Below are 119,698 nucleotides of genomic sequence, written 5' to 3'. Positions count from 1 at the left end.
AGTAAAATATTAGTATGAATTATACACAATGGGAGGTCATTGATCAGCACCAAAAAATAAAAAAAGGGCCGAGGTTCGAACCTTGGGGAGCACCACATCACAGAGATTATGAAGGTATGATATGAACAGTTTCAACATACCTTTAGAAAATTCACAAAAGCCTAATTTTGAGAAAAGTATGTTGTGATCCACAGTATCAAATGCCTTACTATATAATCAGTGTAAATCACATCCATTTGAACTCAATCGTCCATGACAGTTAATATTCTATGAGTGAATTTCATGTAATATGTTACTATGCTAAGAGCTGTTTAAGTAAAACTTAACATGCTGGAAGGTGCGCTGGTATAAGATTTGCTCAAATACCTCCACAGTAACAGTGGCAATTGCAGCAGGCCTGTAATTACCTAAAACTGACCGGTCTCCAGATTTATAAACTGGTCTGACTTCCGTAATTTTCCATCTGGGTGGAAATACTCCGGTACGAAGGCAATGATTGAATATAATTGATAACGGGTAAGATTATACATCACATCCCTTTATTATTTATGGGGGAATAAAGTCAGGATCCTGCAGATCTCATGGGCTTCATTTTAGATATAGCGTTTTTTAATGTCTGATATGATAATTACTTGAGCGTAAAAAACCATACACCTTTTGGATCTATATTGTGGTTCTCATTTGCTAAGACGTTATACTTTGCACAGTTCTGAGAATAGACAGAGGAAAAACAACTCGCAAAACTTGTCATCATCAAATAATTGTCCATCACGTTTCATCATCCTTCAACCAGAGGATCTGCTTTTACTTTTAACAAATGCCCGGAGGTTATTAATACATTAACCAATCTCATTTTCAGCTTTCTGCACAGATTCTTTACACACTAACTTGATATACCATTTTAAAACTCTGCGATTTTTTTTTTAAATTTGGTTTGCTGATATTCCTTGTTTGGCTTTCCGTCCTTCATTTTTTTTATGATGGTAAAACTTCTGTTTGATATTTTTTATTATTATTTTAAATGAAGGCAGGCACAGTTTTCCTTTTGTAGGTGCCATAGGCACATATTTATTTAAAATGCAGTAAAAAAATAGAATAAAAATAGTTCAGAGCTTATTCTACATCAGAATATCTTAATAATATATGTCAGTCAGTATCAGCTAGTTCTCTGTACAGTAATTCATATTCAGCCTTACGGAAATTGTATATGTAATTCGATTGCGTTTTAAGGGGCTGGTCGGTCATCATGAAATGGTGCTATTTTTCACAGTCTTTGACAGCCCCTTTCATTTCTTCATAGATCTTCCTGTTATGTCACCCTGTATTTGTTTCAGAAAGGTCATCCTTGGTCTTCCTAGTGATTGCTTCCAAAGAATATGACCTCCTGCAATTGTTATCAGGAACAAAGAATGCCATAGGGAGTGTGTGTTATTTCCACGGAGTTTCTTTACTGGTTTACTCAGTGTAGGACCTTATCATTTGGTAGTTTCTTTCTATAAAACTTTGAGGATAATATTAAGGCACCATATTTTGAAGGCCTCAAGCCTCCTTAATGTACATTTTTTAATAGTCCAAGTTTTTGAGGCATACCGAAGAACTGTCCAAACGAACGCATGCAAGGTTCTTACACACAGTTATAGCGAGTAACCTGGACTGCTGTTGAAAGACAGTTTTAGATTTAGTAATCCAGGTCTTAATTTTTGTTGTACTCCTTCCGTCCTCGGATATTTTCTGTCCAAGGTAGGTGAATGTTTGTACTTTGTCTTGGTGTCGCAGATCATAGTCGTATTTGCTGTGGTGATACATGTTCCATTTACCTTTACACCCATACTTGTCACCTCTCCGCAGACATTGAATAATACTGGTGCCAACTACTACAGATTTCTCACGTGTACTACAGCAGTACAGAAGCGGTACTGATTATTACGGATTTTACTAATTCAATGGGTTAAAACTTCATAATAGGCCTAACTCATTTTATCATCTCCAAATGTGAGATTAAGTATGGTACCATAACTTGTATTAGGCAAATGTGTTAATTCCAAAAGCCAACATCCCCCGATCAAACCCTATTTTATATGTATATAAGAAATGTGCGACTTTCTCCTTCTTGCAGGTGATAAATATCATTGTTAATCCGTATTGAAGAATACTGAATGTAGGATGCTAAAGGGTTTATTGTGTCCCATATTCAATACATTATAAATTTTTAAACACTTAGGAATTTATTATTAAATCCATTTGAGACATGTTTCGCCCTTCATTGAGGGCATCATCAGTCATAATACCTCCTCAAGGCATAAATCAGGTACCTGATTAGTAATTAAATTTTAAACATTAAGATACATTGCAATGGGAAAGTTAAGCAAAAAAGAAAAACATGTTCAGTGATGATACAGTTAAACAATATAAGTTTATAGACACAGTAGTCGGCACCAATGCGTAAAATCACTGGGTATTTTAGCAGAGTCTAGCAGTGGTGGTCCGAAGAATAATTGACGCTACTCATTATAAAATTATAGGAAATTATAAAGTTTATACATATATTTACATTAAAACAGTTCAACTGTAGAAATTGCTGAATGGTATGGACAGAGTCTTGCGGAAGGAGAACAATGTGAAAATAAATAAGTCCAAAACAAAAGTAATGGAGTGCATCACAAGGTCAGGTGATGCAGGAAATATTACATTAGGGAATGAAGTCTTAAAGGAAGTAGATGAGTATTTTTACCTGGGTAGTAAAATAATTAACGATGTTAGAAGTAAGAAGAATATAAAATGCAGACTAGCACAAGCAAGGAAGGCCTTTATTAAGAAAAGGTGAAAATAAGTCCAGAACAAAAGTAATGGAGTGCGGTCGAACAGTGTCATGTGATGCAAGGAATATTAGATTAGGAAATGAAGTCTTAAAGGAAGTAGATGAGTACTGTTACTTGGGTAGCAACAATCTCTACAAAAATCATTGTGCAGTGATAAGAATCAAGGGCTTTGAGAAAGAGGCAACAATCCAGAAAGGAGTGAGGCAAGACTGCAGTTTGTACCGTCTCCTTTTCAGTGTTTACATAGAACAGGTGATAAAGGAAATCAAAGAGGAATTTGGAAAGGGAATCAAAATCCAAGGATTGGAAATCAAAACCCTGAGATTTGCCGATGATATTGTTAGTTTATCCAACTCTGCAAAAGATATCCTTGCATCACCTGACTTGTTTTGGGCTCTTTTGTACTTATTTATTTTCACCTTGTTCTCCTTCCCCAAGACTCTGTCCATATTATTCAGCAATTTCTACAGTCGGAGATTGATATAGAAATTAGAAGAGTATTTTTGAAGACTTTCGTCTGGAGCATGGCATTGTATGGAAGTGAAACCATGGATGATAACTAACTCAGAAAGAAAGAAAGAGAATAGAAGCTTTTGAAATGTGGTGTTATAGAAGAATGTAATAAATAATAATGTTATTGGCTCTATGTCCCTCTGACTAATTTTATTGTTTTCGGAGATGCCAGAATTTAGTCCCACAGGAGTTCTTTACATACCAGTAAATCTACCGACACATGGCTGACACATTTGAGCACCTTCAAATACCACTGGGCTGAGCCAGGGTCCAACCTGCCAAGTTGGGGTCAGAAGGCCAGCGCCTCAACCGTCTGAGCCACTCAGTCCGGTACAGAACGCTGAAGGTGAGATGGGTAGATAGGATCATGAATGAAGAGATACTGAATCGAATTGGTGTGAAGAGATCGATTTAGCTAAATTTGACTGGAAGAAGAAATAGAATGATAGGACACATCTTAAGACGCCCAGGACTTGTACAGCTGGTTTACGAGGGAAGTTTAGGTATTAAGGACAGTAGGGGTAGACCAAGGTACGAATATGACAAGCAAATTAGAGCAGATGAAGAATGTAGTAGTTATGAAATGGTTAGCACAGGATAGGGTGTTATGGAAAGCTGCATCAAACCACTCTATGGACTGATGACTCAAACAACAGATAATCATGTTGATATTTACGCACTTTTGTTTAGTCTAATAGTTAACCTTACCGGGGAGAGCTGAAGCAAATATGGAAGGTGAACATTAGTGATGGGATAATCAAATACAAAATAATCACTTGTTCTATTATTTAACTAGCTGATGTACCCGTGCTTCGCTACGGGATTCTCAGAAAGACTGACTTTGTGGTTTTCGTAACTGAAATCAACATAGGTCATTACAAAAACGTAAGTATGAATGTAGCTATTAAAAGCAATGCTATCATATGAAATACTCGATCAAATGGAAAGCCGCACGTTTTATCACTTTTAACGAACAGTGCTGCGGTTAGATTGCGGTGCCAATCTAATAGTCCAAAGTTCCAGAACTGGGATGACCAGGCCGCAGATTGCCATGAACACTCATCCGCCACTACTCCGCTAAATATGCACACTGTTCATTCCAATCAGTGCCTCAGAGTAGGGATTGAATAACCCAAATGCTATGATGATCCAGTGTGTTACGTACCAGTAGTATCAGAAAATGTATAAACCAGGGGAATGGCATGCTAAAGAAGAAAGTTATCTAACTCTCCAGCTACTTCCCACCAATATTCAGGCAGGCTGTTACACTCTGTACGACTGGGCGAGTTGACCGTGTGGTTTGCGGTGCGCAGCTGTGAGCTTGCATCCGAGAGATAGTGGATTCGAACCCCATTGTCGGCAGCGCTGAAGATAGTATTCCGTGGTTTCCCACTTTCACACCAGTCAAATGCTAGGCCTGTACCTTAATTAAGGCCTAAGGCACTCCTAGCTCTTTCCTATCCCATCATCGCCATAAAACCTATCTATGTCGTTGCGACGTAAATCAAATAAAAAATACTCTGTACACAGCAGTAACCCTATCTACCGGAGATGAGGGGCAACAGAAGACACAAAGCACATCACGACAAACAATGGTCAATGTAATGTTATTGTTGATCAATGTTATGAGCTTTCTATATTGTAGGCCTTCACATTTAGTTTTCTTTCGACTCTGTGATTTGTAAAATGTTTTATACCGTAAACTGTAGTTTCTTATTCTCCGACTTTACATACCGATTTTCATTAAATACTGTTTGCCCATTTTCTCGTTATTTGGCGCTGATATGGACTTAGTAACAAAAATCTAAATTCATGAATATCTTTGTGATCATAGCCAGTACGGTAACAATGTATAAGACATGAATAATAGGAAATTTAATACTATATAACCTTAGTTATGTAGCATTCATCGATTACACCTCTAATAAGAAATATTTGAGAATTACATTTTAGGCGTACCACTAAAATACCATTTTACTCAGCGTGAATAAAATAATTTACAGCCTAGACTAGAGCGACTTATTTCCTGACTTTGCATACTGATTTTCATCAAGATAGGAATACTAATAACAACAATATTTGAGAATTAAATTTTAGGCCTTCCCCTAAACTACAATTTTTCTCAGCGTGAATACAATTATTGATAGCCTAGATTGTAGCAACTTATTCCCCAACTTTTCATACCCATTTTTTTTTAAATACGACCACTAATAACATAAATAGTTGAGAATTCAATTTTAGGTCTTCCCCTAAACTACCATTTCACTCAGCGTGAGTAAAATGATTTATAGCCTAGATTATAGAGGCTCATCCCCCGACTTCACATACTGATTTTCATTAAATGCTCTTCAACCGTTTTCTCGTGATCCGTGTACATACATACAGACAGACAGACAGAAATTACGGAAAAGTAAAAAGTGCATTTTCTTGTTACTATGGACATGGCCGATACAGAAATACCATTATTTTCAAATTCTTAGCAATGTACAGACAAAACTCTTATTTTATATATATATAGAGTTTGTTCAGTTATTTGATTATTTTTCCATTTGATTATTTTTCGTTTATTCATTCGAAATTCCATTTGAATGAATTAAGCAATCGAATAGTGAATGCTTTTGAAATAATCAAATGAAAAGTAATCCGAATGTTGTCATCTATTCATCAATCTCGTCACAGGGAAATTAAAATTACATATCTCCATTCCCTTACAGGAAGTGTGTGGGTAGGACGAACGGTCTCTGTTAAGCCTTCCTAAAATAATACGAACTCATGCTCTACACGTGTGTACACTCAGATGCCAGTACTTAAAATGCATAGATTAATATGTTGCATCATGCGCCCATGTGTTTATGCAGAGCGCAATGCTGCAGTATAATAGTGTTGACTACCTGGGTCACCAAATTTATCAAGTCATAAATTTAAATTCGCCAGAATTTTCTCTAAATGGTGAAGTCGCTGTCTTTGAAATTCTGTCACTGATGATTATATTGATATTTTGCGATAGTGTTTCTTTCCTCAGCCAAGAAAATTTGTAAATGCTCAATACAAATCAATAAGGATTGAAAACAATGAAGGAAAAGGTGGTGGTGACTACTGGTTTAAGAGGTAGCACAAATGGGCAACCATCCTGTATTAATACTAATCAGGGAGAAAAAAGTGGAAGGTGTCGCACACTTTGAAAAAAGAAGGTATCGTCTAAAGAAAGACAAGGATCACGAAGGACATGAAAATGAAAGGTTCCCTTGCCTTCCGCAACCTAATACCGTCGGGGTCGGAAAAGAACAAGAGTTGACTAATGAAAGTGAGTTAGAATAGATGAAAGTAAGGAGTGTGGCACAAGTGAGTGGAAGCAATGCCTGAATTGAGCTAAGGGCCCTGTGGTCGCCAACCCTCGCTCGTTCACTAGCTCATCCATCAATAAATCACCACTGATATGCATTTAGGGCAGTCGCCTAGGTGGCAGATTGCCTATCAGTTGTTTTCCTAGTTTTTTAAATAATTTAAGAGCACCTGGGGCCCCTATTAGTTGCCTCTTATGACAGGCAGGGAATATGGTGGATGTTATTCTACTGCCCCAACACACAAGGGAAAATAATGGTTCGTGAATGAAACAGCTGTGTTATTATTATTATTATTATTATTATTATTATTATTAAATACTTTGCTGTGATCATAAAGCCAATATAATTGATTTTTTAACCTTTGGCATAAAGTAGGGCCATTGCCTGCTGCTAGTTAAAAGAAATTGTCAATTGGTAGTACTGGGTCTTACTTCCATTATGAAGACAGCATTTTCTTAAATAAGGTCCGACTCGTTGGCTGAACGGTCAGCGTACTGGCCTTCGGTTCAGAGGGTCCTGGATTCGATTCCCGGCCGGGTCGGGGATTTTAACCTTAATTGGTTAATTCCAATGGCACGGGGGCTGGGTGTATGTGTTGTCTTCATCATCATTTCATCCTTATCACGACGCGCAGGTCGCCTACAGGCGTCAAGTAGAAAGACCTGCACCTGGCGAGCCAAACCCGTCCTGGGATATCCCGGCACTAAAAGCCATACGACATTTCATTATTTCTTTTCACTTAAATAAGGAACACTATTTTACGGATATTATAGATTAAGACAGTTCATTCACTCATTTAGTTCCAACATTTTGAGGTTCATTTGAAATAAAAAGGCATATATCTATTTTTCATATGAATTAATCTGCTCGCTTATTTTATGCGGTACACCTGAATGCTATTTGAAACTCATTTGATTATTTATTTGTGTATTTAAAAAAATAACCGGATGGAGGTATTCAATTATTAAATGCATTTCATTATTCCATCGCAAAACTGAACGATATTTGAAACTCAGAGTTTCATTTACCCCAGTACCTCCTTGTAAACCACATTTTTGGTATTCAAAGAACTGTCCATGTGAGAAACAGCCCACTGTCAAGTTGACGGGGGGGGGGGGGGGGGGGGGGGGGGAAAGTGCTCCTTTATTTTTAAAGGAGGTTCCAAATACCAATTTATTATCTGTAACATCCAATTTTGATATATAAGTGCCCCAATAAAAAGAACTTGACCCCTTTTTCAGTTCTGTTAACCCCACTTTTAAAGTGGAATTTCTGAAAACAAAATATTTCCTTTAATTTTAAAGGAGATTCCAAATACCAGTTTTCACGTATGTAACATCTTCATAAATTGAGATATGAGTGTCTTCATAAAAAATGAATCCAATCTTTTTCACTTCTTTTCACCCATCAGCCCCCCCCCCCCCCGGCGTTAAGTGGATTTCCTAAAAACAAAAAATATGTGCATCTTTATTTTAAAAGGAGATTCCAATACGAATTTTCACGTCTGTAACGTCTTCAGTTTTGAGATATAAGTTATCCTCACAAAAAGAATTCAACTCTTTTTTCACTTCTTCACACCAAAACCCTTAAGCGGATTTTCTGAAAACAAAAAAATATGTGTTTCTTTATTTTTAAAGGAGATTCCAAATACCAGTTTTCATGTCTGTAACAAAAGTGTCCTAATAAAAGGTATTCAACCCCTTTTTTACCAAACCCCCCCCCCCTCGTAAGGGGAATTTACGAAAACAGAAAAATATGTATTTCATTATTTTTATTGGAGATTCCAAATACCTATTTTTACATCTGTAAACTGTTAAGTTTTCGGGGCATAGATATACTCATTTAAATAATTGACCCCTCTTTTCACCCCCTTAGCGACGGAATATCAAAGAATCCTTCCTTATCGAGCACCTACACTGTAATATAAATGTATTTCTAAAATTTAATTTCTTTATGTCCAGTAGTTTTTGGCTCAGCGATGATGAATCAGTCAGTCAGGACATGTTATTTTATATAAATACTAGTAAGATACCCGTGCTTCACTACCATTTTAAACTGAAAGTTATTATTCAAAGTTTTACATTTTGGAGAGTTCACTGTCAGCTCAGCCTGTAAAATACGCCCTCAGTTCATACGTCAAATGGTTATTTAACATATAAGATGTAAAAGCGACCAACCTGTGAAATTTTGATTTTGTTCGTCGAACAGTAATGGAGGAATGAATACTTTTATAAAGGGGTGAATGTTTTTAAATATTTATAAACATCTGGGATATAGAAGACCACCCTTCATAAAAAGAAGTAAAGTTTGTGCCTGAAACAGTTTTGGAAGAATGGATATTGTGTTTTTGAGAGTCAACCATCATCTAAACCCCTTAGGGGAGAAATTTTTTGAAGTATACGATATTTTACACCTAAGACATAAAAGAAGACCCTTCCCGTAAAATTACAACTTTGTACGTCAAACGATTTTGAAGGGATGAATAATTTTGTTTAAGGAGCTAACCTCATTTAATATTTTAGGGGTTGAACGTTAAAAAATATTTCCTATTTCACACCTAGGATTTAAAATTTATACCGTTATTTGTAATTTTGTCTTCGTATGTTAAACCGTTCCAGAGGAAGGAAGGAATCTATTTGTTTTTGGATCTTAACCCCCATTTAACTCTCTGAGCGGTTAAGTTTGTTTCAAACCTTCTGTTATTTAACACCTAGGATATCATTTGAAATGTTAACTTCATAATTCATGTAAATGCATATTTTTTTCATCATTCCTCACTCCCCTTTATTTTTAAAGGAGATTTCAAATACCAATTTTCTCGTGCATAACATCCTTCATTTTTGAGATATAAGTATCCTCAAACAAAGAATTCAACTTATTTTCATCCCAACTGAAGTTATTCAGGTCAAAGTTGAAATCATTTTAAAGATCAAATAATTACTCTTTGGCTCCATTTCATTCAAAGCCTGCTGAAAATATTCTTAGCAACAATAATAGAAAAAGGAAACATTTTGGCATCTGCAGTGGTAGAAGAACTGGAATTGCTCAGACAGAAAATTACAAGTAGGAAAGCTGAGAACTTTCAGATATTTAAAATGTTATTGATTATTTCAGAATTGAAAGATGAGAGCATCGTTGATGAAAAAGAAATGTTTAACCACTACAGATTTATTTTATTATAATTTTCTTGAATATCTAAGTAAATGGACTCACTATTTCCAGCCACTAAAAGCATTTCATTGGATTAAGTTGCAAACTCCACCAACTTGGGATGAAGCACAGAGCAGCCTAAAAACAATTAGTGATGTTGATAGCAGCATATTCATTATCATTGATGAAGATGAGTTATATGATGAAAGCAGTTATGTTCGAGATAGAAGAATGTAAGGACACAAACGCTGAAGTGGGCAAAAAGTGGTGTGACGTATTTAAGGTGCTCCAAGAAATAGAAATCCACTACAAAATCTTAAATGTCAGTTGTTGAATTTGTCATGGCAGTCCCAGGAACAAACACAGCTGTGGAGAGAATTTATTTCTCTCATGAATTCTTTGTGGTTAGAGGATAAGGACCGTTTAAACATCAAAGACTGTGAAAGCAATGATTGTGACCAAGACACACTGATATTTCATGTACTGACTTTTATGAAAGAATACTGAATAAAGAACGCCTTTTGGAAAATATAAGACTTCACATAACCATAATGATAATTCTGATGAGGAAAGCAGTGCTTCCGGAACGCATTGGAATGGGGTGTGAAACCTATATGGAAAGGCAGAACGCCGTCTGAAACCTATTTCCCCTTCAATTAGCTGAAGTTTTCTTTGTTTTATAAGATGTTAATATTTTAAATGTCCCGCATTCTTTCAAAGGCCCATAGGGAATAACTTCCGTACCTAATCAGTACTGCCAACTGTAGTTCTGCCTTCACTGCAACATAAATCTGTCGAATGTGTGGTATTGATTACTTCCAAACGTGATAAATTTTTATTTTTAAATCAACGGAAAAAAGTACTATTTGTTTTTCGTAGTGTGCAAAGAATTAGAATTATATCATAAGAACTAAGAGTTTTTCTTATACAATGCAACTTATTTATCGTATGGCTTTTTAGTACCAGAAGTGTCCGAGGACATGGTTGGCTCACCTGGTTCAGGTCTTTTTATTTGACACCCATGGGAAATCTGCACACACAGATGTAGTATGATAATGGTAATGAGGTAGGGAGAGGGTGAAACACAGTTTCGGCATGTAGCCTACTCCTGTCAAATAACACCAAGGGATCTGTTCAGAGATATACGTCTCCATCCGACGGACGAATCACCATCAACAGCGTCGTATGAACACTGCGGGGAGTTTTAGATTAGAGTGATTAGAAATAATATATACCACCACCTCTCCTACCCTTCTGGCCAATATTCTGCTGGTGAAATTTTTTCAACCAACGGGACTCGAACCAGCTAACCATGGTGTCAGACCATATAGACTTAACGCCTTAACGATCATGGCCACCAAGCGGGCTATAACGCAACTGGTACTCAATAATAGATAGCAGGCCAAAGATAGTTATAATTAACATCATCAAGCTAAATAGAGCAGTGCCTTTGTGATATGTACCACCTATGAAAATCTAAGAATATTATACTAATTGACTAAGAAGATAATACTAATCTTTTGTTTGGTGTATACATCAGCCCTGCGTGGGTCGGATTTTTCCCTCTGGAAGTCTTTAAGTTTTTATCAAGTTTATAAAAAGTTAAGTTTAATAAACAATGGATGTCCATTTAATGTGGATGGAGAGGAACTTATTCAGTTATTTTAACAAACAGACAGACTTTGAAAAATCTGCTCACAAAAGAAAGGTTAGTATTAAAGGCCACGTTGTTAATGCAAGTAATTTAAATTTGTGTGTCAGTACTTGTTCTAACTGTAAATTTAATTATTCAGCATATGTATGTGAATATTTGTTGTCATAGAATAGATCTATGTGTTGGTAAGAGTCTGAAGTGTATACATGTGAAATTTTTAGGGATAAGGTCTATTTGTTGTACCATAGATCCCCAAAAATTCAATATCAACTACACACTTGTGCAAACAAGCTAGGACAGCAAATAGCAAAGGTAGGAAGAATTTTATCTGTATGCTGAGTAGCTTCATCTCACAGAGCTGCTGAGGCAATAGTAAAGAGTTACAAAGCTCTATATGAACATTTTCTAATGCATCAGATGATCAGAGTCACAGTTCTAAAAAATGTTGAACGTATAAAGGTGTTTGCTCTTATAATTGTTCACACGAGTTATGTTTAATCTAGCACTACATACTGATGTTTTTGATGAAGTTAAAATAATTTCATACAGTATTTTCAGAGAGATTATACTAATTTAACTAATATCTACAGAGTAATTCATAGCAGCATTTGTGCTATCGAAAGAATGTGAAAATATTTTGAAAAATATTTGAGATAATCTGAAATTGTCAAACAGAATGGAAATTTTTGTGATGTTCCACTTAAGGAAGGTACATTTCTGTGCTGAAAATAAATCAGAATACATTTCTCCATGGACTGTGTGAGAATCTGAAATCTTGATTAATGACAACAATTCCCTCTGACTGTAATTCTCAAAGTGTTGCTGCCAATACATCAGAGTTCAAAGCACTGACTGAACAAATTGGAATACTGGAACCTTCTACGTGCTAAGTAGATGCAGATACTCCATGGCTTGATGGAATGAACAAAATATTTGCACAACTATGTTACAGGTTCTCTCTGGATACCATTTAATGTGAAGACTTAAGAGATTTCATAACAAGTAATGGTAAAAGTGTGAAAGACAATTTGAATAAAATGAACAACAACATTGCCAATACACAGTGTTGACTGTGAAAGGTGATTTAGTACTTTGTAATCATGGCACCAGCCAGGAACTGTCTTTTGAATTGAAATATTTCTTGTTTGATGTTCATCTACATATTACATCCACCAGTTCACTTGTTGGATACAACACCTTATGTACAAGAATGGTTGCTGTGCATCTTTTATATTATGTAGAACTAATTATAGGTCATTTATGATGGTATTGAACTTTTATGTGTATTTGAAAGAATCTTCATTAATTTATTTTATTATTATTATTATTATTATTATTATTATTATTATTATTATTATTATTATTATTTACCAGGCACATTATAAAATTAGAAGATGTAATTGATCATCTTAGTGGTAAATATGTCTTAATATGGAAACCAGTTAAACTTACAAAAGTACGTTAAATGACTGATACCATGCTATAGCTGTGCTGTGCAGTTTTATTGCCTTTTAATATTGCATTGTCTTAAAATAAACAGTAGTATATTGAGACATTTAAATAATTAAAACTACAACTAATTTAATACAATTATATTTCTGTTTTAATTGGTCCAGAGCACTCCTCAAGCTGTTACACACAAGTTCATATTTAACTTTTTCATATCACGAGTGAGTATGAAACCTATTTCTATTACTGCTGCAACCCTGATTCTGATACTGTGCAACTGTAATCATAAACACTTCAATCCCGTGTTTAACTTATGTTCAAAATAATTATGTAATGTAATATGTTATTCCGCCTTTTATGTAGACAATACCAGAAGTGTCCCGTTTTTGTCCCCCTTTTTAAGTTTTGAAAACCAAGCAAGTGGCCGCATGATTCTGGTCATTTAGCTGTGACCTTGCACTCGGGAGATAGTGGATTCGAACCCCACTGTCGACAGCCATGAAGGTGGTTTTCTGTGATTTGCCATTTTCATTCCAGGCAAATGCTGGGGCTGTACCTTAATTAAGTTACCTCCAGAATGCAAGCTAATGGCTATTCGGTCCAAACTGTGCTGCCAACTTGCCTGGTAATACATACAAGGGAATGTAATACCCCAAACGTGAGGGTTGTAAAGGAAGAGTATTTATTACAGTATGATACAGCTGTCAAAGTCCTGGTATTGTCAAGGCCAAAAGTAAATGTTTTTCATTTTGCGTCATGTCACATGCATGGCAGGTGTTTGTAAACACATATGTACTCACTGCAAACGGCTGACCATCAGACAAGAAAACCACAACACTTGTGTTTGTCTGTGTCTATGACACAGTGAGTGATTGCAAGTTACTGGTACCATACATAACTAATCTATTTACTTGTTGTAATTCACTCTACTACTCTGACCTTCATCTGGGTGTGTTGCATTTGTCACAACAGGTCGCTTGCCCGTGCAACTGTATGCAGTATGCAGAAGTAAGCCACAGTACTGTGGCACATGTTCTTCCCTATAGTATTACCTTACATAAAGTATTGTGTTTTTACAACGTACCATGTCTGAAATATAAACATAGTTATCATGTATACCTTGCTATCTCATATGATTGTGGTACAACATTCCCTTTCATCTTGTATACACCATAAAGAAAGTTTGTAATATCAAGGATGTAATACAATAATGAAGTTACAGGAAGTTGTTTATTATTTCACAGTACATTCAACCTGGAAATATAAACTTTTACAAACTCAGATGTTTTTCTTTCAATATCTAATGCAAATAAACAGTAATAATGAAATTATTACCTTTTGTGTGTGTTTTGTTCTTTATGTGAAGGTTGTTCCTTCTTCACTCTCCCTTAGTACAGTGTATGGCCTCCTCTGGCATTGTTCAGGTCTCTGACACGTTGTGGCATGCCTGCGGTCAGTACAGTGTCGTTATCCTGATGAAGAAGGTCCCATTCCACCTGGGCAACTCTAATGAGGTCTGGGATGTTGAGTGGAGATTGTGGATGATCAAAAACTGCAGTTTTCAAACTGTCCCCTGCATGCTCAGTGTAGTTCACATCTGGTGAATTAGCTGGATTATTCATATGTTTGAGGGCGAGCATTATCATCGACGAAAATGAATTCAGGACCATATTCATCCCTGAATGATTATACAAGTGATCGAAGAATTTTGTCAGTATACTGCTGGATGGACCCCTGTGGGTGGGGGTGGTAGAATAACACACACACTTTCCCCTGCCTGTCGTAAGAGGCATCTAAAAAGGGCCCCAGGGGCTTTCAACTTTCGAGCATGGGTTATCTGAGTCCTGGTGTTGCTTCCTCTTGTGCCAGGCCCCTCACTTTTATCTCTCCAATCTGACCTTCCCTTATCAACACTTGTTCAATCACTACTGATCTGCATTTAGGGCAGTCGCTCAGGTGGCAGATTCCCTATCTGTTGTTTTCCTAGGCTTTTCTTGAATGATTTCAAAGAAATTGGATTTTTTTTTTTTTTTTTGCTAGTGGCTTTTACGTCGCACCGACATAGATTGGTCTTATGGTGACGATGGGACAGGAAAGGCCTAGGAATTGGAAGGAAGCGTCCGTGGCCTCAATTAAGGTACAGCCCCAGCATTTGCCTGGTGTGAAAATGGAAAACCACGGAAAACCATCTTCAGGGCAGCCGACATTGGGATTCGAGCCCACTATCTCCCTGATGGAAGCTCACAGCCGCGTGCCCCCAACCGCACGGCCAACTTGCCCGGTGGAAATTTATTGAACATCTCCCTTGGTAAGTTATTCCTATCCCTAACTCCCCTTCCTATAAAAGAACTTTTGCCCCAATTTGTCCTCTTGAATTCCAACTTTATCTTCATATTGTGATTTTTCCTACTTTTTGAAGACACCACTCAAACTTATTCGTCTACTGATGTCATTCCACGCCATCTCTTTACTGACAGCTCGGAACTTCTTTATTCATCATTTATATATATAACAAAACATAAAGGTCTAATAATACTGCCTTGAAGGATTCTCCTCTTAATTATTACAGGGTCAGGTAAAGCTTCGCCTACTCTAAATCTCTGAGATCTATTTTCTAGAAATATAGCAACCCATTCAGTCACTTCTTTGTCTAGTCCAATTGCACTCATTTTTGCCAGTAGTCTCCCATGAACCACCCTATCAAATGCCTTCGACAGGTCAATCGCGATACAGGCCATTTGACTGCCTGAATCTAAGATATTGGCTATATCTTGCTGGAATCCTACAAGTTAGCTTCTGGCGAATAACCTTTTCTAAAACCGAACTGCTTTCTATCGAAGCAGTTATTAATTTCGCAAACATGTCTAATATAATCAGAAGGAATGCTTTCCCAAAGCTTACATGCAATGCGTGGCAAACTGACTGGCCTGTGATTTTCAGTTTTATGTCTATCACCCCTTCCTTTGTTCACAGGTGCTACTATAGCAACTTTCCATTCGTTTCCGACGCCGATGCTATTAGATTCCGGGGGCTAGGGAGTCTTTCATCTTCACGCCTAGTTTTGCCAGGTTTTTGAAATGCCATTAAGGGACAGGTCATGCCGACACAACATAACGACATTGGCTCAAGAAAACACTGAGATATAACGCACGTTATAACTAGAGCCCTGCACGGATGCTAATATCCGCGAAGTTAGTGTCTTGGCGGATACGAACTACAGTATTTACAATATCCGCGGATAACTGTGCGGATGCGGATACCTTTTTGTATATCCGCGCAGGGCTCTAATTATAACAACACTAGTATGAACTCTCACCCCACCACAACACAAACTACCAGCTTTAAAAAAATCTGCTAAAAGAATTTGAAAATGAAAGAATGCAGGGTTTCGTTAATTGTTGCGTTCACATAAACCAGATGCCTCTGTCCATTGTTTCCATGCTTGGGCTCGGCGTCGCCGGTTCGCTGACATACTACACGTTCCGATCATCGTGCACAATCGCTAGATGAAGAATAATGAACTGAAATGCGGGATCGGTGAAGGCTACTGTAAATTGATCAGTTTAACCATGGCAGAAGTGAGTTAACTGAATATTTGTGAGAAGGGTGGGGGGGGGAGGGTGTTCAAACGGGACAGTACTTAAGACCTTCAAATACTGGAAATCCTGTATAACACTGGGCACCTGGCAACCCTATTCACGCCCTTCGTGGCCCTTGTCTTTCTTTGGCCGATACATTCAATTTTTCGAAGTGTCGGACCCCTTCCTTTTTTTCCTCTCACTGATGTAGAGGATTGTTACCTACCGGTTGTACTTCCTCGTAATAATCACCATCTCCGCTGGGTGTTTAACGTCCCTCGATTTGGTATCAAAGGTGTACGACGGTCATGCATAATCCCAGCCCAAAACATTACATCACCACCTCCAAATGCATGCACCTCTTGAACATGTTGGTACTTTCCATCACACCCTTTTCGTCGTGTATCTGGCCTAAGTATGATCCGTGTTTCATATGCAAACATGACATTACATCATTCGTCCAACCCCCAATTAAGATGTTGGATAGTCCATCTTCTCTCAGTACAATGACGGTTCTCTAGTGGAACACGTCGAATCGGTCGGAATGGCCTTTAATCGGACACTATGCAACCGACTGCGTGCAGTTTGTGCAAATCCGCGGGTCCTGGTTGTCGTCAAGAAGTTATCACATAATTATTGAGCAATCGAAATTTGTCTCCTCTGCGCTGTTACGTGGATATTCCGACCTTGACGTGGCGTAGTCACCCTCGGTCTGTCAGTTTCATGGTACCTATTCCACGTTTTTGACCCTGCACTTTAGGTAACCCCTACGATGCGTGATACTGCTGCTTGTGTGTGTGTGTCCCCATCCTTAATGCCACAATTCTGACTGGGATAAACGCATTGCCTACGAAAACTAACGGAAGTTGAAGCTCGTGCTTCGGTGTATAGCCTACATTACTACCTGTCTTCACCTGGAATGGCATATTGCATCCCAGGCGCAACACAGGCCGTAGGCAGTGGTATCTCTTCTATATTGTAAAAATGCAATTAAATTACTTGGGCATATACAATGCTCTCTACCACTAACAATAGAATTACACACGCCCTACCCCAGTAGCGGCGATTGGGAATTAGAACTGGGGGTAGGGTTACCAGACGTCCGTATTTACCAGGGAATGCCCTTATTTTTCGCGTCTGTCCTGGCGTTCGTATTTATTTTTTAATTATTTGCTGATTGTCCGTATTTTCGTCTAATAATGTTAAAATGAATTTTTCCAACTGGAAACCGGTTTTCGTAAACTTAGACTTGCTTATTCCATAACCTTTGACTTCAGCTGCAGTTTGAACTTTTTAAATTCCTGTAGTCTTTGACTAGTAACAAATACAGTAGAGACAATACGCGACACTTCCGGATTTAGCCTTGTTAAAATGGGAGACAAGTCGCAAGTGGCGCTCCTAGTGGCTTGACCTGAAAATTCGCGCTAAATTCAAATATCAATGGAAATGTATATGCGGAAGTGGATAAATATCAACTTCAAAGTTGCTAAAGCAATTCTAGATAAATGAATGAAGAATTATTTAACAGGTTATTATTTAAAGACTGAAATTAGACATATTATCAAGATGTGAAATGGACTGCTGTGAAAGGGCTTGATCTTTCATTTATGCATTACTTTTTTAGCTTTAGAATTCCTGCCTGAACGTTCACGGCTAGATGCTTCTTTTTTTCTCATTTAAAAGCACTGTATCATCATATTAAAACAACTTGTCAAAAAAATATCGGCACATTCCTTACACACGTGATTCAATGAATTTACATTTAAGAGCTGGACAATTTCCCTTTTAACTTGAAGCCTACTAACAGAAAGAAAATCTATAAATTTAGCCTCAAAAACATTCAAACTTGCCCTATAAGCAATACTTCCCATTATATTAGGGTAAGCAAATTTACATCATTATGTTGTTTCAACAAAATACGTACATTTCTTAAATCACCCATATTTTCTTACGTGCTTGACAACGCATTACGGCATTCCAAATGGGGTAACTTGGAACACAACCAGCCACACTCATATGCATATGTATTTTCCTGAATTAAATCAAACCCACAGATCACACCTTCAACAACGCATCGGTATTGAAGGTTAAGCCAGTTAAAATATGGGTCGAGCAGGTCAGAATATTATGAAGTACTACACAAATCTCTTTGTCACTGGAGGAATATACACTGACTGACAGAGCAAATGCAACACCAAGAAGGAGTGGTTCGAAAGGGATGAAAGTTGGGGAAAAAACAGAGACGGCACGGACGAATAATTGATGTTTATTTCAAACCGATATGCAGCTTACACAATGCGCACGGCATCGACTCAGTAGGATGTAGGACCACCGCGAGCGGCGATGCACGCAGAAACACGTCGAGGTACAGAGTCAATAAGAGTGCGGATGGTGTCCTGAGGGATGGTTCTCCATTCTCTGTCAACCATTTGCCACAGTTGGTCGTCCGTACGAGGCTGGGGCAGAGTTTGCAAACGGCGTCCAATGAGATCCCACACGTGTTCGATTGGTGAGAGATCCGAAGAGTACGCTGGCCACGGAAGCATCTGTACACCTCGTAGAGCCTGTTAGGAGATGCGAGCAGTGTGTGGGCGGGAATTATCCTGCTGAAACAGAGCATTGGGCAGCCCCTGAAGGTACGGGAGTGCCACCGGCCGCAGCACATGCTGCACGTAGCGGTGGGCATTTAACGTGCCTTGAATACGCACTAGAGGTGACGTGGAATCATACGCAATAGCGCCCCAAACCATGATGCCGCGTTGTCTAGCGGTAGGGCGCTCCACAGTTACTGCCGGATTTGACCTTTCTCCACGCCGACGCCACACTCGTCTGCGGTGACTATCACTGACAGAACAGAAGCGTGACTCATCGGAGAACACGACGTTCCGCCATTCCCTCATCCAAGTCGCTCTAGCCCGGCACCATGCCAGGCGTGCACGTCTATGCTGTGGAGTCAATGGTAGTCTTCTGAGCTGACACCGGGAGTGCAGGCCTCCTTCAACCAATCGACGGGAAATTGTTCTGGTCGATATTGGAACAGCCAGGGTGTCTTGCACATGCTGAAGAATGGCGGTTGACGTGGCGTGCGGGGCTGCCACCGCTTGGCGGCGGATGCGCCGATCCTCGCGTGCTGACGTCACTCGGGCTGCGCCTGGACCCTTCGCACGTGCCACATGTCCCTGCGCCAACCATCTTCGCCACAGGCGCTGCACCGTGGACACATCCCTATGGGTATCGGCTGCGATTTGACGAAGCGACCAACCTGCCCTTCTCAGCCCGATCACCATACCCCTCGTAAAGTCGTCTGTCTGCTGGAAATGCCTCCGTTGACGGCGGCCTGGCATTCTTAGCTATACACGTGTCCTGTGGCACACGACAACACGTTCTACAATGACTGTCGGCTGAGAAATCACGGTACGAAGTGGGCCATTCGCCAACGCCGTGTCCCATTTATCGTTCGCTACGTGCGCAGCACAGCGGCGCATTTCACATCATGAGCATACCTCAGTGACGTCAGTCTACCCTGCAATTGGCATAAAGTTCTGACCACTCCTTCTTGGTGTTGCATTTGCTCTGTCAGTCAGTGTATATGCAAACACAATATTACTTACATGTTCTTGTCACGAGGGAAACGGAAGAAAGACCGCGCATTCTTCTCTACTTCATAGTTAATGCAGCCAAACACAGCACGTACCTTTCCCCTCATGTTGAGAGGAGATATCAAGGAATGACACACGCTACTGTTTAATTATGTCAACTCACGGAAAACGCATAAATAACACCAAAAACTTCACACATAAGTACACGTGCTCTTCTGACAGAATCAGTAGTTCTCAGGCCAATCCGCTAGAGAGATCTCTAATAGCTGTCCCTCGATATCTCGCTGAGTATCGCGTATTGTCTCTACTGTATTTGCTAGTATATTATCGCTCGTCGAAGTCGATAGTCGAAGTTGGCGATAGCATACGGAAACGGAAGCTAAAGACAAATAATTTTCGTCCATATTGCTGCTTAGTTGTGCCACAATCCTTGTGATCTACTCTACAATATCTGTTGTGATATGTTGGTACGTTAAATGTATTATGGGGAAAAGAAAGTGTAAATTCACTGCTGAATTGGAGAAAAGATATAAATGCTTCAAAAAGGGCCGCACCGATGAAGAATCCATATGTCCAGTATGTAAACCAGGAACATACGTTTCTGTGGCTAATCGTGGAGCTATGGATTTAGAAAGTCACATTACAACGGGCAAACATAAAGCTCATGTTCAAAGTGCATCAACTTCAACTTCAAATAATGTGTTGACATTTTTCAAAAAGAACTACACGAAAATGCGATTGCTGCAGAGGGAGTTCTTGTGTACCACAATGCTGTTCATCATGGGAGCTACAAAATTATGGATTGTATGTATAAGTTTCCATCTAAATTATTTCCTGGTTGTGAAATAGGGAAAAATATTCACTGTGCTCGTACAAAGTCTGAGTCCGTTGTCAATAAAGTACTTGGACCTCACTGTGTAGAAAGTGCCATTAAACAAGTCAAAGACATATCATACATTGGTGTTTGTACGGATGGCAGCAATCATGGGAATATAAAATTGTTTCCTGAGCTCATGCGTATTTCGACTACAGGAATAATTGTGTTCAACATGGAGTTGATTTATTGTCGATTGACATTGAAAGCATTGTGTTAAAAGTGTTTAACTACTTTTCTACATTCACCATAAGGAATGAAGATCTAAAAATATTTTTGTGAATTTGTTGATGTGAATTTTAAATCCCTCTTGAAGCACACAAAGACTCGTTGGTTGTTACTTTTTCCAGCTGTTGAAAGGATGATTTAACTGTATTTTCTATCTGTGGATAACCCGGCCAACAATTTTGAATAAGTTTTCACCAATAAGTTAAGTGAAATGTATTTAATATTTTGCCAGTCTTTAATATCAGCCTTTCAAGAGAACATTCTTCATGTTGAAAAGGAGAATAATTCCATTATTGAAGTGAAACAGGCACTTGAAGAAACTGTTGGCATTTTACAAGCTCGTTTTTCAAATAATTTTGTTCCTATGAAAGTGAAAGGAATGATGAAAACTTTGAAGGAGGAAGGGTTGCAGGAAGACTGATTCCTTCATGAAAGAAGTCCATGATGTATATAATGCATGCCTGGAGTACCTTGGAAAATGGTTACAACCACTTGAAGAATTCAGTACTTTTAAATGGATGACCTTAACTTCAGATTTCAACTGGACTGAACTTGAAGATACTGTTAAATATCTTAGTGCTAAAGGTGTACACATTGATGATGTTAGATTATTTGACCAATTTGTAAATCTTCAAAAGTATGTTGAAGTGCAAAAGCAGAATGAAAATTTCTTGAAGGAACCAGTCCATAAAAAAAATGGGCTGGTTTTCTAAATAGTGTCAATATTACATGTTCTTCCGAGCTACTGAAATTGGCAGAAGTGTATTTTGCAATTCCTGCACATATTGCCAACGTAGAAAGAATGTTTTCCTTAATAAATGCACAGTGGACCAAAGAAAGAAATAGGTTAAGTGTTGACTCTGTGAAATGGTTGGTGTCAGTGAAATTTAACATGAAAGATTTCACTTGTAACCAGTTTTAATGACGATTTAAAAGACAATAAGGAGTTGCTCAATAAAATAAGTAGCTCTGATAAGTACAATCAGCATTAATAAGGTGTCAGTGACATTCCTGCTTTGGATACTTCACTTGTGGCCAAGCAATATAAATAAGGTACGTTAAATAAATGGTTTTAACAAAAAAAATTGAGCAATTTTAATGCTTTCCTGGTTTTGTCCTGCTTTTTGAACTCAAAAGTCCTACTTTCGAGCCGTTGTCATCTGGTAACCCTAACGGGGGGGGGGGGGAGTGGGCAAAACATTTCTAGACAACAAAATATACCGATGGTCTGAGGAATGCAGTGCGGGGTATAAATCAAAATTGAAAGAAAATAGCTACTTGCCCGAGGACAAGTTCGGCTCGCCAGATGCAGTTCTTTTGATCTGACGCCCGTAGGCGTCCTGAGCGTCACGAAGAGAATGAAATGACTATGAAGACGACACATACACCCAGCTCCCCGTGCCAGCGAAATTAACCAATTATGGTTAAAATTCCCGACCCTCCCAGGAATCGAACCCAGGTGTCCACGCTAACATTTAGCCATGGAGCCGGACAGAAGAGATATAATCATAGGACACATCCGATCTGTTAGGTTTAACTACACTATAATGTGCATGTTTGGTGAAACAGTGTGCACGCTATTGGTCACGTCTATGGATCTACATAAACAGAAAGTCAAAGGATCGTATGATTTTGGTAGAAGATAACGATTTACGTAAAATACGAGGACTGTAAATAAAGTAGTAGTAATATTGATAGAACGCAATATGTAATGAGCTAACAAGAGCAATTGCATTACATTCCTTTAGTATAGTCACCCGCAACGTCTACTGCATTTTGCCAAATGTTGGGAAGCCGTTGGGGACCGTTGGCAAGGCGTTCGCTGTTGATGACAGCGACGGAGCGCCCTACTGCGCAATGTACAGATGCCCCGTCAGCAGTGGCGTATGCTGGGATTATTTTTTCAGCTTGCTTTACGTCGCACCGACACAGATAGTTCTTATGGTGACGACGATGGGATAGGAAAGAGCTAGGAGTGGGAAGGAATCGGCTGTAGCCTTAATTAAGGTACAGCCCTAGCATTTGTCTGGTGGGAAACCACGGAAAACCATCTTCAGGGCTGCCGACAGTGGGGCTCGAACCCACTATCTCCCAGCAGCAAGCTCACAGCTGCGCGCCCCTAACCGCACGACCAACTCGCCCGGTATATGTTGGGATCAAGACGTGGGCAACCACTAGACTTAGGTCACCCATCTTCGATTGTTGGTTTTGTAAACGTCAAGCCTTAAGCGTTTTGAGCTGCAGCCAATAGCCAACGGAGTAGCTTGCTGTGTTGTGGAGGGGCATGAAGGAGGAAGGAGACACCGAGAGCTTTTGGACACTTGTGGCCACATCAGCAGGACTAGGAGAAAAGTGAGTTAGCCCTTCCCGCCAAGACTCAAGACAAGATGGCCGCCAAGCGCGGTAGCCGCCTGCTCCCGCGGCCACCACGGCCGGCCCAGCAGCCAAGTGTGCTGGCCCGGTAAACCACACCGACCAATCATAGCTCACCTCACCGACCTGCCGACAAATCAGCACTCACCAGCTACCAGCACCAAGAATCCAGTCAGGAGGCTCAAACCAAGACTCTGTACTGCTACTACGTCCCACCAAGCCAAGTTATAGCAGTACTGGGACAGTTACAACGAGCCTTTCGACATTTTAACTGGTAGCTCACCTACCATGCCTCAAGTTTCCAGCTGCACTTGTGCTGAATAGCAATTTGTCAGGGCAGCACGGTGCCCTGTGTTCGTGACTTGTCTGTGGCGTTAACCACTTTAAAAACTACCCGTGTTACGACTCAGGCAACGGGTGTTTCAAGCGCACCCCGCCCCCCTCCTTTCCCGGTCCCCATGGGGAAAAGACCCAGTACCCATGGAAAATGGACCCCAGCCCCCTCCCTTCCCGGTCCTCATTTGGAAAAGACCCAGTACCTATGGAAATTGGACCCCTCATCTTAATTTCATCCCTCATTTCCCGGTCTCAATGGGGAAAAGACCCAATACCCATGGAATTGGACCCCTAATCTTAATTTCATTCCCACTGCGGGCCACCTCGGTGGACCGAGTAGCCGAGACCCCGCAGCCGAGCATTCACCCCCTCCCTGCAAGCACAATCCAAAAATGTCTTTCTCACAAGCTCACTTCCTGATCTACCAACCCAGCCTTCTTAGCCATCTTAACAACCGAAGCACCAGAAACCGGAAGCGAGGCGGGAGCAACAGATATATGCTGCTAATTAACGATGCTACGTACACATCAACACCGCACACTCACATCTCAGATGTAACAGTCACTGCACTTAAATCGATACAGTCCCGTTGCAACACCCACGTGGTTATTACCACACATCGATACAATACAATGTTGTGTGAACCAAGCCACTGAATGAAAGCAAACACCCTGGACACATTACGCATAAGAACAACTTACACACTAAATATCATATTATATTAATCACACACATTATACCTTTAAACCTATTTTATATAAAAACATAATTTAACCAAACCCACATACATGAACCGACAGAGGAGCCCCAGGAGCGCACCGGTATCGGTACCCCTCGTACCACATAAAGATCACCGACCCAGCTGTGTTGTCAAGGCTATTTCACAACCTACTGCCCTGGCTTCTGCTTCTGTCAATTATTATCAACACCTGATCAGTGGAGATGTCAGCCTAAGATTTAGCAAATTTAAGTCCGGCTTTGTGGCTAAATGGATAGAATGCTTGCATTCGGTCCGATGGCACCGGTTCAGTTCTCAGAATCAACCCCCTAGTACCCGTAATTCCCCTGGCTTGGGAACTGGGTGTTTATGACGCTTCGCCATTCATTCATTCATTCATTCATTTTATCCTCATTAGGTCACCACCAAGTCTATACAGATGCCATGCATTATTATTAATGCACCGGGTGGTACACCTCTACGCCGCACGTTTAAATCTTGCGCCAATTAGAACTCCTCTACTGGAGAAACACTGAACTTGGAACTAGACCAACTTAAATTTTCCCTCAGAATATGTCACTACCGTAAATTTTGTGATTACGAAGTTGTCAGTACTGTGTGGATTTCAACTTGTTTTGTTTACCATTGATCAAGAAGTGTGGACTTTCTCTCATAGATGTTTCTACTAAAAAACTATGATCATGCACCCTGGTGCGAAGTGAAGGAACTTTATTTGAAGAAATTTTGTATTCATAAGTTTTTTCTTTACTAAATTTTGTTCATTCATTTTTGGGTTGGCAATATTTATCTTTTCCTTCCGCCAGTTGCGAAGTTAACCAATCAATAATTTCTGTAATTAATTTCCAGCCAATCCCGTATTTCTTCTTCGATTTTGTGTGTACATTTTGATGTTAACCAATAAAACTCCGTGGGTGTGTCTTGAACATTCATGAAAGGTATCGAACTTTTTCCGAGGGTTTTTAAACTGCTGATTTTCTCGTCTCTCGGCCACTCGATCAACATCTAACTAAGGGTGTGGACGTAAAGCAGGAGGCGGGAAGCGCCTCTTTCATCCGGGGGCAGGTCTTCAATAAGGTAATGGCCATTTAACATCTTTATGTCTTGCTAGCTCAGCAGTTTAACCCGCGGGAAAGGTCCGAAACATTTTACAGTGTAACCTCATTTCCTAAATATGTAATTTTCTGCAGGCTTATGTAAAATCTTACTTAAATTTGTAACTGTAATTCGGGGATAGAGAGTGATTTACCCTCTCGAGCTCCCATTCATTTTGGTTTGAGGTGACTACGTTCTGGTAACTGATTTTCTTCTTTTCCTTAATGTTTTAAATTTCTTCCTTATACGAGTCACCCGCATAGTTTGGGAATAGCCCCTGTTTCATCGGCCTAGTGCCTCTTAGGTTTTAAGAATGTATGTGTAGGAGTGCAAATACACGCCTCCATTCCTTTTGGTTTTTCGAGCCAGTTTCTTAGCCTTTCTTTTTCTGCTAAAGCCCAGTAGGTTGGATACTAGATACCCCCGTGTCATTGTTGTAAGTTGTGCCTTGATGGCAATTAATTGTAAAGCCTAACATTGCCTTAAATAGGCTTGAAAAACTGAGAGCGCGTCTGCTCTTTTCTGAGGTTGTAAGAATGCCTCTGGGAGGTTTGAGGTTAAAAGTTGGGAGCAAGTGCTCCATGTGGTAGGGGTTTTTTGCCCCTTTGAACAAATTGTGCTTTTGTAAAACTAGGGGCGTGTAGCCCGAGAGTGTTAAAGTTCTGGAATCTTGGATGTTTCTAGTCTTGTTTCCAAATTGTTATTTCACAAAGTGAAATGTTGTTAAGGTTTTGTCGTTGATTGATTGTTAAAATTCAAAAATATAACCTTTATTTGAAATTTTAATTTAACTTTGATTCTGTAGTTAGACCCATTCATCCCGACACCTTCTTTCGCCTCTGCTGTTCCACAGGAGTCCCGAAACAATTATTATTATTATTATTATTATTATTATTATTATTATTATTATTATTATTATTATTATTATTATTATTATTATTATTGTTCCGAGAAATCTGTGGAACAGCAGAGGTGAAAGAAGGTGCGGGCTGGAATAGGTCTCAACTACCAAATTAAAGTTAATTTAAAACTTTAACAAAGGTTATATTTTCTTTTCAAAATCAACAAATAACAACAACAGAGTAACATGTACCAAGTAGCAGGAAAACAAGTTAAGAAATTACATTTGCTGGGGTTCAAGCCCCGGGGGAATAATTAATGAGCTCCAAGCTCCACTTTACCAATATGCAACCAGACTACCTGGGGCAGAATTCCCCTGAAATCAAAGAGGCCTTGCTCTCACCTAACACATTCCGGCCTTCCAGAAGCACTCAAAACCTAATTCGAAACGAGAGAACCGGCTCTCAGTTACTCACGCCTATTTAAGGCATCCTCGACTTTTACAATCACTTGCCTGCAGGCACAACTTACAAATTTACACAGGGGTATCATGTACCCAGCCTACTGGGCCTACTCAGAAAAGGAACAGGTTAATTACATGGCCCAAAATACCAAATTGACTGGAGGCGTAGTTTGCACTCCTAATACACTTTTAAAACCTACTTGGCACTAGGCCGTTTACACAAGGGCTAATCCCATACTAAGGAGGTGACTCGTATAAGAAAACTTTATTACATTCAGAAAAGAAGAAAATCGGTTATGAAAACGTAGTCACCTCAAAACAATATGAGTGGGAGCTCGAGAGGGTTAGGCACCCTCTATCCCAATTTGTACTTAAAGGGACGGAATTTTTACCAAATGTCTTTTACATTTTAAAGGGAGGTTACATGAGAAAAGTTTCGAACCTGCCCCGTGGGTTAAACTTCTGAGCTAGCAAGAAATAAAGTTATTAAACGGCCATTACCTTGTTGATGAACTGCTGCCCGAAGAAAGGCGCTTCCCGCCCCCTGCTACATATTCACACACTAAGCAAGAGATGTCGATGGAGTGGCGACGAGCCATGAACCTCAGCAGTTTTATACCCACAAGGAAGCTTAGAGACCTTTCATGAAATAAAAGCGCCACACCCCTTCCCTTTATTGGCTAACATCAAAAGTTACACACAACATGAACAAGAAACCTAGGATTGGAGGAAAATTAAATTAGAAAATTCGGGATTTGCTGAATTCAAAACTGGCGGAAACAGAGATCAATATTGCCAACCCAAAAAATGAAAGAAAGAAATTTAACAAAGAACAAACTTATGGATACAAAGTTTCTTCAAAAAAGTACATTCCTTTACACCAGAGTGCGTTATCATAGTTTTTGGTAGAGACATCTGTTAGAGAATGTCCCAACTTCTTGATACGGAGCAAACAAACACAAATCGAAATAGACACAGTTCATAACACTTCAAAATTACCAAATTTACAGTAGTGACATCTTCCGAGAAACCGTTGAGTTAATACAGTTTGTTAAAGTTCAGGCTTTCTCCTGTAGAGGAGTTTCAACTGGCGCAATATTTGAACTAGCGGCGTGGAGGTGTACCGCTCGGTACTATTATTATTATTATTATTATTATTATTATTATTATTATTATTATTATTATTATTATTATTATTAATTCATTCATTCATTCATTCATTCATATCACTTTTGCCCTTATGGACAGTGTTTGCACCCGAATATCTCACAATGACACAATTTTCACTTCTTTCCCTTCTTCCTCTTCTCTTCCCAAAATCTCTTCATCCTTTGGCTGTGGTCTTGTTTCCTTTGTTCTGTCCACAACGTCCCTGTCTTCTTATTCTTCTTATTTACTATAATTTTTGTATTCCTAATTTTGTTCCTGATCCCCTATTTCATGATACCAATTTGTTTTCGTGCATGAACTGTTTACTACATCAAAGATTTTCTTTGTAAGTCTGTTGTTGTCCATTCACTGTATGTGCCCATAGAAAGTTAGTCTGAGTTTCCTGACCATGTATGTGAGTCTGTCAGTGTGCTGGTACAGCTCTTCGGTAGGTCTTTTCATCCATATACCATCTCTGTTTATTGGTCCAAATATTTTTCTGAGAATTTTACGTTCTAATTTTTCTGTCTCGATCATGCCTGATGCTCCATTTGTGGTTCATTCTGATGCATACAATGCTTCTGGTAATACGACAGTTTTGTAGTGTGCAAGTTTGACCTGTCTTGATATGCTTTTCTTATTATAATGTGACCATGTGAGTTTGTATGCTTTCTGGAGTTTTTCCGTTCGTTCTATGTTAGACGCCTTGTTTGATCCTCCTATCGTATGTTTTCCCCTAAATATTTAAATTTTTCGACTCTTTTTACGGATCCGTATACAGAATGCATGGTGTGCACATTGTTGTTGTGTCGTTCCATGTATTGGGTCTTCTCGTAAGATATCTGTAGACCTGTTTGGGCAGCTATTTCATGCAAGCGTTTCAGTGTTTTCTTTGCCTCCTGTGTATTATTGCTGAGTATGGCTATGTCATCTGCAAATGCCAGACATTATATGATTGTTTTTATTTCACTTGTTCTTCCCATCTGTATTCCTTTAACTTGTTCCTCCCACTGCTTCATAATTTTGTCTAACACCATGTTGAACAAGATTGGTGAGAGCCCGTCTCTTTGTCGGTCACCTGTGTGTATCTGGAAGGGTTCCGAAATTTCTCCCATGAACTTGATCTTGGAGGTGGTGTCTGTAAGCGTCTGTTGTATAAGTGCTCTGATTTTCCTGTCAATGCCATATTCTTCCAGTACGTAAAAGAGCGTCTGTCCGTCTATGGAGTCGTACGCTTTTTTTAAAGTACAAAGGTAACTACAGTGTTTCTTGTTTGTCTGACTTTCAAAAGTGTTCTCAAGTTCCAGATCTGTTCGTGCATGATCTCCCTTTTATGAAGCCTGCCTGGTATTCCCCTATTTGTGGATCTGCTTGTGGTTCTAAACTGCTTAATAGCACCTTAAAGAAAGTTTTGTACGTAACTGGTACTAGCGAAATACCTCTGTAATTATTTGGATCTGACTTATCACCCTTTTTATCTAATGAATGGATTAATGAACATTTCCATTCCTCTGGCACTTTCTCTGTGACCCAAATTTCTGTGATAATCTTATGGATTCTTTTTCGTAATGTTTTCATCTTGGAGCTTCGAGATCTCAGCGATAATACCATCCTCTCCTGCTGCTATGTTATTTTTCATTTTTTGTAATGTTTTCCTCTATCTTTTCTAATGTGGGTGGATTGAATCGCGGTTGGTTGTAGTTTTTTGGAATGTTAGTTTTCTGTGGGTTTCTTGCAATGAAGAAGTTTATCAAAGTAATGTTTGAGAATTTTACAGTTTTCCTTCGTGTTATTATTGTTATTAAATTAAAATTTTGAAATTATCAGTGGTCGTACCCATTGTTCATTGGTTTCTTAGCTTCCTCGAGAGATCAGTGGTGGTGTCCGACCGATGATCACGCATTCTAATCCAACCAAAAAAAAGACACTAAACTTGAAATACTGCATTTCATTTTAGCTGATCTACCTGTAAAAAGAAAACTATATTACTTTTATAAGAGCAGCCCAGCAGTGTCTTACTACAAGGATGTAGAAGTAAACGGATGTGAAATCCCAGCACTCTATTATCCAAATAATTAAGTCAGAAATATGAGGTGAGGAAGTATATACGATGAGTAACGCGTGGTTGTTCGTTAGCAAAAGCAATCTGGAGGAACGAAGCCTAGCACACCAATCCCCCCTTCCCCCCCCCCCCCCGGTCCCCGCACCAAAAGGATATTTAGCAGCAAACCGCGTGAGGTGTGGCGAGGACAGACGGACGCAACGCTTGGACTGCAAAATCAGTCCCCGATGCTTTGCTCTCAGAAATACGTGCGACGTTTTTTCTCATTGCTTTCAAATTTTGTAAATGGAACAATGTGTCAGATGCTTACATTAAAATGTGTTCTCATTTGAGGTTTGGGCTTCACCGATAGCTTTGGTAGCCCTCAGCATACGCCATTGCCCTTCAGGAAATCGGCGGCCTCGGAGGGGTTCCTTCAACTTCAAAAACAGGTCGAAGTCACAAGGACTCATGTCTGGTGAGTACGGAGGGTGTTCGAAGAACTCCCAATACCTCCGTTGCAATAGGAACTTGATAATGTTTGCGACATGATAACGTGCGTTGTCATGCAACAAGGTAGGGCGATCGTCTTGCAACAAACGTGGACGTTTGCGCCGCATAGCCGGGCGCAGATGTCGGTCCAGAAATCGGGAATGGTACTCACTGTTGAGGGTTTGTCCCTCAGGCACAGCATGCGTAAGAATAATATCCTCGTAGTCGTATGCCACTATCAGCATAAGCTTCATCCGACTGGGTTCCTGTCGACATTTCTCTGGTCGTGGCGAACCTGGGTGACGCCATTCATTCGATTGAAGATTTAATTCAGGCTCGTAGGCTTGTGCCCACGTTTCATCAATGGCAACAGTGCGCTGCAGAAATGCGTCTCCTTCGTTGCGGTATCTGCCCAGGTGGATGCCAGCCAGTGCATACCGGTGCCATTTCTGTACGTCGGTGAGTTGATGTGGAATTCAACGGGACGCAATTTTCCTCATGACATTTTGTCAGTATGTGCCACACCGGTTGATGACTGAGACCAACCACTATGGATAATTCCCGGACAGTCCATCCGATGGTATACGGAAAGGAGACCACTCACGATGCTAATCTTATCTTGAGGAATGGACAGCCGACCTGTGTGGTGCAAATCCGCACCCTCATTCCGAAGCTCACGAAACGCCTTGACCCATCGTGCAGCCGCCATATACGGTAATGCATTCTCGCTACTGACTTCACGTAATCCTCAATGACATTCTGCTGCATTCTAGCCACGGGCACCCTCGATGTTAATCCACGAACGCTGATCACCTTTTGAAAACATGCCTTAGAGCGATGAAATCGACACTCTTCACTTCAACGACACACAGCAACAACACTCCCAACGGGATGCCCGTTAAATGCTCACTACATATCGACAACAGCGCCACATGACCGCTCCCATATCGTATTTGCGCATGCCCGATTTCCTAGGAGTGTCTGGACTACGTTTCCACTACTGTATTTACGGTCCTCGTATGACTTGCCGGGTCTGTTACCTTTTACTATACTGAAATATTAGCGACGTGACAAGGACCTAGGTTCAGGCCCTTGAGAAACGGGCACACAAATTATTTGAACTGGAATGCTGAGGATAGTTGTTATAATCACACACATATGTTGTATGGCAACTATCCATGCCACCCGTACTACATCTACTGTAAGCAGTGGGCTGAGTGGCTCAGACGGTTGAAACGCTAGCCTTCTGACCCCAACTTGGCAGGTTCGATCCTGGCTCATTCCGGTGGTATTTGAAAGTGCTCAAGTACTTCAGCCTCCTGTCGGTAGTTTCACCGGCACGTAAAATAACACCTGCGGGAAAAATTCCGACATATCGGCGTAACTGCTGTTTTATCATATCTGGAGATGAAAGGCACTCTGTTACGAGCATGTTTAGTCACCATTCATGAAATCGTTACAGATGGAAACTGGAAATAAATGTTGTTGTTTCATTATAGAAGCTACAGCCGCATGTATAGTACTAGAGAAAGTAATGGCCGACCTGTTGTTGTCACAAAAGTTTTAAGTCCCACAGAGCGTGCTGCACGAGGCGTTATACCATCACGTGGAAGTTCGCGGGGTGAATCCACACTAACGCTACGGGCAATTTTGATATATGCACTGTAAAATTACACGGAGAACGTGAAATACGTGGCATCCAACGTCTCGGAGTTAATATTAGGACGGGCTGGGCACTTAAGAGAAGATTATGCCCATTTTCCGTAGGAGCGTTTGTCTTTCTCATAGAAGAACGCTAGTTCGAAAAACACGCCCCCCCCCCCCCACTGTAATAATTTTTGTATCGTTGCATGCGATGTGATTGTCGTCTTTTGGCCGTTGTATAGCAACGTAGAGAAGAAATGGATGAGTATTTGTGTCTCACAACTGGTGAACTGGTTTCAGGCCTTGCCTGGCCCATGGCATAGAGGAAAGTATCACAAAAGAACACCAATATACAGAGTGGTCTGAAACAACGTGAACCGAGTATATGAGCGTTAGAGCGGTGGTCATACTGATTACTGATAAGTTATTTGAAAAAAATACGTCGATACATCACGCTGTTGTCATTTTATGAGCTGCTGAAGTTAGCCAGGGTTTACGGTGCGGTGTTGCTAAATCTGCACGTGGCTTGGTCGGGCTTGAGAACATGCCGAGAAATGAGCATCTAACACTAACACACCGTGGGTTTCAGCCAATGCCACCGTAGCGTGTTTGCTGTGGGCCGAGCCTCTAAGCAGGGAGATCCTTGTTCAAGTTCCTCCCCTGGATAAGTTTATTTCTTCTATTCGCGCTCTCAAGTCGGTCATAAGCCACGTGCAGATTTAGAAACACTGCCTCGCAAAGACCATCTGAATTCGCCCGCAAAGCAATCTGATTGGCTAACTTCAGCAGCTGATAAAATTACAATGGCGTGAGATATCTAATCTTTTTCCTGTATGACCAAACTTCTAAAGCTCTGTATAGTAGATAAACCTGTCTTCCTTACACAACATTAAAAAGAAAGAAACGTAAAGCATAACAAACTGGCATGCGGACTTAATACTTTGTCCGCATGCCCTGGACCTCCCGAATTCTCTGGATTCTCCGTGGCATGGAGTCCACCAAATTGCAGGAAAAATCCTCGTCCAGGATGAGATCTTTCCAGGCTCTGAGAAGTTGGTCCTACAACTGGTCTGCATTCCCCGGTGGGTTGTCTGTATAGACGTCGAACCGCCTTCGTTTTAACATCGGCCATACGTTCCCTATGTCGTTCAGGTCCGATAACTTCGGAGGCCGAATGGTTATCCTGCTGAAAAAACTAATCCTTAGTGATAATGTGCTGGGACAAAAGGAAACAACGCCTTCTCCAATGAGCGGTTAACCGGCCCTGGGCGTGCACCAACACGCCAGCGCCATCGTGAGAGTTCCAGCCCCAGTATGACACGATAAAGCGTCCCGACATTTGATGCCGGTTCACATTGCGTAGGTCAGTCTTGCACCAGGCTAACGATACACTCTGACAGAGCCCTACCAGTCACTTGAGATGCTCGTCTCGTCAGAAAAGGTGAAGCTTCCTTAATCTACATTCTCCCAACTGATGACAAAGGCTTCACGGTCCCCGGCATGATCCTCTGCCATGATCCCTTCCCAACTGGCCTTCGACTACGAAAATTACGACACTTCAAGCGGTGTCGGGCTCCGGATCCCAAGATCGTGGGTTCAAATCCGGCATAGGTTGTCGGATTTTTGGATTGCGAAGAAGCGGTAAATTCAGTGTTTCATGTCGTACAAGGCCGGCATTTAAAATACCTCTGTTTAAACACTCAGATATAGATCACCCGAGTGAGATGCGGTTTGCACTGTCATCTGGTAGAGTAAAATGGACCGTTAAAATTGGCACGCATGCAGCCTAGATGGTAGCTGATTGGCTACCACCTGCGCGTCTGGGTGTGTGGTGATGTTGATGAGTAGAGATGGGAATTTGCCTATTTTATTCCTGCATTCAGAAACGTCGGCTTTTGAGATATAAATTCGTTTTAGGGTCTTTTTAGCTAGATTTTGTTGGTTTTATTATGCCTATAAATGCCTATTTCAGAGGTTTGTGCTTATTTGGAGTATACTTGTCTATTTAATGCCTTTTGACTGTATTTTAAAGAAGCCTGTTTTCTTCCAGTGCATTATATTGTACCTGGTGTGCTCGACAGAGTTATCTTCTCGATTCCCAATATCTGTTTACCCCACGAACAATAAAACGGAATTCTAGGAAGTCACCAGAAATACTGCTTGGGAAATTTCCATCAGTTGAAACAAGGAAGAATTTGACCTCGAAGCCTTCAACCCCTCCAACTTCCTAAGACTTATACGAGAACCAAACAACGTCGAACTATGTTGCACAACGTATATCCCCTACCTCCCTCTCGATCCGAACTGTTGTACGCGTACGCTTCATCTTTAGAACGTGTCGTCATTTATTGTGAAGAAGTGTGTCCGCGGCAATGCCCAAAGAAAAATCCTCGAAATCCTACTGGCTGAAGCAGTGGATCACAGGGGATCCCAATTTCACTACGGATGGAAGGGTAGTCTTCTGCCAAGCTTGCTGTAAGGAGGTAAATTCGTTTGTTCCTTTTATTATTATTATTATTATTATTATTATTATTAGTATTATTATTATTATTATTATTATTATTATTATTATTATTATTATTATTATTATTATTATTATTTTGATTGAGAACTACGATCGCATTTCAGTGTAGCATTTATAGGCCTATCAGTTTATGTATTGTGGCAACTTGTTTTGTTCCAATACTGTACTAATCGTATTCTTTCCATAATTTATATTGCTAAAATGTAAAAATACATTTAATTACTGTACGAAGAGTTAGAACGCCGGTGGTCACTTGTCACAGAGTGGATAAGAATTGAAAATCGCTATTTTGAACTGTGATTCATTTCCTATGAAAATAGAGATTTGCAACTGAAATGCAATTTTTAAAACTCCCTTTAAAAAAATCGTGAATAACTTTCACCAGACTTATGTGTAGGCTCTAGTGAACTCTAGTACGCTTCCGATAAGCCTTCGCGAAACGCAAGTTGCAGATCCAATGTGGCGCGGCTAGGACGATGTCACAGAGGCTAGGCATAATACATGGCACGGCTCGGACGATGTCACAGTGTATTTTACAAGGCTTCCAAAACTATCTTTACAAGACCAGGTCAGTGAAAAGATTGGTGAGTTCCGGTTAGTAGCCGATGTGCTGGGAAGCAAGCAAAGAGAGTCTGGGATATGTAAGCTCCCAGGTTAGGGCCAACAAGCCTCTAGCATCACCTAGAGTCTTGCTAAATTGTGACAAAATGTAAGGTTATGAGCGCATGCCACGACAATTTCAAATTGCGTGGTTTTCAAATTTTCTACGAGGGTGGCAGCCTTGTGGGCACACATGATGCAGAATCTGTTGCAGGCAACAGAAAACTGTCTTCATGACAGCTGACCCGGCTGACCAAAACCGGCGAATAGCAACAAAGAAAATGTTCACAAATCTGAGATTAATTGTTCCTCCGTTCTAATTCTTCTATATAAGTAAGAATACTGCTAGGGGCAGCTTAGTGGGTCCCTGGCAAGCACAAAGGAAATATCTCTCCTCTACGCTACTCGGGTATCGTTTCACGTCATTTTTTTTTCACCCGGTGGATTCGACACGATACTGCCAAATTATAACTGAAAAATCTTTGAGGACATATTTCCATGTAAATTACGATTTCCCTTGTTCTTACTTCAATGTTATGTACTTCTGGAAACATCATCTCTAATAGATTTTTCTTTTTTTATGAAACAAATGCATGATAAATTATATAATAAGCATTATTGCGAATTAGTCCAACTGTAGAAATTTAAGATACAGGAACATTGTAGTTTAAGTCAGTTTTATTATTTTCAGATCAAATGTAAAAAAAAAACACATATAGATCATAACCATATATATATATCGTAAATGTAGAAATACTGCGATGTATCTGACACTAGCACAGAAGGCTGTTTCAATGCAGCTTTAAAAACTAATCGACTGTAAACAGTGACCAACAACAATTTTCTTCATACATATGCACTGCTATGGTGGGAGCTAATATCGCCCTGCATAAACTGGAGCATCGAACATTCAAATAATTTTTAAGAAAATACACGAGCAAAGTAATGCCAGCGCTACAGAGGAATTACCTGCAGTCATTGCACTTATCGGTAAGTAAAAAGTCATTTTATAGCAGTAGCCAACGGCTGTAGCCGTATTGAAACACCGGATCCCGTGAGATCTCCGAAGTTAAGCAGCATTGGGCGTGGTCAGGAGTTGGATGAGTTGCCACGCGCTGTTGGTTGGGGGTAAGGGAATGGAGGAGCGGAAAGGAACTGGCCACCCTACCGCACGTAAACTCCGGCTCAGGAACACCTCTGTGGAGGTTCGGACCTGCCTTCGGGCAGAATAACCCTTACCTTATAGCAGTAAACACCAAGTTATATTCAACCTATGTCTCAGTCTTGTGTATGAATGAGAAGTGGGTACACTACTGTTCAAATTGTGAGGATTTTATTTCACTGCACTGACAGTTGCCCAGTGCCTGCAGGTCATTCAGGCCATGAATGAAGAGGATGCTGTCTACATAACAGAAGCTAAGAAAGCCTTGCCCTGCCCATCGGTTCCATCCGATTTGGCATTCCTGAAGGCAAACTTCAACAAGCTGCCGGGAGCAATCACCGACTTGGAGAAGAGTGGCATGCCCCTCGAGGAGTCATTTAGAATTGTGGAAGAAGTCAGGGGAAGTTTTAACCGAACCTCTGGGAAGGTAGCCGCTGTCAGCAAAAAGTTCGTTAGGGTCCTGCAGCGGAATCCAGAATGGAAAGCGATGGTAAAAGTAAACAGGGTCCTACGAGGTGTGATAGATCAAGTAATGGAACTAAAACCAGATGAAGTGGCTTCATAGAAGTTATGTCCGATGTGATGTTGAGAGATCTTTCTCTTGGTACAAAAACATTCTGCATGACAGGAGAACAAGATTGTTACCGGATAACAATGAAAACTTGCTTGTTGTAAATTCCTTTCATAGTAATAGAGTGTGTTATTGTCCGCTTTTGTAGTGTAGTGGTTAGTGTGATTAGCTGCTACCCCCGGAGGCCCGGGTTCGATTCCAGGCTCTACCACGAAATTTGAAAAAGTGGTACGAGGGCTGGAACGGGGTCCACTCAGCCTCGGGAGGTCAACAGAGTAGAGGTGGGTTCGATTCCCACCTCAGCCATCCTGGAAGTGGTTTTCCGTGGTTTCCTACTTCTCCTCCAGGCAAATGCCGAGATGGTACCTACCTAACTTAAGGCCACGGCCGCTTTCTTCCCTCTTCCATGTCTATCCTTTCCAATCTTCCCATCCTCCCGCAAGGGCCCTGTTCAGCATAGCAGGTGAGGATGCCTGGGCGAGGTACTGGTCATCCTCCCCAGTTGTATCCCCCGACCCAGAGTCTGAAGCTCCAGGACACTGCCCTTGAGGCGGTAGAGGTGGGATCCCTCGCTGAGTCCAAGAGAAAAACCGACCGTGGAGGGTAAGCATATAAAGAAGAAGAAGACGAAGAAGAAGAAGAAGAAGAAGAAGAAGAAGAAGAAGAAGGGTGTGTTATTAAATTAGAAGTAACTTTTCCATCCTATTTTGTTGCCTATTTTACACGTAAGCTCCTAATCACATGATGTCTATTTTGGCTATTTTAAGAGACTATATGCCTACCTATTTAGGCCTAACTGTTTTAGTGCGTATAATTCTCATCTCTAATAATGAGGCAGGGAGAGGGTGAAACTCGATGGTAGCACATAGCCTATTGCTGACGAATAACACCAAGGGATCTGCTGAAGGCTTAACGTCTCCATCTGACGGACGAATCGCCACCAACGCGTCATATATCCTCAGTCCACTACGGGGAGGTTTGGAATGAATCCAGGCCTTTAGCACGCAATCTAGAGGCTAAATATTGTGTAACACCACCTCTCCTACCCTCCTGGCCAACATACTGATGGTGAAAATCATTCCCACCAACGGGACTCGAACTGATTAACCATACAGATTCGACGCCTTACCGATCATGGCCCATGAGGCGGGCTTAATCCTAAGTAGTACGACCAAACAGCCTGCACAACATATAGTAAATATCGCCCATAGAAAGTTGATCGGCGCGAGTGTCTTCTTTATCTATCTCTCGAGGTATGCTCACACCTCCGAGAGAGGACGACCGGGCGAGTTGGCCGTGCGGTTAGGAGCGCGCAGCTGTGAGCTCGCATCCGGGAGATAGTGGGTTCGAACCGCACTGTTGGCAGCCCTGAGGATGGTTTTCCGTGGTTTCCCATTTTCACACCAGGCAAATGCTGGGGCTGTACCTTAATTAAGGCGACGGCCGCTTCCTTCCCATTCCTAGGCCTTTCCTGTCCCATTGTAGCCATAAGACCTATCTGTGTTGATGCGACGTAAAGCAACTAGCAAAAAACCGAGAGAGGACGTAGAAACACTTTCATTCTAAATTGTCTTTATGGTGTCCTAACCAGTCTTTTATTTGTGCCAAGCGAACTGATAGATAATAAGCTAACCTAGACCTACGACATTTTGTTGTTTCATATTACGAGTACGAATAGTTTTCGAGAAATTATTGCTATTTGTTTTACTTTGCACTAACTCGTATAGGTTTTTCGTGACGGTGGTATAGTACTCAAATTACTATTAAATATATGGGTTAGCCTGACTTTTTATCAGAAATCTTCATCGATTGTGGTTAGCTGTTCGTGGGGGTTCGGGAAGACGTCGTCCCCGTATACGTGGATCACGCGCTGCTTACAGCTCACGATCTGTTAAATTTGTTCGTTCTGTGACCAGAGATCCTTATGTATTACATTAGTCTCTTCGCTGTCCATGGGCTAACAATCATTTTGTGTGGCTATAGGCTTACCATGCACAGCCCTTGTAAGGCAGACCTGTCGAGGGAAGGGGGCGCCTGTCGTGTATGGAAAACTGGGTGTTTGTGTAGTGGAGGATAATATTATGTGGGGTGTATGACTTGCAGGAATGTTGGAAAATGAAAAACCACAGCCTGTTTCCAGTCATTCGATCGGCTCAGGGATGGAATGAATGAAGCCCCATCTAGCAGCGAGGATAGGAATTGTGTTGGCTGCCGAAGCCTCTCGCATTCCTCTGCGGCAATGGTTGATGACTGACAGATGAAACGAAATGGTACTGGAGAGTGTTGCTGGAATGAAAGATGACAGAAAAATCCGGAGTACCCGAAGAAAAACCTTTCGAATCTCCGCTTTGTCCAGCACAAATATCACATTGAGTGACCGGGATTTGAACCACAGAACTCAGTGGTGAGACGCCGGCGCGCTGCCGCCTGAGCCACGGAGGTTTAGGAATGTTGGACACAGCACAAATTTACAGTCCCCGAGCTAGGGTAATTATTCGTTTAAGATTAAAATCATTATACCGGTCGAGAATCGAACCTGGAGCCCAGTGAACCGAAGACCAAGGCACTGACCACGTAGCTATGGAGGTGGACTTGACAGTAAGTTAGTACATCTGTCCAGGTGCGAACGGGGCGGCCGTGTTTACTTTTGTGTTTCCGTTCCGCACGGTGTTCGTCTCAGCCAGCGATGCGTCACGGGAACAGCGCTTTCCACTCGCTACAGATAAGACTGTATAAGCGATAAAACCTTTACGTGACGTTTCTGCTGTAAGAGTCAGTTTAAAGAAATTAGTGACATTTTGCAGTTCATGTGTGATGTGATCAATTAAGAACTATGGCCTTGAAAACAGAATGCCTCAAATATTTAGTTTTAGGATTCAGCACTTTATTGCTCGTGAGTATTATTAAGTATAGTTACGTTTAATTCCTAGAAGTTACTTTTAAGATTACGATTTATTCCATTCAAAGTTTCTCAATATAGTATGTATAGGTATTTCATTGCTGGTCACTAACTCTATTCCGAACTTTGAATACGGTAGGTGATTTCTTTTTATTGAATACCATGCCAGTGCTATAAAGTTTAATCAACGAGTGAATTCGTACACACAATTGACTGTTTAAGGACACACGCCTTCAGTCGGCATAGGCGGGTAGCTTATCAATGGAGCATTTCCTACGATAGTATAAACATCACTTCCGTATTAACTGATTCATCACCATTGTCTGAAATGTGTTAATTTCTTGGAGGGCTGTCATTTCCCGTTCATGTCTAATAAATTATTATTTAAAATATTTTATTGTCGCTCAACGACTTTCAGTCAGGTCCTTAATATTTCTCATAGGTGGACCCACGGGATGTCTTGGCGCCCTCCAAAGAACCAATGAAACCCTCTTCTGTCGACTGTAAGAATTCCTTCACAATTTGTCTAAATTGAAACTAAATATTCTATTTATATCTTCTTCTAAATTACCACCTTAGTAGAGATAGAGAACCGGGCGAGTTGGCCGTGCGCGCAGAGGCGCGCGGCTGTGAGCTTGCATCCGGGAGATAGTAGGTTCGAATCCCACTATCGGCAGCCCTGAAGATGGTTTTCCGTGGTTTCCCATTTTCACACCAGGCAAATGCTGGGGCTGTACCTTAATTAAGGCCACGGCCGCTTCCTTCCAACTCCTAGGCCTTTCCTATCCCATCGTCGCCATAAGACCTATCTGTGTCGGTGCGACGTAAAGCCCCTAGCAAAAAAAAAAAAGAGGTAGAGAAGAATACAAGTATCAGGGTACTTTCGGAAGAACTCTGCTTTCCTCCCGCTGCTTTCCCCACTTCACGAAACTTAGTATTTTCGCTTCGCATCATAAAGCAATTGTCCGCCTCTGTGGAGTAGTGGTTAGTGTGATTAGCTGCCACCCCTGGAGGCCCGGGTTCGATTCCCGAATCTGCCACGAAATTTGAAAAAGTGGTACGAGTGCTGGAACGGAATCCACTCAGCCTCGGGAGGTCAACTGAATAGAGGTGAGTTCGATTCCCACCTCAGCCATCCTGGAAGTGGTTTTCCGTGGTTTCCCACTTCTCCTCCAGGCAAATGCCGGGATGGTACCTAACTTAAGGCCACGGCCGCTTTCTTCCCTCTTCCTTGTCTATCCGTTCCAATCTTCCCATCCCCCACCAAGGCCCCTGTTCAGCATAGCAGGTGAGGCCGCCTGGGCGAGGTACTGGTCATCCTTCCCAGTTGTATCCTCTGACACAATGTCATACTCTCCAGGACACTGCCCTTGAGGCGGTAGAGGTGGGATCCCTCGCTGAGTCTGAGGGAAAAACCAACCCTGGAGGGTAAGCAGATTAAGAAGAAGAAGAAGAAGAAGAAGAGGAAGCTTTGAAAGACGCCCCTTCCACGTCGTGGGTGTGAATTTATTAGCTGTTAACAATTAAGATGCCAGATACCATACCACCTAGACTACATTTACGAAATAATAAACATACGCCTCAACCCAGGATCGACCCCTCGACCTCCTGCTGGCTAACCCAGAACTCTATCCACTGCACCAACTGCACAGCACGGCTATTAGGTGCTGACAGATATAGTTACCCTACATGTGGTTACAGTGTTGCCAGACTGCCACTCTTCAACGTCCTTTTTCTGCCTGATATACTCGCTGGACGAACTTTTGTTAGAGACTTTTTTTATTACTGGCATGTGAGGAGTCGCGCTGCGACGCCCGAGTGCGCGAATTTCGGTTCATCCTGTATATCATATTAAAGAGGAACCCAAACGGTTTTGTTTTCAGTGTTTGATTTTACAGTGTCTCGATAGCGGTACCACGTATAACTCGGTATATGTCTACACCGTAATCAAAGTCTTGTCCCTTCCTACTGAAACAGATGATGATGATGATTCTTGTTGTTTAAAGGGGCCTAACATCTAGATCATCGGCCCCTGATGGTACGAAATTACACTGACTGACAGTGACAATGCAACACCAAGGAGGAGTGGTTCGAAAGGGATGAAAGTTGGGGAAAAAACAGAGACGGCACGGACGAATAATTGATGTTTATTTCAAACCGATATGCAGGTTACACAATGCGCACGGCATCGACTCAGTAGGATGTAGGACCACCGCGAGCGGCGATGCACGCAGAAACACGTCGAGGTACAGAGTCAATAAGAGTGCGGATGGTGTCCTGAGGGATGGTTCTCCATTCTCTGTCAACCATTTGCCACAGTTGGTCGTCCGTACGAGGCTGGGGCAAAGTTTGCAAACGGCGTCCAATGAGATCCCACACGTGTTCGATTGGTGAGAGATCCGGAGAGTACGCTGGCCACGGAAGCATCTGTACACCTCGTAGAGCCTGTTGGGAGATGCGAGCAGTGTGTGTGGGCGGGCATTATCCTGCTGAAACAGAGCATTGGGCAGCCCCTGAAGGTACGGGAGTGCCACCGGCCGCAGCACATGCTGCACGTAGCGGTGGGCATTTAACGTGCCTTGAATACGCACTAGAGGTGACGTGGAATCATACGCAATAGCGCCCCAAACCATGATGCCGCGTTGTCTAGCGGTAGGGCGCTCCACAGTTACTGCCGGATTTGACCTTTCTCCACGCCGACGCCACACTCGTCTGCGGTGACTATCACTGACAGAACAGAAGCGTGACTCATCGGAGAACACGACGTTCCGCCATTCCCTCATCCAAGTCGCTCTAGCCCGGCACCATGCCAGGCGTGCACGTCTATGCTGTGGAGTCAATGGTAGTCTTCTGAGCGGACGCCGGGAGTGCAGGCCTCCTTCAACCAATCGGCGGGAAATTGTTCTGGTCGATATTGGAACAGCCAGGGTGTCTTGCACATGCTGAAGAATGGCGGTTGACGTGGCGTGCGGGGCTGCCACCGCTTGGCGGCGGATGCGCCGATCCTCGCGTGCTGACGTCACTCGGGCTGCGCCTGGACCCCTCGCACGTGCCACATGTCCCTGCGCCAACCATCTTCGCCACAGGCGCTGCACCATGGACACATCCCTATGGGTATCGGCTGCGATTTGACGAAGCGACCAACCTGCCCTTCTCAGCCCGATCACCATACCCTTCGTAAAGTCGTCTGTCTGCTGGAAATGCCTCCGTTGACGGCGGCCTGGCATTCTTAGCTATACACGTGTCCTGTGGCACACGACAACACGTTCTACAATGACTGTCGGCTGAGAAATCACGGTACGAAGTGGGCCATTCGCCAACGCCGTGTCCCATTTATCGTTCACTACGTGCGCAGCACAGCGGCGCATTTCACATCATGAGCATACCTCAGTGACGTCAGTCTACCCTGCAATTGGCATAAAGTTCTGACCACTCCTTCTTGGTGTTGCATTTGCTCTGTCAGTCAGTGTAAATGACAAATTAAAAGTTCAAATTCATCCACTGACCAAAATAAAATAAAAATGTCACGAAGAATGAATGGATGGATATGAATTTAAAACAGTCGGTGGATCCTACCCAAAAACTATCACAAAAATAGTATTACTGACCAAAGGACCACTTCTAAAGTACAATCTTGAATCGAGGATGCGTGTTGTCTAAAGAGGTCCATAATACAGGTCAACGGCCACTCATGATGGTACTGATCGTTAATAAAGTAGAACCAAGGTATTTGTCATGTTGCGGTACTAATCAAAAGTAGCGTAGACTCAAGGTGTTCCACACTTGATGGTACTACTCACACGTATTGTACGTCGTACAGGTAAACCAGACCTATGGTGTTTCTCACATAATGTCGCCACACATAGGCAACGCAAACCGATGGTGTTCCTCATATAGTGGGTAATAATCACAGGCAACGCAGACCCACGGTGCCGCTCATATAGTGACACTAATCACAGACCCGTGGTGTTTCTTACAATGGTACTAATCACGGGTACTGGAAACCCACAGTGAACCACTCTCTGCTGCTACTAATCACAAAACTATTGTGTACCCAATATAGTGGTAGGCCTACTACCCGCAAGTAAAGGCAACCCATGGTGTTCCTCGCGTGATGGTACTAATTAAAAGTAGTTTCATGATAATAATACAATCATCCCTTGGTCGCCCCTTTTAGTCGCTTCTCACGACAGGCAGGGGATACCGTGGGTGTATTCTTCGTCTGCACCCACACCCACAGGGGTTAGACAGAGAGAGAAAAAGAAGAAAAATAAGGGATCCGTCACTTCGAAAAATGACGTAACGGACGAAGAAAGGCAAGGGCCACGAAGGGCGTGAAAGGAAAGCTCCCTAGGCCTCGAATGCTCTAATACCGTCGGGTTCGGAAAAGAAAAAGAGTTGACCAAGCGAAGTCGGAGAGGATAGATGAAAGTGAGGAGCCTGGGACTAGTAAGTGGAATCAATGCCAGGACTCAGGTATGGGCCCCGTGGTCGCCATCTCACGCTTCCAAGTTGAGAGCCCCTTGGGCCCATTTTAGTTGCCTCTTACGGCAGGCAGGGGATACCGTGGGCGTATTCCTCATCTGCGTCTCCCACCCACAGGGGGTCTACTGAAACAGGAAATTGCCGAAATCTTCTTGCATTTGTGGAAACAACCATTGTTCTATGAACTTTTTTTCGGACTTCTTATGAATGCCTCTCTCACACGGCCAACGGTCTCTTCACTCACTGCAGAACAGCCATTTCTTTCCTTAGGTCACACTGGGGTAGCCCGTGGGTGTTAGAATCCCCCGTCCCGTGGAATTTTTACTTAAATGAAATGAACAGAAACTGACAATAAACTCAATAAATATTCACAGAGACATAATTGTAAAATCAACAGATCTGCTGATCAATTTTCTAAGAAAGCCTCGAAAATTGTATTTTAGATTGTAAACTGAACATACCATTCGCTGTCAAACTGTCGACCTTGATCATATTGTTCTTGTTCTGTATTTTAATGTAAGATTTTGTCCTGTTTTGTAAATTTGGATGGCAGGCGTAAACAGCCATCCTGATTGGTGCTTCTTTACCGTATTTAGTCCTGAACTTCCGCTGCGCATTTATACCACTCTTATTTTTGGGGAATTCCATCCAACACACAGGAAGCGCGCTCCTCGCCAGATGTCGCCATCTTTACAAAATGCCAACTGCAGTGAATGTGGGAACTATGAGCATTACCTATAACATTCAAACAAAAGTTTTGAGTTCCTCTTTATTAAGATATGCATACGAAAGGTGTATCATTTGTAGTTTTTGTGTAATAAATGTGTTCCCAGATTTTACTGACTCCTTGTATTTGTGGCCCGAGGTGACAATCACCATTTAATGAAGTCCTCTATCTCCGCTTGTGTCTTTCTACACCACTGACACCACAGTTTTTAAAATTCGTCACTGTGAAGAAGTTGGCTTTTACACGGTATACTTGTGTACGACATTGGAAGTGATAGAGAGAAATTTATTACATTTAAAAATAAGTAAGGGCCGGCCCCGTGGTATAGGGGTAGCGTGCCTGCCTCTTACACGGAGGCCCCGGGTTCGATTCGCGGCCAGGTCAGGGATTTTTACCTGGATCTGAGGGCTGGTTCGAGGTCCACTCAGCCTACGTGATCAGAATTGAATCAATCAGTCAATACTGATCTGCATTTAGAGCAGTCGCCCAGATGGCAGATTCCCTATCTGTTGTTTTCCTAGCATTTTCTTAAATGACATTGGAAATTTATTGAACATCCCCCTTGGTAAGTTATTCCAATCTCTAACTCCCCTTCCTATACGCGAATATTTGCCCCAATTTGTCCGCTTATATTCCAACTTTATCTTCATATTGTGATCTTTCCTACTTTTAAAGACGCAACTCAAACTTATTCGTCTACTAATGTCATTCCACGCCATCTTTCCGCTGACAGCTCCGAACATACCACTTAGTCGAGCAGCTCGTCTTCTTTCTCCCAAGTCTTCCCAGCCCAAACTTTGCAACATTTTTGTAACGCTACTCTTTTGTCGGAAATCACCCAGAACAAATCGAGCCGCTTTTCTTTGGATTTTTCCAGTTCTTGAATCAAGTAATCCTAGTGAGGGTCCCATACACTGGAACCATACTCCAGTTGGGGTTTTACCAGAGACTTATATGCCCTTTCCTTTACATCCTTACTACAACCCCTAAACACCCTCATAACCATGTGCAGAGATCTGTATCCTTTATTCACAATATAATTTATGTGATTACCTAAATGAAGATGGTTCCCTATATTAACACCCAGATACATACAATGATCACTTGTTATTTGTGTGCGATGTGTCAGTGAAATGTATCAGGTGGGATATTTACAAACCAAAACTCTAAATTACGACGATTGATCGCTTGCAGAGGAATTACAGCGGGTAAAATAAGTATTCATACACTGCACGGCTTGTCACATATCTTTAATCAAAACACAAATACTTGATGCCTTAGTGCATGAATTATATTTCTTAATGAAGTGTGAAGAACCACCAATGGATAGAAATTATGCAGCCTTTACAACAACCATACTCTAGTTGGGGTTTTACCAGAGACTTATATGCCCTCTCCTTTACATCCTTGCTACAACCCCCAAACACCCTCATAACCATGTGCAGAGATCTGTATCCTTTATTTACAATCCCATTTATGTGATTACCCCAATGAATATTTTTCCTTATATTAACACCCACATACTTACAATGATCCCCAAAAGGAACTTTCACCCCATCAAGGCACTAATTAAAACTCAGAGGAATTTTCCTATTTGTGAAACTCACAACCTGACTTTTAACCCCGTTTATCATCATACCATTGTCTTACTGTCCATCTCACAACGTTATCGAGGCCATTTTGCAGTTGCTCACAATCTTGTGACTTATTTATTACTCTATAGAGAATAACATCATCCGCAAAAAGCCTTACCTCTGATTCCACTCCTTTAATAAAATTATTTACACTGACTGACAGAGCAAATGCAACACCAAGAAGGAGTGGTCAGAACTTTATGCCAATTGCAGGGTAGACTGACGTCACTGAGGTATGCTCATGATGTGAAATGCGCCGCTGTGCTGCGCACGTAGCGAACGATAAATGGGACACGGCGTTGGCGAATGGCCCACTTCGTACCATGATTTCTCAGCCGACAGTCATTGTAGAACGTGTTGTCGTGTGCCACAGGACACGTGTATAGCTAAGAATGCCAGGCCGCCGTCAACGGAGGCATTTCCAGCAGACAGACGACTTTACGAGGGGTATGGTGATCGGGCTGAGAAGGGCAGGTTGGTCGCTTCGTCAAATCGCAGCCGATACCCATAGGGATGTGTCCACGGTGCAGCGCCTGTGGCGAAGATGGTTGGCGCAGGGACATGTGGCACGTGCGAGGGGTCCAGGCGCAGCCCGAGTGACGTCAGCACGCGAGGATCGGCGCAGCCCCGCACGCCACGTCAACCGCCATTCTTCAGCATGTGCAAGACACCCTGGCTGTTCCAATATCGACCAGAACAATTTCCCGTCGATTGGTTGAAGGAGGCCTGCACTCCCGGCTTCCGCTCAGAAGACTACCATTGACTCCACAGCATAGACGTGCACGCCTGGCATGGTGCCGGGCTAGAGCGACTTGGATGAGGGAATGGCGGAACGTCGTGTTCTCCGATGAGTCACGCTTCTGTTCTGTCAGTGATAGTCACCGCAGACGAGTGTGGCTTCGGCGTGGAGAAAGGTCAAATCCGGCAGTAACTGTGGAGCCCCCTACCGCTAGACAACGCGGCATCATGGTTTGGGGCGCTATTGCGTATGATTCCACGTCACCTCTAGTGCGTATTCAAGGCACGTTAAATGCCCACCGCTACCTGCAGCATGTGCTGCGGCCGGAGGCACTCCCGTACCTTCAGGGGCTGCCCAATGCTCTGTTTCAGCAGGATAATGCCCGCCCACACACTGCTCGCATCTCCCAACAGGCTCTACGAGGTGTACAGATGCTTCCGTGGCCAGCGTACTCTCCGGATCTCTCACCAATCGAACACGTGTGGGATCTCATTGGACGCCGTTTGCAAACTTTGCCCCAGCCTCGTACGGACGACCAACTGTGGCAAATGGTTGACAGAGAATGGAGAACCATCTCTCAGGACACCATCCGCACTCTTATTGACTCTGTACCTCGACGTGTTTCTGCGTGCATCGCCGCTCGCGGTGGTCCTACATCCTACTGAGTCGATGCCGTGCGCATTGTGTAACCTGCATATCGGTTTGAAATAAACATCAATTATTCGTCCGTGCCGTCTCTGTTTTTTCCCCAACTTTCATCCCTTTCGAACCACTCCTTCTTGGTGTTGCATTTGCTCTGTCAGTCAGTGTATATATATAAGAAAACATAAGGGTCCAATAATACTGCCTTGAGGTATTCCCCTTTTAATTATTACAGGGTCAGATAAAGCTTCGTCTACTCTAATTCTCTGAGATCTATTTTCTAGAAATATAGCAACCCATTCAGTCACTCTTTTGACTAGACCAATTGCACTCATTTTTGCCAGTAGTCTCCCATGATCCACCCTATCAAATGCTTTAGACAGGTCAATCGCCATACAGTCCATTTGAGCTCCGGCATCCAAAATATCTGCTATATCTTGCTGGAATCCTAAGAGTTGAGCTTCAGTGGAATAACCTTTCCTAAAAACCGAACTGCCTTCTATCGAACCAGTTATTAATTTTGCAAACATGTCTAATGTAATCAGAAGGAATGCCTTCCCAAAGCTTACATACAACGCACGTCAAACTTACTGGCCTATAATTTTCAGCTTTATATCTATCGCCCCTTCCTTTATAAAAGTCCGACTCGTTGGCTGAACGGTCAGCGTACTGGCGTTCGGTTCAGAGTGTCCCGGGTTCGATTCCCAGCCGGGTCGGGGATTTTAACCTTAATTGGTTAATTCCAATGGCACGGGGGCTGGGTGTATGTGTTGTCTTCATCATCATTTCATCCTCATCACGACGCGCAGGTCGCCTACGGGAGTCAAATAGAAAGACCTGTACCTGGCGAGCCGAACCCGTCCTGGGATATCCCGGCACTAAAAGCCATACGACATTTCATTTTTTCCTTTATAAACAGGGGCTAATATAGCAACTCTCCATTCATTTGGTATAGCTCCTTCAAGCAAACAATAATCAAATAAGTACTTCAGATATGGTACTATATCCCATATCTTTAGTATATCCCCAGAAATCTTATCAATTCCAGCCGCTTTTCTGTTTTTCAATTTTTGTATCTTATTGTAAATATTATTACCATATGTAAATTTTAATACTTCTTTAGCATTAGTCACATCCTCTATCTGGACATTTTCCTTGTAACCAACAATCTTTACATACGGCTGACTGAATACTTCTGCCTTTTGAAGATCCTCACATACACAATCTCCTTGTTCATTAATTATTCCTGAAATATCCATCTTGGAACCTGTTTTTGCCTTAAAGTACCTATACTTACCCTTCCATTTTTTACTAAAATTTGTATGACTGCCAAATTATGTTTGCCATCATGTTATCCTTAGCTGCCTTCTTTGCTAGATTCAATTTCTCCTTACTTCCACAGCCATTTCTAACTCTATTTCTTTCCAATCTGCAGCTCCATCTTAGTCTCTTTATTTTTCTGTTATAATAAGGTGGGTCTTTATCATTCCTTACCACCTTTAAAGGTACAAACCTGTTTTCACATTCCTCAAAAATTTCTTTAAACCCATCCCAGAGTCTGTTTACATCCTTATTTACCGTTTTCCACCGATCATAATTACTTTTTTAAACTGCCTCATGCCTGCCGTATCAGCTATATGGTACTGCCTAATATTTCTACTTTTAAAACCTTCCTTTCTATCACATTTATTTTTAACTACGACAAAAACTAACACTATATATTACTTCGGTTTCTCTATAGAGCTCATCTGGTTTTATCAACACCACGTATAGGATATTTTTCCCTCAAGTTGGTTCCATCACTTCCTGAATAGCTGTCCTTCCCATATTAGCTTATTTGCCATTTGTTGGTCATGCTTTCTGTCGTTTGCATTTCCTTTCCAATTGACATTTGGTAAATTAAGATCTCCCGCTACAATCACATTCCTTTCCGTGTCGCTTCCCACATAGCTGATTATCTTATCAAATAATTTCTGATTCGGTGTCAGCGCTACCCATTCCCGGTCTGTACACTCCAAAAATATCAAGTTGCCTATTATCTTTAGAAATGAGCCTTACACCTAGAATTTCATGTTTCTCATCTTTAACTTTTTCGTAGCTTCATTCATCCCTCATAAGTGGATTTTCCGAAACAAATACGTGTTTCTTTACTTTGAAACATTCTAAATACAAATTTTTATGTCTGTAACATCTTCAGTTTTTGAGATATAAATATCCTCATCTAAAACTCAACTACTTTTCCATCCTCCACGCTCCCGTTAAGTTGATTACCCTCCCCCCCCCCCCCGCAATAACGTATGTGTGTTTCTTTACTTTTGAAGCAGATTCCGAATACCAAAATCCACGTTTTTAACCTTCACTTTTTGAGATATAAGTACCCCCATAAAAGGAATTAAATTTCTTTCACTTTCTTTCACCCTCCTCCTTAAGTGAAATTTCCGAAAACAAAAAAAAAATATTTGTTTCTGTATTTATAAAGGAGATTCCAAATATCAGTTATCACAACTGTAACATCTTCAGTTTTTGAGATATATATAACGTCATAAAAAGAATTCAAGTCCCTTCTCACCCCCAGCCCCAAAGTTGATTCCCTACGCCAAATATGAGCGTTTCTTTGTTTTTAAATGAGATTCCAAATACCAGTTTTCACGTCTGTAACCTTCAGTTTATGACATACAAGTATCCCCATAAAATGAATTCAATTTTTTCACTTTCTTTCACCCTTCCCCGTTAAGTGAAATTTCTAAAAAAAATACATGTTTCTTTATTATAAAGGAGCTTCCAAATACCAATTATCATGACTGTAACATCTTCAATTTTTGAGATATGTGTATCCTCATAAAAAGAATTCAACTTCCTTTTCACCCCCTCCCCCAAGTTGATATTCCCCCCAAAATGCATGTTTCTTTATATTTAAAGGAGATTCCAAATACCAGTCTTCACGTCTGTAACATCTTTAGTAGTTTTAGATATAAGTATCCTCATACAAATAATTAAACTAATTTTTCAACTTTTTCATCCTCTTGATTTTCAGAAAACAAACAAATCATGTTTCTTTATTTTTAAAAGAGATTCAAAATTACCAGTTTTCACGCCTGCAATATATTTTTTCGTTTTTGAGATTAGAATATCCGCATACAAAGAATTAAGCTAATTTTTCAATTCTTTCATCCCCCTTAAGTGGATTTTCCGAAAACAAAGAAATAAGTATTTCTTTATTTTCAATTTTCACGTCTGTAACATCTTCAGTTTTTAAGATATTACTACCCTAATAATAAATTCAACCCCCTTTGCAGTCGTTCTTACCCCCCCCCCCCACCTTAAGTGGTTTTTCCGGAAACAAAAAATACATGTTTCTTTCTTTTTAAAAGAGATTAAAAATACCAATTTTCACGTCTGTAACATGTTACGTTTATGAGATGTTCTGTAGATATTCCCATCTTAAAAAATCACCCCCGTTTTGAGTTCCCCGTAAGTGGATTTTCCGAAAATAATTTATCTATATTTCTTTACATTTACAGGAGGTTCCAAGTACCAATTTTTACGTCTCTAACTATTTACATTTCTGAGATATACTGTAAATATTGTCTTTTTAAAAATTCACCCCCTTTGTCACTCCTATTCACCTCCCATTAATGATTTTTTCGAAAACAAAAAATACGTATTTCTTTATTTTTAAGGGAGAATTCAAATATCAATTTTTATGTCTGTAACATCTTCAATTTTTGAGATATAAGTATCCTCACAAAATGTATTCAATCCCTTTTTACCTTTTTACATTCCCCCTAACGGAGTTTTCCGAAATAAAAAACGCGTTTCTTTATTTTTAAAGGGGATTCTAAATACAAATTTTTACATCTGTAAATTTTTAAGTTTTTGAGATATAAATAAGCTCATTTGAATAATTCACTTCCCTTTTCACCCCCTTAGCGATGGAAAATCCAAATATCCTACCTTAGTTAGCACCTGCACTCTAATACGGGGATTGGGGCAAAAGTCATGGCAACTATTTTTTTTCTTGTAGATATGTGAACGGATCAGAAACGTATATGTGTCGTGTGGAAGTTCTGCAGGCATAGTGTGTATGCAGAACAACAGATGGCTCTGTGATAACTGGTAGTAGCGCAGCGAGGGCTGTGAAATCAGTCAGTTGGTGGGTGTCGTGCGAGATGGAAGTAACCCGTGTTGAGCAGCACGCTTACATCAAAATAGCCGTTCTCCGAGGGAGAAATGCGATGGAATGTCACAGTGAATTAGTGGAAGCCCTTGGGAATAATGCCCTACCATACCGTACAGTAACGCGGTGGGTAGGAAAGTTTCAGCAAGGACGTGTGTCAACCAGTGATGAGCAACGTTCGGGACGACCTGTCAGTGTGCGGACCGACGTGGCACATGCCGTCATCGAGCAGCTCCTGGATGAAGACAGACGATGGACGCTACTGGAATTAGAGAGGGAAAGTGGGATCGAGAAACGCACCGTCTACAGGATATTGCGTAATGATCTGCAACTGCGCAAAATCGCACCGCGGTGGGTACCGCATGCACTGACGGAAGTTTAGGAGGAGACGTGTCATGTCATGTGACAAATGAAATGAAATGGCGTATGGCTTTTAGTGCCGGGAGTGTCCGAGGACATGTTCGGCTCGCCAGGTGCAGGTCTTTTGATTTGACACCCGTAGGTGACCTGCGCGTCGTGATGAGGATGAAATGATGATGAAGACAGCACATACACCCAGCCCCCGTGCCAGCGAAATTAACCAATGATGGTTCAAATTCCCAACCCTGCCGCGAATCGAACCCCGGGACCCTCTGAACCGAAGGCCAGTACGCTGACCATTCAGCCAACGAGTCGGACGTCATGTGACATATTTCCACTGACCGATCTTATACTTCTGTTCAGTTGACGGATGTACTTTACAACGACTTCAAATTGACACTGGTCGGGACACTAAAGTCCAATAGAAAAGAAATTCCAGAAGAACTGAACACCACCAATGGAAGAGAACTCTACTCATCTAAGTTCGCTTTCACTGATCTGTCAACTGGGAAGCATCCAGTTACTCTTGTTTTCTACATTACCAAAGACAAGCCGTAGAAAAATCTACTCGTGTTATCTACTCAACATAGGGATGCTGGGATAGAAAGAGACATACCGAAAAATAAGTCGCATATAAACCTGTATTACAACTCTACAAAAGGAGGCGTAGACACGATTGACCAAATGGCTAGGCCCTTCAGTACCAAACGAGAAACCAGGAGATGGCCACTTTCTGTATTTTATGCACTATTGTACATTGCAGCTCTAAATTCCTACATTTATTCGTGCAGTGTGTACCAACCTACAACAAGGGTAAAATCAACACCAGAAAAGTGTATCTTCAAAACTTAGGTATTGAGTTGGTGAAGCGTTGTGTTCAAGTACGTCCTCAAAATCTTTAAGGACTGTATTTCTTCGTGATTTGTGCTATGGAGGGTGTACTTCGAAAGAAATCAGAGAGAGAAAAAAACGAATCTACACGTGCGCCGGTGAAGAGAGCAAGATGTCATGTTCGCGCTTGGGATGCTCCAAACAAAAAAATCAAAGAAAAATATTACCACAACTAACATTGTATTGTACCATATCCTGTCCTAATTTCGGGCTAGCTCAGGGGTAGAAGCGTGCTGTGCATCCGAATGGGGTCAATAACAAATTAAAAGTATCTAACTTATTAATTACACTAAAATATATGGACAGGTAACACGTACGTAAATCTAGTGAATGTGAACTCAAGAAACGGGTAAAATGGATTGATTGTACTAAAAACATAAAAAGAAACCATACTAAACGAAAAATCAAATAAAACAACCGACCACTGGTTGTGTCAATTAAAGAAAATCACACGAATTTTTACATAAATTACAATTATCAAACCAATCGTTTACAAACGATGCGGGTAACGAACCCGAGATATTAAGAGAGTTCCATATGGAATGGAATATGAAAAAATGTACATATTGTGGTTGGGCGCTTTGTTAAGTTCTTTGCCCGAGAGCTCGATTTCCTAAACCGTTCATGATATGCGACAATAAAACCCGATCCACTAGTAATGGCCTAAATAACATACATATTCCGAACACTCAGACACAAACATATAAAATACTTGTTCAAGACTGCATCTTAATCACCCTTCCAAAATTGTCACAGATTCTACTACACGGGTCCGAACCCATGATCACAGATGAGGTCAGAACCTCTCTTCCCAAAAATGGTCATCGGACTATGTATTCCTATTATCGAACAAATGACAACCTTACAACAAAGGAATAACACACTGGACACAAAATGCAAAATCACAATATGAAAATAAACAAAACCTGGAAAATAAAACACACAAATTATATACACTAAAATTGATAGAGCTGTCGGGTCAAGAACCCAACATATCCGGGTACTGGACGTCGCATATCTCACGTAGATACAGCATAGTAGTAGCATGTAACACGGCAGGGAATTCAGCTGATGGGCGGCAGTAATAAACAACCAACTAGGCCTTTAAGGTTAGGCGATTCACAAACGTAACGGGACTATTTGTAAAACTGCACTACCCCTCTTCGACCAGCGCACAGCTGAGTCGAGGGTCACCAGCTACCTGGGGCAAGAATGAATGGCACATCCGGCCTTGACAACATTCTCAGTGCTACAAATAAGAACACAAATCTGGCCAGCAAACACGGCTGACAGCCTTACATAATTTCACATTTAACAGGCCAGTTCATTATCTCATCATCATCACGGCTCCAAATATAACATCACGGCTTTCACAACCTATCCCTTAGCATCTCAGCCCCAGTAAATATCTACAGGTAACTCCCTAGCCTCACATATAAATATACCTCGGTTCGACGACCGGTACATATCCGTGAATTTGCCTGCCACCACACTTAAAAGCCCTACTCTACTCTCGACGTCGAAAGGTCTCACCTTGCCCCTTCCCACAGCTGAAATTCAGGCATCATGCAACATAAGATCCCAGCCTATACTGGCTCTAGTCTAATCCGCTCTCCCGGTTCGACACTGGTGTCGTACTGAAACCATAATTCTACGATGAGAATTTTTTTTTTTCTCAATATTTATTTCAAATCAACAAGCTACTTTTATTTTTGAGGGCAGCCATGTTGCGCTCCTAAAGCCTCGATGTCGCGTGGGAACGATATCACCCGCGGCAAGCTCGTGAAATACCGTGACACCTCGGCGGACTTCGAGTGCCCGATAATCCTTTAAATTCACGGAATTCTGCGTGACGAGAGATTTTGGCAATACAGTAAATAAAGAAATAAATAATCTAAATTATTCTTAAACCCTACGTGAAGACAGAACCTCCAGGGTAAAACATAAATGCAGTTTAGCCTAAGTACAAGTCAGCGTCAGATCCGAGGACTAGCTCCACGTGCCAAGGTCAATGGATGAAGAAAACCCGCGAAACGCCCGGCCAGAAATAATTTATTTCACCTGTTGCGAGTGTGGTAAAATTATGAGATTAACATCTAAAATAATTACAAGTCTGTTCGGAATTCTGGGACAAGTCTCATAAAAATCGAGCTATTGGACGCGAAATTAGCAGATTACGCAATCAAGCTTAGTAGTGTGTGTAGCGTCCCTCATAAGACTATAAAAGGAACCCCCCACTGCATATTTTTCAGTGTCGATCTGGGTTTTGAAGCGACGGTAGCTTACGCCCGTCGTCAGCAGAAAATTGTACCAGATTGATCTACAAACAACTTAGTACATGTTCGTGGCTGAGATCCACATATTCGGTTAGAAAGGGAAGGTGAGAGAAAATTTCTGAACTTTTGCCGACAAACTGTGAAAGTATAGGCGTCTGTTAAAGTACACAGCCAAATTTTATTGTATCACCTCATGTGCGTTTGAAAGTGGTAAGAGAGTTGGGAAGCTAGTCAGAGTAGTTCTGATTTCGTTATCTGTTGAACACCTGTTATATATGTGGGTGACAGAGAGAGACAACTCTGAGAAGAAAGCAGACAGTCGCAGTTGACTGCAGAACAAGAGAGGTTCGTGGTACAATTCATAACGAGGAAAGTGCGTGATTTGTGTTGTAATTTAATATCGTGTGAATAATGCAGTGTTTGTAAGATTGATATGTTGGAGGAGATGATGTTATTTGTACCAATGTACGGCTAAAGGCACGAGGTCATCTGGCGACAATGTAGCCAGAATACTGAGGATGACTCCATTTTGCAGGTCTGTCTATATTTGTATTATGTTGTAGTTAGATTTTATTGTTCTGTCCCAACAAATTTTTCAAGATGATTGTCGGGTTGATATTTGTAATTATCAGGCGAAAAGTGTTATAATTTTGGTCAGCGTGTGAAAATTTTAGTTTGTAAATTACACGTCAACAAACTGTAAAATGCGACGTTTAAATCTGGTGTTAATGTTCTATGAGATATTGTCCAAAGTGAGGAAAATTACAAAAGCTATAATGATAAAATAGTCGTGGCGAATGTCTTAATTTCAAATGTCAGTTGAATTCAGAAATGTTGGTCAATAATAATAATAATAATAATAATAATAATAATAATAATAATAATAATACACTGACTGACAGAGCAAATGCAACACCAAGAAGGAGTGGTTCGAAAGGGATGAAAGTTGGGGAAAAAACAGAGACGGCACGGACGAATAATTGATGTTTATTTCAAACCGATACGCAGGTTACACAATGCGCACAGCATCGACTCAGTAGGATGTAGGACCACCGCGAGCGGCGATGCACGCAGAAATACGTCGAGGTACAGAGTCAATAAGAGTGCGGATGGTGTCTTGAGGGATGGTACTCCATTCTCTGTCAACCATTTGCCACAGTTGGTCGTCCGTACGAGGCTGGGGCAGAGTTTGCAAACGGCGTCCAATGAGATCCCACACGTGTTCGATTGGTGAGAGATCCGGAGAGTACGCTGGCCACGGAAGCATCTGTACACCTCGTAGAGCCTATTGGGAGATGCGAGCAGTGTGTGGGCGGGCATTATCCTGCTGAAACAGAGCATTGGGCAGCCCCTGAAGGTACGGGAGTGCCACCTTCCGCAGCACATGCTGCACGTAGCGGTGGGCATTTAACGTGCCTTGAATACGCACTAGAGGTGACGTGGAATCATACGCAATAGCGCCCCAAACCATGATGCCGCGTTGTCTAGCGGTAGGGCGCTCCACAGTTACTGCCGGATTTGACCTTTCTCCACGCCGACGCCACACTCGTCTGCGGTGACTATCACTGACAGAACAGAAGCGTGACTCATCGGAGAACACGACGTTCCGCCATTCCCTCATCCAAGTCGCTCTAGCCCGGCACCATGCCAGGCGTGCACGTCTATGCTGTGGAGTCAATGGTAGTCTTCTGAGCGCACGCCGGGAGTGCAGGCCTCCTTCAACCAATCGACGGGAAATTGTTCTGGTCGATATTGGAACAGCCAGGGTGTCTTGCACATGCTGAAGAATGGCGGTTGACGTGGCGTGCGGGGCTGCGCCGATCCTCGCGTGCTGACGTCACTCGGGCTGCGCCTGGACCCCTCGCACGTGCCACATGTCCCTGCGCCAACCATCTTCGCCACAGGCGCTGCACCGTGGACACATCCCTATGGGTATCGGCTGCGATTTGACGAAGCGACCAACCTGCCCTTCTCAGACCGATCACCATACCCTTCGTAAAGTCGTCTGTCTGCTGGAAATGCCTCCGTTGACGGCGGCCTGGCATTCTTAGCTATACACGTGTCCTGTGGCACACGACAACACGTTCTACAATGACTGTCGGCTGAGAAATCACGGTACGAAGTGGGCCATTCGCCAACGCCGTGTCCCATTTATCGTTCGCTACGTGCGCAGCACAGCGGCGCATTTCACATCATGAGCATACCTCAGTGACGTCAGTCTACCCTGCAATTGGCATAAAGTTCTGACCACTCCTTCTTGGTGTTGCATTTGCTCTGTCAGTCAGTGTAATAATAATAATAATAATAATAATAATAATAATAATAATAATAATAATAATAATAATAATGTCTACCGCGGGATAAAGAATTTTTTCTATGTTAAAAGTGCATTTAACCAGTGAGGTTTACAAGGATCGCAGGCATTTAGATAATCCCAGTGAAATTCGATAGATTTATATTTGTTCATGGGAAGTAAAATTTTGTGACATCGTGTATGTCGATGATACGGAAAATCGCGGTGTGTTCTTGGATTCTCGAGGTCCGGAAGTAGTAGTAACAGTAAAATAAAGAGGTGTAATTTATAATGGTTGTTGTTTTCACTAGAGGATTGAAAAATGAAAAGGGTCTTGGAAATATAAGAAAATGGATTGAGAGCGAAGAATTTATATATGTGGAGATGAGAGGGATAGTAATATTAAAGGGGAAAGGAAGCCTGGATTTTAAGTGATACCGCTGGGATAAGGCGGGGAGAATGAGTTTGAGACAAGCTATGTTTGCCGAGGCAGTATTTGGGAGACAGGCTGTATTGTGACAGGCTGTAGAGTATTCCGCTACCAATCCGAAATTTGAGACGACTACTGTGTGAGGCACCGTAGATTTCTAGTAAGATCCCAAGTGAAAACGATTCTAGTAAAGGTTAAAAATCTCGGTAGTAAAAGTCAGGTGACTAGTTACGTAAAGTCCGTATGAATATTAAGATAATGTGACCTCAAGGATAAAAGAGCATTTAGAATACATGGTTGGTGTTGTATTGAATTTCGTTTCACTGGATATGTCATTGATATAAATATTTGGAATTGACGGTAGGCGATTTGAGAGTTTTTAATGCGGTAGTGATGGTTATTATTTTGAATACATCCGCAATATGGTAGACGTGTGTTGGGAATAATCATTGCTTCCCTAAAAACTTCATTGCACAGGCTGAGATTGTGTTTGAGTTGGAGAATTGTTCGTCACGTATATTTATTTTCGAGTTCACGTATTGTAACGAGATGGAGACTAACTGCATTTTCCGACTTGCATTCGTTTAATAGTAAGAGACGTGGTTCCATGTGTATTGAAATGTCAGAGTTGGTTTGAAATTGTTAGTTCGCCGGATATGCTAGAGGACGCGTATTACGACCCATTTTTACGCCCGACCATAGATTTAGGACGTCACATGTTATCCTTGGAGTTACTGATGATGAGACATCCTAGTTCACGCCCGACGATAGAATTTGGAAGGTATCGTGTACATAGAGATTAATGTCAGGATGTACAGATTTTAACTGAGCCCGACGATAGGTCTGGGATTTCAGCTGTACATACTCAAGTCTCAGATTAGATGTTTCTTTTGTTTTTGCGAAGTGACCTGGGCGAATGTAGCATCTACAGTAAAATATGAAATATGAAGAGGGTTATTTCGATAATAATGAGGTCAACTAGTGCGTAGCTCCAACAGCTGGAAGGTGTTCCCTAAGATAACGGGGCCACTATCGGCGAATGAGGTTTGCCCAAATATTGGATATCGACCTGATGGAGATTAAATCTTTTTCTTGTAATTCTCCATGGGTGTTGAGTTTTAACGACTTCGATATGTTATTTTATTTTACGGACTTAATTGTTTTGTCGTTCTGACGTCCGTTTCGTTTTGATAGTGTGCATATTGACACTCATGTATTAGTGTGAGACTTGAGTTGCGAATGCGGTTTCGATTCGTCAGCCAGTAATATTATTTTATTTTCAATCTTTGTCGTACTTTCATTTTATTCGTAGTTGAATTCGATTAAGTAATCACTTTATAGGTAGTGTGTTGGGACAAACAGTAAGTAGATGGATCTGTAATGGTAGTCATTGTTTTTCAAAGGAAAGAATTCCTTAAAGTTGTAGTATTTTTCAATGTGGACTGGTAATTTTATTAAACGTAACATAACCATTTCTAACCTGAAAATCGGTTCAATAATAATACCTTTCAAGTGATTTACCACTTTTCAATTAACTTCAGTGTTTGGCATTTCTCCTAAATTCGTGATGAATAAGTGTTTCCTGCATTTCGCAGTTTTGTTCCTTTCGAACGACGTAACGTAAGATCCTCGCGGATCATGTTGTTGTTGGTTCCTTCCGAACAGCTGTTTGGGTGATGCACATTTAGCATCGGGATTACCTTATCACTTAACGGTGTCATGAATGACAAATACATGGTGGAATTTTATTTCAATTGTGAATGATGCTGTTAACTCGTAGTGAAAACCATGCTTTCCCATAATATTTCGCAACCTATCCAAAGCAACTGATAGTCAATTTGGTTCGATTAAGGGTCTATTCGGCGGGTGTTCCGTATCCGTAAAGGGTATTCGACTGGTGGATAACCTTAATTGAGAGGAAATCAGGCGTTCTACTTGTTGAAAGTCAGATTTTCCACGGATCGTGTGGATTAATTCTCAGTTCTCGTTTGGAGTAATAGGTGCCCGGTTTTCAGGTCTTTCCTTTTCCAGTTTTTTCAGTTTCGCTGTCCACTAATGTACTCATTTCTCCGAAGCAACTCTTCGATATTGGGAGAAATAAATCAACGCTATGCAATGTGACTGCGTTTGGAACATTCAATAAAAAATAATTTATAATTTTTTATTTCAAGGATTTATATTAAATAATAATGTTGTCGTGCCATTTCGATTTTAATAAAAGTTAGTAAGCACATATTTACTCCTCATTTCAAGTAGTTAGGCTCTCTTCTGAACCCCATCGTTTGGCTAAGATCGTGACCGAATTTATTCCCGCAACGACCCATGATTTAAGAGTTCTATATTGTTCTACTGTAGCAGCCGTGGCCGACCAACGATGAAATGGTAAGTTCAAGGGTTCAGTACAGTCTACTAGATTTTTCACGAAGAATCTACCCATGCAACTCTATCTTAACTCAACATTAATTGGAATAAAATACAAATAACAGTAACCCACACCTATATCTAGCCTATTCTTTCCTTATTTCCCATCTAAGTATTTACAATACACAGCTCGGGTACTTAGCATGCATGCAGCCCTAAACGTATTTAAATTTACTGAAATGAGCAATACAAATGCCACTCTGGCTTACATTTAAGAGTTAATTTACATATTTATAATGGCCTTTTCTAGTGAATCTAGGTATCACTTCACATGCTTAAAGCACAAAAGGAGTTAACTTGGCGGCAACCTTTCCATCAGTGGCGAATCACATGCCACTATGTCATGCGGGCTTAGCCCATGATTACGACACACAGCACAGGCATGAAGGTCCTCTTGTCGACTCCTGGGTAGTTCATGGCTGCTGTCTGCTTCATGTTGGGCTGCATCTGGAACTGTTGAATTAAATTAGAACCATTTACAGAGGTGTGAACATGATTAGACTCAAAGAAGAAGTTAAATTACCTTCGTCTTAGTTTTGGCCCTCACTTGTCTTTGTTAATGAAACTTTCAGTCAAACATTCGTCCGATTTACAAAACTTTTTTTTAAATACTGTAGTATTTCTATTTTTGAAATATTATATTGAGATTAAATATTTCTGTTTGGTCAGTTGCTAATCCTACAACATCGTTTTCCAAGATTTTGGATTGTAAATAGTACAAAGCACAGCGGATTAACAGCGTTCAAGTAAAGCAAAATATCACAGAACCACTTCATGTAATTCCATTTTATCTAATTATACTTACAAGAGAAGTTAAAAATCATCGACATTGGAATATAATATTGATAAACGAGTCTATTGACTGTGTTATCGTCACTGATGTAGGTAACTGAAAGAAAATATAACAGACAACTAACACATAGAAATTCTGCACTGCAGCACAAAAAGATTTTTATGGGCAGGGAAGCAATACGTAATGTGACAGTGGAAATAAGAAAGAAATAGTGTTGAGTCTAACAATTTTCACACCTCTGTACTTCTCCGCTTAGTGTGCTCGAATGCACGATCGCAACCTTAGTATTGGCTTGCAATTAACTGTAGCCGCCGCTTAGATATTAGTCCGATCTACGCGGCACTAAATTAAGGGAACTGACCCCGGTTGCTACCTGTCCTTGTCAGGGGTTATTTATTAACGAATCGCTCACGTCAATCTCACACTTCACATACGCGCCGTATGTTATTTATATATACGGACCATCATTAGCTCTTGTGAGCCAAATCACAACGATTTTAGTTTTAGTCTAACATTAACTTCCCAAAGTTATTGTCTCATCTGCTCGTGGTCATGACACATCACTATCGTCGTTCAAAATGCAATAGCGAACGCTTCCCTTGTCTACTCAGCTTTTACAGTTTCACAAGATCTCGAGCTCCAGGGGGAAGTACCGCCAAGCAGACCCTCTTACTATGTGAGAGCTCGCCTTACGCTAACGGCTGCTCACGTTAATACACTGAAGAAAATGGAAATTGCAACACCCAGAAGGAGTCGTGCTACATTGCTGAAACTGAACATGCAGGACGAGTGTTCGGTTGTGATTCGATGATTACACTTTCAGGTCCCTCTGACCGCAAGTTTGGAGAACCATCAATACAGGATGCAATACATTGATGAACTCGTCGAGGCATGGAGTCAATAAGGCCCTGTATCGCTTCCTGACGAATTGTGGCCCATGCTTGTTGCACTGTACGGGTCAGTTGTTCCAGAGTTGTGGGTGGCTGAGTACGGTTGGCCAGTTGTCGACCCAATCATGTCCCACACATGCTCAATAGGACTGAGGTCCGGGGATCTGGCAGGCCATTCTAAGGTTGTGATATGGAGAGCTTCTCTGGAGATGCGTGCAGTGTGAACCCGGGCATTGTCCTGCTGAAACATCCCATTAGCAATGTTCGCCATTATAGGGACAACCACTGGATTGAGTAGGTGCCCTATCAACGTACTGTCGAGCAGTCATCGTACCCTCAACAAGTATTAATTGTGATTTCACATTAAAGCCAACAGCTCCCAGACCATAATGCTTGGTGTTGGCCCTGTGTGCCTCTCGACAATAAGATCTGGGCGGCCCCTCTCCCCGGTACGTCGGCGCACACGATTTCGGCGATCACTGCGGGCAAGACAGAAGCGCGATTTATCACTAAAGACAACCCTATGCCATTCGTCGACCCTCGTCGATCTTTCTCGACACCAGGCCAGACTTACACGTCGCCGTTGTGGGGTCAATGGAACACCTTCTGCAGGGACACGGGATCGTAAGCCAGCTGCACGCAGGTGATTACCAACTGTTTGTTGTGTAACGTGGGGTGCCACAGCTGCTCGAATTTGCGCTGCTGTTGCATGGGGTTCCATCCGGGCCATCCGAATGTTGCGGCGATCCTCTCTCATAGTTGTCCGTCGCGCTGGGCCTGTGCCAGGTCTACGAGTGTGGGTACCTTCATTTGACACTGCTGCCATACACATTGTACCGTAGATGCCTGTCGGCCAACACGTGCAGCGACAGTCCCTAGCGATAATCCAGCCTCACACAGCCCAATTATCCGAGCCCTCTCAAACGGCGACAGTTGTTGATAGCGTGCTCTTCTCTGTCGTCGAGGCATGTTTGACGGGGAACATTTCACTGCACAGACTGCAAGTCAACTACACTACACCAGAATCCGTATACTGGAGTTGATTCCTCCGCGACCAATCACGTAGGGAGACCTGTAGCAATAATCTAATGGGTCTGAAACTTTGATCGTTTACATACCTACACGGTATCGTTCCATATCTTGAAAATCAACACAAACGACCTATGCCTTCGTGGTGTTGCAATTTCCATTTTATTAAGTGTACGTATATATATCTGCATGGCACAAGCAAATGGTTTTATCATCTCCTGTTACTCTATAATTATCATCTTAACTACGTGTGGTGTCAGATCGGTAGAATTCAGCTTAGTGGCGGATTAATTGATTAGAATTCAGGTTATTCCAGCCCTGGAAAAGAGAAGTTTGTCAAACTGTGACAAATGTTTGGTGCATCCCCTCGTTCAAATCTCACCCCCATCAAAGTTTGCTGTTCGCGTGGGGACGCGGCTATGGGGTCTTCATGATCGAAATCACGGGTTGCGGCTCAGGTCCAATTAGAGGAATTCGTTCCTACCTGAGCGCTGCGGGGTTCTCACAACCTATGGCACGGCCATCCAGTGTTCCTTCTTTCCCCATGACTATATTGAGCGCTTGAATACAATTATGCCACAGTGTTGCGAGTAAATAAATTGAAGCATATGTGATGTGTTTCAGTATGTGGAAACTGTGGAGGAAATCTCTGCAAAATTCACGCTGTAAGTCAAGTTCAGTGCCGTACAGGGTCATGTTCCACGGTTTTGGATGATGATATCTATTGGGACTCCAAAAGGTCTTGCAGAAAACTGAAGTGGTTTTCAAAATAAAAACTATAATGTTTATGTTATACCGCGTGGGTTTTTGTGTTATTACTGAGATTTGAAATAAGTGCAATAGTTTGCAATAGTTTAAATAACACTAATAATAATAAAATAACAATATCATCAATAATCAAGTGCTTATTTTGTGCAAAAATTCGGTGGGTAAATTTTGTTCTCTTCTCCCTTGGTGCTCCATGTGACCAGAAAAAATGTTGGCGCTTCTACGTTAAATGTGGAGTTCAATACAGAAACTAAAGTTGGGAAAGCACAATATGAGCAAGGTTACGCAATGACCTCCCTCTTGTAACCTAAATTAATTTAACTTGAGGCCGGATGCATTTCTTAGGGTTGCCAAATTTCCCGATTTTTGAGGGATTTCCCGATATTTAGATGATCTGTGTCATACATTTCCGTGAATCGACTAAAGACAAATATTTACCTAATTTTCCCCCTTTCGGATGACAAACATTATTTAATTTGCCACAAATTAATTGCGGCTTCTTCACTGGAATAACTGATTCTACATCACTTCCTGGACTGGGTACGAGTAATCGAATCGGTTTTCCCTGTGATGAATCACAAATGGTCAGCAAGCAGGAGTAAATGTACCACTCATATAAAGAAATCAGAATTGCAAGTATGTATAAATATCAAACTAGACTGCAAGGGTTTCTATAGGTAATGTTATAAAACTAATTTATGTGAACATTAATCAATCGCATTACTTCAACCACCATTCAGATCACTCACCCTGACGATATCCTAAAACTCGCTGTCAGTACATCAATAGAAATGTTTGTTCTGCTTGCTAGCTCCTGGGAGTGGTGCTCATGGTTCTGATGGCTATCATCTTAGCACACATCTTGGAGTATGGAGAATTCTTGGCTGACAATGTCATCGGTCCTCCGGTTCTGATGATCGTGATGGGTCTGGTATCCTGCTGTTTGTCCGCACTCATCTGGCAAGGAGCAACCAAGGAGAAGAAATGGTTGATAAATTTGGTAAGTAATAGTATAAAAAATACATGGTACATAGGCTACAATGCTACATATATGCATGATGATGTCATCCGTCCAGTCGAATCCGACCAACGGCGATTCTATGAATTAGCGCTCTCCAAGTTGTCATGTTCCACACTGCCCCCTTTAATTGTTCCAGGATGAGGGTTGTGTCTGTCCTCTGACGACCTGGTCTTCTTGTACCGCTGATCATTCCTAGCATGATTGTTTTTTCCAGTGCATCGGATTGTAACGTGGCCAAAGTAAGCTGGTCTCAGCTTCATAATCTTACCAACCAATGACATACGGGGCTTGATGCGCTCTAAAACTACCTTATTGGTGATATTTCAGTCCATGGTATTCATAAGATTCTTCGCCAACACCAGAGCTCAAAAGCGACGACCTTCCTTTTGTCTGCCTGTTTCAGCGTCCAGCTCTCACATCCATACATGAACAGTGGGAATATAATCGCATTGACTAATCTGTACTTGGTAGCCAAACTGATATCTCTGCTCTTCCAGATCGGGGACATAGTCATCATAGCGATACTTCTTCTTCTATATAGGATGTTATACGTTTTAGTCTTCAGTCTGCAACCCTGTGTAAATTTACCAAACGTCTCTGCAATTCTTTATTTCCAATTAGCTCTTTGGCCACGCTTAGTTCCACATTTCTTCAAATCATTAAAATCCGAGGCTAAGCTCATCGCTTTGGACTCCCTTTGCTTCTCCTACCCTGCATGACCTGGTCCATTATTCTCCTAGGTCACGTAGTCTCCTCCGTTCACCTCGCATGACCCCCAGCATTGAAGCAAGATCACAGAACAGCTTCATCCATGGGATTCATTCCTAACTTAGCCTTTATCTACTGATTGCGAGTACCAGCTCGTCATCGTTCCCACTTATTTGTACCAGCAATCATTTTCACTACTTTCATGTTTCTTACTTCTAACGTAGAGCAGAGTCGATTCAAGTTAATTTTATTTTGGTATACTAACGATTGCAGGAGTAACGACGTCATAAACACGCAAGAAAGGAAAGACTTTCTTATGAAAAGAAATTAACTTACTTCAAACATGGATATCCATATTAGAAAGATGTTTTTGATGTGGAGCATTTAGTTGAATGAAAGTGAAACATTGACAATTATTAACACTGAAACAAAGCGAACAGAAGGCTTACAGAATGATGCTGAAGGTCAAGTGGGTGGATCGGAATAAAAATGAAGACATATTTAATCGAATTATTCCGAGGAAAATGACTTGACGAAATTTGACCAGAAGGAGAGATGGATTTATTGGGCATATCTCGAGACATCCAGGACTTGTTCACTTACATAAAAAATAAGTTTGTGGTCTTACGTCCCTGTAGATATCGTGATCATAACCATAGACTTTTGAGGGTAGTGTAGTGGGGTAAGAACGGGAGGGGTAGACCAAGGCATAAACATGACGAACAGGTTAGAGTAGATGAAGCATGCAGTAATCATATACAAATAAAAAGCTAGTACCAGATAGGGTGGCTTGAAGAGCTGCATCAAACCATGCTATGGACTGATGACCCAAACAACATCAGCTCCCAGTGCCTTTTATACAACTCGTGCTCTACCCGTGTAAGAAGAGCTAATTTTATAAATACATCGGTAGACCTTGAGTCCTAAATAATTATGAAGGCTCCTAAAATTAGATATGTAGTTTTGGATGCCATCTCCTAGTTCAAAATTCTGTGAGTGGTGGAGCCTAAATGCGAAACAGAGCCAGCAGCAGATGTTAAATTAAATGTGTCATGGTTCTCTATGAGTAAAAATAAACTCTACTTCCAAAACTGCTTCCCTCCACTTTTTTTAAAAAAAGTGATGTAATGGTGGTTTCACTCTCTCAACAAACTCTTCTAACAAGACGGTTACCCATTTCATGGCTAAACGTGATCTTTTCCTGCGTAACTTTGCTTCAAAGATCATGTAATTTTCTAAAACTCGCTCATTCCACCATGTGTACTGCCCCAAAACTCTCTCTTTCCTTCTGTCTGTTAGGTCATCAGCCCAGAGGCTGGTTGGATCCTCAAATAGCACCACCAAAGGTTATGCAGTTATAAGGAAACCCCAAAAACCAATGGCAGCACCAAAATGAGGCATACTAGGCAAGATGAGGAGTGAGGTAGTTTGCCATTGCTTTCCTCACCGGGTCAGAAAGTACTACTGCAGCGCGACTGACCCTATGAGCAGCACCTTTCATAACACTCAGATGCATTAGTCATGACCTGAATATCATCATTACTCAGCACTACCCATACCCCAGCAACTTCCATATTGTCACAGCCATGGATGTTGACTGGGACTTCGGTGGAAGCTACACTTTACTCTGGCCTGTGCCAAGAGATGGATGCAAAAGTACTGTATCCATCAAGAAATGACAGCAGGCAACTCTCTTTCCTTACATGAATTATTTTCAGAACTCCTTCAATCCATAAACAAGACGACTATTATTTGTTGTTTGGGTTCCAAAACTGTCTTCGTTATTCTTTTAATTTTTTTTTTACAAAGTCAACTTAAGTTCATGTTTTCAACCATTACTAACACTGTATAAGCATTATTAATAGCATTGTAGCTTACATTAACTCATTGTCGACGTTCATTACAAGTACGGACACCGAACAAATAAGTACCGGAAGTGATTTGTATAAGAGTTATGTGAAAAGTATTCAGCATTCTTTTTATGTTATTCACGATACAATGGAAAGTGATGTATTGCTATCACCTCCTGGTAGAGGACGAAAGAGACTGAGTGATCTCTCCAAACGAAGGAAAAACCAGGGGAAATATAAGAGGTAAGGGTACCTATTATTTTTAATTCCGAGGGTGCGACTCCTAATGCTTTAAACAATTTCGTGTAAATTGAAAAGCTGGCATAAATAATACAAAATAATATCAATATTAATTACTTTTAATTTATTTGTTTTCAGATATAGGACTACTTCTCTCCCTAATCTTCCGAGATGTAAACACAAAAATAGTGTTTATGGTTGTGGTGATTTGACAATGCAGGATGTATGAACATTTCATGCAGCCTTTTATGCCAACTATTCAAAAATAGACCAAAATAAATTCATAGTGAAGCATACAACTTAAAGTATTCCTACAAGAAGGCGTTACGTCAAAGGCACTCAATCAGGAAATTCAGTTACTATAGGTTATTTTGTAAACTCAAGTAAAGGTATGACTTCAGTCTGTAGTACTGCCTTCCTGAAAATTTAAAGATTTCGAATACAGTACCTGAGTAGGAAATTTATATACACGGGAAGCATCCCTAAAGAAAATAGAAGTGGTGATAAACGCAGTAATGTTTTCAAGAGTCATAAGGAGTCTGTTATTACTTTTATTTCCAATCTAAAATGAGTTGATTCGCACGACGGTAGAGAAAGGTCTGCACGGCAATATCTTCCCAGTGGCAAAAGCATTAAAAAGCTGTGGAAAATTTATTGAACAGAAAACAAGGATCTGTTGGTTAAATATGAATTTTTTAGAAATATTTGCTTCAAATCTCCAGAAACGGATGCCTGCTCTGAGTGCATCAAACTTAATGACCTAATTGTCGCATGTAAAGTGCCTCATGAAAAAACTGAACTCATGACAAAGCTTAGGGTGCAAACGCTAAAAGAAAAGGCATTTCATAAACACCGTAAAAATCCTGAAGAAAAACCAGTTCAATAGTCATTTGATTGTCAGAAGAATATGCTTCTTCCTCGGGTTCCTGATTAATCTGCCTCTTTTTATAGAGAGTTACATTTATATAATTTCACCGTTTGAGAGGGGCGTTGGAAATCTCAATAAATTTGTGAAGCAGTAACGACTTAGTCTTGGACAGAAAATCAACGATCCAAGGGTTCAAACGTGATTTCATCAATGGTGTATGGTAAACTAATTTCATTAGATCTAGGGACAGCTGTCGTTATGAAACTGTATGCTGATGCATGCCCCGGACGAAACAAAAATGTAACCATGATTGGAATGCGTATGTATTGGCTGCGTTCCACAAAATAATACTCAAAGAAGTACACGTGATTTTTCCAATTGTTGGTCGTTATTTCCTTCCGCCAGACAGAGTGTTCGGAAGAATACAGAAAGTTGTTAGGAAAAGAGAAACCATTATAACACCATGTGAGTACAGAGATATCATTGGGCAAAGTGCCAATGTGAAGAAACTGGCAGATGATTTTGTCATTTATGACTGGAAGAGTACCGGTACTATACCGACAGTAATAAAACATCCTGGTCAGTGGAATTTCACATTTTCTGTCGCAAAAACGACTTATTCTCGAGAAAACTGTTTCTGCAAAAGTGTGATTTTGAAGGGGGAAGAAAATTACAAATCGGATCTAGGAGTATTCTAATCAGTCATAAAGAGAGGGAAAACACTCTCAAATCAATTTTCCTTGAAGAAAGAGAAGCTTTCATATGCGGATGCTCTACAGACGAAACACTTCAGGTCCGAGTGGAGAAATATGAATGATTTGTCATTCTATAAAGTTGCTTTGGAGGGAAATTCAGACTCAAATGAAGACCACGAGAAATTACATCATCCCACTGAAGATGACGATGACCTGAGAATTTGAAATGTTGTGTTCATTTTGATTTAATGTTCAAATATTGTCCACAGCAAACGAAAAAATTGTGTATGTTGTCACTAAAACCCACGTGCTTTGATTTTCAGAAAACTAGTGTAATATTTTACAGTTTTTATGCTAATTGTTCCGGGCTTACCCGTGGAGCAGAAAGAGGTTAAAGAAGGTGCCGGGGTGAATGAGTCTATCTACAATATCAAAGTTGAGTTAAAACTTTAAAAGGTTATATTTCTTTTCCGAAAACAAACTTAACAATATTTCACGGAATGAACAATGAAGCATCAGGTACAAAAGCAATCTTGAAACAAGATTAAGAAGGTCCAAGATTAGTGATTTTACAATTCTGGGCTTCATGCCCCTAGTTTTATGATTTTACAAATGGAAGTGGTATTATTTAATTAAGGGCAGAAATCCTTTAATTCAAGAGCACTTGCTCCCTAAATCACAAATGTCAAGCCTTCCAGAGACACCCTTCACAATTACAAACTTTGAAAATAGCAAACAGGCTCTCCATTTCTTACAGCCCGTTCAAGGCAATATTACCTCAAAAGTTACACTCTCAGAATTGCAAATAACGAGTTTTAATACAGTTGTATCTAGTACCCAACCTACAGGGCCTTTACGAAAAAGAACAGGTTAAAAAAAACGGCCCGAACACAAAATGAATGAAGGCGTACACTTGCACTCCTAGATAATGAAGAATAAAATCCTAACGGGGCTCTTGGCCCAGAGATACAGGGGCTAATCCCAAGCTACTGAGGTGACACGAATAAAGGTTCAATTAATGCATTACAAGGAAGAAAAACAGTTACAAAACGTAGTCACCTAAAATCAAGATGAAGGGGAGCTCGAGGGGGTACATCACTCTCTATCCCCGGTTAACAGTTGAAGATTTTATGAAATTATTACATTAGCCGGAAGGAAGTTACGTTTTAGAAAAGTAGGTTACATAACTAAAGATTCGGACCTTTCCCCTCGGATTAAGCTGCGAAGGTAGCTACAACATGAAAGATGTAATTTATGTGGCCATTACCTTATAGGTGTTCTGCTGCCGACGAAAAAGACCGCCCGCCTCCTGCTTAAACACACACTCAGATAGACGACGATCAGTTGACCAGGAAACATGAAAAGCCGCAGTTTATATACCCTCAGGGAAGGTTCGAGATCATTCAAGACTAATCAGGACACACCCTCTTAAATTTTATTGACTAACACAAAGTGAACAAGAAATACGGGATTGGTTGAAAATTAATTACAAAAATTCCTGATTGGCTAGATTCAAAACTGGCGGAAAGAAAAGGAAGTATTGCCAACCCAAAAATAAATGAACATAGATCAGTTATGGAAAACCTTGGAATACAAAACTTCTTCAAGTTATAAGTTCTTACACCTTGCACCAGGGTGCATGATCATAGTTTTTTGGTAGTATCATCTGTGGAAGAATGTCCAAACTTCTTGATGAATGGCAAACAAAACAACGAGAAATTCACTCAGTTTAGTAAACTTCACAACAAAACAGTTACTTAATTTTTCAGTGGTGACATCTTCTGATTAAAGTTCCAACTTGTTATGTTATTAGTTTCACTTTTGATTGATAGAGGAGTTCATTTAGGCGCTAATGTTGAATGCGAGGCGTTGAGGTGTACCTCCCGGTACACTAATGATAATAGTATTTTATGTTTATGATTTCTGCTTACATGGATGTACATACTTATAATATTACTATAATCTAAAAAAGTATAAAGTCATTTTCAAAATTATCTCATTCCAGTGTACAATTCCAAAACCTTCTACATCCGAACAAAAATCTTTAATAACTTCGCAAATATTAAGCCTTGCTTTTCACAACTATGACTATAATAAATGTATATTCACCCAGCTATAAAACTGAAAAAATTGGCAACTGCCATCATTAAAGAAAGGAGTTATTAGTTTTCCGCGATTTTTACAAAATCGTTCATTACGTATGTAGGCAGTTTTGGGAGTGGAGTCTTCACTTCTATTTAAGCTTGCGTCCCTTAAGACGGATATTATTATTATTATTATTATTATTATTATTATTATTATTATTATTATTATTATTATTATTTTATTACTAGAATGTGGCAACTTGCACCATATTTTCAAGTAAGGCACACAATTCCCACTACTGTTATTTTCTCCAACAGTGCACAGTAGATCTGCATTTCCTCTTTGATCTGCATATTGAGAGACTGCGTATATTCCGATTCAGTCTTCAAAGTCATCGCCTATAATGAGATGTAGTTCCAGTCCTACCTATGAAACATCTGTGTCCGAGCTCCAGACAGGGAATTGTGGAGTAACATTTCAGTGCAAATGGATGCCAGGACACGAAGATTGCAACGTGCTTTCTTTGGCAGTTAGATCCTATGAGGCTGTGAAAGATGACCCGATCGGAGAATTGCTCCACGTGTTGAACGTGATGAATCGCTGGTGCTTTGCTGTTGGTAACAGTGGTCAATTGAATATTCTTATACTCGTGGACGACCACAGAGTACAGATCCTCGTCATAATCGAAGCATTTTAAGAGCAAATGTTACAGACTACCCGGCCTCTGCAGAACTTACCAAAGCCATGTCGTATCAGGAATATCAACACGGACCATTGGGAACAATTTGTTCACGCATGTTTCTAGTAAGATTTCCAACCGCCGCGAGAGGATTATTTGGTGGTTTGTTGTGTTTAGTGATGCAAGTTCTTACTTCATGAAAGATACAGTCGTCTACGTGTACAACGTAGATCAGAGGAACGACATTTTTCAGAGTCTGATCGATAACGACGCACAGCCCCACCCTTATTACCATGGTGTGAAATGAAATAAGATACAACTCTCACTCACCTTTGATCATCATTATTGCAGGATCTCTCCCCATTAGAAGATGCATGGGGCATGAGGGGTAGTTGCCTGATACATTATTTTAGGCCTCCTAGAGATCTTCTAGGATTACGTAAAAAGATGCAAGTGACGTGGGACAATGTGTGTCAGGTTGATACTGACTGCCTCTATGCTGGTCTACATTCTGATGTGTATTGATGCCGAAGTTGCGTACACTGTATATTTGATGTGATGTCAAGTATTGTTGGCACACCTTGTAACGTTCCAGACGTTACAGTGTAATTATGTTAATTTTATTATGTGTAATTAATTCAGGAATTTAACGTCATGATATTTATTTTGGTATGTAATTGTATTATAATTCATGTTTAATCATTTGCTCACTATCATTTCATTACTTTGTAACTACGACTTATAAACGAGGGCTGAATATCTTCATATTCACTTAGATTCTTGCGACAGTCGGTTAAAATTAACTTGCAGTAGATTTCAGTTATCTTGCCACATCACCGAGGAGGAAGGAAGGACAAATTTAGACATCAAGTTCTGAGAAAAGCGAGCACGTGTTCACGCGTCCTAACGTAAGCTACCGTATTTCGACCAGAATTATTCGAACTGATCAACGCCTATATTTTCAAAGGAGCGTCATGTTGCCATGGATACTGAGTGAAAGGACGAATAGAAGAACAGTTGATATCATGGATATGGCCCGTCAACTCTAATTTCTGGAGTGGGGAGAGAAGTGTCATCTGATTGGACCACGTGGTAGCGGCCTGTAATTAGCGCGAGAGAAGGTTATAAAAGGACGTGTTGGAGCTCCTGGAGTCTCTCTACAACGTCTTATTCGCTTCTGCGAGTCTCTCTACATTATTCTACGATCTTCTACGAGGCTTCTACTTGATTTTCTACTTGATTCTGCGTCTCGATACTTAGAAATTCTGAATGAGGTGTGTATAGCCACTCTCATGAGGAAGTACGTACAGCACGGCTGCAAGACCGGTTTGAACCAGTCTAAGTCAATAGATAGTTTTAATCTAGATAGAAATGAAACTTCAGAGAACATTATCAGTAAAGTTGGAAGGATTCTTAATTGAGTATCCTCTCCATATAACCCAAGGTGGTTCTTCTAACTGTGACATAGGGCTTATCTCCAATCTATGGGATAAAGCATAATAGGGAGTGTTAGTTTTGAAGTCATCTTCCAATTAGTGGTGGGTGCAATTTGTAAGGCAGGAATGGTACTGAGCTGCAGATGAAGAGATATCAAAGACGACCGGTGATGTTCCAGCTACAAGGAGGGAAGCTTTCCAAGGACCAGCAGAACAAGACGACATGGTGAGCAAGCGAGTTAAAGATATTGCAAGTTTTCGCGAAGTAGAGTCATTCAATTTTTTATTAAATTCATTTTCTAATTTAAATTCAGTTCTCGTTAAACCGTCGTCATTCATATTAAATATAATAAATAGTATTTTTCTAGTTCACTTTCATTAATCTGCCTTAATTAGCCTTTTGATTTCTAATTCTCCTACTTAATGATTAGTGTACTATCACCTCACCCCTGTGATAAGAGTCTGTCCAAGCTTGATTATAAATTTTATCTTTAAGTCCTCAACTTAAAGATTGGCGCCCTTTGCTTGCTTGGTTGCATTTCTCATTTGATGATTGTTCTCCGAGCGGGGAAGGCACATAAATGCCGCTCCAACGTGTGGCGAGAAAATCATTAAGTACGGAGCAGTTAATAACAGTAACAATATCAGAATTCGTATTATGGGCAAAATTTGGATATCCACGTTTCATTAAGAGTGTTTGATTGTGGGAAGGGTCATGGCTGATCAAACGAAAGAGGAGAGGATGTTGCGCAGTGGACGGGCGATAAAAGGCAATAACGTATTGAGTTCAGAGGAAGAGTTGTGTAGTCTAGTAGAGGAAATTGAAGATAGAAGTGTAAGTAGTATGGAGAGTGAAGGCAAGCAGAAAGAAGTCAGTATGGAGTCAGATGATAGTAGGATGGGGGGCGAAGCGGAAGTAAACACTAACAATGAAAGTAATAATAATGATCAGTTAATGGGAATGATGCAGTTAATGTTAAGTAAGATAGAGGACACTAAATCTGAGCTTAAAAGTGAATTGGAACAAATTAAAACAGATGTAAAACAAACTAACACTAAAATTGAGAATATTAAATATGAACTTAAAGAACAGTTAGAGCAAACTAAAGCTGAATTAAGCAGGGAGATGAGGGAAAATAAGGAGGAAGCGAATCGGAGAATGGACGAACACAGTAGGCAGTTACGCGATCTGGTGTTAAAAAATGAACATTTTAATAAGCGATTAGAGGACCAGGAAAGTGAATATGTACGGCAAGGGAAAAAGGGAGAAGAAAAGTTTGCGGAACAGAGAAGTGAATTCCTGGAATTAATGGGGAAGGAAAACAACTCTACTAGGGAGGAAGTAATGAGGCAGGTCACTAGTATTGATAAGAGAGTTGACACTCAAAGAGGGGAAATACGGGTATTTAAAGACCACGTCCAACAAGAGATTGACACGGTAAAGCTTAGAATAGAAGATGAGACCCGGGCAAGTGAAGAAAGGTTTGCGATAGCTGAAGAGAATAAGATTGAAATTAGGACATTGAAAGAGAAGCAGGTTAATTTGGAGAGAGAAATTGATAGGAGAGACAGAGATGTAGAATGCCGGATGGAGAAAGCAGAAAATCAGTTAAAACAGGTGGCAAAGGATAAACAGGTTTTCACGGGAAGGCAATGTCTAGGAAATAGCTACATTAGGGAAATTGAACTACCTAAATTTAATGGGAAACAAACGAACCCGCTAGATTTCCTAAAGATGATAGAGAAACGGTTTGAAAAGCGTCTAGAGGAAGGGTCTATGGACTGGGAAGACGTTATGGAAAATATTGACCATGCTTTTGTAGGAGAAACTCGGTCTTGGTTCATGGTATATAGGCAGACGATGACGAACCTGAAAGAATTCAGAAATAAATTTAGAGAGAAATTCTGGAATGAAGCGATACAAGCTAGGGAGAGAGAAAGGGTGGTATTTGGGAGGTACAAACAGCATGAAGGAGTTACTATGACCGAGTACTTCCTGGCACATGTCATGATTTGTCAGAACTTAGATGGTATAACCGAAGGGTCTGATGTAGTAAGACTACTTTTGAGACATTTTCCGGACAGGGTGAGAGAAGCGGCCTGTATGCAAAAAGTTGGAACTATACAGGAGATGGAGAACCTACTAGGCAGTTTTGATGCGTTAGGTAACCTTAGAAGTAGAACGGAGAATATTCAGAACTTTAGTCATCACAACGGAATGAGACATAACGGTAGTACACAGAATCACGAAGCTCGCAATCAGTCCAGACCTCAGCAGAACAGCAGGAGAGGAGCATCTGAATATAGGACAGGAAATTCCCAACGGAGGCCAGAGCAATGTACTAATGAGTCCAACGTCAATACACAAAGGGAACCTTTAAACTAACGAGAGGCTGTAATGTTAGGTCAGAATTCCAGCCTAGTAAGAAGGTAGCGAAGTGTCTTGCCATGAAAGTGTTACCATATGACCTCGATGTTAGAGACGATTTGTTGTATGAACCCGAGCAGAATAATGGAGATTCAAGTAATAAAGTAGTCAATCCCGTTGTTAAATTGAAAGTCTGGGGGGCGTGGGTTAAAGTTTTGATTGATTCTGGTAGCCAAATATCATGTATTAGTTCTCAGTGGTATGAGTCATTAGTAAAACAGGGTATTCAGTTGGAGGAAATGCCTGTTAAGTCTACTTTCATCATTACGGCTGTTGGAAAGAGGTCTAAGTAAATTTGTAAACAAGTAGCTGTCCCGATCTGTATTAATAATTTTATTAGCGTTCAGATATGTTTGGTAATTCCGCATTTAATATTTGATCTTATCTTGGGATCTGACTGGTTAACGTTAAAAGTGGCTCAGTTAAATTACAATGATCTAGTGCTAAATTTGAGGTGGAATAATGAGGATATCAAGGTCAAGTTTGAGGAGGAAATTCAGAGGAAAACGGAAGTTAGTACAGTGTGGAGAATGAGAGAGGTTTCTAAAGTTAATGAAGAGGCTAGTGAGGGCCTGAAGTTGTGTCAGTTGTGGATTCATGAGGATAAAATATGTGGCTTGAAAGAAGCCGTAAGTAGAAATGAGTTGAATGAAGTCCAGGAGGACAAGTTATTTGAAGTGTTATGTGAACACGTGGAGATTTTCTCCGAGAAACCTGGTGTTACCCATCTGTATGAACATTCTTTTTCTGTGCTGGATAAGACTCCATTCAGCGGACCGCGGTATCCGATACCACACAAATATGCAAAAGCAGTAGAGGATCAAATTCAAGCTATGTTAGCAGACGATGTGATTGAGTTATCAAACAGTTAATATGTTAATCCCTTAATTGTTGTGCCTAAGTCTGATGGATCAATACGTTTGTGTATTGATGGCAGGGAGATGAACCGACGTATTGGTGCTGATCAGTTGAGATCACAAACCATTGAAGAGTTGATACAGAATTTTCAGGGTAAGAGTTGGTTTTCTACGTTAGATCTCAGGAGTAGTTTTTGGCAGATACCTTTAAGATCAGAAGATAGGCCTCTTACTGCTTTCAGCTATAAGCATAGTTTGTACCAATTTAGGCGTGTTCCTTTTGGGACCCGTACGAGTTCGGCAGCTCTTATTCGCGCACTAAGTATTGCCTTGGGAGATGATACTGGAGATTATGCTACTATTTATATCGATGATTTGGTTATAGGATCTAGTACCTTTGAAGAGCACTTGGACCACTTGGAGAGGGTTTTTTCTAAATTAGAGTATGCTGGTTTTACTCTGAAACTTGACAAATGTGTTTTCAGTAGACGAGAGGTGACTTTTTTGGGGCACCGTGTATCGGCAATGGGAGTGACGCCTGAGAGCACAAGAATTGAAAAAATATTGAATACTACGACACCTAGAAATATTAAGGAGCTCAGATCGTATATTGGTGTATGTAATTTTTTCAGACGATTTGTAGTGAGGATAAGGTAACGAAGAAATTTTTTCTTTTATATCAAGGCCCATATAAAGTACATAGAAAACTAGGACCCTGTGCTTACAAGTTAGCGGATGGCGAGAGCGTAATGAATGGTTCATACAACATTAGTAGTTTAAGGAGATACCTGTCGTGTGAGGTGGCTGAACCGGATTGTGAGATATAGGTCAGTAACTCGGGGAAGTTGCTACTTGTTATGTCAGACTACGAGCGGTATGTGTTTACGTCTCAATTGTGGTGGTATTTCCTAGTTGTGTTTGTAAACAAGGGAGATGTTTGTGTGACGGTAGATTTACGCTCGTTCATTAACGATAGATCATCTGTTTTCCGTATGTGAGGCCATGAAATTTTATATATTTGTTTTCTGAGATGTTACAGAAGGCTAATTAAAGCTGACGACGGCAAATAATTAATTTTCCCGTATGTGCATTTCTAACTTGCAATAATTTTACCGTGAGCTTAAATCACGTGTGTATTTGTGTGAAGTGTCTTACATCATGCTTCAAGATAAGGCTGAAACATTCGAAAGAGTGATAAAAGTGTAAATTGTTTGTATCATATGTTTTCCATTTTTTTAAATGTAAAAGATTGGAAGAGAACGTGTTACTGCTATCTGGCAAAGCATGTCGGAAAGAGGGAGAGTAAAAAGACAAATAGACACTCGGCAGAGTTTGTAATCTGAATTGTATATATTATGTTATATTCTCTAGGGTAATCTTGTTTTTTTTACAAAAGTGAAAAGTTGCTCATGATGGGCATAATTTAGCATCTAAACCTCAAGATGAACTGAAATAACAGACAGTCGCAATGGGAAGCAGTCTAAGCGAGATATGGAAAGAGTGAGATATAATTAATTGTATGAAAATACTGTCGCTCGTTATGGGCAGGTAATAGAGGTATTTCATGTCAATGTGGGAGTAAGTGTGTGAGTTCTCAACTCATGTGATATTTGTTAAGAACTCATGGGGGCGTATGTAACGTTCCAGACGTTACAGTGTAATTATGTTAATTTTATTATGTGTAATTAATTCAGGAATTTAACGTCATGATATTTATTTTGGTATGTAATTGTATTATAATTCATGTTTAATCATTTGCTCACTATCATTTCATTACTTTGTAACTACGACTTATAAACGAGGGCTGAATATCTTCATATTCACTTAGATTCTTGCGACAGTCGGTTAAAATTAACTTGCAGTAGATTTCAGTTATCTTGCCACATCACCGAGGAGGAAGGAAGGACAAATTTAGACATCAAGTTCTGAGAAAAGCGAGCACGTGTTCACGCGTCCTAACGTAAGCTACCGTATTTCGACCAGAATTATTCGAACTGATCAACGCCTATATTTTCAAAGGAGCGTCATGTTGCCATGGATACTGAGTGAAAGGACGAATAGAAGAACAGTTGATATCATGGATATGGCCCGTCAACTCTAATTTCTGGAGTGGGGAGAGAAGTGTCATCTGATTGGACCACGTGGTAGCGGCCTGTAATTAGCGCGAGAGAAGGTTATAAAAGGACGTGTTGGAGCTCCTGGAGTCTCTCTACAACGTCTTATTCGCTTCTGCGAGTCTCTCTACATTATTCTACGATCTTCTACGAGGCTTCTACTTGATTTTCTACTTGATTCTGCGTCTCGATACTTAGAAATTCTGAATGAGGTGTGTATAGCCACTCTCATGAGGAAGTACGTACAGCACGGCTGCAAGACCGGTTTGAACCAGTCTAAGTCAATAGATAGTTTTAATCTAGATAGAAATGAAACTTCAGAGAACATTATCAGTAAAGTTGGAAGGATTCTTAATTGAGTATCCTCTCCATATAACCCAAGGTGGTTCTTCTAACTGTGACATAGGGCTTATCTCCAATCTATGGGATAAAGCATAATAGGGAGTGTTAGTTTTGAAGTCATCTTCCAATTAGTGGTGGGTGCAATTTGTAAGGCAGGAATGGTACTGAGCTGCAGATGAAGAGATATCAAAGACGACCGGTGATGTTCCAGCTACAAGGAGGGAAGCTTTCCAAGGACCAGCAGAACAAGACGACATGGTGAGCAAGCGAGTTAAAGATATTGCAAGTTTTCGCGAAGTAGAGTCATTCAATTTTTTATTAAATTCATTTTCTAATTTAAATTCAGTTCTCGTTAAACCGTCGTCATTCATATTAAATATAATAAATAGTATTTTTCTAGTTCACTTTCATTAATCTGCCTTAATTAGCCTTTTGATTTCTAATTCTCCTACTTAATGATTAGTGTACTATCACCTCACCCCTGTGATAAGAGTCTGTCCAAGCTTGATTATAAATTTTATCTTTAAGTCCTCAACTTAAAGATTGGCGCCCTTTGCTTGCTTGGTTGCATTTCTCATTTGATGATTGTTCTCCGAGCGGGGAAGGCACAACCTTATCGCCCGGAACTTGCACATGTGCCTGAGATGTTTATCTCTTCATATAGTGTAATCCACCTATCTTACGTGCAGGTGTAATCCGAAATAACTTTAAACAAGTGTTGCAATTCTGATGGGGCATGATGGATAGCTGCCTGATACATTCTTTTAGACCACCCAGAAGTCTTCTGGATCAGTATTGCTAGTGCAATTTAAGCGGGTTCGTGGAGTTTATATTTGAAAGGGACTATTTTGATTCTAATAATTTGCGCAAAATATTCAAGCAAGTTGTTCTTGAATGCTAATCTCATGGTCCTTTGCCATATCTCCTGCATTTTCATGTAGAATACGAACCTCACGCAAGTGAATGTTTATTTCATAAATCCGACTTGCAATGGCTAGAATTTGAACGCTGCCACCGTAGTGAAAAGCCAGTGACGATATTTCAGCTATCATGCTGTGTAGAGAAGTGGTGGCTCGTGGCCTGAAATTAAGGCGAAACGCCGGAACACCGGAGCACCAGATAGAGCAGATATGCACTTTTCAGATTGGCATGATTTAATCGTGTTCTTTTAACTTGTATTTTGAACAAAAGGGATCAGGATTTAGGTTTTCTGGAAGGTGCAGTAGGTTACTATCCTCTACAGTCTGCAGCGTCCTCTTGTCCGTGTGAAAGGGAAAGGGAGCGCGGATTTGGAGGGAGAAAATACCGTCAGTTCCAGAAAGCCATTTACAGACAGACAGGGAAATGTCCCAAACTACACTGCCTACAGCTTGTTTGAACCTACCATGGATTATCTTACTGTACAATTAAAAAAACATTTTACGGAAACACACTGCTTATTCTGTCTTTACGGGTGGAGAATATTTTCAATGATATCGTCACGGAATGGTTGTTTCTCCATCAGATGGTGTAGGAGATCCTTATGAATGGAGATGCATAACGGTAATGTTAATCTTACTTGCCCCATTGAATTGCGAATATCGCTCATTATGCGGTTGAGTGCAGAAAAACTTCGCTCCATCGAAACACTTGTCAACACTAGAGAAAATACTGTAGCCCGTGCGTTTTTTGAAATATATCCTTGTTTTCCTTAATAAGTTTAGTGGTATAGGTCATTTGTCTAAAGAAGCTGTAATTCTGTTTTTAAGCGATTTATCTTCCATTTTGATAGGTTTTATTTTTGAAGGGTGAACAGTACATTCAAAGGAAAAGCTGCGGAATGTAGAAGAAAGTTTGAAGGATCTGCGACGGTACAAAACTGAAGTTGGTCAGTGTCTTGAAATCTAGTACTAATTTGTATCACAATCATATAAGTTTAAAGGATTTCAAAAAATAGGTATTTATATTTCTGGAATAGATCGTATTGACAGCTTAACGTATTTTCGCCCTGAGAGTTCCCTTTTTTGTTTAGTTGTTTCTAAAATTTGGTTGAACACTTCATCTATACTTCTTGTTTAATAAACTAGACAGTACCTTTTACTTCCTGCCTGCTGTCATTTCTTGATGGATACAGTACTTATGCATCCATCTCTTGGCACAGGCCAGAGCAAAGTGTAGCTTCCACCGAAGTCCCAGTCAACATCCATGGCTGTGACAATATGGAAGCTGCTGGGATACGGGTAGTGCTGAGTAATGACATTCAGAGCATGAGCATCTGAGTGTTATGAAAGGTGCTGCTCACAGGGTCAGTCGTACTGCAATAGTACTTTCTGACCCAGTGAGGAAAGCAATGGCAAACTACCTCACTCCTCATCTTGCCCAGTATGCTTCATTTTTGTGCTGCCATTGGGTTTTGGGGTTTCCTTATAACCGCATCACCTTTGGTGCTGCTATTTGAGGATCCAACCAGCCTCTGGGCTGTTGACCTGACAGACAGACAGACACCTTTTACTTGCCCCTCACAAAAATACACGTCCAGCGATTACTTTTGGAAAATATCAAATAAAGGACTTGTAAACTGAAAGATCTCATTAAATGCGATAACCAGAAATGCAAACTGAAAATCGCTCATAATATTGAGAAACTCATCTGAAAGTCAGAATGATGTAAGACCAGATTCAGAACTGTTAGCTATTGTGGTTAAGATTCAGTTTATGTTTCTCGTAGATATCGAAAAAGCTAGTTAGTAAGAACTTTGTTTTAATTTGCAGAAAAAGGAGATAAAACCATAAGAAAAATCTCTTCGTAGTTTTCTTCTTGACATGATGTTTCTTTTACTGGGCTGTCGGGTAGTTCTAAGATGCATAATTATTCCCATCTCAAAAGCAGATAACGATTAGACTTTCTCCTTTCGTTTCTCGGAATTACAGAGTGAAATATCTGCTGCATTCCACAGGGGATTTTATGGATACAGTTAACTTGAGACATCCACTGGAAATGGCCAGTTTACACCTGAAAAGTGCTTTGGAAGATTCATTGTGATTTATTATTTTACTGTGAAGTAACGTTATTACGAACTACTGATATTTAAAGTCGTTTTTGTGAACGAAAATTTCCCTTTCCAAACGTAGAAAACTGGGCAGAGAGTGCCGTGTTTTTAAAGAAAAATGGATTGATGACTATTTTTGTATTGAGTACAGTGGAAAAGTAGTCCGACTCATTGGCTGAATTGTCAGCGTTGGGGGTCCCGGATGCGACTCTCGACCGGGGATTTTAATCGCGTCTGATTCATTTTTCTGGCTCTCGTACTGGGTTTTTGTGTTTTCCTCAACACTTTCCTCGTCATATGCACACCACACATCACACTGCCAACTACCACGGAAACACCAATAGTGATTACATCCCTCCATATAGGTTTCGCGTCAGGAAGGGCATCCGGCCGTAAATCAGGGCCACATCCATATGAGCTCTACAGTTTGCACCCGCGACCCCATAGAGGTGGGAAAAACGGTAGTAGAAGAAGAAGAGAACAGTGGACAAGTAATGTGTCTGATATGCAAGGAAAATATTTGAGTTTTTAAAGAATGCAATATCAGGCGCCATTATGATTCTAAGCACAGATCTGTATATAATAAATACGATGGAGTATTACGGAGGGAAAAGATTTCAAATTTAATGGTCTCACCGTTCAAAAACAAATGTTCACGAAACATATCGAGGAAATTATAGCTGCAGTCGGCGCTAGTTATAGAGTTGCACATTTATTAACCACGAAAGGAAAACCATTTTCTGATGGGGAGTTTGTGAAGAACTGTATACTTTCTGTAATAGAAGAAATGTGTTCTGAAAAGAAACAACTGATGCATTCGGTCAGCTTATCGCGGAGCGCAATGACGAGAACAGAACACGGGGAAAATTTGTGCTCACAACTGCGCGAAAACTCGAAATCATTCGAGTGCTTTTCGTTGGCTTTGGATGAAATGAATGACGTCCGTGATACAGCACAACGTTTAATTTTCATTCGTGGCATTGACAAAGAGTGTGAAATAACAGAGGAGCTGGCATCATTAAGAAGCATCCACGGAACTACAACAAGCGAGGATTTGCTCCTCCAACTGAACAAAACATTGATGGGCCTCGGTTTAGGATGGGATGGATTGGCTGCCATAACAACAGATGGAGAAAGGAATATGAGTGGCACAAAAACTGGATTAATTGCAAGAATAAGAAACGAATTTACTAATAGAAATACTGATATGGCTCTTGAATTACACTGCATAATTCATCAACAAGTGCTATATGGAAAAGTATTATTAGGTTGGTGCATACGTTTGTAGCATTTTAACCAAGAGTTTATTAAACATATCAGATACACATAAGAGGGAAAAGTTGTAATCATCAGTAACATATTCTCCTTCACTATTTACAGCAGTCTGCCAAAGCTGGGGTAACTTTTCGATTCTGCGCCTATAGAAATCACGTGGTTATGAGTCGAAGAACTCGTCAAGTCATGTTCGGAGCGCATTTTCATCCGAAAAGGATGTTCCTTGAAGGTTGTTCGATGTAGAGCGGAAAAGGTGAAAATATGAGGGCGCAAAGTCAGGTGAATAAGGTGGGTTCGGAATGACTTCTCAACCCAATTCCTATAATAGTGTTTTTGTCAGGTTAGCAGAGTGTGGTCGGGTGTTATCGTGGAGCAGCATCACTTCATCCAGTCTTGCTGGTCGTCTTTTTCTTGGATTGCGTCTGCAAGACATCTCAGTTGTTGGCAATAAATGTCAGCAGAGATGGACTCAATCATCGGCAATTCCACTCATTTCTGACTGAAATTGATTGTGATTACGGCGATGTGATTAATAATAATAATAATAATAATAATAATAATAATAATAATAATGCAATTTGCTTTACGTCCCACTAAATACTTTTACGGTTCTCGGAGACACCGAGGTGCCGCAATTTAGCCACGAAGTAGTTGATTCGTGCCAGCAAATCTACCGACACGAGGCTGACGGATTTGAGCACATTCAAAAACGACCGGACTGAGCCAGGGGTCAGAAGGCCAGCGCCTCAACCGTCTGAGCCACTCAGCCCGGCATGTAATGAAGGTACGCTGACAGTCGTCGTGATATTTTGAAACCCTTCCTTCATCTTCGTGAAGAAATAAGTACATTTATGAACATGACGCGGAAAGAAGTGGCAGAATTTGGGGACGAAAACTGGATGTGGGATTTAAGAATACTCGCAGATTTAATGCAACATTTAAATATTTTGAATAAGGGATTACAAGGGAAAGGCGTGCCTTTAAATGAAGTGTATAGTTATGTTCCTTTCTTTCTTTCTTAATCTGTTTACCCTCCAGGGTTGTTTTTTTTCCCTCGGACTCAGCGAGGGATCCCACCTCTACCGCCTCAAGAGCAATGTCCTGGAGCGTGAGACTTTGGGTTGGGGATACAACAGGGGAGGAGGACCAGTACCTCACACAGCCGGCTTCACCTGCTATGCTGAACAGGGGCCTTGTGTGTGGGGGATGGGAATATCGGAAGGGATAGACAAGGAAGAGGGGAGGAAGTGGCCGTGGCCTTAAGTTAGGTACCATCCCGGCCTGGAGGAGAAATGGAAAACCACGGAAAACCACTTCCAGGATGGGTGAGGTGAGAATCGAACGCACCTCAACTCAGTTGACCCCACGAGGCAGAGTGGTCCCAGTTCCAGCCCGCGTACCACTTTTCAAATTTCGTGGCAGAGCCGGGAATCGAACCCGGGCCTCCGGGTGATTGTGGTGGAGTTTCAAGACCTTCGGGCAGTTGTACAACAGCCACTCCCTGACAAGTTACGATTTGTGCTTGAGGTCGATATCTTGGTAAAACTTGAAAGTACACTGTATACCAAGTTGTTCCGCAAATTGTCGCAAATTATTTTTGAGGATAGCCAAATACCCCCTTTTTTGTCAAAGTATCTTCAATGAAACTCAGTGCACCAACCCCGTTCGATGCTACACATCCCTACACGATTGCTCTTCCTCCACAATTTTTTTACCGTTGCTTGTAAATTGCTTGTTCTCAGTTCCTCGTGACGTTTCCGCCGCACCAGTTGCTTTCCATCGGACCCGAAGACGTTGAACTTTGACTCTTCAACAAATAACACAACCTCCCACCAAGCAGTGGGTTTGCTTACGTAGGTTTCTGCGAACTCGAGCCGCTTGTTTTTATTTACCGCACTAATGTATGGTTTCCTCCTAGCTCTTCTCCGCAAGAACTCATTCCTTCGCAGTGCTCTTCGCACGGTCTCAGTACCCACTTTCTTTCCACACTCCTCTAAAACAGCTGCTGCCAGTTTCGGAGCACTAATTTTCGGATTTCGTTTTCCATTCTGAAGCACAACCGCTCCTCTCGTTGTGTCAGCCATCTTGGTCTGCCTGTCTGGGGAATTGAATCAATTTTGTCTTCATTTTTGCATTGTCTTATTATATCTCCAATTGTTGTTCTGGTTATGTTAAGCATCTGCGATATCTTTCTATGCGATTTACCTCGAGCACGATAGAATAGCTGACGTTCTTCAAACGTGGTATTGTGTTGTCTTTTCCACCCCATTTGATACCATTCCGCAACACTGCAGCAAATTATTTCTGCACGACGTGTCTCGCGGCACCGCACTCCTGAACTGAACGTTTTGCAACGCTATCTGCCCTGTCTCTGTCAATGAACACAACGGCAATCCCGGCCTTTTCGGGTGACCGAATATATTTGAGGCGTGTCATTTCACCCATGTCCACTATGTCCTTTCTTTTACAGCATACTGTACATCAATGTTCCGTTATTCCAAATGTAGCTGCAGTCGCTTAAGTGCGGCCAGTATCCAGTATTCGGGAGATAGTAGGTTCGAACCCCACTATCGGCAGCCCTGAAAATGGTTTTCCGTGGTTTCCCATTTTCACACCAGGCAAATGCTGGGGCTGTACCTTAATTAAGGCCACGGCTGCTTCCTTCCCACTCCTAGCCCTTCCTTGTCCCATCGTCGCCATAAGACCTATCTGTGTCGGTGCGATGTAAAGCAACTAGCAAAAAACAAAGCAAATTTAGAGCCCTTGCCCGTGTATATGATCAGGGACCAAACATAACCTGTAGCTGACTCACACAGCATGAATGTTTTGATACCGAATCTGGCTCTCTTGAGAGGCAGATATTGGACCCATCCCAATCGTCCTTTCTACAGCAGCAAGCTTTCGTCAGTTGTCACATCCCTTTCCGGGGTACACACAGTTCCAAATTTAATAGATATGTGATTCAGGATAGGCCATATTTTGTTTAGTTTAGGTTGTGGATGATTTTCTGCAACATATGTACTATTGTCCGAAAAATGTAGGTACCTCTTCAAGTTAAGAAATCTTCGAAAAGGAAGAAGTTGACGAAATATGGGTGTAGCTAATATAGGTGCCTTGGACCAATACATTTGATATGTAGGTTTCTTTACAATGCTTTGCAATATTGTCAGCGCGATAAAAATATACATTTCATCAATTGTTGTGTCCTTCCATTCCAGAGCATTAGTCTGTCTTGCATATCTGTTAGTCTCGGTCACCAAAATATCTATAAAGTCATCGTCAATGAACTGACTAATATAGTGCGTAACATCCTCACAACACGGCTGGAAATGTATTTCAGGATTAGCCTTGAAAGGAAAACGTGGTGGGGCAGGTGGTAGTGTTCCGGAAATATCAATTTCACACCACTGTCTTGCACTTTCAATATCACAATCAGATGAACTAAAACTACCACTTTCTTCTTCTGAACTGTCCTCAAAAACTTCTTCAGAATTATCAGACTCACTAAACTCAAAGTCAAACTCTTATTCACTCTCCATTTTCACCTAACAGACAAAGTACACTTAGGTAGCAACAAATGCGGGAAAGCCGCGAAAACGAACTGCCTAAGTCACCGACATCCACTACGGTTGAGTCAGAGACATCTGTTGGCAAAAATAGGACCCTAAAGTAATAATTTCATAAACATCTGGCGGAAATTAATACAATACAAACTCCTTATGTGATGTATTTTCCACTTTTGTTCCAGTCCTGCTCTCTGCTTGGTCTGGTCATCATTGCGATGTTCGTAGCGGCTATCTGGGCTCTCATCCTACGGGCCAGTCTTATCTCCGAAGCTGAATCTCGTATGAACCAGTCACTCAGCCAGTTCGTTGGAAGTCTGTCACGGCATGAAGAGAAAGAAACTATAGCTGGAACGTGGGACACGATGCAAAGCAAGGTACAGCCACATCTTAAGAGTTGTGTGGGTTCCCGTCATTTGTAGCATTCCTATTATTTTATCAACGTTCACATACAAGCTATCAGGTGACAATGTAAGTAAAGTCAACTGATTCTAGGGATACTCTCCACGACTGTAATTTTTGCTTCCATATAGAGATTTGAAGCATCTTTGTCAACAACTCCATGTGAAAAATGTCTTTGAAATTCGTCTGATAACACGTGCGGTTGTCTTGGTGGACATATTTGTAAGTAATATGGGCTAAGATTGAAAAGAGAACTTACAGGTAATATACTATCCCGATATTTACCTTGAAAATCTGCTCTAAGATGACTGAGAATCACATAGAAACTTACTTTTCTTCTAAGTTGACCTCAAGAGATTGAGTGTATCTTCTTGTAGCCCTAGGTAGCTCTCAAGCTAGTAAGAAATACTTCGTGGCAGAAGCGGAAATCGAACCCGAGCCAACTGGGTGACAAGCTAATATCCCGACTCCTAGAACAAGCTGGCGGCTTTCACCTTTAGGCATCAGACCAATTCGAGCCAAATGTTAGGATCTGTAACTACGTGTTTACTCAGCTCGTTTCAAGCACTAATTGTATTCATCTAGCTTTCTTGCTGTCTAATGCTGGAAGTAGATTTCTATTTCCATATACAAGGGGGCAGCAGGTTCTACTATACCTGCCAAAACGTATAGTAGAACATTTCCTACCTCAAAAGTAATCAACATAACTGTTATAGTAGTGCGCATGCCCGTAAACACAAACAAAACCAGTTTGGCAAAAATGTTACGTAACATGTCGTGGCCAAGTACCACCAGCCTTTCGTTGATATCGAAACACAGATGCCCATTAACATAACAAAACCAGTTTGGAGAGAATGTTACGTAAAATGTGACCTAACACCACCAGCCTTCAGCTATTATCGTAGCACAGATGCCCGTAAACATAAACGAAATCAGTTTGGTAAGAATGCTGCTTTACATGGCTGTAATCGAAGCAAAGCTATCCATTCACAACAACAAGGCGTATTACATACTCTAATAACATCGTATCCTTTTGATCGCGAAAGCAACTTCCTAGGATACTAAGAGATTGATATATATTGGTTCGTCGCATCATTCTCGATTGCTACAAGATTTATATGTACTCATACCCCCGAACAACCTGTACATTAGGGGTTCTCTAATTCGCACTACCATCGTACAGGGCGAGTTCCATAGAAGTAGGGATTGTCATTTCAATTGTTATCAAGAAACGATGAATGTTTGCCAACTAGATATGTCTTTCTATTGTTTTAGCTTCAGTGCTGTGGGGTAGCCGGACCATCGGACTATCGTTCGAAAGGAGTGATTCCCTATTCCTGCTGCAACTCCGGTTCACCTCAAGAAGGAGACTGTCATCGCACGAACCAGCGAGGCTGTGTGAGACCACTAGCTGGTCTTATTAGTCGCATACTTCTAGATCTAGCGTGCGTTGCTTTTGGTGCTGCTGCCCTCCAGGTAAGCGGGTAGAGGTAGAGTTTGTCACTATCATAAACACTGTAGATATTGTGGAGACGAGTTATGTAACTATAGAGGAGGGGGCTTCTCATTAATGAAAACACTGTAGGTAAAGAGAAGGGGAGGTTACTACTATTGTAAACACTGTCGATATGGAGGGGTGAAAGTTCTCACTATTGAAATCACTGTAGAAGTAGAGGAGGGGAAGAAGTTCTCACTATTGTAATCACTGTAGGTACTGTATATAGGAGGGGAGGTTTCCACTGTTGTGATCACTGTAGATGAGGGAAGGAAACATGGTAGAATTGAAATAAAGAAACTTGTTATTCATTTTGATCGTCATGAGAATCCACAGCCTGTTTCCAGTCATTTGACCGGGTCGGGAATGGAATGAATGAAGCCCCCATCTAACGGCGAAGATAGGAAATGTGCCGGCTGCCGAAGCCTGTCGCAATCTTCTGGAGCAATGATAAGTGACTGACAGATGAAATGTTATTGGAGAGTGTTGCTGGAATGAGAGATGACAGGGAAAACCGAAGTACCCGGATAAAAATCTGTCCTGCCTCCGCTTTGTCCAGCACAAATCTCACATGGAGTGACCGGGATTTGAATCACGGTATCGAGCGGTGAGAGGCCGGGGCGCTACCGTCTGAACCACGGACGTTTCTTTTTCGTCATCTACGGTCTACATGATTTTCAGGGGGATTGTCTTGCTGTAGTTGTAAAGTCGTGCTAGTTTCACTCGGAAAGACATGGGTTCGGTTCTTCTTCAGAAATAATTTAGAAATAAGTCTTCCTTTTCTGGGAAGGCATATGATCCTCAGATTCACTCGACTTACTACAAAAACGAGTACCAGGTTAAACCCGGAGGTCAAGGCATTTCGGACATATTCTGAGACTGGTGGTCCTTGTGCTCAGGCAGCTAGGACTACCCAGTCTGTCGGTAGTTCCTAAAACATTAGAGTGGAAATATCTCAGTAAAGCGAACACCCTAGTTCACAGAAATTTAACGAGCACGCTCAAAATGTTACAGCAAGCCTGAGATTTATGGGAGTGACGGCGTCCCACATCCATTTGACTTCTTGGAAAAGACCTGGCGAACGAAATAGAATTCGATCCGGGTGCTATTAATACTAATGGGGCTTATGCATGATAGCGAGTAAAATAGGCTCAGTCAGTGAATAAAAATAATATTATTAATAATAACAATGCTTTACGTCCCACTAACTCGTTTTACAGTTTTCAGAGACGCTGAGGTGCCGAAACTTTGTCCCGCAGGAGTTCTTTTGCGTGCCAATAAATCTGCGGACACGATGCTGACGTATCTGAGCACCTTCAAATACCGCCGGACGGAGCCTGGATCGAACCTGCTAAGCTGGGCTCAGAACGCCAGCACTCTACCACCTGAACTACTCAGCCCGGCGAGCTGTGTCTGGATATGTTGGGAGTTAATGATATTCGGGTAAGGGTTCATAACGAGGAAGAGATAGGGGATTACAAGGTGTCCGTAACAGGTGTTAGAAGACGAAAGGCGGAGTCTGGAGTGAGAGTGTTCATTAGGAAAAAAAACCGTAGAACGCAACGTAGGTTACTTTCTCTTAGGCACGTAAATAAATTAATGATGCGGGTATATTTAGTGGTTGGATAAATTAGGACGAAATTTTATCAGTGTATTCACAATGTTATGAAGCAGATGAGGACGAAAGGGTCATACTTTATGAAGCACTGAGTGATGTCATAGTCGAGATCAAACAGGAAGCACGGGATAGTGCTAATGGGTGATTTCAATGGGAGGACTGGAAGTAGAACTGGAGTACTTGAGAAGGAAATAGGTAAATATGAGGAAGGTACAGAAACAAATTGGTACGGGAAGCGTTTACTGGACTTTTATGCTACTACACGTGATTAGTAGTTGCCAATTCATTCTTCCAGCACAAGGCTATTCATCGCCACACGTGGGAACAGATCCAGAGTAGGTGTTGCCATAACTGACTTACGGGGTTACCTAGCCGAGGCGGTAAAAGCCGACCCAGTTCACATGGAATGACGTGGAGTCGATTTCTCGTCGTGAAGCTGAAAATTTTAGAAACGAGATTTCAATTTATGGAGTGGCACATGACGCTGAGGTTCACTCAACCTGAACCAAAAATGAGTACCAGGATAATTTACTGGGGGCAAAGGCGGCCGGGCGTAGAGCTAACCACTCTACCCCACTTAGTACCGAGGTTACGTGTAGTGGAAACCTTTACCTTCCACCGCTCCAAGAGAGATTGATATACTTTGCTTTGCATAACTGACTTTGAAATCGGATAATCTGTTAGGGATGCACGGGTCTTCCGGAGATTTCTCGATGATACAGACCATAATCTCATCTGCAACGAACTAGGTATCACCAGCTCAAGGATAGAGAAAGTGAGGTCTGTAAGTAGACCAATAAGTGTACAAGAAATCTTCAGAATGAGAAACTTTTCTGGACTGTAGTAAAGAATCTTGGAAAGGGATAGAAAAGTGAAATTATTAGCCTGTTGGGCGAACCAACTGAACTCATCATAGATTATAGGGAACCACTGGACAGATGAAAGAAATATTTTGTAAACCTTCTCAATGTAAAAATAAATATTTCTGTTGAAGTCTCGAACAACGGAGTTCATGGGGAGGAGAATAATGATGGGTATGGATTTACGTTCGAGGAACTGGAAAGGATGGGGAATAAATGACAGTGTCATAAAGCAAAATTAATAGCTCAACTCGTCCGGCCGCGCAGTGTAGGGGGCAAGGCGTCCGCCTGTCACCCGGCGGCCCCGGCTTCGATTCCCGGCCGGGTCAGGTTTTTTAGTTGTAAATGATTAATATCCCTGGCGTGGGGACTGGGTGTTTGTATCGTCTCTAACGTTCTTTTCCTCACATTCAACACTTTCTACTTCCGCCATTTACAAAACACACGCAGGTTCCTCACATATGGTGCAAGTAGGGGCAAAAGATCTTTCTAGTTCGACGCCCCGAAAAAATAGCATTTTATAAAAATAAAAAATAATAGATGAACTCTGACTTGGAAATACAAAATATAGTAGAAAGGCAGAAATGAAATGACAACGTGGAGTATTAGGATTAGCACAGAATTTTAAGTATAAAAGCAGTAATTGCACCTATGAAGGATTGCAACAACTATCGATGTAGCCTATTTCGTTCAACTGTATACCAGGCAAGGTGTTCACATACATTTTCAGTCAGTCAATCAATCAATCAATCAATCATAATTGATTTGCATTTAACGCTGTTGCCCAGGAGGCAGATTCCCTGTTAATTGTATTTATAGCATTTTCTTAAATGGTTTCAAATAACTTGGAAATGTATCGAACATTTCCCTTGATACATTATTCCAGTCCCTAATCCCTCTTCCTATAAATACATATTTGTCCCAGTTTGTCTTCTTGAAATCCAATTTTATCTTCACATGGTCTTTCCTACATTTACAAGCTCCACTCAAACTCATTTGTCTACTAATGACATACCACGCCCTCTCTCCACTAACAGCTCGGAACATACCGCTTAGTCGATCAGCTCGTCTCCTTACTCCCAAGTCTTCCCAAACCAATGTTTGCAACATTTTCGTTACACTACTCTTTTGTCGAAATCACCCCGTACAAATCGTGCTGCTTTCTATTGGATCTTTTTCATATTATATTCATATTCTAATTGGAGTCTTTTTTTGCTAGTTGCTTTACGTCGCACCGACACGGATAGGTCTTATGGCGACGATGGGATAGGAAAGGCCTAGGAGTGGGGCGGAAACGGCCGTGGCCTTAATTACGGTACAGCCCCAGCATTTGCCTGGTGTGAAAATGGGAAACCACGGAAAACCATCTGCAGGTTTGCCGACAGTGGGGTTCGAACCCACTATCTCCCGGATGCAAGCTCACAGCTGCGCGACTCTAACCGCACGGCCAACTCACCCGGTAACTGGGGTCTTGCTTGTTGCTGATGCTTGTTGTTTAAAGGGGCCTAACATCGAGGTCATCGGCCCAATTGGGGACTTACCAGGTACTTATATACGTATACGCTCTCCCATTAACATATTTACTTCAACCCCTAAATACCCTCGTGTATATGAAGAGTCCGGCTCCTTGACTGAATGGTCAGCGTAGTGTTCTTCGTTTCAAAGGGCCCCGGGTTCGATTCCTGGCAGGGTCGGATTTTAACCTTAAATGCTTAATTCCATTGAGCCGCCCTCCGTCGTCAGAGGTTCTGTCTTACAAGGGCTGCACCAAGCTAGAAATAACCTCACGAAATTTTATTATCTATATGAAGAGATCTGTAGTGTGTGGAATGTGATAATAATTACTATTGTTCTTAGTTACTACGGCTCACATAAGATGCATAAAATTCTCTACCAGCACAGGGTTTGAACCTCTGAACACAAAACAGAGCGGTGCTTCTTAACCACCGCGACCACGGAGAAATCTGTTCTGGTGGTTCTTACTCCATAGCATTTCAATATACCGGGCAATTGGCCGCGTTGTTTGGGTCACATAGCTATCAGCATGTATTCTGGAGATGGTGGGTTCGAACCCAACTGTCGGCAGCCCTGAAGATGGTATTCCGTGGTTTCCCATTTTCACCCCAAGCAAATGCTGGGATATACCTTAATTAAGGCCACGGCCTCTTTCGTTCCACTCCTAGCCCTTTCCTATCCCATTTTCGCCATAATATCTATCTGTATCGATGCGACGTAAAGCCAACTGTAAGACGAAAAGCAAGTAAGAAGAAATGCAGCTACATTAATGCCCTATTGTAACGTACAAAACGCAGGTGTACTTCGTAATTCGTGTTGAATCGAGAGAGTTTAAGGTAAAGAATTAACGTGTTAAATGAATCGGCTTGGAAAGCATGGTCATGAAGTGTGAATGGAAGATATAGAAGAAAATAGAATCGGCCAAAGAGGGTAAGAGAAGTAAATATAGATTTAATGGATGATGATTAAACTGTGAATTTGATTACAAGGTATGAGGCATGGAAACAGAAGAGGCCACGCTACGAACAGAACTATGGTGGCACTTAGTTCGCTCACAGAGGCATGCAAACAATGCTGAAAGGTACTCCTCTCTATAATGATGATGATGATTGATGATGATGATGATGATGATGATGATGATGATAAATACATAACTATGTAGTCTTCATATATGTATGTATGTATGTATGTATGTATGTATGTATGTATGTATGTATGTATGTATGTATGTATGTATGTATGTATGTATGTATGTACGCGTGTATGTACTGTATGTATATACTTCAATTATCTATTCGCTTATTAATAATGTGTAGATCTGTCTTCGTGATTTAGAGGTTAAGTCCTCTCCACAATAGAACTTGGCAGTTACTCTGTCTGGAGATTCGAGATTCGAATCACAGCGCTGACAGAGGCTACGCTGGGTGTGTTTTCGAAAATTTCACCACGCAAACGCCACGTATTCCAAGCCCTCTTTCGTAATTTTCTGTCCAGCTAATTTATTTAATCTTATTACTACAAACCTCGCAGTAACACAAGTTATTATCTTGTGATCAATACTTTGCAATACATTCCAATAGCAGCGCAATTTTTCACCCTTATCCCAAAGACGTTTTCTTTGAAAGCAGCTGTAATCAGTAACTATTGTTTTCTTCTTCCTGACCTTTTCCCAGTTAATTACGGTCGGCATTTAATGTAATTTTTCCCAGTTTTACGACAGGTTGCCTTTCCTCACGCCAATCCTATGTGCAGGAATGTATTCACTATTGAGTGTTTCTGTGGTAGTTGGTAGTGTGCTTCTGTTGTTCGTAAATGAAGATAAATGTATTAAGATGAACCCAAACACCCAATCCCCGAGCCTCACTTGCTTAACTGTCCGACTCGTTGGCTGAATGGTCAGCGTACTGGCCTCCGGTTCAGAGGTCCCGGGTTCGATTCCAGGCTGGGTCAGGGATTTTAACCTTCATTGGTTAATTCCAGTGGCTCAGGGGCTGGGTGTTTGTGCTGTCCCCAACATCCCTGCAGCTCACACACCACACATAACACTATCTTCCACCACAACAACGCGCAGCTACATACAAATGGCAGATGCCGCCCACCTTCATCGGAGGGTCTGCCTTACAAGGGCTGCAGTCGGCTAGAAATAGCCACACGAAATTAAAACTTGGTTAACTATCATACGTAGTGAGAATTCCCAACCCGGCCGGTAATCCGCGGCCATCTGAACCGAATGCCAGTACTCTGACCATTCAGCCAAGGAGCCGGACGTAATCGACAACTCGGTACTCATCTTACGTCAGGATCGCTGTGAGCTGGTCGGTACCTGTTGTGTATCTCAAAATGAATTTCCAGTTACCAGGCGACTAGTGTCGTCATCAGCAACCTGAGTTTTAATAATTTCGTGTGGCTATTTGTAGCCGAGTGCAGCGCTTGTAAGGCAGACCCTCCGATGAGGGTGGGCGGCATCTGCCATTTGTATGTAACTGCGTGTTGTTGTGGTGGAAGATAGTGTTATGTGTGGTGTGTGAGTTGCAGGGATGTTGGGGACAGCACAAACACCCAGCCCCCGAGCCATTGGAATTAACCAATGAAGGTTAAAATCCCCGACCCGGCCAGGAATCGAACCCGGGACCCTCTGAACCAAAGGTCAGTACGTTGACCATTCAGCCAACGAGTCGGAGAGCAACCTGCGTAAGATTAGTCTAGTTCAATGGTAAACCTTCTGGGCTTGCGATATTTGAAGCAAACATTACGTCATATTTCATTCCTGAGGTCATTTCACCCGAAATCTGAGAAATAACTGAATGATGGGTCTCTGAGCCCGTTTAGAGCCATTTCAGGTTCAAATAAATGCATATTTCGGCTATTTTTATTGCTTTGGTCATATTTTGCTCTTTTAGTGATAATAAGCCAACGGCCGTAGCCGTGTTGAAACACCGGATCCCGTGAGATCTCCGAAGTTAAGCAACATTGGGCGTGGTCAGAAGTTGGATGGGTTGCCACGCGCTGTTGGTGGTGGGGGGGGGGTAAGGGAATGGAGGAGCGGAAAGGAACTGGCCACCCTACCGCACGTAAACTCCGGCTCAGGAACACCTCTGCAGAGGTTCGGACCTGCCTTCGGGCAGAACAACCCTTACCTTACCTTAGTGATAAGAAGGTCATATTTGATTCAATTTAAGAATTTTTGTTCAAATTGCAGCGCCGTTCTTAACAAAGTACATGTTCAAACAGGATTGCAAAATTCTGCAGTAGATGCATTTTTATTTCTTTTCCCGAAAGAGACAGGCAGCAGCTATACAAGACATGATTCCGAGAAAGATGCTGTACGAACGTACGTCGACAGATACGAAACGCATGCTAATACTTCATTTTTGTTATTATTTAGGAAAACAGAGTGAGAACTGCATCTTGGGGCTATGGTAGAGAACGAATGTATAAATTTTTAATTTACCTGCTGTTGCTCTGTCAGTTTGCATGATTAAATGTGTCTGCTCTACTGTCGCTAATCACTTTTTGACACCTTTAATGTCAGTAATACTCTAATACTTGCCATGTTTTACCCCTTTTTCAGGTCATATTTAGCTCATTTTAGGGGATATTTGCTTGCATATTTTGTACTTCTTTAGGTCATAAAATTCTGAGTGATTACTATAATAGCAGTAAGACATTGATCTTTGTTGTATTCCAGATTGTCGGTGTGTTCATGTCTTGCTGGCTGTCCAACTCCGTCACCAACGAACGTAGAAGACAGAAGGTCTAGCCACAGAATGGCTCTCTAATTTGTATGTTTTGTACTATTTAATTCTATATTTATATATAGCTTTTATACAAACATTTTAATACTGTGCATTGTTGATGAATAAAAACGATTTTTAGATTCGAACAGCGCATAGAACTATTAAATAGGGGGACAGTCGTGATTTCTTCTGAGGACGCCAAACAAAGATCTTCGGGAAGCGTCCGTCTTACGTATTATTATAATGTTATTTGTTTTATGTATTATCATCTACTTCCACAGTTTTCAGAGACGCCTAGGAGCCGGGAAATTGTCCCACAGACGTTCTTTCTCTACTGAATGTGGCACCTCGTTGCTGCAGCTTCGTCTGACGTCACGTTTGGCTCATTGCTTTACTATCTACTATATTCGAGTGTGTTCGATCATACTACCACCCCTCGTTTCTCTTAAACCTCAATGAATATAAATTGGACCATCTTACCTCCATTCTTCAGTTCGTGTTCTGCATCGGTTGTTCGAGCTCGCGGTAGTGTTCTTTTTAATTGAGAAGCTAGTTCTACCTAATTCCCTTAACGAGGTAAGGGACTGAGAGATCAGCTTTTAAATTCACAACACCTCCACGGGGCAGTATGAAATTTAAGGCTTAACCTTCCCCCATCATGGCACTGCTGCCTGAAGGGCCTTGGCCTACAAAGCAACCGCTGCTCAACCCGAAGACCTGCAGATTACGAGGTGTCGTGTGGTCAGCACGACGAATCCTCTCGGCCGTTATTCTTGGCTTTCTGACCGGGGCCGCTATCTCACCGTCAGATAGCTCCTCAATTCTAATCACGTAAGCTGAGTGTACCTCAAACCAGCACTCAGATCCAGGTAAAAATCCCAGACCTGGCCGGGAATCGAACCGGGGACCCCCGGGTAAGAGGCAGCCACCCCACCCCTACACCACGGGGCGGGCAAGGCTTGCCCCTCCTAATTTGTAAACTTTATTTCTAGACCAGCTATCTCGGGAGAGGTAAGACATAAGCTTAGTTAGCGGACTTTTGGTTATGCAATATGGTAAAATATATTGTCACTCGCCGGTCTGGTGAGCAAATTTTTCCAAAATATTTCCACAAATGGCAACTATCTCTGTGTTCTGTTTGTATGAGCACCTTCTTAAAACTGTATGTGAACCACATTACTGGTTCTCGAATGTGGCTTATTATTAGTGAAAGGATTTTACGGTACAACACCCTTCTAAAAAATATAGCTATCTTCGTATAGATAGGTCAATGTATGTATTTGGGGACATGAAATGCAGCTAAATAAACACAATTTGTTGTACCTTTTTTGTGAGATTACTACACTTTGTCATTTTTCCCTTCTATTTGACGCTTCAGTCTCCCCCCCCACACACACACACACACACACTTTTATCTACCTTTTTATTTTATTTTTCTCTCTTTTTGAACAAATTTTTAAAATGTTGTTTAATCAGAAGTCAAATGTAGTCAATAAATCTATATATATAAAATAGCTTGTCCTGACTGACTGACTGACTGACTGACTGACTGACTGACTGACTGACTGACTGACTGACTGACTGACTGACTGACTGACTGACTGACTGACTGACTGACTGATTCATCATCGCCGAGCCAAAACTACTGGACATAATGAAATGAAATTTTGGAGATACATTCATATTGAAATGTAGGTGCTCGCTAAGAGAGGATTTTTGGATATTCCATCGCTAAGGGGGTGAAAAGGGGGGTGAAATTTCAAAATGAGTGTATCTATATCTGAGAACTTTAAAAGTTTGCAAATGTAAAAATTGGTATATAGAATCTTCTTTAAAAATAAGGGAACATGTATTTTTTTGTTTTCAGAAAATCCCAATGGGACGGGGGAAAAAGGGTGAAAAAGTGGTTCAATACCTTTAATGAGGATACCGGTACTTATATCTCAGACCTGAAAATTGGTACTTTTGATCTATTTTAAAAATAAAGAAACACGTATATTTTTGTTTTTGGAAAATCCAATTAATGGGAGGGTGAAAAGGGGGTATTTTTAAAATGAGTGTATCTATATCTCAAAACTTTGAAAGTTTACAGATGTAAAAATTGGTATTTACAATCTTCATTAAAAATTAAGAAACACGTATTCTTTGTTTTCGGAAAATCCCAATAGGAGGGGTGGAAAGGGTTGAAAAAGGAGTTGAATGCATTTAATGAGGACACTTATATCTCAGAAACTGAAGATATTATAGACCTGAAAATTGGTGTTTTGGATCTCCGTTAAAAATTAAGAAACACGTATTTTTTTGTTTTTGGAAAATCCAGTTAACTGGGGGGGGGGTGAAAAGGGTTTTTTTAAAATTGATTGTGTCTATATCACAAAACTTTTAAAGTTTATAAATGTAAAAATTGGTATTTAGAATCTCCTTTAAAAATAAAGAAACACGTATATTTTTGTTTTCAGAAAATGACAATAGGAAGGGTGGAAAAGGGTGAAAATGTGTTGAATGCCTTTAATGAGGCTAATTATATTTCAGAGCCTGAAGACATTACAGACCTGAAAATTGGTATTTGGGATCTACTTTAAAAATAAGGAGAAGGTATTGTTTCGTTTTTAGAAAATCCAAAAAAAATGGGGGTGAAAAGGGGGGTGAATTTTTAAAATGAGTATATCTACATGTTAAAATTTTAAAAGTATACGGATGTAAAAATTGGTATTTTGAAATTCCTTTAAAATAAAGAAACATGTATTTTTTGTTTTCGGAAAATCCCAATAGGAGGGGTGAAAAAGGGGTTGAATGCCTTTAATGAGGATACTTAAATCTCAGAAACTGAAGATATTACAGAACTGAAAATTTGTATTTGGGACCTCCTTTAAAAATAAAGAAACATACTTTTTTGCTTTTGGAAAGTCCAAATAGTGGGGGGGGGTTGTGAAAAAGGGGGGATTTTTAAAATGAGTGTATCTATATCTCAAAACTTTAAAAGTTTGCACATGTAAAAATTGATATTTAGAATCTCCTTTAAAAATAAAGGACCACGTATTTTTAACTTTTTTTGGAAAATCCAATTAATGGCAGTTAAACAGGATTGACATACTGGGGTGAATTTTTTGAAAGACTATATCTAGAGAATATCTGAGAAGCGTAGAATGTTACAGACGTAAAAAGTGGTTTTTGTAATCTTCTGTAAATGTAAAGAAACATAGGTGATTTGTTCTTGGAAACTCCTCTTAAGGGGAACTAAAAAGGGGGTGAAATTTTAAATTGAGAATGTATACAGTATATCTCAAGAAACTTAACATGTTACAGACGTGAAAAATGTTTTTTTTAATCTCTATTAAAAGTAAAGAAACGTGTATTTTTAGTTTTCGGAAATACCACTTGGGTGGAGGGGGGGGGTGTTAAAAGTGACTGAAAATGGTGTTGATTTCTTTTAATTAGGCTACTATTATCTCAAAAATGAAGATGTTACAGACGTGAAATTTGATATTTGGAATCTGTTTTAAAAGTAAAGAAACACGTATTCTCGGAAAATCCAATGGATGGGGGGGGGGGGGAGGTGAAGGAAATGAAACATTAATTGACTTAATTGTATGAGAATACTTACATCTAATAAAAACTAAAGTTGTTAGGGCCTACAGACGTGGAAATTGGTATTTGGATCTCCTTTAAAAACAAAGAAAAGCCCGTTTGGAGGGGGGTATATCTTGGGGGCGGGATTGAAAAGGATTTGAATTCCTTTCATGAGGACACATAAATCAAAAACTGAAGAAGTCACAGCCGTGATAATTGGTATTTAGAAGATCCTTTACTATTAAAGAAACAAGTATTTTTTGCCGAAAATTCACTTGGGAGGGGGGCGGTGTGAAAGTGAAAAAAAGTGAATTATTTTAATCTCAAAACTGAAGGTAATAGACGTGAACAATGGTGTTTAGAATCTCCTTTAAACATAAAGAAACACGCCTTCTTTTAGTTTTTCGGGAGGGGGGTAAATAAACTTAACGGCGGTGGGGTGTAAAAGGAGGTGAGACAATTGATTTTACTGTTCATAATGTATTTATAAGGAGCCTCCGTTGCTCAGGCGGCAGCGCACCGGCCTCTTACAGCTGGGTTCCGTGGTTCAAATTCCGGTCTCTCCATGTGACATTCGTGCTGGACAAAACGGAGGCGGGACATGTTTTTCTCCGGATACTCCGGTTTTCCCTGTCATCATTCATTCCAGTAACACTGTCCAATATAATTTCATTTCATTTGTCATCCATTAATCATTGCCCCAGCGGAGTGCGACAGGTTTCGGCTGCCGGCACAATTCTTATTGTCGCCGCTAGATGGGGCTTTATTCATTCCATTCCTGACCCTGTCGAATGACTGGAAATAGGCTGTGGATTTTCGATGTACTTATTCTGATCATAAACCGATCATTTTTAACCTTTCCTGGGTTCGTTTTCACGAGCCATCTTTTTCTTCGGAGAACGTTCTTAGATTACAGTAGATTCTCCTGTCATATAAATAAAAATTTAAACAAATTTGAAATAAACGATAGGAATGAGATTGACCGTCGAATTTTTCACCTCTATAATAAGTTCAATAATGCACGGAAGTACGTCATTCGTATGGCCAGAAATCCCGCACACTTGCCTACGCGCGACAATGGCGCTGGTCACATTCTCAACAATGACAACGTCAGCAGATAGTAGGTTCGAACCCCACTGTCGGCAGCCCTGAAAATGGTTTTCCGTGGTTTCCCATTTTCACACCAGGCAAATGCTGGGGCTGTACCTTAATTAAGGCCACGGCCGCTTCCTTCCCACGCCTAGGCTTTTCCTGTCCCATCGTCGCCATAAGACCTATCTGTGTCGGTGCGACGTAAAACAACTAGCAAAAAAAAAATAAGATACAGTCCCAGCATTTGCCTGGTGTGAAAATGGTTTTCTGTAGTTTCCCATTTTCACACCAGGCAAATGCTGGGACTGCACCTTAATTAAGGCCACGGCCGCTTCCTACCCACTCCTAGTCCTTTCCTGTCCCATCTTCCCCATAAGACCTATCTGTGTCGGTGAGACGTGAAGCAATAGTAAAAAGAACTTTTTCAGCTCTTTGTCATGCATAAAATACTCCTTGCGACAGAGTTCTCATCGGATTCACCTGAATTTTTCAGAGAATGTTTGAATATGTACAGTGATTAAATGTAGCTCTGCGTTGAATATTACCTTCGCATTTTTACTCCTGAAATAACACGAAACTAACCTTTTGTCTACTGAATGAATAACGAAAACCGGAAACTGAAAAAATGATATCTCCAATAGTTTATACCTGACTGAAAAACCCGGAGTTGTTCTTAAAAATATGAATATTTTTGACAAGCCTGCCAAATTCTTGTCCAAAAATGAAAACTGTGCCGCAAAGAGCATTTTCCATGCAGCATATAAATATAAAAATTATTTGTCAATTACTTTGCAACCAATTAACTAATCAGCTCAAAATTTTGTGTGGGGCTATATCTTATTAATGTGTACTCGTGTATTAAATTTGGTTTTGATAAGTTCTAAATTGTAGAAGTTCAAACTTTCACTCATCACTTCCCTAGCTTACAAACATTAACAAATTCGGTGAAATCGGGCGCCAAGTACTTCTCGAAAAAATATCATGTATTCAAACATGCTTAATTTGCAGCGAGGTGCTGTCCTGTTCGATTCGCGCGAAGTATGAAACATGAGCTAGCTGTTGACCTTCACCTATTTCTGACGGCTAGGTATTCGCGGTTGGCGGATGCAGAGTTCGCCTCCGCCCACAAGTGGCTACGGCTGGTCCGTGGTCCGACAGCTCTGCACTCCGCCCGGCCAACCGAGCAGAGGAGGGGTGGTCACGGCTTTACCGTGGCTCTACTCCTCTGCATTCGGGAGACGGATAGGGACTGGTCCCCACCGTCGGCTGTCCTGAGAATCGTTTTCCGTGATTCCCCATTCTCCTGCACTAAGGCAAAAGTTCTTAGTATAGACCACGGCCGCCCACCCTCTCACTTTCTCCGGTACAAATATCCTGGCCTGAGAGACGGCGTCGCCGTCTATAAGCACCGGCTCCCCCTTCAGGGGAGGAATGAAAACATTTAGTAGTAGTAGCATTAGGTAATCGCTCTGCTGTACCCATAAGTACACTATGATAAATTGTGTGACTTAACGTCTTTCGTATTGCCGTACATTAACAGGTAAACGAAAAATGGGCATGTGTCGCCTTCTAAGGGAGAAAACCGGGCGAGTCGGCCGTGCGGTTAGACGCGCGCGGCTGTGAGCTTGCATCCGGGAGACAGTGGGTTCGAATCCCAATGTCGGCAGCCCTGAAGATGGTTTACCGTGGTTTCCCATTTTCACACCAGGCAAATGCTGGGGCTGAACCTTAATTAAGGCCACGGCCGCTTCCTTCCCATTCCTAGGCCTTCTCTCTCCCATCATCTCCATTCCAAGTCGGGCTTTTGCTTTGCTTTTGCTTTGCTTTTGCTTTGCTTTTGCTAGTTGCTTTACGTCGCACCGACGCAGACAGGTCTTATGGCGACGATGGGATAGGAAAGGGTTAGGAGTGAGAAGGAAGCGGCCGTGGCCTTTATAAAGGTACAGCCCCGGCATTTGCCTGGTGTGAAAATAGGAAACCACGGAAAACCATCTTCAGGGCTGCCGACAGTGGGGTTCGATCCCACTATCTCCCGAATACTGGATACTGGCCGCACTTAAGCTACTGCAGCTATCGAGCTCGGTAAATCGGGCTTTAAAGGCACATAGCAAAACACAGAATAAATCAATTGAGTCTGTAACTACCATAATTCAGGAGATGATAATAGTAGAGTTAGATTTTTATGGCTTCATTGACATTCAGGTGGATGAGACCTTAGTTATCTCAAATAGATCTCAAGTCAGTGTTATATTCTAGTTCTGCTCAAAACAGGGTCCCACAGAAATATTCATGGTCTGTTATGATGTTTTGATTGATAAGACTGGATCAGGCTTATCAGAATTTATTGTCGATATTCAGCGAAAGTGAGGAGTAATTGATATAGTCGTATGTCAAACATATGGCGGGTGCTCTACAATAGCAGGGCAGCGTAGGGGTGTTCAGCATTACGTTAAAAAAAATTGCCGAAGGGAAATATTTCTACACTGTTATGCCCACAAGTTAAACCTTGTTCTTCTCCATTGCTCCGAAACGATAAAATCAGTCAGACTCTTCATTCATAATCTGACAGCGTTTAATTAATTTTTAGTAGATCCTCGAAGAGCTCATCTTCTGGAATCCAAAGGATTCAGACTTCCACAGGTAATTCATGTATTTTCTCTGGCTCTGTATAGACACTTTTATTTATACAGACTATTTCCTTACTCTACTGCAACATAAAACCATATCTGATGTAATTCTGTGCAATACTGCAATTAGAAAAACCACTGGTATCCTCAAGACCGAGCTCGATAGCTGCAGTCGCTTAAGTGCGACCAGTATCCAGTATTCGGGAGATAGTAGGTTCGAACCCCACTGTCGGCAGCCCTGAAAATGGTTTTCCGTGATTTCCCATTTTCACACCAGGCAAATGCTGGGGCTGTACCTTAATTAACGCCACGGCCGCTTAATTCCCACTCCTAGCCCTTCCCTGTTCCATCGTCGCCATAAGACCTATCTGTGTCGGTGCGACGTAAAGCAACTAGCAAGAAAAAAAAGGTATCCTCAAGGACATGCGATCAGAAAAAAAGGTATCCTCTTGTGTTGAGACACGACTTAAAATAAATAGTGAGATAAATGTAGATGACAGGACATTCCAAACGCTCATCATTTGTACATATGAAGCTCTTGACACCTGAATTATGCACATGAAAATACGTTTTGACGATTTTGAAGGCATACAGTTCGTTCGTTAAGTTGTTGGATCCAACTCACTTCATAGTTTACAAAGACAACTTCCCTGCTATTAAACTAAACAATCTTATGAACATATACCCCTTTTTCAACAGATCAAGATCGGAAAATGAATTGATAAAAATGTATTCCTATACAGAAAAACATCTGTCTCCTCAAAAACGTTAACATTATATTGTCGTCAGTGACCTCGAAGTGTCAAAATTTATTCGCTAATGCTAACATTCCCTGTGACCGCGTCTTACTCTGAAAGGAGTATGATTGCTCGGAATAGAATAGGATAAACATGCGGTGTACCGGGCGAGTTGGCCGTGCGCGTAGAGGCGCGCGGCTGTGAGCTTGCATCCGGGAGATAGTAGGTTCGAATCCCACTATCGGCAGCCCTGAAAATGGTTTTCCGTGGTTTCCCATTTTCACACCAGGCAAATGCTGGGGCTGTACCTTAATTAAGGCCACGGCCGCTTCCTTCCAACTCCTAAGCCTTTCCTATCCCATCGTCGCCATAAGACCTATCTGTGTCGGTGCGACGTAAAGCCCCTAGCAAAAAAAACAAAAAAAAACATGCGGTATACTTGCGTAATACAATGAACAATGAAAGACTCGGCAATCATAGTACCATTTGTATCGAGAAAATGCTTGTGAATGAATTGACGAGTGATCAGTTATTGAAGGACCGTGTGATTGACCATTTTGCAACCAAGACAACTCGACGTTTTTAACTACTCCACAAGAAACTTTAAGGTAAGATATCCTGCCTACCCATTCATTAACAAACAGCTTCGCCACTCTATGTAACAATTCGGTATTGTTGCAATGCATTTTGATCCGTTTCATTAATGTAAGTTGGTGACACAGTTACTTTTACCTACCAGAACGTAAGCACAAAATATCAAAATTGCTAATTTTTCTGGTGTTAAATTTGTGTGTTTATGAATAACGTTTCTTAAATTGTTTTTGTGCGTAATCAGCAGCGGACATCCCTTCCAAACTTATATGTGTTTATAAAGTACCCGTGAATTTGAAGGTAAGGCATTTCGCAAATTTCAATTTCGCGATAACTGAAATTGTGACCAAGTGTTTGTGCGGTCGCGCATGTTGGCAATAGCTATCTGGTTACTTATTCCTATGTGAGGGAAGCACGAGTTACGTTAATAATAATGTTATTTGCTTTACCTCCCACTAACTACTTTTACGGTTTTTTGAAGACGCCGAGGTGCCAGAATTTTGTCCCGCAGGAGTACTTTTACGTGCCAGTAAATCTACCGACTAACGTATTTGAGCACCTTCAAATAACGCCGGACTGAGCCAGGATTGAACCTGCCAAGTTGGGGACAAGTTACTTTCATTTGAAGATTTTGGAACACGTACTTTTGGTGAGAAGGCCATAAATATGTTTTCTTCATATATTTTTTTGTCTAAGAGGTTCTTAATTTTCTTTAAACTGGAATTTTAAGAAAAATTCACATGGATTAAAGAAAATGTTTACATTAGTTTCTCAATTTATAAATTCGTTTCAGTTGATACTTCATTAAAAGAACGGTCTTGTACAACACCACAGTAAAATAACGTGATTTAACGTTATTTGTAGCGTAGATAAATATGCACTGTGTGTAACTTCAGCTTTGAAAGATTTGTTAACAAATTTTGAATTTTCTGGCACCACCAATAGAATAGTCACCATCCACCAATGAACTGCGTAGAACAAAGTATGGACTTCACTATTGGGGAATGTATGTTATACTTGTCCTTCATAATCAGTTTTATAATCATTTCAAGAATAGCTGATGTTTTAATTAGCTTTACACCGATTTCCATCCTGTGAAACGGATTTTTTCAGCTCATGAAACTTGGTGTATATCTAGAGAGTGAGTCTTGACAATTTGGTCTTAGTGAGCTTGGATTCTACACTGGGAAGATGCTTCATCTCGGGCTCGTGCCCGTTAGCTCTGATCTTCGCTAACAATATTCAACAAGGAGACAACACATTTTTTCGAGATTCACAGATAATTATATGAATAGTCTTCTTTACTTTCTAGGATCCTGCACGAAATTCTCACAAACTATTTACACGTTTCAAAGTGAATGAGAATAAGCAGTCGGCATACCTTCTATGTTCGGGAAACTTGGCAAAGCCTCGTCGTATATTGCGTTAACCTCTAACATGAACGACAGGACAGCATCGCTTAGCTTTGCACTAGTGACGAGAGCGACCTTCGGTGTCCATAAACAGGTATTCGACCAACCAAGAGTTATTTACCTTACAAAGGTGAGGTTTTATGTGTGAGCTGAGATTTTTACGGCCGAGAGATCAAGACAGATTTTCGAAACGAATAAGTGAAGTCACTTTCACCCTTCTAACGTACAATATTTATTTTATTTGATACTACACTGCTCAAAGAAATAAATTTGGTCACGCTTGTATATGTTTTTACCTACATGATACGTGTACATATTGAAACATAAGTAGGCACGCAGTGAAAACAAACCTTCTGTGCAACAATTAAAAATTGAAATGAAGAGCGTTATTTGGGCTCAGTACACGGTGTCATTGCACAACGTGTCATAAACGAGGTGGTCCCTGGTCACACACAAAAGTAGCTACGTGGTAATTAAATGTCCTAAGAAGTACTGCCACCCATCAGGAGGATAACATGTTCCACGTTCCCACATTTCGAAAAGGGTGTCTTCAAGGGCGTTAGTGGGGTGGTGAATTTCTGGCTTGGGTGCGTTGCTCCCGTTGGTCGTAGACTTGACCGATTGGCTTCAAGTCGGGACTTCTGGATGTCCACTCCATTCCTCTCATGTGATGTTCTTGCATCAATACCACGTTTTCTCCAAGTTGTCCCAAGTGAGGGGTCACATGTGCCACTTTATATCTTATCAATGTACCGTCCAGCAATTAAGGATCCATAGCGAATGATCAGGAAATCGGTGTTCATGTCAAGACATATGTCTGCCCACACCATAACAGATCCACCTCCAGAAGCAACGGTAGATTGTACAGCTGTCGGATGAAATAGCTCTCCACGTCTTCTCCAGATTCATAGACGACCATTTCAACGATATAACGCGAAACTGGTTCCATCCGAAAACAGCACGGGACGCCAGTGTCTTAACTGCCAGTGCAGATGATCTCCAACAAAATGCAGCCTCCTGCCACGATGTCGTCCATCTTGTGCAGGCACTTGGGCGGATCAGCGGGATATTACATCGAGCTCTCGAAGCTTGTTTCTGTCAGATTGGTCACTAACTTGTACTACAGAAGTCTGCTGTACGTCGACCTGCAGTGTTTGTGGTGGAACGTGGTGGTTTTGGAGAGCTTGTAGACGCACAAAGCAAACTTTCTTTGCGGTGGTTTTCCTTTGGTGGTCCGTACCAAGGCGTCTGGCAACAGTTTTAGGTTCCTGGAAACGATTCTACAGATACCAAATAGTATTATGAGCAACCCCAAGCATTCTGAAAATGTACCCCTGCGAGTAGCCTCCTTGCAGCAGTATTATAAGTACACGAGTGGCTTCATTCGACGACAACTGCTTTCCCCATTATCTACCTCTGTCCGCCATCAGCCACTAAACACTACACTTCACACAGACCAACCTTCACCGGGCGAGTTGGCCGTGCGCGTAGAGGCGCGCGGCTGTGAGCTTGCATCCGGGAGATCGTGGGTTCGAGCCCCACTGTCGGTAGCCCTGAAGATGGTTTTCCGTGGTTTCCCATTTTCACACTAGGCAAATGCTGGGGCTGTACCTTAATTAAGGCCACGGCCGCTTCCTTCCAACTCCTAGGCCTTTCCCATCCCATCGTCGCCACAAGACCTATCTGTGTCGGTGTGACGTAAAACAACTAGCAAAAAAAAAAAAAAAAAAAAAAAAAGACCAACCTTCGCATAAACTTTGAATTGAGGCACTCGTACGTAATCAACTGGCATTGGCATCTCCATTTAGCCAAGGAACTGAATTCTATGCAAAATACCGAAGGCTGCTAAAATATGCAGTAGGAAAGAGTCAAACTTCCTCACTGAAGGGTAAAACAGAAAATCAGAAAACATTACAAATTAATAGCAAAAGCAGATAAATTTAATACCCCTGTGGTAATGGATGCCACCTCCAGAAGCCCGGGTTCGATTTCCGGCTCTGGCACGAAATTTGAAAAGTGGCACTGAACCCATCATCCACAGTCATCAAAAGGAACGCCTAAACTTACTAGCCACTGCAGCCACGAGATACGTTGTTGGGAAAGGAGCATCCATTTTCGCATCCTTACTTGAGGAGCACCCTGTGTCTTCTTTATTTTTCGTATCCACGCGACAAGAGCTTTGAGGTTGGACAGAAATCTCTTTGGGCAGGAAATGAACCCAGATTTATACGAACCTAGGGTAGAATTTCGGATGAGTTCGAGTATACCCGTGGCTAATCCAGATGTAAATTAAAACTTGGATTGGTGCAGTGGAATGCCCAGTATATTGAAAGGAATTATCATATTATCAGTCCTTTTCTGGCCAAATATGGAAAGATTATGTGAGGCTATGGGAAGATTCGAAGCCACACGCGTATGTCGTCATAGTGGGAGAAAATTATTTATCCGACCCACGCTTCAGCATTTTTGACCTTTTAGAGGCAAATTAAAATTATGAAATTAGAAAATCCATAATCCTTGAATATTTCTCTTCATTATGGATACTAATAACAGAAATGAGACCCACGGAACGAAAACGTTGGCAAATGTTATGTCATATTGAAACAGAAATGAACCCAGTTTGGAGCTTCAAACTATGGGGTCGGAGATACAACTGGGGAGGATGACCAGTACCTCTCCCAGGCGGCCTCACCTGCTATGCTGAACAGGGGCCTTGTGGGGGGATGGGAAGTTTGGAAGGGACAGACAAGGAAGAGGGAAGGAAGCGGCCGGGGCCTTAAGTTAGGTACCATCCCGGCATTTGCCTGGAGGAGAAGTGGGAAACCACGGAAAACCACTTCCAGAATGGCTGAGGAGGGAATCGAACCCCCCTCTACTCAGTTGACCGCCCGAGGCTGAGTGGACCCCCAGCCCTCGTACCACTTTTCAAATTTCGTGGCAGAGCCGGGAATCAAACCCGGGCCTCTGGGGGTGGCAGCTAATCACGCTAACCACTACACCATAGAGGCGGACTTTGACTCTATCGTAATAATATATATATATATATATATTAGTAAGTTCTAATATACAAGTTTGAATTATAAGTACAATATAAAGTGAGAGGAGAATTTGTGATATGTTGTCCATGTGCAGTGAAATGATGGGGTAAGCGTCAAAAGCACAGGCGAACTGCCTCGCTTGATTTCGTCCACCGTTCAACGAACAAGGTTAGTAACACGAATTGTGTTATTTAAGTGTATTCTGCGTCGTTACGTTTCATAAAGAAATGGTCGAAGTTTCAGGTCGATATCTTGGTGTTTATTCGTGTGGGTTCTTTTTTGCTAAATAATTGAGCATTTTGTGAGACAAGATGGTGCTTGTGTGGTTATTGGCTACAGTTCATGGTTTTGTTGAGATATAGTGGGCAAAATAAAATATAAACAAATTTCGAGTGTTGGAAAAAAATCTTGTCAATATCAGTTAAACTTTTCATCACATCAAAATTGCAGTAGGGATTAGCGTCGTGCCATATTTTCTATGGGACAGTTAGAAGTTCGAGGAACTTGAAATATGCCATGATGTTAAATGTAATATATAAAGTTAATGTAGGTCATGTAAGGCCTTTCGAGAAGCTATCTGAGGTCGATTAGTGTTAAAGCTAATGGAATCGAATGTACAGAGCGCGAATCGCTGGAATATACAGTATATGAGAAAATAGGTAGAGTGGAATTTATGTTGATTATTCAGGCAGCTTCGATAAGAATGCCCCTGATATGATTTTGTAGTCCGGGAAGTAATGCCCCTTGGAAAAATGTAGTGGGATGCCAGAGGCAGTATTTATGTTACCTGTGGCTCGTATTCCGAGCGAAAATATTTTATGGCTCGAGAGAATATTGTAACTAACACTAGGCGATCTCAGATATTTAGATGTCACGAAATTTATTGGGATAATGAGGTCCGCCTCTGTGGTGTAGTGGTTAGTGTGATTAGCTGCCACGCCCGGAGGAACGGGTTCGATTCCCGGCTCTGCCACGAAATTTGAAAAGTAGTACGAGGGCTGGAACGGGGTCCACTCAGCCTCGGGAGGTCAACTGAGTAGAGGTGGGTTCGATTTCCACCTCAGCCATCCTGGAAGTGGTTTTCCGTGGTTTCCCACTTCTCCTCCAGGTAAATGCCGGGATGGTACCTAACTTAAGGCCACGGCCGCTTCCTTCCCTCTTCCTTGCCTATCCTTTCCAATATTCCCATCCCCCACCAAGGTCCCTGTTCAGCATAGCAGGTGAGGCCGCCTGGGCGAGGTACTGGTCATTCTCCCCAGTTGTATCCCCCGACCCAATGTCTCACGCTCCAGGACACTGCCCTGGCGGTAGAGGTGGGATCCCTCGCTGAGTTCGAGGGAAAAGCCAACCCTGGAGGGTAAGCAGATTAAGATTTTTTTTTTAAAAAAGAATAACTATCATCAAGTGGACGAGAGAAATACGGCTTGTTTCAAGGGGATTCCAATTGTATTATATGTCACCGGAGACAGGCCAGCAAGAACAAGTGTTCAGTTTTTTTTTTTACCCGCTTTACGTCTCACCGACACAGATAGGTCTTATGGGGACGATGGGAGAGAGAAGGCCTAGGAATGGGAAGGAAGCGGCCGTGCCCTTAATTAAGGTACAGCCCCAGCATCTGCCTGGTGTGAAAATGGGAAACCACGGAAAACCATCTTCAGGGCTGCCGACAGTGGGGTTCAAACCCACTATCTCCAGGATGCGAGCTCACAGCTGCGCGCTCCTAACCGCATGGCCAACTCGCCTGGTGAAAAAAATACAACTTGGATTTGCTGGAAAGTTCATGTTCTATTAATACAACGATCCTAGTCATAAGTACCGTATTGTTTAGATGTATCTGGCCGGACTGAGTGGCTCAGACGTTTGAGGCGCTGACCTTCTGACATCAACTTGGCAGGTTCGATCCTGGCTCGGTTCGGTGGTATCTGAAAGTGCTCAAATTCGTCAGGCCTCGTGTTCGTAGATTTCCTGGCACGTTAAAGAACTACTGTGGGGCTAAATTCCGGCACTTTGGCGTCTCCGAAAACCGTAAGAGTAGTTAATGGGACATAAAGCCAACAACATTAATTATTATTTGTCTCATTTGCTCTACAATTGCTTTAAAGTGCTCCATCCTCCACCACAAAGTCTAGATATTATGAACACGGTCGAACACCTATGGACTGAACTTAACGACAAGGTTCAATCTAGACCTACAAATTGAAAAGTAGTACTAAAAAGGTGACTTCTCGAAGAATGGAAAACAAATTCCTCAAAAAATAAATTAGTGCACAGCATGCCACGACGCTTGAAGGAGGTTATAAATCAATTGATAATATCGAAGCATTAAAGTGAAATTTGATAAGCCTTGTGTCCGAATAATTTTGTTGTCAGGAAATCTTTCTTTCTTAATCCGTTTACCCACCAGGCTTGGTTTTTCCCTCGGACTCAGCGAGGGATCCCACCTCCACCGCCTTAAGGGCAGTGTCCTGGAGCTTGGGACATTGGTTAGGGGGATACAACTGAGGAGGAGGACCGGCACCTCACCCAGGTGGTCTCATCTGCTCTGCTCATTAGGGGGCTGGTGTGGAGGATGGGAAGATTGGAAGGGATAGACAAGGAAGAGGGAAGGAAGCTGCCGTGCCTGGAGGAGAAGTGGGAAACCACGGAAAACCACTTCGAGGATGGCTGAGGTGGAAATTAACCCCTCTCTACTCAGTCGAACTCCCGAGGCTGAGTGGACGACGTTTGTCAGGAAATTATTGCTATTTGTTTTCAGATCTCGATTCTTACAGGAAATATTAAGTAACGTCTTTCTTTCTTTCTTTCTTTCTTTCTTAATCCGCTTACCCTCCAGGATTGGCTTTTCCCTCGGATTCAGCGAGGGATCCCACTTCTACCGCCTCATGGGCAGTGTCTGGAGCGTGAGACTTTGGGTCGGGGGATACAACTGGGAAAGACGACCAGTACCTCGCCAGGCGGCCTCACCTGTTATGCTGAACAGGGGCCTTGAGGGGGATGGGAAGATTGGAAGGGATGGACAAGGAAGAGGGAAGGAAGCGGCCGTGGCCTTAAGTTAGGTACCATCCCGGCATTTGCCTGGAGGACAAGTGGGAAACCACGGAAAACCACTTTCAGAATGACCGAGGAGGGAAATGAACACCCCTCTACTCAGTTGACCTCCTGAGGCTGAGTGGACCCCGTTTAAGCCCTCGTACCACTTTTCAAATTTCGTGGCAGAGCCGGGAATCGAACCCGGGCCTCCGGGGGTGGCAACTAATCACACTAACCACTACACCACAGAGGCGGACTTAGTTATTTCTTTTTACGTAATGGCTCTTAGTCTAAAGAAGCACAAACTGTTCATGACATATACTAAATGTTTATTTTATTTTAAAGCTCTATACGGATATATGGGCCGGCCTCGCGGCGTGAGTGTTGCATGCCCGCCTCCTACTCGGAGGCTGCGGGTTCGATTCCCGGCCAGGTCACGTATTTTTACCCGAATTTGAGGGCTGATTCGAGGTCCACTCAGCCTACGTGATTACAATTGAGGAGCCATTTAACGGTGAAATAGCGGCCCCGGTTTAGGAAGCCAGAATAACGTCCGTGAGGACCCGTCGTGTTAACCACACGACACCTCATAATTTGCAGGCCCTCAAGATGAGCAGCGGTCGCTTGGTAGGCCCAGGCCCTTCGGGGCTGTTGCGTCATGGGGTTTGGTTTCTGGATACTGATATACCGTATGAGAATGTCAGTATTAAATACCAAGTGTCCGAATAGTTTTCTAATGCCTTAGATGAAGTTTTAAGATTTTTTTTTTTTTTTGCTTTACGTCGCACCGACACAGATAGGTTTTATGGCGACGATGGGATAGGAAAGGCCTAGGAAGTGGAAGGAAGTGGCCGTGGCCTTAATTAAGGTACAGCCCCGGCATTTGCCTGGTGTGAAAATGGGAAACCACGGAAAACCATCTTCAGGGCTGCCTACAGTGGGGCTCGAACCCACTATCTCCCGATTACTGGATACTGGCCGCACTTAAGCGACTGCAGCTATCGAGCTCGGTGTTTTGAGTATTAAGACGAAGACAAACATTCAGTCCCCCAGTCAGAGGAAATAACTGTACGCAGTTAAATATCCCCTACTCTGGCGTGCCAGTGCGAAAGCAATGTCTCTGCTGTACCAAACACGAGGAAGTACTTTGTTGTCATGAGTCACCTCGACGCGTGACGCTGTATAAAACCAGCTGACGGCGTACTAATATACACAGCTGGCTGGTATTATCAGGGCTACATCTTTACAACGTTACTCACAGTTCGTAAGTCGCATGAAAACAAGTACATATGGTGTCAAGGTGAAGAGAAGACAAATAAAAACTGATGTGTTTGTGAAAAAGACTTAGCACATCCAAACGAGATCAAAATAGCATAACGTTTATTGAAGAGCATTGGCCTACCAAGATAACTGCCACCCAGCCAGATATCTTGTAATATGGGAGGCACATGTTCAGCCTGTCAACTGACTTAAGATTATTATTATTATTATTATTATTATTATTATTATTATTATTATTAGTTTGACTTCCCTGACAAAGTGCGCTGGCTCTCACATCGATAGTTCACCGATCGAGTTGGCCGTGCAGTAAGGGTAGCTCAGCTGTGGGATTGCATTCGGGGGATTGTGGGTTCGAACCCCACTATCGACAGCCCTGAAGATGGTTTTGCGTGGTTTCCCATTTTCTCACCAGTCAAATGCTGAGGATGTACTTGTAAGTAAGGCCACGGCTACTCCTTTCCCACCCCTAGCCCTTTCTTACCTCATCGTCGCGGTAAGACCTACCTGGGTCGGTGCGACGTAAACCAAATTGCAATATACAGTATATATCGATAGTTCGCCGGTTCACCTCATCCAGGAATGAAATACTTGGACGAGTCTGGAATCAAACATGGGATTCTGGATGGAAAAGACAGCAAGAAATAAGGGAAGAAAGATAATTGAATTGAATTTGTTGATAACTTACATGCCACTGAGGCTGAAAAACTCTGTGTGTAGCGTCTTCGTGTAATAATATGCAGGTTATGAGCACACTAACTAAATTTTTATAATATTAAAATACTAAATTAAACATTAAACTTTAAAATGACTTAGAATACAGATACCAAATCCAGTAAAATTAACACATACATTTTATAAGTAAGAAAATAAAACATTAAGCGTATTTTTATTTATATTACAATATTCTTAAGAATCTAAAGCTGGAGATGTGAGAAAACAATTTTCTAAGAGAGAGAAGGCGTGGTGGGGCTGCACCCAAACACAGGGATGGCTACCAAACACAAAATAATTATCAAATGAGTAAAATGATATTGTTTGTTATAGTAAAGCCATTCCTTTACAGTTTCAACTAAGTTAATTTCTAACTGCTAGTTTCATCAGTGCCCGCCTCTGTGGTGTAGGGGCTAATGCGATTAGCTGCCACCCCCGGAGGCCCGGCTCTGCCGCAAATTTTAGAAAGTGGTATGAGGGCTGGAACGTGGACCACTCAGCCTTGGGAGGTCAACTGAGCAGAAGGGGGGTTCGATTCCCACCTCACCCATCCTCGAAATGGTTTCCCGTGGTTCCTCCTATTCTCCTCCAGCAGATGGATGGTACCTAACTTAAGGCCACGGCCGCTTACTTCCCTCTTCCTTGTTTATCCCTTCCAATCTTCCCATGCTCCACGAGGTCCCTGTTCAGCATAGCGCGTGAGGCCTCCTGGACAAGGTACTGTTCCTGCTCACCAGTTGTATCCCCCGAACCAAAGTGTCATGCTCCCTGACACTGCCCTTGAGGCGGTAGAGGTGGAATCCCTCGCTGAGTCGAGGGAAAAACCAACCCTGAAGGGTAAACGGATTAAGAAGGAAAGAAAGCAAGAAAAAAAAAAGAAAGTAAGTTCTATCAGTCTGTCGAAACTAATTCATGACCGAGCTCGATAACTGCAGTCGCTTAAGTGCGGCCAGTATCCAGTAATAGGGAGATAGTAGGTTCGAACCCCACTGTCGGCAGCTCTGAAAATGGTTTTCCGTGGTTTCCCATTTTCACACCAGGCTGTACCTTATTTAAGGCCACGGCCGCTTCCTTCCCACTCCTAACCCTTTCCTGTCCCATCGTCGTCATAAGACCTATCTGTGTCGGTGCGACGTAAAGCAACTAGCAAAAGAAACTAATCCTGACTGACTGATTCATCATCGCCGAGCTTAAACTACTGGACATAAAGAGATGAAATTTTGGGGATATATTCATATTATGACGTAGGTGCTCGCTAAGAGAGGATTTTTGGATATTCCTTCGCTAAGGGGGTGAAAACGGGGGTGAAATTTTAAAATGAGTTGCTCTATATCTCAAAACTTTAAAAGTTTACAGATGTAAAAATTGGTATTTAGAATCTTCTTTAAAAATAAGGAGACACGTATTTTTTTGTTTTCAGAAAATCCCAATAGGAGGGGTGAAAAAGGGTGAAAATGGGGAAAAATGGGTAGAATGCCTTTAATCAGGATACCGGTACCTATATCTCAGAAACTGAAGATATTACAGACCTGAAAATTGGTACTTTTGACCTCTTTTAAAAATAAAGAAACACGTATTTTTTTGTTTTTGGAAAATCCAATTAATGGGGGGGTGAAAAGGGGGTGAATTTTTAAAATGAGTGAATCTATATCTCCAAACCTTTAAAGTTTGCAGATGTAAAAATTGGTATTTAGAACCTTCATTAAAAATAAAGGAACACGTATTTTTTTGTTTTCGGAAAATCGCAATAGGAGGAGTGAAAAGGGGCTAAAAAGTGGTTGAATGCCTTTAATGAGGCTACTTATATATCAGAAACTGAAGATATTACAGACCTGAAAATTGGTGTTTGGGATCTCCGTTAAAAATAAAGAAACACGTATTTTTTTGTTTCTGGAAAATCCAACTTAGGGGGGGGGGTGAAAAGGGAGTAATATTTTAAAATTAGTGTATCTATCTCAAAATGTTTAAAGGTTATATATGTGAAAATTGGTATTTAGAATCTCCTTTAAAAATAAATAAACACACGTATTTTTTCGTTTTTGGAAAATCCAAATATTGGGGGGTAAAAAGGGGGAGGGTAAATTTTTTAAAATGAGTGTGTATACATCTTAAAACTTTAAAATTTAGAGATGTAAAAATTGGTAGTTAGAATGTCCTCTAAAATTAAAGGAAAATGTATTTTTTGTTTCCTGTAAATCCCAATAGGAGGGGTGTAAAAGGGTGAAAAATGGGTTGAATGCCTTTAATGAGGATACATATATCTCAGAAACGAAAGATATTACAGAACTGAAAATTTGTATATGGGATCTCCTTTAAAAATAAAGAAACATGTATTTTTTAGTTTTGGAAAATCCAATTAATGGCGGTTAAACAGGAGTGACAAATTGGGTGAATTTTTGAAAGACTATATCTACAGAATATCTTGGAAACGTTAAATGTTACAGACGTAAAAAGTAGGTGTTTGTAATCTCCTGTAAATCTAAAGAAACATAGGTGATTTGTGATTTGTGTTTGGAAACTCCACTTAAGGGGAACTCAAAAGGGGTGAAATTTTAAAATGAGAATTTTTACAGTTTATCTCAAAAACTTAACATGTTACAGAAGTGAAAAATGGTTTTTTATCTCTATAAAACACAAAGAAACGTGCATTTTTAGCTTTCGGAAATACCACTTGGGTGGAGGGGGGGGGGTAAAAGTGACTGAAAATGGTGTTGAATTCTTTTAATTAGGCTACTGATATCTCAAAAATGAAGATGTTACAGACGTGAAATTTGATATTTGCAATCTGCTTTAAAAATAAAGAAACACGTATTCTCGGAAAATCCAATGAAGGGGGGGGGGTGAAAGAATTCAAAAAATTAATTGAATTAATTGAATGAGAATACATACATCTAATAAAAACTAAAGTTGTTACAGACGTGAAAATTCGTATTTGGATCTCCTTTAAAAACAAAGAAAAACGCGTTTTGGGGGGAAACCATCTTGGAGGGCGGGAGTGTAAAGGAGTTGAATTCCTTTCATGAGGACACATAAATCAGAAACTGAAGAAGTTAGAGTCGTGAAAATTGGTATTTAGAAGATCCTTTACTATTAAAGAAACAAGTATTTTTTGCGGGAAAATTCACTTAGGGGGGGGGGGGGGAGTAGTGTGAAATGAAGTTAAAAAAGTAAATTATTTTTATGGGGATGCTTATATCTCAAAACTGAAGGTAATAGACGTGAACATTGGTGTTTGAAATCTTCTTTAAACATAAGAAACAAGCCTTCTTTTAATTTTTTTGGGGCGGGGGGGTGCCGGTAAATAAACTTAACGGCGGTGGGGTGTAGAAGGAGGTGAGACCAATTGATTTTACTGTTCTTAATGTACTTATAAGGATCCTCGGCAGCGCGCCGGCCTCTCACAGCTGGGTTCCGTGGTTCAAATCCCATTCACTCCATGTGACATTCGTGCTGGACAAAACGGAGGCGGGACAGGTTTTTCTCCGGATACTCCGGTTTTCCTGTCATCATCCATTCCAGCAACACATAATAATAATAATAATAATAATAATAATAATAATAATAATGTTCCGGACCGTCGTCAAATGTGCGGACCGCGCTGGAAACGGCTCCTGGACGGGTAATGACTAAGAATGCAGTCCGGCCGCGGGTTCAGTGCCTTCTAGGCACCCAATATGACACCACGCCGGATCTGCTGAAGGATTTTATCCATATTAAAAATGATTATAGGAAAAGATGGCAAAGATTTACGGACCCATCTGACCGGGAGGAATACCTGAGCCTAGCCCGGGAAGTACGAAATCGATTGCTGGAAAAGAAGATTGAAAAATGGGAGGAAACATGCCGTAATCTAATAGAAAACGAGTCAGATCGGGAATTTTGGTGGGTTCTCGCAGAAAACGAGTCAGACCGCGAATTTCGGCGGATTATATATCTAAAACAATAAGCATTCAATTATAAATTTCAGTATAATACCGTAGCGAAGCACGGGTATCTTGCTAGTTCATGAATAAATAAAACATAGACAATACCTGAAAAAGAAAACATACAATATTAATCATTTCATTAGTTACTTAACAAGTAATTTAGGAATTTAAAGAACGAA

At 41.4% G+C, this 119,698-nt stretch overlaps 1 protein-coding gene across 1 annotated transcript; it reads left to right on the top strand.

The window, feature by feature from the left end:
* The first annotated feature begins 39,978 nt into the window (after positions 1–39,978).
* On the top strand, positions 39,979–97,650 carry LOC136863083 (23 kDa integral membrane protein). Its single transcript, XM_068225854.1, has 5 exons — positions 39,979–40,127; positions 65,500–65,688; positions 88,063–88,254; positions 89,555–89,755; positions 97,456–97,650. The coding sequence occupies exons 1-5, from the start codon at positions 40,068–40,070 to the stop codon at positions 97,525–97,527; spliced, it is 714 nt and encodes a 237-aa protein (XP_068081955.1). The 5' UTR covers positions 39,979–40,067; the 3' UTR covers positions 97,528–97,650.
* Positions 97,651–119,698: the final 22,048 nt, after the last annotated feature.

Source organism: Anabrus simplex, chromosome 2, assembly GCF_040414725.1.
Source record: "Anabrus simplex isolate iqAnaSimp1 chromosome 2, ASM4041472v1, whole genome shotgun sequence".
Taxonomy (NCBI): domain Eukaryota; kingdom Metazoa; phylum Arthropoda; class Insecta; order Orthoptera; family Tettigoniidae; genus Anabrus; species Anabrus simplex.
This window is presented reverse-complemented; position numbering and strand designations above follow the sequence as displayed.

Excerpts from the sequence above, each read along its gene's own strand:
- LOC136863083 (XM_068225854.1), top strand. The coding sequence starts at position 40,068 with ATGGCCTTGAAAACAGAATGCCTCAAATATTTAGTTTTAGGATTCAGC. Across the intron at positions 40,128-65,499 it reads GATTCAGCACTTTATTGCTC|CTCCTGGGAGTGGTGCTCAT; the intron begins GTGAGTATTATT and ends TCTGCTTGCTAG. Across the intron at positions 88,255-89,554 it reads GGGACACGATGCAAAGCAAG|CTTCAGTGCTGTGGGGTAGC; the intron begins GTACAGCCACAT and ends CTATTGTTTTAG.